The sequence below is a fragment of the Aotus nancymaae genome, unplaced genomic scaffold, assembly GCF_030222135.1.
Source record: "Aotus nancymaae isolate 86718 unplaced genomic scaffold, 86718_ANA_hifiasm-v0.15.2.pri h1tg000029l, whole genome shotgun sequence".
In the NCBI taxonomy this organism is placed as follows: Eukaryota; Metazoa; Chordata; class Mammalia; order Primates; family Aotidae; genus Aotus; species Aotus nancymaae.
Window position 1 is genome coordinate 11,545,850 of NW_026988442.1, and position 113,282 is coordinate 11,659,131.

General features: G+C 47.9%; 2 protein-coding genes across 7 annotated transcripts; one reads left to right on the forward strand and one right to left on the reverse strand.

Moving 5' to 3' along the window:
* The first annotated feature begins 12,594 nt into the window (after positions 1 to 12,594).
* Positions 12,595 to 25,387, forward strand: LOC105719054 (cytochrome c oxidase subunit 4 isoform 2, mitochondrial). The gene is made up of 5 exons (XM_021665731.2): positions 12,595 to 12,674; positions 13,739 to 13,820; positions 17,283 to 17,447; positions 22,948 to 23,079; positions 25,133 to 25,387. The coding sequence occupies exons 2-5, from the start codon at positions 13,739 to 13,741 to the stop codon at positions 25,267 to 25,269; spliced, it is 516 nt and encodes a 171-aa protein (XP_021521406.2). The 5' UTR covers positions 12,595 to 12,674; the 3' UTR covers positions 25,270 to 25,387.
* A 12,830-nt stretch (positions 25,388 to 38,217) lies between these two features.
* On the reverse strand, positions 38,218 to 98,559 carry BCL2L1 (BCL2 like 1). Of its 6 annotated transcripts, none has more exons than XM_012455232.3 (3): positions 98,462 to 98,559; positions 96,246 to 96,917; positions 38,218 to 39,836 (listed from the first exon to the last, which is right to left on the reverse strand). In XM_012455232.3, exons 2-3 carry the CDS (start codon positions 96,807 to 96,809, stop codon positions 39,699 to 39,701), a joined length of 702 nt encoding a protein of 233 aa, XP_012310655.1. In that variant the 5' UTR covers positions 96,810 to 96,917; positions 98,462 to 98,559; the 3' UTR covers positions 38,218 to 39,698. The 6 variants fall into 6 exon arrangements, with proteins under 6 accessions (XP_012310655.1, XP_012310652.1, XP_012310656.1 ...); XM_012455229.3 differs by having other exon boundaries at positions 96,246 to 96,935; XM_012455233.2 differs by having other exon boundaries at positions 98,333 to 98,559.
* Positions 98,560 to 113,282: the final 14,723 nt, after the last annotated feature.

Consider the following 113,282-nt stretch of genomic DNA (forward strand, 5'->3'; position numbering starts at 1 on the left):
TTTCGCTCTTGTTACCCAGGCTGGAGTGCAATGGCACGATCTCGGCTCACCGCAACCTCCGCCTCCTGGATTCAGGCAATTCTCCTTCCTCAGCCTCCTGAGTAGCTGGGATTACAGGCATGAGCCACCATGCCCAGCTAATTTTTGTATTTTTAGTAGAGACGGGGTTTCACCATGTTAACCAGGATGGTCTCGATCTCTTGACCTCGTGATCCACCCGCCTCGGCCTCCCAAAGTGCTGGGATTACAGGCGTGAGCCACCACGCCCGGCCCCGACCCCGTCTCTTAAAAAAAACAAAATAGGCCGGGCGCGGTGGCTCAAGCCTGTAATCCCAGCACTTTGGGAGGCCGAGGCGGGTGGATCACGAGGTCAAGAGATCGAGACCATCCTGGTCAACATGGTGAAACCCTGTCTCTACTAATACAAAAAAAATTAGCTGGGCACAGTGGCGCGTGCCTGTAATCCCAGCTACTCAGGAGGCTGAGGCAGAGAATTGCCTGAACCCAGGAGGTGGAGATTGCGGTGAGCCGAGATCGCGCCATTGCGCTCCAGCCTGGGTAACAAGAGCGAAACTCCGTCTCAAAAAAAAAAAAAAAAAAAATAATAATAATAATAATAATAAAAGTAAAAAAGAAAAAAAATAATAAATAAAAATAATAAATTTTCTTCTAGGCTGGTTTTAGAATCTTGGCAAAGTAGAAACACAGGATGCTCTTTGAAAACCATCCCAAGACAAGCACACATTCACACTCACTCCATCTCCAAGTCCTGACAACTCTGACTCTTCCCCACCCCCCACCCCACCTCTGCCCAAGACAGAGTCTTACTCTGTGGCCCAGGCTGGAGTGCAGTGGTGCAGTCTGGGCTCACTGCAACCTCTGTCTCCTGGGCTCAAGTGATCCTCCCACCTCAGCCTCCCGAGTAGCTGACACAGTAGGTGTGTGCCACCACACCCAGCTAATTTTTGTATTTTTTGTTTTGGCATGTTGCTCAAACTCCTGGGCTCAGTTGATCCATCCGCCTTGGCCTCCCAAGGTGGTGAGATTACAGACATCAGCCAGTGCACCTGGCCTTACCGATTTTTTTTTTCTTTTGAGATGGAATCGGGCTCTGTTTCCCAGGCTGGAGTGCAGTAGCGCAATCTTGACTCACTGAAACCTCTGCCTCCAGGGTTCGGGCAATTCTCCTGCCTCAGCCTCCTGAGTAGCTGGAATTACAGGCACATGCCACCATGCCCAGCTAATTTTTGTATTTTTAGTGGAGACAGGGTTTTACCATGTTGTCCAGACTGGTCTCAAACTCCTGACCTCAGGTGGTCCACCCGCCTCGGCTTCCCAAAGTGTTGGGATTACAGGTGTGAGTCACCACACCAAGCCTTAACTCTTAAAAAAAATCCCAAATTTATGCATTTCTGCCCACCCCTTGGCCATCACCCTGGTCCCCATCATCTCACCGGGATACTGCAGTAGCCTCCTCAGTCACCCTGCTTCCATTTCTCCCCGCATTCTCCACATGACAGCCAGAGGGATCTTTCTAAAAGACAGGTATCATGTCACTTGTTGGCTTAAATGCTCCCTGTGGTGTTCAGTTACTCTTGGCATAAAATCCTAATTTGTTACCACAGCCTACAAGGCACAGCAAGGCCTGGGTCCTACCTCCATCCAGCCACTTCCCCCAACTCTCCTCTTTCCACTCCCTTCCAGTCACTCTGGTTTCCTTTCAGTTGCACTTTCCTAATGGGGAGACTTTGCATGTGCCTGAAGTTCTACACCCTGCAGATCTTCATGTCCTTCAGCTTTCAGCCCAAGTCTCAGCTCACAGGGTCCTCCCCAATGACCATCCTCCCATCGCCTTTTCTTTTTTTTTTTTTTTGAGACAGATTTTCACTCTTGTTGCGCAGGCTGGAGTACAATAGCACAATCTTGGCTCACGGCAACTTCCACCTCCCAGGTTCAAGCGATTTTCCTGCTTCAGCCTCCAGAGTAGCTGGGATTACAGGCATGAGCCACCACACCGGCTAATTTTGTATTTTTAGGAGAGACGGGGTTTCTCCATGTTGGTCAGGCTGGTCTCTAACTCCCAACCTCAGGTGATCCACCCGCCTTAGTCTCCCAAAGTGCTGGGATTACAGGCGTGAGCCTTTTTTTTTTTTGAGACAGGGTTTCACTCTGTAGACTGGAGTACTGTGGTGCCATCATGACTCACTTCAGCCTTGAACTCTGGGCTGAAGTGATCCTCTCGCCTCAGCCTCCCATGTAGCTGGGACCACAGGTGTGTGGTTTCATGCCTGGGTAATTTTTTTATTTTTCATTTTTTTAGAGACTCTTGTCCAGGCTGGTCTCAAACTCCTGGACTCAAGCAATCCTTCCGTGTAGGGCCTCTTAAAATGCTCAAGTGATCCTCCCACCTCAGCTTCCCAGTAGCTGGGACCACAGGTGTGCACTGCCATGCCTAGCTAATTTTTGGATTTTTTGTTTCACCACGTTGCCCACGCTGCTCTCAAACTCCTGGGCTCATTTGATCCATCTGCCTCGGCCTCCCAAAGAGCTGGAATTACAGCATCACTTTGCTGTAATCTGTTGGTTCAAGCAGTCACAGAAGCCCTCCTAAGTTCATGGGGAGGAGACACACCCTCCCCTTTTGATGGGAAGAGTGTAAAAAATTTGAGGCCATTAAGCAATAAAATAAGGCTGGACGCGGTGGCTTAGGCTTGTAATCCCAGTACTTTGGGAGGCTGAGGTGGGCAGATCATTTGAGGACAGGAGTTTGAGACCAGCCTGGCCAACATGGTGAAACCCCATCTCTACTAAAAATACAAAAATTAGCCGGGCATGGTGGCACATGCTTGTAATCACAGCTACTCAGGAGGCTGAGGCAGGAGAATTGCTTGAACCTGAGAGGTGGAGATTGCGGTGAGCCAAGATCGTGCCACTGCACTCCAGCCTGGGTGACAGAGTGAGACCTTGTCAAAAAAAAAAAAAAAAAGAAAGAAAGAAAGAAAAGAAAAAAGAAAAAGAAAACCAAAGAAAATAAAAGAAGGTGAGCCAGGGGTTCTAGTGTGCATCTGTAGTCCCAAGTACTGGGGAGGCTGAGGCGAGAGGATTGCTTGAGCCCAGGAGTTCAGGCTGGGCAACATAGTAAGACCCTGTCTCAAAAACAAAAACACCGACCTAGCATATAGTCCCAGCTACTGCAGAGGCTAAGGCGGGAGGATCACTTGAGCCCAGGAGTAGGTAACATAATAAGACTCTGTCTCTAATTATAAAAACAAAAACTGTCATGAGGATAATAAACTATTCTAAGTGCAGTATGTTCAGAGAGGTTCAGTTTCTTGCCCCAAGGACAATTATAGATGTGAATGGTGATAAAGAAGGAAACAGGCCGGGCATGATGGCTCAGGCCTGTAATCCAAGCACTTTGGAGGCCAAGGCGGGCGGAACACCTGAGGTCGGGAGTTCAAGACCAGCCTGACCAACATGGTAAAACCCCGTCTTTAAAAAAAGAAGAAATAAATAAAATTTTAAAAAATAAAATAAAATAAAAGAAGGAAACAGAAAATACAGGTCGAAAGGAGATGGGGGCCGGGCGCAGTGGCTCATACCTGCAATCCCAGCACTTTGGGAGGCTGAGGTGGGTGGATCACCTGAGGTCAGGAGTTGGAGACCAGCCTGGCCAACATGGCAAAACCCCGTTCCTACTAAAAATACAAAAAAAAAAAAAAAAAAAAAAAATTATCTGACAGGGTGCAGTGGCTCATGCCTGTAATACTAGCACTTTGGCAGGACAAGGCAGGTGAATCACCTGAGGTCAGGAGTTCAAGACCAGCCTGGCCAACATGGTGAAACCCCGTCTCTACTAAAAATACAAAAAAAAATAGCTAGGCATAGTGGCAGATGCCTGTAATCCCAGCTACTTGGGAGGCTGAGGCAGGAGAATCACTTGAACCTAGGAGGAGGAGGTTTCAGTGAGCTGAAATTGCACCACTGCACTCCAGCTTGAGCAACAAGAGCGAAACTCAGTCTAAAAAAAAGAAAAAAGAGCCAGGCGTAGTGCTGCATGCCTGTAATCCCAGGTACTCGGGAGGCCGATGCAGGAGAACTGCTTGAACCCAGGAAGGCTGAGGTTGCAGTGAGCTGAGATCGTGCCACTGCACTCTATCCTGGGCAACAGAGCGAGACTCTGACTCAAAAAACAAACAAACAAAAACAGGGAACAGAAAAATTATTCAACCATGCCCCACCTTAATTCCTGACCCACAGAATCTGTGAGATATAATAAAATAGTTGTTTTAAGCCACTAAGTTTTGGGGTAATTTGTTACGGTAATTCGTTGTAGCCAGAACCATCATGTTTATTTGACTACTTACCTTGTTTTCTGTCTCTAGAATGGGTGCTCCATGAACTGCTTTGTTCTCTGCCATGTGCTCACTGTCCAGCCCAGAGCCTGGCACATAGTTGGTGCTTAGTAAATATTTGTTGGATAAATGAGAGAGTGGATGAGTAGATGTATGCCCACCACACTCAGGTTCGACTCCGTTCATCCAGCGGGGTAGAGTTTCTGGGATAATCCTGCATATGCCTTGGCATTGGGAAGAGGGGCACTCAGGCACCTGCCATCCCCTGGCAGCCTAGTCCCCAGCCCCGGAAGTGGGTACTGAGAGTGGCTTTGGTTACTAAAACCTATTGTTGTATGAGGGCTCAGTTAGTGCCTACCTGCCACAACCTACCTCTCTCTTGTGTTCCAACCTCTGGACTTCGCACAAATGACTAGTCCAGTGATGTCTTCCAAGCCTCGTTCATCTGAATTCACCTCCTCCAGAAAGCTGGTCCAGTTTGGAAACTCTCTCAGCCTCCCTTCCTGACCTCCAGAGACAACCCTCCTCCCTGCTCATTGACCACAGATGATTGCAGGGATTGCTTTAGGATCATTCCCGCCCAGAGTCCGCAGGTGCCCCACAAGGCCACCTCCCACCCTGCACAATTCAGTCCCCTAGCAATGACATTCCCAACCCAAAATACCTGCTATGTCAGATCCTGTGCTGGGCATTTGCTGCCAGTATCTCAGTTCAACACACCTACATAATTCGGTGAGGTCAGATCCATGATTGCCCCAGTTTACGATTGCAGTGGCGCGATCTCGGCTCACTGCAACTTCCATTTTCCGGTTTCAAGCAATCCTCTTGCCTCAGCCTCCCAAGTAGCTGGGACTACAGGCGCACGCACCACCATGCCTGGCTAATTTTTTGTACTTTTAGTAGAAATGGGGTTTCACCATATTGGCCAGGATGGTCTAGATCTCTTGACCTTGTGATTCACCCACCTCGGCCTCCCAAAGTGCTGGGATTACAGGCCTGAGCCACTGCGCCCGGCCTTTTTTTTTTTTTTTTTTTTTTTAATGAGATGGGGTCTCACTATGTTGCCCAGGCTGGAGTGCAGTGGCTATTCACAGGCGCGATCCCACTACTGATCAGCATGGGAGTTTTGACCTGCTCCATTTCCGACCTGGGCCGGTTCACCCCTCCTTAGGCAACCTGGTGGTCCCCTGCTCCCGGGAGGTCAGCATATTGATGTCGGCCGAACTTAGTGCAGACACCCAATTGGCATAGTGCACCACAGCCCAGAACTCCTGGACTCAAACAATCCTCCAGCCTCAGCCTCATGAGTAGCTGGGACTACAGGCACGTGCCACTGAGCCCAGCTTTTTTTTAAAGAATTTATTTTAAACTGTGGTTTAGAAGGATCTCTGTACTACTTTTACATCTTCTGTAAGGCTAAAATTATCTCAAAGGAAAAAAGACGTTAAAATCAAAGAGAAAGGCTGGGTGTGGTGGTTTACATCTGTAATCCCAGCACTTTGCGAGGCCAAAACACGAGGACTGCTTGATCCCAGGAGTTCAAGACCAGCCTGGGCCACATAGTGAGGTTTTGTCTCAAAAAAAGTAAAAAAAAATAGCTGAGCATGGTGACACGAACCTATACTCCCAGTTACTTGGGAGGCTAAGGTGGGAGGATTGCTTGAGCCCAGAAGGATAAGGCTACAGTGAACCATAATTGCGTGCCATTGCACTCCATCTGAGACCCTGTTCCCTGCCACCCCAAAGAGAGAGAGAGAGTGAGAGAGAGAGAATGAAGGCTAAACTGGAGTAAGCCTATCGTAGCCCTCTCTCCCTCTGATTACAACAGAAAACTGTGACGGGCTGGGCATGTGGCTCACGCCTGTAATCCCAGCACTTTGGGGGGCCAAGGCAGGCGGATCATTGAGGTCAGGAGTTTGAGACCAGCCTGGTCAACATGGTGAAACCCCATCTCTACTAAAAATACAAAAATAGTGGCAGGCACCTGTAATCCCAGCTACTCGGGAGGCTGAAGCAGAAGCACTTGTACCCAGGAGGCGGAGGTTGCAATGAACCAAGATTGCGACACTGCACTCCAGCCTGAGCTGCAGAGTGAGACTCCATCTCAAAAACCAAACAAACAAACAAAGGAAGCTCTGCACAAATACAGAAAACAACTACTTAAGGAGGAGCTCTGAAAAGTAAACAATAGAAGGTAGATTGGCATGGGAAGTCATCATTTGAAGAACAGCCAGTATGGCAGTGTGGAAAGTTTCCCGGTGAATTTTCTTTCTGTATCTTCTGGCCTTGACCCAAGGCAATCTGAATCAGGAAACTCTGTGTTTGACACCAGCAGCAAAAACCTTCCAAAGACAAGTTTAATATTCTGGCCAGAGAACCAGGAAAATGGGCCCTTGTGAGCCGGACAGTGTGAGGAGAATTCTGAGTATTTTTGTTTTGTTTTAATTATTATTCATTTTTTTTTTAAATTTGAGATGGAGTCTTGTTCTGTCACCCAGACTGGAGTGCGGTAGCACGGTCTTGGCTCACGGCAACCTCTGCCTCCCAGGTTCAAGCAGTTCTCCTGCCTCAGCTTCCCAACTAGCTGGGATTACAGGCACGTGCCACCATACACAGCTAATTTTTGTAATTTTAGTAAAGATGGGGTTTCACTATTGGCCAGGCTGATCTTGAACTCCTGACCTCGTGATCCACCTGCCTCGGCCTCTCAAAGTGCTGGGATTATAGGCGTGAGCCACCTCACCCGGCCTATGACTTAACTGATATTTCTAAAGAGTGCCACTAAACAGTGGCACAAAACATTCTTTTCAAGTGCACATGGAATATTCACCAAGACAGACCATATTCTGAGCCTTTATATTTAACAAATGTTTAAAAATTTAGGTGATATTTCTCTGATCATAATGGAATTACACTAGAAATCAAGAAATCAAGCCTGGGGAACATAGAGATTCCATGTCTACAGAAAAATTAAAAAATTACCAGCCTGGCCAACATGGTGAAACCGTCTCTACTAAAAGTGTAAAAGTTAGCTGGGCATGGTGCGGGGCACCTGTAATCCCCGCTACTCAAGAGGCTGAGGCTCGAGAATCACTTGAACCAGGGAGGTGGAGGTTGCAGTGAGCCAAGATAGCACCACTTCACTTCAGACTGGGTGATAGAGGGAGACACTCCCTGTCTCAAAAAAAAAAAAAAAAAAAAAGAACTGAAAAATGTCTGGAAAACCCCTAAATATTTGGAAATGAAGCAACACACTTCTAAATAAATCATGGGCCAGAGAATAAGTCTCAAGAGAAATTAGGCAAAATAAATAAATAAATAAATAAATAAATTTGTGTGTGTGGAATGCAGTCATGCTCTTTCACTCAGGCTGGAGTGAAGTGGCGTGATCTCAGCTCACTGCGACCTCTGCCTGCAGGGTTCAAGCAGTTTTCCTGTTTCAGCCTCCTGAGTACCTGGGATTACAGGCATGCGCCACCATACTCAGCTAATTTTTAGTAGAGACAGGGCTTCTCCGTGTTGGTCAGGCTGGTCTCGAACTCCCGACCTCCGGTGATCTGCCAGCCTCAGCCTCCCAAAGTGCTGGGATTACAGGCGTGAGCCACCTCACCTGGCCTTTTTTTTTTTTCTTTTGAGACAGAGTCTCACTTTGTCGCCAAGGCTGAAGTGCAGTGGCGTCATCTTGGCTCACTGCAAACTCCGCCTCCCCTGTTCAAGCAATTCTCATGTCTCAATCTCCCAAGTAGCTGGGACTACAGTCACGCATCACCACACCCAGTTAATTTTTGTATCTTTTTTTTTTTTTTGAGACGGAGTTTCGCTCTTGTTACCCAGGCTGGAGTGCAATGGCACGATCTCGGCTCACCGCAACCTCCGCCTCCTGGGTTCAAGCAATTCTCCTGCCTCAGCCTCCTGAGTAGCTGGGACTACAGGCGCACGCCACTATGCCCAGCTAATATTTTTTGTATTTTTAGTAGAGACGGGGTTTCACCATGTTGACCAGGATGGTCTCGATCTCTTGACCTCGTGATCCACCCGTCTCGGCCTCCCAAAGTGCTGGTATTATAGGCGTGAGCCACCGCGCCCGGCCCTAATTTTTCTATCTTTAGTGGAGATGGGGTTTTGCCATGTTGGTCAGGCTGGTATTGAACTCCTGACCTCAAGTGAACTGCCTGCCTCGGCCTCCCAAAGTGCTGGGATTAGAGGCGTGAGCCCCTGCGTCCAGCCAAATTTCTATATAATATCAATGAACAATAGGAAATTGAATTTATTTTATTTTATTTTATTTTTGAGACGGAGTTTCGCTCTTGTTACCCAGGCTGGAGTGCAATGGCGCGATCTCGGCTCACTGCAACCTCTGCCTCCTGGGTTCAGGCAATTCTCCTGCCTCAGCCTCTTGAGTAGCTGGGATTACAGGCATGCGCCACCGTGCCCAGCTAATTTTTTGTATTTTTAGTAGAGACGGGGTTTCGCCATGTTGACCAGGATGGTCTCGATCTCTTGACCTCGTGATCCACCCTCCTCGGCCTCCCAAAGTGCTGGCATTATAGGCATGAGCCACCGCGCCCAGCCGGAAATTGAATTTTTTATTTATTTATTTTTATTTTTTGAGACAGAGACTCGCTCTGTTGCCCAGGCTGGAGTATGGTGGCACAATCTCAGCTCACTGCAGCCTCCGCCTCCTAGCTTCAAGCAATTCTCTGCCTCAGCCTCCTGAGTAGCTGGGATTACAGGCGTCTGCCACCACGCCCAGCTAATTTTTTTTTTTGTATTTTTAGTAGAGACCGGGTTTCACCATCTTGGTCAGGCTGGTCTTGAACTCCTTACCTCATGATCCACCTGCCTCAGCCTCCCAAAGTGCTGGGATTACAGGCGTGAGCCACCACACCCGGTGAAATTTTTTATTTTTTAGAAACAGGTTCTTGCTATGTTATCCAGGCTGGGCCCAAACTCCTAGGTTCCAGCACCTCGGCCTCCTGAGTAGCTACAGGCATGTACCACTATGCCTGGCTTGAGGTTTTTCAAAAGAATGATTAACAATTGCACCAACAGCCCAGGCGCGGTAGTTCATGTCTGTAATCCTAGCACTTTGGGAGGCCGAGGCGGGTGGGGTTCTGCTGGCGGGGCGATGCTGAGGCCGTGGCTCGGGTCTTTGCTTCCGGGCAGAATCTAGGGGCTCCCTGGAGCCTACAGAGTGAGCGTGAGCTGCCATCCCTGCCGTTGGCAGGTCTCAGCCTGTCCCATCCCAGAGCTCTCGCGTGTTGGGCCTATCCCAAGGGGTGGCCTGAAATCCCCCATCCAGAGCCCCCTCCACCATTGGACGCACCACGATTCCAGGAGAAGACCCTTATTCCTTGGCTCCAGGACCCCGAGTGGCCAGCCTTAAGTGACAGTCCGTTTCTTCCCAGGTTCAGGACGTCGAAAGGAGGCTCCACAATCGCCCTGCAGGCTATAGTCCCTGCGAGCCGCTCAGGGCCTGCCTCCACCCCATGGCCCTCAGCCCGGGGGTGGGCTTTCCCCACAGATGTTCCTTATCACAGCATCACTCAAATTTTGGAGCCTGAAGTTCCCACAGAGGCTGGGACGGAAGAACGCAGGGAAGAACAGAGGGTCGCCTTTCCCAGATGCCTTCCCTTGGGAAGGTCTATGAAACTTGAGGACACAGGGGGAAACTGAGGCCCACAGGTGGTGCCACTTGGCCACTCAGAGTGGCTGCAGTAGAGCCATGCATAGACACAGGCCACTCACTCCAGTGCACCCACCACCCTCCCAGCTGTCCTGAAAAAGGTCTGGCAAGACTCATGACCTTAGGTCTGGCGTGGTGGCTCACGCGTATAATCCCAGCACTTTGGGAGACCAAGTTGGAAGGATCTCTTGAGCTCAGGAGTTCAAGACCATCCTGGGCAAAATAGCAAGACCCTGTCTCTACAAAGCTTAAAAAGAGAGAGAGAAAAAAAAAAGACAAGGCACGCTCTCCTCCAGGTTCTTGAAGGAGTGTCTTCCTCTGTCCTCTGTTCATAGGACTACTCTATAGAATACCCTGGTCAACAACCAAGAGGTAAGGGGTGGTTCTTTTTTATTTTATTTTTATTTATTTATTTTTTGAGACAGAGTCTTGCTGTGTTGCCAGGCTGCAGTGCAGTGGCGAAATCTCGGCTCACTGCAACCTCCACCTCCTGGATTCAAGCAATTCTTCTACCTCAGCCTCCCAAGTAGCTGGGACTACTGGCGTGTGCCACCACAGCCGGCTAATTTTTGTATTTTTTTTTTGAGACGGAGTTTCGCTCTTGTTACCCAGGCTGGAGTGCAATGGCGCGATCTCGGCTCACCGCAACCTCCACGTCCTGGGTTCAGGCAATTCTCCTGCCTCAGCTTCCTGAGTAGCTGGGATTACAGGCATGCGCCACTATGCCCAGCTAATTTTTTGTATTTTTAGTAGAGACGGGGTTTCACCATGTTGACCAGGATGGTCTCAATCTCTTTACCTCGTGATCCACCCGCCTCGGCCTCCCAAGTGCTGGGATTATAGGCATGAGCCACTGCGCCTGGCCAGATATTTTTTATTTTTTGAGATGAAGTCTCACTCTGTGGCTCAGGCTGGAGTGCAGTGGTGTGATCTCTCGGTTCACTGCAACCTTTGCCTCCCTGGTTCAGGGGATTCTCTTGCCTCAGCCTCCTGAGTAGCTGGGACCACAGAGGCCTACCACCATGCCCAGCTAATTTTTTGTATTTTTAGTGGAGATGAGGTTGCACCAAGTTGGTCAGGATGGTCTCGATCTCCTGATCTGCCCGCCTCGGCCTCCCATAGTGCTGGGATTACAGGTAGTACCCACCGCGCCTGGCCCTATTTTATTTATTTACTTATTTACTGAGACAGGGTCTCACTCTGTTGCCCAGGTGGGAGTGCAGTGGTGTGATCTCAGCTCACTGCAACCTCCACCTCCCACCCCAGCCTCCTGAGTAGCTGGGACTACAGGGGTGTGCCACCATGCCAGGTTAATCACTTTCTTTAGAATAAAATCCAAGCTCCTCACCAGGCCTATAGGTCCTTTTTGGTGGTCCAGCTCACCTCTCCATCCAGCACCCCCTTTAACCATGCATGACACGCTGGCCACGATGGCCTCTCTTCTCTTGTTGTTTTGAGATGGAATTTTTGCTCTTGTTGCCCAGGCTGGAGTGCAATGGTGGGTCTCAGCCGAGGCTTGTCTATTAACTGACAGTCTTTACCACAGCTTGTGAAGTAGGAACTATCATTAGCTTCCTTTTATGGGAAAGATAACAGGAGCTCAGAGAGGTTAGGCCATTTGTTGAAAGTCACATAGCTAAGATTAAAACCCCAGAGAGAGGCTTTTTCTCTACCTGTCACTGGGTGTAGGGGGCAAGGTAGAGGTAGCACACCCCAGGCCAGCTCCCTGGTGCTTGAAATATTAATAGATGCTTCTTCGTCTTCTTCTTCCTTTTTTTTTTTTGAGACAGAGTCTCGCTCTGTTGCCCAGGCTCCTGGAGTGCAGTGGCTCAATCTTGGCTCACTCACTGCAACCTCTGCCTTCCAGGTTCAAGGGATTCTCCTGCCTCAGCCTCCCGAGTAGCTGGGATTACAGGCACCTGCCACCATGCTTGGCTAATTTTTTGTATTTTTAGTAGAGACGGGGTTTCACCATGTTGGTCAGGGTGGTCTCAAACTCCTGACCTCCTGATTTGCCCACCTGAGCCTCCCAAATTGGGATTACAGGCGTAAGCCACCGCGCCCTGCCAACTTTTGTATTTTTAGTAGAGATGGGGTTTCACCATTCTGGCCAGGCTGGTCTCAAACTCCTGACTTCAAGTGATCCACCCACCTCTGCCTCCCAAAGTGCTGGGTGGTGTAAGCCACCGCGACCTGCCTGATAGATGCTTCTGGAGTAGGGGGCCTTGCGCCTGGCTGGAAGGTTGGCAAGATTTGAGTCTGCAAAGGCCTGAAGAGAACATCCCAGGTGGGAGAAACAGCAAGGAGGGGTGGGTGGAGGAGGCAGGGACACCCTGCTCATGCGACTACTGTCTGCAGAGGGTCTCCAGAGGCAGGACCCCCAGGGGTAGGGACGCTGATTCAGGAGTCGCTCTGCAGTCCTTCCCCCAACGCTGTGGGCCGAGGTGCCCCCAGGGACGCGGGCTGGGCGCTCCCACGCCCGGCCGAAGCAGGACGTTCCCACGCGGGGGCGGCCCTGGGAAAGGCTGTGGGGCGGGCCGGGGGCGGGCGCCCGCGCTCAGGTCCCTCCGGAGCGGGTTCTCCGTTGCTCGCTAGGCAGACCCAGGTCGCATTCCTCCTGCGGAGCCGGCGAGGTGAGTGAGTTGGGGGAGGACCCGTTACCCAAGCCTGCGCGGGTTGGGGTCGCGGCTCGGTCTCCTGCCCTCGCCGCCGGGTCATGCCCCAAGTGGTCCCTGTCATAGGGGGGCTTCTTGCAGGTCAGAGTTGAGGACTCCATGGGAGTTATCCTCTGCATATGAGTGCCATCTCTTTGCCCAAATACAGATTACACCCTCCCTCTCTCGATATGTGGGGCTCTCTCACCCACTCATCATGATCACTGGCCGGAGCCCCTCTTTCCCAGAAGTGCGGGCTGCCCCCTCCCACGTATCACCTGTGGTGTGCCCCCTCCCCCACTCTATTTATTGAGTGCCCCTCTGTTTCCCTAGATGTGGGACCCCCTTCTCCCCGGGTGTGTGTCTCCCTCCCTCTGACCCAGTTAAGTCCCCGTCCCCTAAAGCCCCTCCCCACCCCCATGGATGCCAAACCCTTGAGTCTTCCCTGGGGGTGAGGCACTGGGTTGAGCCAGTCTGGCTGAGCTCAGTGCCCCGCGCCCCCCCGCAACCAGATCCAGCAGAGCAGGCTCTGTGTGCACGTAGGCACCCAATTAGGGGGGAAGGGGTGGGGACGACAGTCTATCTGTCTTGCCGGTGCAGGAGCCTCTGCAGATGGCCCTGCGGGGAAGAGAGCCTCAGGACCTGCTCCCTCTCCACCTGGACCCCCACCCAGTTTAGTCTGGGAAGCAAATAACTGAGGAGGGTTCTCCAGTCTGGCCAGACTGAGCTGGGGCTGGCACCAGAACCCAAGCCCTCAGCCTCACATGCCTGAGACCCTGCCCCAAGAGTTAGACCTCCTCCCACTTCTCAGTTGGTGAATTGAGGTCCCAAGAAGGGGCTCCAAAGGTCTAGGACCCACAATGACCCCCCCATCCCCAGGGATATCAGACAAAATGAGAAGGGTCAAGGGCATGAGGGTAACCTTGAAACCCTGGGACCCCTGCCATTACCACACCGGTGGAAAGGGTTTCTCCATCTGGCCCTGCGGTGTGGGGGCCAAGGGTGATGTGGGACAGAACTCATTTATACCTCCATGCCCCCAGATGCTCTCCAGAGCTGCCTGGAGCTTGATGCTGAGGAAAGGTGGACGTGGAAGACGAGAGATGCACAGCCCAGAAGCCCCCGGTGAGACCTGGACTCCTGCCTCCCAGCCTAACTCCAGAGCTAGGGGCAGGGCTCCCCTCTGCAGGCTGCCCCCTTTGCCCTTCCATGCCACCCTGGGCCTGTTCCTACCACACTTCCCATGATCCCATTCCTTGGTCCAAGGCCAAGTTTTCCAGGAAATGGAGCCCACGGGTAAGCCGACAGTGCCCGTCTCCATGCCAAGCTTCCTTAGGAGCCAGCCCCCGACCTCAGGCCTCTAGGCCTTGTGCCCTGAGGTGGAGGCTGCCGACCCTGGCTGCTCCTACCCAGACCCTAGCTTCAATGCTAGTCAGAAGAAAGAGCCCTGAAGCAGGAGAGACTTCAGCCAGATAGCAGAAGGGCCTTGCTGACTGGTGGAGAATAACAAAGATAATTTTGTTATTGAGCCCTTACTAGTACCCCAAGCTATGGTAAACATTTTACGTGGATTAGCGTTTAGACTTCACAACAACCATGTGAGGTGGACACAGTGTTATCTCCCTTTCGCAGGTGAAGAAATTCAGGCCCAAAGATCTAAATATTAGAAGAGGCAGGATTCCTTGCCCCAGGCAGCTCCAACACTCTCCCATTAAGGGGGTACCAGTGCCCTCCTTATGGGCACCTCTGCTGTGAAGAGAATCTTTGTTGAGACCCTGCCTAATGTCCGGCCATATTCTGGGCACCCTGGATGCCCATAGGGAGCGTTTGAGGGCTTAGCCGTCATGGAGAGCTTCCAGAAGTGGATGCCAGTAGTGAACCCAACCTCCATTAAACAGAATGATTTACTGAGCATCTGCTGTGTGCCAGGCACCGAGGGAAGCCGTTTTTTTTTTGTTTGTTTGTTTGTTTGTTTGTTTTTGAGACGGAGTCTCTCTTGGTCATCCAGGCTGGAGTGTGCAGGTGCAATCTCGGCTCACTGCCACCTCGGCCTCCTGGGTTCAAGTGATTCTTCTGCCTCAGCCTCTCAAGTAGCTGGGACTATAGGAGCATGCCACCACATCCGGCTAATTTTTTTGTATTTTTTTAGTAGAGACGGGGTTTCACCATGTTAGCCAGGATGGTCTCTATCTCCTGACCTCATGATCTGCCAGCCTCAGCCTCTCAAAGTGCTGAGATTACAGGGTGAGCCACCGCACCCGGCCTCAGGAAACCTTTTAAGTGTATTTTTTTTTTTTTTTTGAGACAGAGTTTCACTATGTTGCCCAGGCTGGAGTGCAGTGGCACAATCTCGGCTTACTGCATCCTCTGCCTCCCGGGTTCAAGTGATTCCCCCGCCTTAGCCTTCCAAGTAGCTGGAACTATAGGCATGGTGCACCACCATGCCCAGCTAATTTTTGTATTTTTTTTTTAATTGACTATTTGTGCACACATCATCTATTTCTGGGCTATAGAACCAACTAGTCATTTGCCACAGAAATCCTGGCATTTTTATTGGGATTGCATTGAGGATAACAACTTGGGAATAACTGTTATCTTTTTTTTTTTTTTTTTTTTTTGAGACAGAGTTTCGCTCTTGTTACCCAGGCTGGAGTGCAATGGCACGATCTCGCCTCACCGCAACCTCCGCCTCCTGGGTTCAGGCAATTCTCCTGCCTCAGCCTCCTGAGTAGCTGGGATTACAGGCATACATCACCATGCCCAGCTAATTTTTGTATTTTTAGTAGAGACGGGGTTTCACCATGTTGACCAGGATGGTCTCGATCTCTTGACCTCGTGATCCACCCGCCTCGGCCTCCCAAAGTGTTGGGATTACAGGCGTGAGCCACCGTGCCCGGCTTAATTTTTGTATTTTTTAGTAGAAACGGGGTTTCATCATATTGGACAGGCTGGTCTCAAACTCCTGACCTTGTGATCCGCCCACTTTGGCCTCCCAAAGTGCTGGAAATACAAGCTTGAGCCACTGTGCCCAGCTCTTTTCTCTTTTTTTTTTGCGACAGAGTCTCACTCTTGCTCAAACTGGAGGGCAATGGTGCCATCACAGCTCACTGCAGACTCGACTACTCAGGCTCAGGCAAGCCTTCCACCTCAGCCTCCTCAGTCGCTGGAACTATAGGCAAGTGCCACCATGCCCAGCTTCTTTTTAAAAACTTTGTAGATATAGGGTCTCCCCATGTTGCCCAGGCTGGCCTTGAACTCCTGGGCCCAAGGGATCTGCCTACCTCAGCCTCCCAAAGTGCTGGGATTACAGATGTGAGCCACCATGCCCGGCCTGGCCTGAGTGTATTCTCTTGAAGCTTCCCACATGAATGAGTTAGGTTCTCTTGTTATCCCCACTTTCCCGACAAGGATATTGAAGTACAGCAAGGTAAAGGGGCTTGTTGGATCTGGGAGAAAGTGGAACTGAAGTTTAAAACCAGCTGACTCCAAAGCTGGGTCCTTGGCCATTCATTAAAGGGATGTGCAGAGTGCTTTACAGTTTGCTGGGCAAATTCACACCTGGCATCTCAGGTTTCTGCCACTGAATCTTTACTCACCCATTGCCTCTGCCTGACATGACCTCCTCACCTCAGATATTCCCAAAGAACGTGGAATTTGAAACTAGAGGGACTGAATTGGAGCCCTGGCCCTTCTTTTTCTTTTTTTTTGTTTTTGTTTTTTTTTGAGACAGAATCTTGCTCTGTCACCCAGGCTGGAGCGCAGTGGCATGATTCCAGCTCACTGCAACCTCCGCCTCCTGGGTTCAAGTGATTCTCCTGCCTTAGCCTCCCAAATAGCTGGGATTACAGGCATGCACCACCATACCCAGCTAATTTTTTTTTTAAGACGGAATCTTGCTCTTGTCACCCAGGCTGCCATACGATGGCATGATTTCGGCTGACTGCAACCTCTGCCTCCTGGGTTCAAGCGATTCTTCCACCTCAGCCTCCCAAGTAGCTGGGATTACAGGCGCACGCCACCATGCCCAGCTAACTTTTGTATTTTTAGTAGACACGGGGTTTCACCTTGTTGACCAGACTGATCTCGAACTCCTGCCCTCAGGTGATCCACCAGCCTTGGCCTCCCAAAGTGCTGGGATTACAGGCATAAGCCACCGTTCCTGGCTTTATTATGTTTTTGTTTGTGAGATGGAGTTTCACTCTTGGTACCCAGGCTGGAGTCCAGTGGCTCTATCTCAGCTCACTGCAACCTCTGCCTCCTGGGTTCAAGCAGTTCTGCTTCAGCCTCCCAAGTAGCTGGGATTACACACATGCACCACCACCCCCAGCTAATTTTTTTGTATTTTTAGTAGAGACAAGGTCTCACCATGTTGGCCAGGCAGTCTACTCAGTTTCTTCATCTGTAAAATGGAGATGAAAATATCACCTGGCTCCGAGTGACATGGAGTAAATGAGTCCACTCAGCTGAAGGCTTTAGAATAACTCCTGGCACAAGTAGGTGCTCAATAAATGCTTTCCTCATTAATAAGGTTAGAGATAGGGTGTCCCAGGGGCAGCCTGGACTCAGCTCCCTTCTTTCTGTCTGCAGCCCGTGGTGAGGGGAAGATGCCCCCCTATGCCAACTGGTATGCCCAGCGCTCCTACCCCATGCCAGAAGAGCCCTTTTGCACAGAGCTCAATGCTGAGCAGCAGGCCCTGAAGGAGAAGGAGAAGGGAAGCTGGACCCAGCTGAGCCATGCCGAAAAGGTGGCCTGTAGGTGTCAGGGTGGGGCTGGCTGGAGAGAGCGGGCTGGGGGCTGACTTTGGAAATTAGGGCCTGTTAGGGATCAGAGGACAGAGAGAGGCCCCAGGACACCCAGAAACCTCCAAACACCTGAGGGGTGAAGGTCATGCATTTGTACGTTTCTTTTTTCTTTTTTTGAAATGGAGTCTTGCTCTGTCGCCAAGCTGGAGTGGAGTGGCGTTATCTTGGCTCACTGCAACCTCTGTCGCCTGGATTCAAGAGGTTCCCCATCTCAGCCTCCCGAGTAGCTGTGACTACAGGCGTGTGCCACCACGCACAGCTTTTTGTATTTTAGTAGAGACGGGGTTTCACCATGTTGGCCAGGATGGTCTCAATCTCCTGACCTCGTGATCCACCCGCCTCGGCCTCCCGAGGTACTGGGATTACAGGCGTGAGCCACCACGCCCAGCCCTTGTTCATTTCTTTATTCACTCACCTATTGTGCACAACCTGATGCTAGGTATTGCTGGGAACACGAGATGAATCACCTGGATCATTCCTACCCCCATGGTGCTCCCAGTCCCGTGGGGAAAACCTACACAGACCCGATAATTGTAATACAGAATATGTGGCTAGGGTCAGATGTGTTCAAGGATTGTGAGGTGAAATCCTGGTGGGCTTCTCAGAGCAGGGCACATTCCAGCTGGCCTTGAAGGGTGAAGAGGAGGGCACTGCCAGGGAGTGGGAACTGCGTGGGGAAGGATGTCAGAGCAGCAGACTGTGGAGGGTCCTGGCATTGAGTGGTGTGGGGGAGATGGGACAGAGAGGCAGATAAGGTGGTTGAGGAGGAGCCTTCTGACCCTGAGGCTGGAGGGATGTGCGGTCCTTGTCATGCCCACCAGAGCGCCCCGGGCTGACCCTTTGATATTTGGAGCACCTGATTCTCATTCCATGAATGGGAATACTCAGCCTGACGTCCAGCATTTCAGGGAATTCCTAGTGGGGAAAGGCTCATGCTTCTCACATTCATTCATTCAGTCAGCATCTTACTGAGCACCTACTACAATACCATGCACTGGGAATGCAGCTGTGAGCCAGCCAGGCTCCGTTCCTGCCTGTGAGCTTGCGTTTCCAGCCCTCTCTCAGCTCCTCTCTCTCTCTCTCTCTCTCTCCCCCCCTCTCTCCCTGTCTCTCTCTCTCTTTCTCTCTCTCACACACACACACACACACACACACACACAAAATCTTGGTCTTCTCTTCATCCATTCTAGAAATTGACACTCTTTATCTGAGCATGGTGGCACACGCCTGTGGTACCAGCTGTTTGGGAGGCTGAGGCAGGAGGATCCTTGAGCCCAGGGGAGCTGAGGCTGCAGTGAGCTGTGATTGTGCTACTGCATTGCAGTCCAGCCTGGGTAACAGAGTGAGAGCCTGTCTCAAAAAAAAAAGGGGGGGGAAAATAAAATAGAGAAAGAGAAAGAAGGGAAGGAAGGAGGGAGGGAGGGAAGAAAGGAAGGAAGGGAGGGAGGGAGGAAGGAAGGAAGGAAAAAAGGAAGGAAGGAAGGAAGGAGGGAAGGAAGGAGACATTCCCCAAGCAAGATGGTGATCACACCATCCCTAGTATGTACTGCACACTTACATGTAACAGGCGCCGCTGTGGCGGTAGGTGCTCTCGTTAGCTCACATTTGAGAGACTGAGGCTCACTGAGGCGCAGTCACTTGCAATGGTCGCATGGCTAGAGAGTGGTGGAGGCAAGATTTGAAACCACACAGGCACTAGGGTTTCACCCTTAGCTGCTGTACCACATTAGGTAAACTGAAGGTTTGGTGGGAAGCTTGGTGAGTTGCAGTGTAGTCTCACAGCTGAGTTAACAAGTTCTTTTTCTTTTTTTTTTTTTTTGAGACAAGGTCTCTGTCACCCATGCTGGAGTATAGTGGCCCCATCTCAACTCACTGCAACCTCTGCCTCCTGGGCTCAAGCAGTCCTCCCATTTTGGCCTCCCTAGTAGCTGGGACTGTAGGTGGGTTCCACCACACCTGACTAATATTTTGTATTTTTTTTTTTGTTTTTTTGAGACAGAGTTTTGCTCTTGTTGCCCAGGCTGGAGTGCAATGGCACGATCTTGACTCACTGCAACCTCCACCCCCTGGGCTCAAATGATTCTCCTGCCTCAGCCTCCCAAGTAGCTGGGATTACTGGTGTGCACCACCACACCTGGCTAATTTTATTTTTTTTTAGTAGAGACGGGGTTTCACCATGTTGGTCAGGCTGGTCTCGAACTCCTGACCTCAAGTGATCCATCCGCCTCAGCCTCCCAAAGTGCTGGGATGACAGGCATGAGCCACTGCACCCAGACGTTTTTGTATTTTTTGTAGAGACAGGGTTTCACCATATTGGCCAGACTGGTCTCAACCTCCTGACCTCGTGATCTGCCCACCTCAGCCTCCCAAAGTGTTGGGATTACAGGTGTGAGCCACCACGCCCGACTATTTAGCTGGGCTAAATCACTCGAACCCAGGAAGTGGAGGTTGGAGTGACCAAGATCGTGCCACTGCATTCTAACTTGGGGGACAGAGCCAGACTCCGTCTCAAAATAATAATAATAATAACTTTTTCAAAAGGCCTTGTGTGGTGGTTCATGCCTGTTATTCCAGCACTTTGGGAGGCTGAGGCAGGCAGATTGATTGGGCCCAGGAATTCAAGATCAGCCTGGGCAACGTGGTGAAACCTCATCCCTACACAAAATACAAAAATAAGCTGGGTGTGGTGGTGTATACCTGCATTCCCAGCTACTAATTGGGCTGAGGTGGGAGGATCGCCTGAGATGTCAAGGCCGTGGTGAGCTACGATTGTGCCATTGCACTCTAGCCTGAGTGACAGAGTGAGGCCCTGTCTCAAAAAAGAAAATTTTTTTAAATGTTTTAAAGACATGCTCCTCTCACCTCTGTCAACTGAGTTCCAAGCGTTTCCGAAGCTCTTCTGCAGGAACTGGGGGCAGAGACCAAATGTGTATTTCTTTTTTTTTTGAGACGGAATCTCCCTTCTGTTGCCTAGTATGGAGTGCAGTGGTGCAATCTTGGCTGGCTGCAACCTCCGCCTCCCGGGTTCAAGTGATTCTTCTACCTCAGCCTCCCGAGTAGCTGGGGCTACAGGCACCTGACACCATGCCCAGCTAATTTTTGTACCAAATGTGTATTTCTTGGTGTGCCATCTTCAGTGCTGCCTACACTCCTCTAAGAAAACTCCTCTGAACTCCAGCCCCACTTCTCTCCCTCCCTTCCGTTAGCAACTCCCTCAGGCTGGAAAGCCTGTCACCAGGAAGTCTCATGTCTTTGAGGGCAGTGAGCCTGCCTGATTTTTTAGGATTCTCCAGGGACACTGTCATTCACTCATTCATCCTGGGAATAAGCATTAAAGGCCTGCTTTGAGCCAAGCACTGTTCTAGGTGTTGGGAATGTAACAGTGAGCTTACATCATATCAACAGTGTAACAGTGCACTGAAGCCTAGAAGAAAAGATAAGCAGTAAGTAAGAAAACAGAGGAATACAAATATTAGTATGAAGGAAGAAAAAGTCAGGAACAGTTCTGATAAAAGTTTGAGTCAGGCTGGGCGAGGTGGCTCATGCCTGTAATCCCAGAACTTTGGGAGGCCGAGGTGGGCGGATCATGAGGTCAGGAGATCGAGACCATCCTGGTCATGGTAAAACTCCATCTCTAACAAAAAATAAAAAAATTAAAAAAAAATTGAGTCAAATAAAAGCACAATCTTGTCACTTCCTTGCCTCAAATTCACTCTCCTCAATACTGTTTCTTTGTTTCTTTAAGATGGAGTCGTGCTCTGTCACCCAGGCTGGAGTGCAGTGGTGTGATCTTGGCTCACTGCAACTTCCACCTCATGGGTTCAAGTGACTCTCCTGCCTCAGCCTCCCAAGTAGCTGGGATTACAGGTGCCCACCACTACGCTTGGCTAATCTTTGTGTTTTTTAGTAGAGACTGGGTTTCACCATCTTGGCCAGGCTGGTCTCAAACTCCAGACATTGCGATTCGCCTGCCTCAGCCTCCCCAAGTGCTGGGATTATAGGCACGAGCACTGTGCCTGGCTGAATATACCAATTATTTTATTTTATTTATTTACAAACAGGGTCTCAGCTGGGTGTGGTGGCTCACACCTGTAATCCCAGCACTTTGGGAGATCGAGGCAGGCAGATCACTTAAAGTTAGGAGTTTGAGACCAGCCTGGCCAACATGGTGAAACCCCTTCTCTACTAAAAATACAAAAAATTAGCTGGCTGTGGTGGCAGGTGCCTGTAATCCCAACTTGGGAGGCTGAGGAAGGAGAATTGCTTGAATCCAGGAGGCGGAGGCTGCAGCAAGCCGAGATCACACACACTCCAACCTCAGCAGCAGAGTGAGACTCGGTCTCAAAGAAAAAAAAAAAAAAAGTAACAGTCTCACCCTGTTACCCCAGCTATGAGAGCACTGTAGTGGGATCCTGGCTCACTGTAGCCTCAAACTCCTAGGGTCAAGCAATCCTCCTGCCTCAGCCTCTCGAGTGGCTGGGAACAAGGCATGTGCCACTGCACCTGGCTAATATTTTCACTTTTTGTAGAGACAGGTTCTCGCTATGTTGCCCAGGATGGTCTTGAACTCCCGGACTCAAGCAATCCACCTGCCTTGGTCTCCCAAAGTTTTGGGATTACAGGCGTGAGCCACCACACTCAGCCCCCTCCCTAATTCTGTTAGAATGAAATCCAAATTCTTATCCGCGGATTCTGACAAGGTCCTGTGTCAATTGGTTCTGGCCAGCCTCTCATTTGCTAAATTCTCACTCTTTTTTTTTTTTGAGAAGGAGTCTCGCTCTGCCGCTCAGGCTGTAGTGCAGTGGCAGCTCTCCGCTCACCACGACCTCTGCCTCCCAGGTTCAAGCGATTCACCTCAGCCTCCCAAGTAGCTGGGATTACAGGTGTGTGCCATCACACCCAGCTAATTTTTGTATTTTTAAGTAGAGACAGGGTTTCACCATGTTGGTCAGGCTGGTCTGGAACCCCTGAACTTGTGATGCACCCGCCTTGGCCTCCCAAAGTGCTGGGATTACAGGCGTGAGCCACCATGCCCAGCTAAATTCTGTCTTTTTTGCTCATTTCACTCCAGCCTCAGTGGTCCTCACTTCAGCCTTTCCCTACCCACTTCCTGCTTCGGGGTCTTTGCACTTCCTTCCAGTTTTCACCAGCTTTCTCCCACTGATTTTTCAAGCCTCAGCTCCAATGTCACCTCCTCTGAGACACCTTCCCTGGCCAGCCAACAGTTTGCCTGAAGCATTTGCCATCGTCTCCCGCTCTAAGCTTCACAAGGGCGGGGATTTTCATCTGGCTCATTCATTGCTGTCACCTGTTCCTGACCGTGCTGTGCATATAGTACATGCTCAGTAAGAATCTGCTGAATGAACAGCATCTGCTCCAGGGAGCGGGAGACAGGGATCACTTAGAGTGGACGCACCTGAGGCCCTTCCCCACACCCACCTGCCTCCAGTGTACCGGCTCCAGTACCATCAGACCTTTGCGGAGATGAACCGTCGCTCCAATGAATGGAAGACAGTGATGGGCTGTGTCTTCTTCTTCTGTGGATTCACAGCTCTGCTGATTTGGTGGCAGCGGGTCTATGGTGAGTGGCAACACCTCATCTGGCTGCAGTCCTGGGCTGTGCCCTTGTGGTCACGGCCACCAGCCAGTTTCTTAAAGGAACCATGCTGGCACTCGTCTGAAGAGTTGAAAATTTCCTGAAGAGGTATAGGGTGAAGGGCAGAGCATGGCTGTCTAGGTTTGAATATAGGAATGCTACCTCTTTAGGCCTCAGTTTCCTCACCTGTAAGATGGGAATAGTAATAGTTCATCTCAGGGTACTTAAGAGGACTTAATGAGAGAGGGCTGTAGGCCAGTGTTTGGCTTATAGTCATGAATGGTGGTGTTAGATTGTTGTGTATGGACTGTGTGTTTTTCCGTGTATATATATACTGAACCTCTGTCTCCCAGGTTCAAGTCATTCCCCTGCCTTAGCCTCCTGAGTAGCTGACACTACAGGAGTGCACCACCACACCTGGCTAATTTTTGTATTTTGAGCAGAGATGAGGTTTCACCATGCCAGTCTTGAACTCCTGGCCTCAAGTGATCTGCCTGCTTTGGACTCCCAAAGGCTAGGATTACAGACATGAGCCACCATGCCTGGCCTGTTTTTCAGTATATTGTTTCAGCTGCTGTAACAAAGAGTCCCCAACTTACAAGAGCTTAAATGAGATAGTGGTTTATTGCTTTCTCACAACAAAAGGCAGAGATGCAATCCAGACAAACGTGGGGACTCCTCAATGCAGGCTCCTTCTGTTCTGTTGCTCTGCATCCTTGACACGCAAGATGGCTGCTCCAGCTCCTGCCATCAAGCCTACATTCCAACCAAAAGAGGGAAAGGGAAGATATGCTCCTCTTTGAGGCCTAGAAGTTGCGCATACCACTTCTCCTCACATGCTATAGGCTGAGAAATGATCACGTAACCATATCTGGCTACAGGGGAAGCTGGGAACTGTAGTCTTTAGCTGGGTAGTCACATGTACAGCTAAACTTTTATTACCTCTGAAGAGTGGTTCTCAAAGTGTTCTCCATGTACCAATAAGCACCACCTAAGAACTTGCTAGAAATGCACATTCTTGCCCCTACTAGTCAGACACTCTGGGGGTAGACTCCAACAATTTTTATTTTAACTGCCCATCCCTCTGGTGGACCAGTGGAAGGCTCAGCACCTCCTGTGCATCCTGGAAGGGATATATGTATATATATTTTTGAGACGGAGTCTTGCTCTGTCACCCAGGCTGGAATGCAGTGGCATGATCTCGGCTCACTGCAACCTCTGCCTCCCGGGTTCAAGCAATTCTCCTGCCTCAGCCTCCCAAGTAGCTGGGATTACAGGCGCCCGCTACCACACTCAGGTAATTTTTGTATTCTTAGTAGAGATGGGGTTCCACCATGTTGGCCAGGCTGGTCTTGAACTCGACCTCATGATCCACCCGCCTCGGCCTCCCAAAGTGCTGGGATTACAGGCGTGAGCCACTGCGCCCAGCCTGTCCCCATAGTTTTAAAGTGAACAGTCTTACCTACTTCCTACTCTCAACCCCCATAGAAAGTATAAGGAATTATTTCATCCTGGACTCTGCCCAGTGAGTGGGAACAAGCTCAGTAGTTATATAATTACAGTAGGTCACGTGTCGGGTGCTTAATATTCGTCTAACGTTGTGCCAACAGCTTTAGAAATACTCAGTCCCCACAATCCTAATGGATAGGACCTGCTTTTGACAGGTAAGGAAACAGGCTCAGAGAGGTGAAGTGACTTGTTGAAGGTCACAGAGCAAGGGACTGGTGGAGCTGGGATTTGCAGTCTTCAAATCAGTGCTTTTATTACCACGGGCCACAGAGGTAGTTGAGGCAACTGAGTTGGGAGGGACATTGGCCCAGCGCCCACAGTCCTTGGAGTCTAAGGCAAAGCTGGGATCAGAACCCAGAGGTGCCTGGGACGAGGCTTTAGGAGAGAGTCTGGTGCAGGGCTAGACAGGGTGGAGGGAGCTCCTCAGTGCAAGATACCCCAACCCTGTGGCTGGAGACCCTGGCTGGTGGAGGAAGGCTGGCAGGATCCTGAGCCACCCTTGTTCCCACACCCTGTGCACTCCCTGCAGTATATCCTCCAAAGCCTATCACCTTGACGGACGAGTGGAAAGCCCAGCAGCTGCAGCGCATGCTGGACATGAAGGTCAATCCTGTGCACGGCCTGGCCTCCCACTGGGACTATGAGAAGAAGGAGTGGAAGAAGTGACTTGCATCCCCAGCTGTCTCCCAGTGGCTCCACCCTGGCTGGGATCCTCTGGCGGCTCCTCCTCTCCCCTCCCTTGCCCTTAACCCAATAAAGCTGGTTTGTTCTCTTCTGCCTCTAACTTCCACTTCAGACTTTACCTGGCACCTAAAATTAAGCATTGTAACAGGTGAGGGGCAAGAAGGGCTTAGAACTCAGATAGTCAGGGAGGGCTTCCTGGAGGAGTAGGGGGGCTACGTCCAAAGCTTAGGTGGGATTAGGAAAGGCAAGAACAAGGGAAGGCATTGGGGTGGAGGAAGTGGCTTAATCAAAGGTAAGGATACTCCTTTATTCAGCTAATTAACAAATACTTATTGAGTGCCTACTGTGTGCCAGTTTCTAATCCAGGCCATGGGGATGCAGCAGTAAACAAGGCAGGCAAAGACCTTGACCTCATGGAGGAGACATTCCTCTATGCAGGGAGATAGAAAAATGAAGAAATAAGAGCAGTAAGTTGTTTGTTACATGGTAATAAGTGCCACGAAGAAACGAAACGAAGCAGCATGAGGCGACAGGCTAAAGGGGATTGGGGGGTGGCAGGCGGAGGCCTCTAGGAGGAGGTGGCACTTCATTCGCTCGTCTCGTGCCTTGGCCTCTCAAAGCGCTGGGTGCCCAGGCTGGTCTGGAACTCCCGGCCTCAAGTGATCCTCCTGCCGCGGCCTCTCAAAGCGCTGGGGGATTTTATTCTAAGTGTGATGGGAACCTGTGTCCATTTGGGTTCTTCTTCTTCTTCTTCTTTTTGTTTTTTGTTTTTTGAGACAGAGTTTCACTCTTGTTGCCCAGGCTGGAGTGCAATGGTGTGCTCTCAGCTCATAGCAACCTCTGCTTCCCGGGTTAAAGCGATTCTCCTACCTCAACCTCCTGAGTAGCTGGGATTACAGGGATGCACCACCACGCCTGGTTACTTTTTTTGTATTTTTAGTACAGACAGGGTTTCTCCATGTTGGTCAGGCCGGTCTCAAACTTCTCAGGTGATCCACCTGCCTTGGCCTCCCAAAGTACTGGGATTACAGGAGTGAGCCGCTGCGCCCGGCTGTCCATTTTGGTTCTTTGAGAAGCAAATGCCAAGAAGGAATTAACCATGTGAAGAGATTTTTTTCGGGTAATGCCTGTGAGAGATAAAAGAGAGAGGAAGCAGGAGTAGGCTGGGAGAAGCTTCAGGCTGCGGCGCAACTCTGACGCCCGCGGAGGAAGGGAAGGGAAGAAGTGCACAGGAACGAACTCCGACTCCAGAGCCTCCGGATCATTGAGCCCCATCAGGAGACAGAAACCACAAAGCAATTTGAACAGGGGTTGTTTAACATTAAAACATTATTAATCTGACACAGGAGAGTAACCATAAAGATGCAAAGGCCAGGTGTGTGGATCATATCTGTAATCCCAGCACTTTGGGAGGCTGAGGTGGGCAGATCACCTGAGGTCAGGAGTACAAGACCAGCCTGGCCAACATGGAAACCCAGTCTCTACTAAAAACACAAAATTTAGCCAGGCTTGGTGGCACACCCCTGTAACCCCAGCTACTAGGGAGGCTGAGGCAGAAGACTCGCTTGAACCCAGGAGGTGGTGGCTTCAGTGAGCCAAGATCTCGCCACTGCACTATAGTCTGAGCAACAGAGCAAGACCTTGTCTCAAAAAAATTAAAATGAAAATAAAGATGCAAAGAGACCTTTAAAAGGTATCCAAGGAGAGTCCCCAAGGAAAGATACACTTAGAAGGGGGTGCCCTCCCCAAGTGGGGTTCAGACCTCACTGGAGAAGGTGTGGTTGGTTGCAGCCCACTGGATGGCATGAAGTCGGGTGGGTTGCCTATAGCCAGAGCTGGTCCATAGTCACTGGGTAAGCAGGAACAACCCTCAGACGGCCAAGGGAGCTGAGACTTGTGGGCAGGTGGAATTGGGGCACATTTACAGATGTGAGGCCTAAAGCTTGAGGCATCTGCATCAGGAGGATTGCTGGAAGATGGTCCCCAGGCCTGAGGGCTGCAGTGTTGGTCTAGGCTATGCACACTGGGCTCATGGCTAAGCAACCACAACACAGGAGCAAGAACAGAGTGTGTGTGCGCACAGACCTACACATACACACAGAAACCTCCTCTCCTCCTGAAAGTATCTTCCAGCACTGACTCCTGTCAAAGCTCAGCATCTCACTGCAAAGGAGTACAGTTCATCTCCAGTGTGCAGAGCAGAATGAATCTGGAGCTGAGCGGTAGTACATTCATAACTGGCCCAGCATCTTTCAGAAAGCCTTCGCTAGGCCAGTGGGAAGTCTCAGAGCAAGTAATGCCCACTAGAGGTGTCCTATAATGGGCAACATTAACGCATCCCTAGTGTATTAGGGTTCTCTAGAGGGGCAGGACTAATAGGATAGCTGTATATATGAAAGGGAGTTTATTAAGGAGAATCGACTCACAGGATCACAAGGTGAAGTCCCACAATAGGCTGTCTGCAAGCTGAGGGGCTAGAAACCAGTCTGAGTCCCCAAACCTCAAAAGTAGGGAAGATGATAGTGCAGCCTTTAGTCTGCGGTTGAAGGCCCGAGAGGCCCTGGCAAATCACTGGTGTAAGTCCAAGAGTCCAGAAGCTGAAGAACTTGAGTCTGATATTCGAGGGCAGGAAGCATCCAGCATAGGAGAAAGATGGAGGCCAGAAGACTTAGCCAGTCTAGTCCTTCCACCTTCTTCTGTCTGCTTCCTCCCTCCCTCCCTCTTCTCTCTCTCCCTCCCTCTTCTCTCTCTCCCTCCCTCTCTCTCTCTCTCTTTCACTCTGTCTCCCAGGCTGGAGTGCAGTGGCACAATCTTGGCTCACTGCATCCTCCGCCCCCCAGGTTCAAGTGATTCTCCTGTCTCAGCCTTCTGAGTAGCTGGGATTACAGGCATGGGCCACCATGCCTGGCTAATTTTCGTATATTTAATAGAGACGAGGTTTCTCCATATTGGCCAGGCCGGTCTCAAACTCCTGACTTCAGGTGATCTGCCCACATTGGCCTCCTAAAGTGCTGAGATTACAGACATAAACCACTGCACCCGGCCCCTCTGCCTGCTTTTAACCTAGCTGCGCTGGCAGCTGATTAGATGGTGCCCATCCAGATTGAGGGTGGGTCTGCCTCTCCCAGTCCACTGACTCAAACGTTAATCTCCTTTGGCAACACCCTCGCAGACACCCCCAGGAACAATACTTCGCATCCTTCCATCCAATCAAGTTGACATTCAATATTAAACGTCACACCTAGTAACCCCATTGTGCTCAGTCCCTGGTTGGGAGCAGCCCAGAAAGATGGTGGCCTCAGCATGAACACTGCAGCAGGTCTGAAAGCGTCGAAGCTGGAGGTGGTCACACAACTACCCTCTTCATAGCAGATTCTCTTGAAGAGTCTGAGCAGCACATCTCCATAGATGCCCTAGATGCCAAGGGAAGAATTTAGCAGAGCAGTTTCAACAATAGTCATTCACTCAACAAATATTGATTGTGCATTCTAACTTAATCACTTCTTTTAAAAGGTCTTGTTGGCCGGGTGCGGTGGCTCATGCCGGTAATCCCAGCACTTTGGGAGGCTGATGTGGGCAGATCAGCTGAGATCAGGAGTTCGAGATCAGCCTGAACAATATGGAGAAACCCCGTCTCTAGTAAAAATACAAAAATTAGCCTGGCATGGTTGTGTGCTCCTGTAATCCCAGCTACTTCGGAGGCTGAGACAGGAGAATCGCTTGAACTCTGGAGGCAGAGGGTGCGGTGAGCCAAGATCGTGCCATTGCACTCCAGCCTAGGCAAGAAGAGCAAAACTTCGTCTCAAAATAAATAAATAAATAAATAAATAAAATAATAAAAGGTCTTGTCTCCAAATGCAGTCCCATTCTGAGGTGCTGGGGGTTAGAACATCCTTGTATGAATTTGGGGAGACACAATTCACACCATAATAGTTGGACTTAGGGCTAGGCACGGTGGTTCACACCTGTAATCCCAGCACTTTGGGAGGCCAAGGGGGGCAGATTACTTGAGGTCAGGTGTTCGAGACCAGCCCAGCCAACATGGAGAAACTCCATCTCTACTAAAAACACAAAAATTAGCTGGACGTGTTGGCGCACGCTTGTATTCCCAGCTACTTGGGAGGCTGACACAAGAATCGCTTGAACTGGGGAGGTGGATGTTGCAGTAAGCTGAGATTGCGCTACTCCGCTCTAGCCTGGGTGACAGAGGGAGTCTCTGTCTCATGAAGAAAAAAAAAAGTTGGACTGAGGTTTATTCTGTGTGTCTCTTTGTTCTGGGACCAGTGGACACTTAGGGCATGTTCTCATGGCAGAAGTCTGAGACTTTGGTGGGGAAGAGGGATGGGTGGGGACACACTTTTTTAAATTTATTTCTATTTTATTATTATTATTATTTTTTTGGGTGGGGACAGTCTTAAAGTCAAGGCTGAAAACAAGCACACACAAAACTGCACCACATTCCACTGGCCACAGTGTTCCACTTACAATTCCACTCCAAAATGGAATGGCATAAAACAATTATTTCACCGTGCTCAGAGAGTCTGTTGAATCAGGGATTCAGGCCGGGTATAGTGAAAACCACTTGCTTCTGCTCTAGAACATCTGGGGCCTCAGCTGGAAACACTCAAGGGCTGTGGCCAGGATTGGCTGGAGGTGATTTCACTCACATATCTGGTGCTTGATGCTGGGACCGCAGGTGGACCTAAGATCAACTGGAACACTTCTTATGGTCTCCCTCCCTGGTCTCTTGGTGTGGACTAGTTTGGTATTTCTTAAAACATGGTGGCTGGGGATCAGGCACCGTGGCTCATGCCTGTAATATCAGCACTTTGGGAGGCCAAGGCGGGCAGATCACTAAGTCAAGAGATTAAGACCATCCTGGCCAACATAGTGAAACCCCGTCTCTACTCAAAATTCAAAAATTAGCAGCACATGGTGGCACGCGCCTGTAGTCCCAGTTACTAGGGAGGCTGAGGCAGAAGAATCGCTTGAACCCAGGAGGCGGAGGTTGCAGTGAGCCAAGATTGTGCCACTACACTCCAGCCTAGTGACAGAGTGAGACTCTGTCTCAAGAAACAAGCACACGCCATGGTGGCTGCGTTCCAAGAGCAAGGGTCCCAGGAGAGCAAAGGGGAAGTGCCTTGTCTTCTTTTTTAGATAGAGTCTTGCTCTGTCGCCCAGGCTGGAGTGCAGTGGCGTGATCTTGGCTCATTGCAACTTCTGCCTCCTGGGTTCAAGTGATTCTTGTGCCTCAGCCACCCAAGTAGCTGGGATTAGAGGTGTGCGCCAACACGTGGCTTTTTTTTTTTTTTTTTTTTGTATTTTTAGAAGAGATGGGGTTTCACCATGTTGGCCAGGATTATCTCAAATTCCTGGCCTCAGGTGATCCGCCCTCCTTGGCCTCCCAAAGTGGTGGGAGCCACTGCACCTGGCCTGCATTGTCTTTTTATGACCCAGCTTCAGAAGACAAAAAGCATCACTTCTGCTGAAGCCCAATGGTCAAGGAACTACAGAGTTCCTTGAGTCTCAAGTTCCTTGAGACAGAATCTCACAATGGCACGAGTTCGGCTCACTGCAACATCTGCCTCTTGGGTTCGAGTGATTCTCATGCCTCAGCCTCCCGAGCAGCTGGGATCACAGGCATAAGCCACCATGCCCAGCTAATTTTTGTATTTTTGGTAGATACAGGGTTTTGTCGTGTTGGCCAGGCTGCTCTCAAACTCCTAACTTGAAGAGATCTGCCTGCCTCAGCCTCCCAAAGTGCTAGGATAATAGGCATGAGCTGCCGTGCCCAGCCTGAGTTTTCTTATTCTTATTTTATTTATTTATTTTTGAGATGGAGTCTCCCTCTGTCATCCAGGCTGGAGTGCAGTGGCTCGATGTCGGCTCACCGCACTCTCCGCCTCCTGGATTCAAGCTATTCTCCTGTCTCAGTCTCCTGAGTAGCTGGGATTATAGGCATGTGCACCATGCCCAGCTAATTTTTGTATTTTTAGTAGAGACGGGGGTTTCACCATGTTGGTCAGGCTGGTCTTGAACTCCTGACCTTGTCTTGATCTGCCCGTCTTGGCCTCCCAAGGTGCTGGGATTACAGGTGTGAGCCACTGCGCCCGGCCTCTTATTCTTATTTTATACACAGTGTCAGAGGTTCTTAGTTTTACTTAGCAGGAGAAATAGGGATAAGTACATCTGCTCCGTTTTTCTGGATGTGGAAGTCCAGTGGTTCATCCTACTGTATATTAAAGTCTCTTTTAATGTACGATCTCTGTCTCTTTCTCTACCTCTCCTTCCCCTTCCATTTCATTCGTTGAATAAATGGAATCATTTGTCCTGAAGATTTCCCCGAGTCTGTATTTTGGTAATTGCAATCCCATGTGTCACGTACTATGCCCCTCTGTCCCCTGTGTTTTCTATAAATGCTGATTACATTTAGAGGCTTGGTCAGACTCATGCTTGATTTTTTTGGCAAGATTATTTCATGGGTGTGCTGTGTTCTCCTGGCAGGCGGCACAGGACGCCTGGTTGTCTTTGTGTACTATTAGCAGCTTTCACTGGTTATTGTGTAGATTGATTAACTTATTAGGAGTACAGATGGCTTTCAAATACATGAAAAGATGCCAACCTCAATTAGAATTTTAAAAATGAAATTTTAAAGTATGGGTACTATTTTTTCGTCTACCAGACTGACAAGGATCCGAGAGTGTTAACACGAATGTTGGCAAGAGTGCAGAGGACAGGCGATTTCACAGGCTGCCGGATTTGACTGTATCCATCAAAATGACGAATGCATACATACTTTGGCCCAGCAGTTCTACTTTTAGGAATGTATCCTGTCGATACACATGCACATGTGCAAAATGATGGATTGCAGTACTGTTTGGATTAGCAAGAGTGGAAGCCTGGGCAACATAGTGAGACCTTGACTACTAAAAAAAAAAAAAAATTAGCCAGGCATGGTGGTGCGTAACTGTGGTCCCAGCTACTAGGGAGGCTGAGATGGGAAGATCCTCGAACTTGGAGGTCTGGGCTGCAGTGAGTCGAGATCACAGCACTGCACTCCAGCCTGGGCAACAGAACAGACCCTGTCTCCAAAAACAAAAACAGTAACGACAAAAGTTGAGAACTACCAAATTGTTCCACCTGGAGTGCTACAAAGTTGTCACAAGTTGCGGCAGACACTGTGGGCAGTGTGCCTGCAGGATGCCCCCTGAAGCTCTGTGGATAGTTCTCATTAAAGGGAAAAACCACCTGTGTGTTTTTGACCAACCACAGGGCAGGCAGGAAATGCCAAATGCCGAGGAGAAAGTCTTGGAGCAGCCCCCAGCCAATGAGGGATGAGCTGGTGGATAAGCACGTTGGTGTTCTTGTCCCTCGGTGAGAGAGAATTTTGAGTAGCATTCCATGGGTTTTTCAAAGAATGATTGTGGAGGAGTCCCATTGCCTGGAGTGGCAGCTTACTCATCATCACACCCTGTACTGGCTCCCTGCCCTTCCCTGTGTCACTTCCCCACTTAAACCATTTGCCCTTGAATCTTTATTTATTTATTTTTCGAGATGGAGTCTCACACTGTCACCGGGGCCGGAGTGCAGTGGCACCATCTCTGCTCACTGCAACCTCCACTTCCCAGGTTCAAGCAATTCTCCTGCCTCAGCCTCCCGAGTAGCTGGGATTATAAGTGCCAGCCACCATGCCCGGCTAATTTTTTGTAATTTTAGTAGAGACAGGATTTCATTATGTGGCCAGGCTGGTATCAAACACCTGACCTTGTGATCCACCTGCCTCAGCTGGGATTACACATGTGAGCCACTGCGCCTGGCCTTGCCCCTGAATCTTCATTCTAGGCTTTGTTTTTGGGGTAAATCTACACTAAGGCAGAGCTTGGTGGTGGTTTGGCAGCACAGTCTGATAAAATTTATAGTACTTACTATAAAAAATAGTACTTACAGTGCCAGACACCATCCTTAAGCACTTTACAAAGCATTAAATCTGCATAACTACCCCATGAGGTAGGTAGGATTATCAACCCTATTTTTCAGGCAAAGAAACTCAGGCACAGAGAGGTGAAGTCACTTGTCCAAGGGCAACTGCCTCCCCTGGGCAGTCTCAGAGTCCTATTCCAAACCACTACACTCTCCTTTCTCTGGCTCCCTGCTGCTCCACCAGCATCAGCTGAGCTTGGCCAAGGTTGGCCTCTTGGCTTGTGGACATCTACCATAGTGGTTGGCGGTGGAGAGTGGCCATCTACCTACCCTCTACAGTTTGTTTTCCAGGTGCCCAGAGAGCTTGGCACAAAGTCCGAGTAAGATTCATATGCCCTTTTGGGGACGGCCAACCGGCAGCAGAGGGATGTTTTACCCCATAATGATTTGTAACCTACAGCCCTATCATTATTTAAATTTATTATTTTTACAGTGCAATCATAACAAGTTATTTCTGGAGGAGGTTTGTTGTTTAAGTTTTTTTTTTTCCTGTAGAGATGGAGTCTTGGTATGTTGCCTAGGCTGTTCTTGAACTCCTGGGCTCAAGCAATCCTCCTGCATCAGCCTCCTAAAGTGCTGCTGGGATTACAGGTGTGAGGCACCACATCCAGCTGTTTTTTTCTTTTGGAGACAAAGTTTTGCTCTTGTTGCTCAGGCTGGAATGCAATGGTGCAATCTCAGCTCACTGCAACCACTGCAACCTCTGCTTCCTGGGCTCAAGTGATTCTCTTGCCTCAGCCTCCTGAGTAGCTGGAACTACAGGCGCCTGCCACCACACCCGGCTAATTTTTGTATTTTTAGCAGAGATGGGGTTTCACCATGTTGGCCAGGCTGGTCTGGAACTCCTGACTTCAGGTGATCCGCCTGCCTTGGCCTCCCGAAGTGCTGGGATTACAGGCATGAGCTACCTTGCCTGATTTGTTTTTTACATCAGTAAAATTAGAGCCTGAGGTGGGGACTTGCTGACGTGGGTACTGGTCATTTCCTATTCAGAAACAAGTTCACAAACCATCTCATTGGCCGGGTCACTATCTTATATTTATATTATTTTCTATTTCATTTTCATAATAACTTTTTCTTGCTTTACGTCCACATTCTTGGTACCTTAGTGTTTTTAAAATGATTTCCTCAATTTTTAAATTTTTGAGATGGAGTTTTCACTCTTGTTTGCCCAGGCTGAAGTGCAATGGCGTGTTTTTAGCTCACCACAACCTCTGCCTCCCGGGTTCAGGCGATTCTCCTGCCTCAGCATCCTGAGTAGCTGGGATTACAGGCGCGTGCCACCATGCCCCGCTAATTTTTTGTATTTTTAGTAGAGATGGGAGTCTCCATGTTGGTCAGGCTGGTCTCGAACTCCTGACCTCAGGTGATCTGCCCCCACCTTGGCCTCCCAAAGTGCTGGGATTACAGGCGTGAGTCACCGTGCCCAGTCAACTTCCTCGAATTTTAACATTGACTTGTTAACAGTTTGTAATATGGCCATTTATCCTTTTTTTCTCGTTTTTTTTTTTTTTTTTTTTTTTTTTTGTCTTTCTTTAGGCCATTTAAATTTAATTTGAGAACTTCAAGAATTCACAAGACTTTTTATAAGAAAATTATTAAAACATTATTTATGTGTGAATTTATTGCAATGAGATGGCTTAAATAACTTGAGAGAATAAATACTGAACATGGTCAGAATTCTCACGTGAGTGCGTGCATATTAATTAAAAATCAGGCCAGGCGTGGTGGCTCACGCCTGTAATCCCAGCACTTTGGGAGGCTGAGGCAGGTGGATCACCTGAGGTCAGGAGATCCAGACCAGCCTGGCCAACATGGTGAAACCCCGTCTCTACTAAAAATACAAAAATTAGCCGGGCGTGGTGGTGCGCGCCTGTAATCCCAGTTACTCGGGAGGCTGCGGCAGGAGAATCGCTTGAACCCGGGACGCGGAGGTTGCAGTGAGCCAAGATTGCACCATTGTGCACTCCAACCTGCGCGACAGAGCAAGACTCCCTGTCAAAAAAAAAAAAAGAAAAAAGAGTGAAGACATTTCTGGAAGCACATGGAGAATCTGAGGAAGAGACTTGAACGGCTCTGGCTAGGGGCAGGAGATGGGGACACATCATGGTGGGAGGCTGGAGGCTTTTGTCTTGAACCAAACAGGATGGTGAATCTGAGCCCCCAAGAGTCCATACAAGCTCTGAATCCGGTACCTAAGGGTTGGAAGTGTAGCTATCTTTCTGGTGAGTAGGGTAGAGGATGGAAGACACTGGGGAAAGGTGGCCCGGCGAGTGAGGTTGTGAGCCCTGAGCGGTAGCAGCTTGGGCTGGGGCTGGCTCTCAGGTCGCATCCTGCGGCCACCAGGGGGCAGTCACGCCCACTCCGGAAAGCGGGCGGGGCGGGGCGCCCGGGGCAGGTCCCACCTTCAGGCCGGTCCTCCAGCTGGAGCTCCTGACCTCTTTTCCCAGACCCCTCCTTGGCCGCCGGTTGGGGCCACGCGGGACTCCGAAAGTGCAGCACCCCGTCTCTTCTCTCCTGGAGAGCCAGGGGGATGCCGAGTTCGTCCCTGCGGTCACCCTCAACATCCAGTCCTCCTCCACCGCTGTTGGGTTATTTCATTTAATTGCCCATCACACCCATTCTGTAGAGCGGAAAGCTGGGGCACAGAGAGAGTAGGTAACCCGCTCGCAGCCACGGCTCGAGGAATGACGACCCAGGACACACATCTGGCTGTCCACCCTCAAAACCAGAGCGTTTATGAAACCATGGCTTCCTCACTCATCTTCGTGTTTCCACTCTGCTCCCCACTCCAAAACCTTCTCGACACATCAGCCAGAGTTTGTGGGGGCTCTCAGGGGCTGTATCAATCCCTAACTTAGCACTTTCTCTGGCTCTCACTGCCCTCAGGATCAAGTTCAGTCCCCTCACCCCATTCCTCTGTCATCATCTTAAACCCAGGAGGGTCCTGTCTCCTAGCTCTGGACACACCAACTTTCCTTCAGCCTGAAGACAAAGCCTGCTCATCTAGTGCATTTACTGCGTCTTCCCCAGGCCCACTCTCCTGCCTCCCCACTTAATTTTAAGTTATCTGTGATGCATTCTTCAGGCCCTAGCTCGTGTCACTTCCTCCAGGGAGCTCTCCCTGACTCAATTCCCAGACAAGCTCAGATTGCACTTACTATGAGTCTCTTGGGTTGCCCTGGCTTCAGACATGCGCTTCATTTTTCTATTTATAATGGCATCACTATTCCCAAAATCTGTCATCCTTGAGCCTCTCTGAAGCTATCTCTACTCCATCTAAAATCCTGTGGGAACTACCTTAAAAATCTCAAGTCTGACCCCTTCTTACCTCCTTCCCTACTAAGTCCTTCATGTCTTGGTAGAAGAGCAAACAGCTTTCTCATGGTTGTTGCTCTTCCTTCTTCGCCCTTATTGGGGCTTAGAAAACAATGCCCCAAAGTATGGCGCTTTGGCATGCTGAATACTTTGAACTCAAGGAGGCTGGAAGGCCTTAGAAATGGCCTGAGAAGCAAGATCTCTCTGACTTTCTCCTGGCGTGCTGTCTCCCATTCCTCTTTCTCCCCAGAAGCAAGTAACAGAAATTAACATTCATTCTTCTTCCCCAAGGTGGGTCATAAAAACTAGAACTCCTCTCCCCAAAGCAAGCCATAAAACACAGAAATATTACTGTAACCTTCCTTTGCTCCACTGTGTAGAAGATGGCCACAAATTCTCAGCTGGGTGTGGGGATCACTGGAGACGAGGTGTTCAAGACCAGCCTGGGCAATGTAATGAGACCCCCATCTTTAAAAAAAAAATTAAAAATTAGCCAGGCTTGGTAGCACCCTCATGTAGTTTCGGCTGCTCAGGAGACTGAGGCAGGAGGATTGCTTGAGCCCAGGAATTTGAAGCTGCAGTGATCTATCACACCACTGCATTACAGTCTGGGTGACAGGGTGAGACTCTCTTAAAAAATAAATAAAATAAATATTCTGACCTATGTCTTGTCTCCTGTACCGGGGTGGAAGGAATGCTACACAGAGGCCAAGAAGAATCTGGACTGGCCTTGCTGCGTTGGCTAATTTAAAAATATTTTTGGTTGGGCGCTGTGGCTTATGCCTATAATCCCAGCACTTTAGCAGGCCAAGGCAGGTAGATCACGAAGTCAACGGTTCAAGACCAGCCTGACCAATATGGTGAAACCTCATCTCTACTAAAAATATAAAAATGAGCCAGGGGTGGTAGTGCGTGCCTGTAATCCCAGCTGCTTGGGAGGCTGAGGCAGGAGAATTGCTTGAACCTGGGAGACAGAGGTTGTGGTGAGCTGAGATTGCGCCACTGCACTCCAGCCTGGGTGACATAGCAAGTGTCCGTCTCAAAAAAAATTTATTTTTGTAGGCAGGGTCTCATTTTGTTGCCTAGGCTCATCTTGAACTACTGACCTCAAGCAATCCATCCTCTACTCTCAAAGTACTGAGATTACAGGGTGTGAAGCACCACTTTTTCTCTCATGAATCCATCTTTTGTTATAGGAATGTAACAAAATGGCATCACACCTTTCCCCCACGCCCTACAGCAGCCAGAGCTGAGCTAGTATCTGTCTCCTCCACTAGAATGAATGCTATGTAAAGGCAAAGGTTTTGTTTGAAGAAGTCCCCAGTGCCCAGGACTGTCCGTGTAGAGCAGAGCTCAGTAAACACTTGCCCAGTGGCTGACTGTGTCTCCCACTAGAAGGTCAGCTCCTGAGGGCAGAGACTATGTCTGTCCTGTTCACATGCAGCCCTAGTGCCCAGCACACAGCATGTGCTCAGTAAAACCCTGTCGATGAACAGGTGGAAAAATGTGGGCCCAGAAGGAAGGAAAGACTGGTCTAAGGCCCTCCCCTGAGGGCGGCAGAGCCAGGACCAGTACCCAGCTCTCCAGTGGCCCCTCCTTTCCCCATCCCAGAGCACACAAGAGCCCAGGCTCTTTGTTCACCAAATAAACACAGTTTATTACTGAACTGCACTTTCACCTTCACACAGACTATTTCAAAGAGCTGGAACAAGTGTGGGGTGGGGGTTGGGGGAGGGATCCTCAGGAGCCAGGACCCTCGGCCGGCTTCCCTGGACCAGGGCAGGGAGGGAGCATCAGGCTGTCCAATCTCCGGGCACCAGCTCTCCACGTGCACGCGCACTACAAGCCAGCAGCTCCTCACACATAAATACAGACACGCTTAACAAAAATAGTATATCATCTTCACAAGGAATAAAAACTAGTTTCGAATATGTACAGCAGAGAGCCCGGGGTGGCTGGGACCCCTGGGGATGAGACAGGCCAAGGGTGGAGCAGAAGAGAGAGGGAGGCCTGAAGAGCTCCTGGCCAGGCCACTCTGACCTTGGCAGCCTGGCTGCCCAGGCTGGACAGGTGTGGGGCACAGATCTGCCTGGCCAGGCAGGACTGGCCCTTCTAGTCAGCCCTACCCCACCCCATGCAGCAGGCTCTCCTTCTTGCCCTTCCTGCCTGAGGTAGGGAAGACCCTGGGGCTCCCATAGCTTTTCCTGATAGCTCCCCTTCACCTCAGGGCTGAGTCCCCTGAAGCCCCATGAGCCCCAGGTAAAGATGCCACAGGCTGCTCTTATAGGAAGCGAGGCAGCTGAGGCCATAAACAGCTCTCGGGCACCTGTCTTGGGCCCAGTTGGTCCCTCAGTCATGGTCATGGGAGCCAGGGAGGGGAAGGGACTAGGGTGGTGCTGAACTGTAAGAGCCACCCCAGCTTTCGCATGGGGTGCTTCCTGCAGCTATAGCCCCCTCCCTCCTGGATGGGGCTGGCCTCTAGCCAGAGGCTTCTGGAGGACATTTGGACTGTGAGGGAGGACTCTGCCAGTCCAGAGGTGGGAAGGGAGTCCTGGTCCTTGCTTCTTTATCCTAAGCAGCCTGAATCCCTAATTAGTCAAAAGTGGCCCCTAAATGGCTCTTGGGGAATAGGGATGGAAGGAAAGAGAATCCAGGTTAGTGTGGGGAGAAGGGGGAAAATGATCAATTCTGAGGCCACAAACATCAAAACAAAGGCAATCTACTCTCCTTTATGGGGAAGAGGTTCTGAAAACTTTCAAGCTCCCTGGCAGAAAAACATTTTCAGGAGGCTAAGGGGTAAAGGTTGCACCAATCAGGTAGGACCCTCCTGCCCCCAGCCACAAACCCTTCCATACCTGCCAGCCTCCTTGGGACAGATTTTTTGGAAATTTTGTGGATTCTGAGGCCAAGGGAACTGAGGTGTGGGGGTCTCACAGAAGTGTGATAAATTCTAGAAAACTAACTGCAGGGGACCAGATCTAGGCCCAACCCTGTGGAGGGTAGGTGGGCATGGGCTGCATGTAGTGGTTCTCCTGGTGGCAATGGCGGCTGGATGGAGGGATGTGGTAGGGCAGGGCAGGGGTGGGAGGGTAGAGTGGATGGTCAGTGTCTGGTCATTTCCGACTAAAGAGTGAGCCCAGCAGAACCACGCCGGCCACAGTCATGCCCGTCAGGAACCAGCGGTTGAAGCGCTCCTGGCCCTTTCGGCTCTCGGCTGCCGCATTGTTTCCATAGAGTTCCACAAAAGTGTCCTGCAGGGAGAGAGAAGGAAGGTGCAGTTTGAGTCATCAGACAGTAACATAGGTGGGTGGGGGAAGGGAGCCATCTGCATGCTATGGCCTTGGTGATGTGAAAAACTGTAGCCACCGGTGCCCACTATGGCCAGGTAAAGGGCTAAGGGTAGTCCTCTTTCTTGACCGTCAGTGGGTCATAATCAACCCATGCTCCTACTGAGAAAGCAGGCAGAGAGGAGGAAAGTACCCTGTCCAAGGTCAGTCAGGAAGCAGCACTTATTCTAGAATCCAAGGTGGGAATGAGACAGGCAGGGTCATGGAACTGACGGAAGCCAGGTGGCTGGAGCAGAGTGCAGGAGAGGAGGGCATGGGGAAGATGATGGTGCAGGGGTGAGCCAGAGCCAAACCATGTGTGGCCTGGAAGCTGTGAGGAGCCTGGAGTTGAGTCTGAGGGTAGTGTGAAGTGTAGAGCCACTAGGCCTCAGACTTTCTACTGTTGCACCAGAGGGAGGGACAAGAAAGCATGGGGCTAAATCCCCAGGGTCATTTGGGGCCAATTCAGGGGTAGATTGGGTCAGGTTGGTGACGGGAAGAGCAAGGCAGAGGAGAGAGGGTAACAACGATGCAGGACTGAGAGGCCTCCATGATGGGGTCTGTGAGGCCCTGTCCCTGTCCCTGTCCTCCACTCCAGGGGCTGTGACTCCGGGCCCAGGAGGTTGTGATCAACAGCCCTCTGCCCTGAAGCTAAGTCGGAAGGGAAGCACATGATAGGGGGAAGGAGGAGCTGTGGGTTAAATTACCCAGCCCAGGGTGCAGCAGCCTGTGGGGCAGGGAGAGGGTCGCTTAGAGCATACTTTGTTTTGTTTTTTTGAGACCGAGTTTTGCTCTTGTTGCCCAGGCTGGAGTGCAATGGCGCAATCTTGGCTCACTGAAACCTCTGCCTCCCGGGTTCAAGTGATTCTCCTGCCTCAGCCTCCTGAGTAGCTGGGACTACAGGCATGCATCACCACGCCTCGCTACTTTTGTATTTTTAGTAGAGATGGGGTTTCTCCATGTTGGTCAGCCTGGTCTTGAACTCTCAACCTCAGGTGATCTGCCCGGCTCAGCCTCCCAAGTGCTGGAATTCCCAAGTGCTGGAATTACAGGCATGAGCCACCCTGCCCGACCTAGAGCATACTTTTATGAGTAAGCGTTGTGCCCAATTTGTCCTTTAATCCTCCCAACAATGCTGCAATGCAGGCTGTCTCTATCCATTTACAGACCAAGAAGCTGTGCCTCTGAGGGCCCAGGGACTAGATCAAAGTCACCCAGCTATGTCAGTGGTGGAGTCAGAATCCAAATCTGTGTCTGGCACCTAGAAATAAGTAAGAAAAAAGTAAGTTCAGGCTGGGTGAGGTGGCTCACACCTGTAATCTCAGCACTTTGGGAGGCTGAGGCAGATCACGAGGTCAGGAGATTGAGACCATCCTGGCCAACGTGGTAAAACCCTGTCTCTACTAAAAATACAAAAATTAGCTGGGCATTGTGGCAGGCGCCTGTAATCCCAGCTACTTGAGAGGCTGAGGCAGGAGAATCGCTTGAACCTGGGAGGCAGAGGTTGCAGTGAGCCGACATCACGCCACTGCACTCTCAGCCTGGCGACAGAGCAAGACTCCATCTCAAAAAAAAAAAAAAAATATGGCCGGGCGCGGTGGCTCACGCCTGTAATCCCAGCACTTTGGGAGGCCGAGGCGGGTGGATCACGAGGTCAAGAGATCGAGACCATCCTGGTCAACAAGATGAAACCCCGTCTCTACTAAAAATACAAAAAATTAGCTGGGCATGGTGGCACGTGCCTGTAATCCCAGCTACTCAGGAGGCTGAGGCAGGAGAATTGCCTGAACCCAGGAGGCGGAGGTTGCGGTGAGCCGAGATCGCGCCATTGCACTCCAGCCTGGGTAACAAGAGCGAAACTCCGTCTCAAAAAAAAAAAAAAAAAAAAAAAAAAAAAAATATATATATATATATATATATTTATATTTGTTTGAATATGTATACTCTCTCTTTCTCTGGAAGGATGCATAAGATTAGGAGGAGACTCTTATATCACAGCTCATTTGCAGCCTTGACCTCAGGGTTCAGGTGATCCTCCCACCTCAGTCTCCCAAATAACTGGGACTACAAGTGTGCACTATGATGCCTGGCTAATTTTTGTATTTTTTGTAGAGACAGGGTCTCACTTTGTTGCCTAGGCTGGTCTCAAACTCCTGGGCTCAAGGGATCCTCCTGCCTCAGCCCTCCAAGTGTTGGGATTACAGGTGTGAGCCACCACGCCTGGCCTCATCACCTCACCACTTTTTTTTCCCCTTAAGCTGCACATACTCCCAGAACTTTTCATAACTAGATTCTGAACTTTGTTTTAGCCATTCTCCTGCCTCAGCCCCCAAGTAGCGCCCACCCAGCTAACTTTTGCATTTTTAGTAGAGAAGGGGTTTCACCGTGTTAGCCAGGCTGGTCTCAAACTCCTGACTTTAGGTTATCCACCTACCTCAGCCCCAAAGTGCTGGGATTACTCAAAGTGCTGCCCTCATCAAGACACGTTTAGTATAGGCCAGAGGCGGTGGCTCCTAAACATGTCTTGATGAGGGCAGAGGTCCTGTCTTGTTCCTATATACCCAGTGCTCAGAACAGTGTCTTGCACGTAACTGGTGCTCAATAAATACATGAGTTAACAAATGTATTGCATGTCTACTACGTGTCAGGCATTGTTATCCCACTTTACCTTCATCAGAATCCTTAGACATAGAGATTTGAGCCAGATTTCACAAATAAATGCCTGAGGTTTAAAGTAGGGAACACTCAGCAAACAGATGGCAGAGTCGAGATCAGACTGCAAGACAGCCTAGCTTCAAAGGGAGTGCTGCTAAGGCAACTTCCCTTACGTGGGAGGCTGGAGGGACCTGTCCTGTCAGCAGTGCTGAAAGGATTTCCTGGAGAAGGAATGTGGGAGCAGGATTGAGGTAGAGGATCTGGGGAGAGGAGGACAGTAGGGACACGGCTATGCTTCCCTGTCTCCCACTCCATCCTAGCCAGCCTCTGCGCGTCTTGGCAGACAAAAATATTTTCACCAGAGGTTTGATTTTGTTGCTTCCAAGTTCGCCCAGGTGGAGTCACAAAACAGGCTTATCTGTGATGGGGAAAGTTCCAGACTATGAAGAGCATGGGAGAAGGTCCTGGTTATCCCAAGAGGCCAAATGTGTCTTAAGAAACCAGGGACACTGGGTTGCAGCCAAAATGGGAGAGGCCTGGCTCCCTTGATGGGAACTTTCCTGAAGTAGAGGGCTGAGAGCCACAGGAAATTTTCAGCTCTGGGGCTGGGTTGGAGTAAACAGACGCTGTCCCCACAAGGGCACAAAGCATTCACTGTCCAGGAACAGTCATTCCTGGGTGGAGGGAATATTCTCATTTCAGTGCTACAGAAACATTCTCATTTCACCCGCCCTTGCCCCGACTCATGTGTTCCTGGCCAGGACAACCTTCATCTCCACTTTAGCTTCTTCTCCTGGGGAAGGGGAGTAGGATTTCCAAGGGGTGTGGATTCTAAGGATTGCTTTTGCAGAGAGAACATGAGCAAAATGGGGCGTGTTGTTCCAGGGCGGGTGCTGGAGAGGCGGTGGCGTGGGTATATTTAGCCCATGGTTCACACGACACACTTGGAAACAAACAGAGCCATTTTCTCAGTGGGCGGCTGCTCTGGATAAATAAACAGGATCGCAGAGCAGCCCTGGTCTGGAAAAGCAGAGATAAGCCCCGACTACTCTTTGGGTGGCTCCCACTGGTTTTAGCCAGGCTGGCATGGTAGGCAGGGGATGAGGTTTAAGAGTAGGTTGCAGAGAAGTCTCTGATGTCACAAAGGTTTCTAGGAGACCCAGGCCCAAGGGCCTGCCTGTGTGTATCCTCAGCTTGATTTAGAAGAAAGTGGGAGAAGTTTCTCTTTGTAGCTGACTTCTATGTGGGGGTTTGTAGGGCCACTGGGGACAGGCAATGGCTAATGACCTCCACAGGAGAGTCATGGATTCCTAGCCAGGCAGACCCACGAAGTTAGCAAGGCCAACCCACCTGCCCATTCTGCAGTTTCCACTGCTGGTTTCTGGTAGAGCCAACACTAGAAAACTGGGTCTCCTGACTTGGCCCCTAGGAGATGCCCAGGCTAGTACCACTTTCAAGGTCCTTCCTCTAATATATCAGAGCTCCCCACAGGGCCACAGCACATGAAGAGATATAAGCATAGCTGAGGTATTCAAATTTCATGGGAGGGCAGTTAAGACAAAAACATCTGAAAAGACTCCTTGCAGGGATGGATTATTTAAAAAAAAAAAAAAAAAAAGGTTGAGAAATACTGCCTTACTGGGAAGCAGAGAGGATAACAAGAAAGAAAAAAATATAATTTCAGAGATGATAGAGTTGTAAGTCCTGGGGAGGTGATAGCGAGTACCTGAGAGAGCTGGGCAGTGGCTCATGCCTGTAATCCCAGCACTCTGGGAGGCTGAGGAGGGCAGATCACTTGAGGCCAGGAGTTAAATATCAGCCTGGCCAGCATGTTGAAACCTTTCTCTACTAAAAATACAAAAATTAGCTGGGCGTGGTGGCGCACACCTCTAATCCCAGTTTCTTGGGAGGCTCAGGCACAAGAACTGCTTGAACCTGGGAAGCAGAGGTTGCAGTAAGTCGAGATGGTGCCATAGCACTCTAGCCAGGACAACTAAGACCTGAATGACAAGATGACAGCAGCTATGAGAGATTAAAAAAAAAAAAAAAAAATCTTGGATAAGACAGAGCTTGGACCAGGTGCTCACGCCTGTAATCCCAGCACCTTGGGAGGCCAAGGCAGGCGAATCACCTGAGGTCAGGAGTTCAAGACCGGCCTGACCAACATAGCAAAACATTGTCTTTACTAAAAATACAAAATTAGCCGGGCGTGGTGGCAGGCGCCTATAATCCCAGCTACTTGGGAGGAGGCAGGAGAACTGCTTGAACCCAGGAGATGGAGGTTGCAGTGAGCTGAGATTGTACAATTGTACTCCAGTCTGGACAACAAGAGCAAAGCTCTCTCTCAAAAAACAGAGAGAGAGCCTGTTTTAGCAGAGGTAATAAGTGCAAAGGCCCTGAGGTGGGAGGGAGAGGAGGGATGTTCCTGGGTTGTTGCCTGCTGTGTGCTGATTTTCCCCAACAGTCTGGGGACTCAGTGCAGGCAGGGACCAAGTCTGGCCCAGGACCCACTCAGACAGGCACAGACTGACTTCAGCTAGATCTCTGCCCAGAGGCAGCCAACTGAATGATGCAGGTCACCTTGTAGCTGCCTGTGACCGTGCAGAAGTGAGGTGAAAAGGTTGGCATGAGGCCCTAAGGAAAGGGGCCCAAATGCCAGGGACCAGCCAGAGGCTGAAATATAGTCCCTACTTGAATCTGATTTTTCTGTTCCCATCCTGGCTTCATTGCCCACATTTCCCTGTTTTTTTTTTTTCCTTCTATCTTTTTGTTTTTTTTGTAGAGTTGGGATCTTGCTATGTTGCCCAGGGTGGTCTCAAACTCCTGGTCTCAAGCAATCTTCCTAGCTTGGCCTTCCAAAGTGTTGGGATTACAGGCATGAGCAACTATGCCAGGTCTTTCCACTTTCCACTTCTTCCTAGTAGTGTGATTTTGAGCAGGTTATTTCACCTCTCTGGCCCATGGTGTCCTTGTTTTTTTCTTTTTCTTTTTTTTTTTTAAGATGGGGTTTCACTATGATGGCCAGGCTGGTCTTGAACTCCTGACCTCAGGTGATCCACCCACCTCGGCCTCCCAAAGTGCTAGGATTACAGGCATGAGCCACCGCGCCCGGCCTGTTTTCTTTTTAGTCTCCCACTCTGTCACCCAGGCTGGAGTACAGTGGCGTGAGCTTGGCTCACTGCAACCTCCACCTCTGGGTTAAAACAATTCTGCCTTAGTCTTCCAAGTTGCTGGGATTATAGGCCCATGCCACCATGCCTGGTTAGTTTTTTGTATTTTTAGTAGAGACAGGGTTCTACCACGTTGGCCAGGCTGGTCTCAAACTCCTGACTTCAGGTTATCCACCTGCCTTGGCCTCCCAAAGTGCTAGGACTAAAAGTGTGAGTCACCATACCCAGCCCTACTTGTTAACAGTAATAAAATAGGAGGCTGAGGCAGGAGGATTTCTTGAGCCCAGGAGTCTGAGACCAGCCTGGGTAACATAGCAAGACCCTGTCTCTAAGAAAAACTTAAAAAAAAAAAAATTAGCCAGGTGTGGTGGTGTGCAGTCCCAGCTACTTGGGAGGCTAAGGAGGATCACTTGAGGCTGGGAGGTTGGGGCTGGAAAGAACTGTGTTTAGGCCACTGCATTCCAACCTGGGCAACAGAGTGAGACCCTGTCTCAAAAAAACAGAAGACAAACAAAAACTATTATTATGACAGCTGACCATTATCAAACATTTTAATGCTTCACCTGTGCTGTGTACTGAGCTAAAGCACTCTATGCACTCTAGACCATATTTCCTAAATACATGTACAATCATCATATTCACTTGAGATATTATTTTTTGTCCTGTCTCCCTGCCTTGACTGGGTGTAGCTTTGTCATCTGCCTCTCTAGAACCCAGTGCTATACCTGGAACACAGCAGATGACATTATTTTTTTTTCTTTTTGAGATGGAGTCTTGCTCTGTCACTTAGGCTGGAGTGCAGTGGTGTGACCTCGGCTCACTGCAGCCTCTGCCTCCCAGGTTCAAGCAATTCTCTGGCCTCAGCCTCCTGAGTAGCTGAGACTACAGGGGTGTGCCACCATGCCTGGCTAATTTTTTGTATTTTTTAGTAGAGATGGGATTTCACCATATTGGTCAGGCTGGTCTTGAATTCCTGAAGCAGATGCCATTCTCAAGGAATCTATTTTAGAAAAACAAATGAATGCTTTCATTTGATCCTTATAACATTTATCAATAGCCCCATTTTCAGATGTCAAATGGAGGCTCCAGAGTTTATCCAAGATCCCTATCTAGGACGCGGCAAGAGTGGCATCTCTCTGAGTTCTGGCCTCGCGTGATTCTTTTTTTTTTTTTCCTTTTAATCTATCCAAGACCGTACTTCATTCACACTCATTCTGACATCCAATCTTGCCATCTTAGGCCCTGCTATTTCTACCCACAGAAAACCTGACTTCCTTAGGGACTGCAGCAGCAGCAGCAGACACTTCCTGAGCACTTACCCTATAAGGTACCCTTCTTGGCTTTTTTTGTAGATTCGTTCATTAATTGTCTCCACACTCTGTCAGTGGGTACTACCATTAACCCATCATATAGCTGATGGACATGTGGCCCACAGATGATATGTGACTTGCTCAAGGTCATGTAGTGAGCTGGTGGCCTAACTGGGATGCCTACACCAGAAATCCAGTTCCAGTGCCTTTACTCCTAACCTTGATGCAGCCCTCTGCTCAGTTTCAAAAGGACAATCATGGGCCAGGTCCATGTACTTCTGTGGCTGAAAGAGGCCTTCATTCTAAGTCCAGGTAACCTGAGGCTCAGAAATACTGAGACCTAGTTAAAGTGCCTAAGTGGCAGCCAGGTGTGGTGGCTCACACTTGTAATCCCAGCATCTTTGAGGGGTCAAGGTGGGTGGACTGGTTGAGCTCATGAGTTCAAGACCAGCCTGGGCAACATGGTGAGACTCCATTTCTACAAGAAAAATCTTAAAAATGTAGCTAGGTGTGTTGGCGTGCACGTATAGTCCCAGCTACTCAGGAGACTGAAGTGGGAGAATTGCTTGAGGCTGGGAGGTTGAAACTGCAGCGAGCTGTGTGATTGCACCACTGCATTCTGGCCTGGGTGACAGAATGAGACCCTGTCTCAAGAAAAAAAAAAAAAAAAGGGAGGCCACTTTTAAGCCCCAGTATGTTTGGCAGCAAACCCCATATTCTGGGCCAGGGCCACGGCCCTGGGTCTGTCTAGGAGGGTAAAGTAGCCTGAGGTCATCAGCTGAATGAATAAGCACTGGCTCCTGCCAGCTGAGGGGAACTGGTACCACAGGAAAAGGATGTGACGAAGACCAGGAGGGAAAGTGAAACCCTTCCGTCCTGGCTTCAGTGAGGAACTAGCATCCCTGTGCCAGACGAACCCTTCCTTCCTCTTGGGTGACTCTGGAGGGCCCAGGCCCACTGCTTCCTTCCTGCCTAGTTATTTCAGGAAAGAGGTAGGTGGAGAAGAGGAAGGGGGTACTAGCAGCCAGGGAAAGTGCCAGGGACACCAGGACTGTACCTTGTCCTGTCCTCCTCACATCCCTGCATTGGCAGGCTGTGAGTCACCTGCAGAGTCACCTTCTGCTCCTGGCCTCAGTTTCTCTGACGGGGAGGCTGATAAATGCTTGCTGAATAAACAAACAAGGCCTTGCTAGAAGTTCCCTAGGAGATGGTAGGAAGGGCGGTAGGGCAAACGGAGAGCCTTATCACTCTCTTGGCAGGGAGTTGCAGGCGGAGACTAGGAAGAAGTGAGGTTTGTGGTTGGAATCCACTTCCTCTGGTTTTCCTAGGGGAGCTGTTGGCTCCCGAGATGTGAGAAGACACAGTCTTTCTCCTCTACCCCACAGAAGCATAGGCCTGGAGGTGGGCAACTTGGAGAAGCAGCTCAGTGGGGACAGGGGCAAAGACAGGGGTGGTGAGACTGTGCTGGGGTCAACACCTCAGGCAAGCCAGCCCAGCTATGGGTGCCACAGCAAGCCTTTGAGCTTCTGAGCCTCAGTTTCTCCTGCCTTGAGCTCCATTGGGTGTCAGAGAGGGATCAAGCCATCTGGGCTATAGGGAATACTGGTGGCATCCTCACAACAAACTTCATGTTAATCTTCCTCCAACTCTAACCCGTTCAACTCAGCTGCCAGCCTCACCTCCTCCACCTCCTCCCCCACCATTAGTTCTAAGAAGCCATGCCTGACAGATGCACTTGCATTTCTCAGAAAAGGAAGCGGTTGTGCTGGGAGGAGATAACACCTCCGCTGGGGAATCCAGAAAGCTATCAGGCCCAGCAGCGTGAGTGTGGGCTCTCCATCTCTCTGGCTCAGAACTGGGGTGATGGGCTTGGGGGCAAAGGGAAAGAATTCAGAAAAGCATTTACTGGGGACAAAGATGCTCATTTCGGGGCTCACAACCTCCTTCCCTGGAAGTGATGATGATAAAACAGCTCAAGTTTTACTAGGTACCAGGCATGGTGCTAAATGCTTCATGTGTAAGAATTTGCCTAATCCTCACAATAACGCCACTGAGTACATGCTGTTAGTACTCTCCAGCTTACAGATGAGGAAACAGAAGCAGACAGGACAAGTCACCCTCCCAAGGTCATAGAGGCATTAAGTGGTAGAGTTGTGATTTGAATACAGGTAGTCTGTCTCTAGAGTCTAAACACTGAACCATTCCTGGGTGGCTGCTATGTGCTCATATAGGTTCATCCCCTGGGATTCCGAGGCCTCCCCTCATCTCAACCTTCTCATTTCGACCCTGGTGACTCTCTATTCTTTCATAGGTAGGTGGCCACAGCCCTCCATTCCTCTCCCAGTGTCTAGGGTGAGAAAACCAATACTCACTCTTGGAACAGAGTCAGAGATTCCAGTGACCTTACAGCATACCCATCTAACCTTCCATGTAATACTCAAAATCAACATGAACACCCCCATTTCACAGACAAGGTTGAGAAAGGCAGAGTGCTGAATTCACGCAGTGGGTCCCTTTCATCCTGCAGGTCCACACCCATGGGAGTTCGTAGTCATCTCTGGGGCATTCTCTCCTTACGTACTTGTGATAGAGAGCTCCCTCCTTTCCGGGTGGAGCATTTCATCTATGGACAGCCCCTATTGGAAAATTCTTCCCTGTCAGGAAGCTGATGCTTGTCTCCCTCTATCTCCCTTGACTGGCTGGTCTTAGTTCTGATTTCTCTCCTCTGCTGCTCTCCTCCAAGTATCAGTTTCCTCATTTTGAAATGGAGGTGCTAACTGGATAAAGACATTTAACTTCTACTTCCCTACCAAGTTGGGCTGCCAGAGCACAGAGCAGGCAGGGAACCAATAAGTCTTGAAAACTAGATTAAGACACTTTGCTTTTGACCTCATCTATAAAACGGGGATAAAAAAATGTCCTTATTTCTTTTTTTTTTTTTTGAGACAGAGTCTCACTCTGTTGCCCAGACTGGAGTGCAGTGGCATGATCTTGGCTCGCTATAACTTTCACCTCCCATGTTCAAGTGATTCTCCTGCCTCAGCCTTCTGAGTAGCTAGGACTACAGGCACGTACCATCACGCCTGGCTAATTTTTTTGTATTTTTAGTAGAGACGGGATTTCACCATGTTGGTCAGACTGGTCTTGAACTCCTGACCTCAAATGATTCACCTGCCTCAGCCTCCCAAAGTGCTGGGATTATAGGCGTGAGCCACTGTGCTTGGCCTAAAATGTCCTTATTTCAAAAGAATAAGGATTGTATTACTGTTTGAACCATGAGGACGTATTACTGTTTGAACCATGAGGATTCAAACAGTAATACATGTAAAGGTCTTAGAACCGCATAGAGCACACAGTTAACTTTCAGTAAACATCAGCTATTATTGTTCTTACTAGTAGACTATGGCTCAACTTGTGTCTTGGAGCCTTCTCTATGGCTTACAATGGCTTGCAGGGTTTTCTCAGCTTCACCTAGGGCCAGGCTGCCTCCTTCCTCACGTGCCATGTTCTGTTCAGACTCAAGACCTTTGCCCATACTGGTGCTTCTGCCAAGCTCTCTCCCACTTACCTCTGAGGTCTTAATCCACAGGTCACCTTCACAAGGAGCCTGGCTGCTCACTTCCTCCCCCATTTGACTATGGGCTCTGTCCTCTAGGCCTTGCCCAGTGCTGGGCCCAGAGAAGGTGCTAAAGAGTATGGCTGAGTGGTGGACAGAGAGGAGAGAAGAGAAGAAAGGCCAGTTCCCTCTCTCTTCATCCCTTTCCTCACTGCCTGGCAAAACTAAAAAGAGGCCCTGATCTAGCAGGTGATTAGGCAGGGCGTCCAGTATTCTCCAGAACCTATCTCCCAGGCTAAGGAAGGGGAACAGGAAGTTTATGGAAAGATTCTAGAAAAGGCATCTTCTGCATTGTGCTGAGGCAACAGGTGGGAATGGGGTAGCAATCTCCAAAGACTAGAACTTCCTTCTAATCTCTGACTCCAAGTGCTCCATGGTCCAAAGCAGCTTCCTCCTCTCCCCACAAAGCTATGGCGACTCCCTTGTCTGGTGCAGATCAGTACTGGATGCTGTGGAGAAAAGGGTACTGGGCTGACAGTCAGTGGATATGGGATTCGTTTTCCAGTTCCATCACTGATTTGCAGGTGAGTCCTTTCCCTGTCTGAAATTCTGGGAGAGTCTGGGGCTTTCCCCAACTGTAAAATAAAGTGGGGATCACCTCAAAGGACTCCTACTAGGGCTGCAGTATAAAGAGAATGAAAGTAAATCATAAAGACAAATGACTGACTACCGGGGCTGTCTCTCTCAGGGGTATCCAAAAGATCCAGTAATTAGTGTATAAGGTGAGAGGCAGCATTCTCAAGTAGGACTTGTTGCCACAAAACAGTTTGATCCTTCTCCACCTCAAAGCCTGCTGGGCATTGCTCTGAAATCTGCAGGATTCCAGGGGAAGAGGGCAATAGGCACATCTATGACCCAGGGCAGACTCCTGGGCAAGGCTAGATCTTTCTATGCTCTAGCTCCTGTGGCCTCGACCTCTTCACCCCAGCACCGCCTCCAACTAGTCCAGACAAGTCCCGGGTATTTTCAGCCACCTTTATCTGATCGGAAATGTTTGGAATTCCACAGCAGAAGGCAACAGCTCTGGAGGATTTGGGGAAGGGAGCAAATCCCATAACCAACACCCTTCCCTCCCCACTGTACAGATGAATGCTCACACCCCGTAACCAAAAACTCAGGGCTGAAGGTGCCCACGGGGTTGCATTTCCTTCCATTCTGTGATGTGATGGAACTGGGACACAACACCCATATCCACTGACTGTCAGCCTAGTACTCTTTTCTCCACAGCATCCTGCATTGATCGGTACCAGACAAGGGAGTGGGTTCCTTCTAGTTTTCTGCCCTATTCATTTCTGCCCCAGTCCACCACCCCTTTAAGGTGCAGAACAGTAAGATGCCTGAGATGGTGAGAAGAGGGCTTGGGCACCTTGCCTGATGTCAAGGGAGGGGCCATCCAGAGGTGTGCTGTTCATAGTCAATACCCAGAGCACCACCACCAGGAGGCCCAGAAGCAACTCACTGTCCCACCTGATATGGCCTGTGGACCACCCAGAAATTTCAGAGCATCACAGAGATATGTGATTCAACCCTGAGCAGGTGAGAAACTGAGACCCAGAGGAGGTGAAGGGACACCTCCAAGGCTTCATACAGGGACACAGCAGAGCCTGGCCTCAGGCCTCCTTACCCTGGAGGGAGACAGTGTGTGTGGCTTCCAACCCTAGTTCTATGACTGCCTGGCTGCAGGACCTGGAGCAAGACACTTTACCCCTCCAAGCTTGGTGTTCCGGCTACAAAATGAAAACAGCTGTACCTACTTCACGGGCCTAGCAGCAGAATTAAATGGTCCATGGTTAAGTGTTCTGTAAATGTTAGCTGTTGCTGCTGTTGTTACCATTATTATTATTATTTGAGACAGGGTCTCACTCTGTCACCCAGGCTGGAATGCAGTGGCGTAATCTCTGCTCACTGTAACCTCTGCCTCCCAGGTTCAAGAGATTCTTATGCCTGAGCCTCCCAAGTAGCTGAGATTACAGGGATGTGCCACCACACTAATTTTTGTATTTTTGTAGGCTAATTTTTGTATTTTTAGTGGAGACGGGGTTTTGCTACGTTGGTCAGGCTGGTCTTGAACTCCTGACCTCAATTGATCCACCTGCCTTAGCCTCCCAAAGTGCTGGGATCACAGGCATGAGCCACTGCACCTGGCCTATTTTTTTTTGAGACAGAGTTTTGCTCTTGTTGCCCAGGCTGGAGTGCAATGGCGTGATCTCAGCTCACCGCAACCTCCGCCTCCCAGGTTCAAGCGATTCTCCTGCCTCAGCCTCCTGAGTAGCTGGAATTACAGGCATGTGCCACCATACCCAGCTAATTTTGTATTTTTAGGAGAGATAGGGTTTCTCCACGTTGATCAGGCTGGTCTCGAACTCCTGACCTTAGGTGATCCACCTGCTTAGCCTCCTAAAGTGCTGGGATTACAGGCATGAACCACCCTGCCCGGACTTTCTTTTTTTTTTTTTAGATGGAGTTTTACTCTTGTCGCCCAGGCTGGAGTGCGATGGCACAATCTCGGCTCACTACAACCTCTGCCTCCTGAGTTCAAGTGATTTTCCTGTCTCGGCCTCCCGAATAGCTGAAAGTACAGGTACCCACCACCACGCCCAACTAATTTTTGTATTTTTAGTAGAGATGGGGTTTCACCATGTTGGCCAGGCTTGTCTGGAACTCCTGACCTCGGGTGATCCACCCACCTTGGCCGCCCAAAGTGCTGGGATTATAGCTGTGAGCCACTGCACGCGGCCCTGGCCTATTTTTTTTTATAGCTAGAAATGAATGGCTCCATTTGTACTTCTCAGAGTGCCTCTCTTATTTGTAGCTATAAACAAACAAACAAAAGTAACAGCTAGTATTTGCTGAACTAATATTTACTGTCTGAATTCTCAAAATCTTGCAAGTAGGTAGGTGCTGTCCTCATTTTACCAATGAGGAAACTAAAACTCAGACAGGTGATGAGACTTTGCCTGAAGTCACTGGTTACTAGTGATGGCATTTAACTTCACAACATGTTACATTTGCCAGTGCAACAGGATACATGTAGAGGTTTTACTAAGACCTTTCCTTCACCCTTTCACCTACCCAATATTTACTGAAAATCTGCCATTCTTTGGCCTTGAAAATCAGAGACGACTTTGAGTACATGGAAGTAGCATTCCCCCCTGGTTCCCTGGATGCCTCAAGGAGTGAGAAAGGGAAGAATGTACTGAGGCTACTCAGTGATAAACCCACTTTCCCCCCAAGCCAGCTCTCTGAGGACAGTACTTGCAGAAAGAGTTCCTCTCTCTGTCTGGTCTTTATATTGGAAACAAAAGTGATGCCAAATAGCTTTGGTGAAGCTATTAGATGAGTTTTATTTATTTATTTATTTATTTATTTATTTTGAGACAGAGTTTTGCTCTCATTACCCAGGCTGGAGTGCAATGGCGCGATCTCAGCTCACCGCAACCTCCGCCTCCTGGGTTCAGGCAATTCTCCTGCCTCAGCCTCCTGAGTAGCTGGGGTTACAGGCACGTGCCACCATGTCCAGCTAATTTTTTTTGTATTTTTGGTAGAGACGGGGTTTTACCATGTTGACCAGGATGGTCTCGATCTCTTGACCTCGTGATCCACCCGCCTCAGCCTCCCAAAGTGCTGGGATTACAGGCGTGAACCACCGCACCCGGCTTAGATGAGTTTTCTAAGATAGGACATGATCTATCTGTAAGCCAGGCTCACCTATGGAGTTGTAGGAAGGCCCAGACAGGCTGCCCTACCTAGCTTTGGACACTCATTCATTCAACAAATCTTTATTAAGTGCCCACTAAGTGTCAGGCACTGTGCTAAGTGCTGAGGATAAAGCAGCTACTAAATAGAATGAAAATTCGTATCTGTATGATTTTATAATCAAATGGGAAGAGATAGGCAATAAACATGTCAGATGGTGATGTGTTAAAAAGGAATAAATTGAGAAAGCGGATAGAGAGAAACATGGAAGAAGGTCAGATTAGAATCCATGGTCAGGGAAAACCTCTTGAGGACATGAATTTGATTAGAGAACTGAATGAAGTGAGGGAACAGGCATTGCAAAAATCTGAGAAAAGGCCGTGGGAACAAGTGCAAAGTCCCAGAGGCAGGAACGTGCTTGAGGTGCTCCAGGAACAGGAAAGATGCCAGTGTGGCTGCAGTCCAGTCAATGTGAGGAGACTGGTAGTGATGAGATCTGGAGGTAGCTAAGGGCCCGATTGTGTAGGGCCTGGTAGGCCATTTAAAGACTTGGGCTTGTCCTGTGGAAGCACTGCAGGGTTTTGAGCAGGGAAAGGACATGACCTGACTTTGGTGTTAAATAGCATCCCTCTGGCTGCTGAGTGGAGATCTCCAGGGGTCTGGTAAGTTAACCAGGAAAATACGATGGTGGCTTAGCCACAATGGTGCCAGGGAAGTTGGTGAGAAGCAGTCAGTTTCAGAATTTATTTTTTAAAGTACAGCTGGGCCAGAAGCAATGGCTCATGTCTACAATCCCAGCACTTTGAGAGGCTGAGGTGAGAAGATTGCTTGAGCCTAGGAGTTTCAGAGCACCCTGGGCAAGATGGCAAAAACCCTATTTAAAAAAAAATGCTACAAATTAGCTGGAAGTGGTGGCATGTTCCAGCTAATCTGGAGGTTGATGTGAGAGGACTGCTAGAGCCCAGGAGGTTGAGGCTACAGTGAACCATGATTGCTCCACTGCACTTCAGCCTGGGTGACACAGCAAGACCCTGTTCTCAATCAATCAATCAATAAAAGTAGAGCTGAAAGGATTTGCTGATGAATTAGATGTGGACTGTGGGAGTTGCCTGCCCCTTTGGCCCTCTGTTTCCCATCTATAAAAGGCAGGGGAAGAGGCCCTTGATACCAAAAGGATTTTTCAACTTGATAACTATGAAGACCTTGATGAAGAAAGAGATAAAGCAACTATTTCTGCTGCTCTCATGGAAGCAAAATCATCTGTTCACCAGGCCCCAAAGTGGATGGCAATAAGATGAGGAAGGCAGAGGATGGACAAAGACAGTGCAGCAAAGGGAGGGCAGGGCTCTGCCAAGGCTGTGGCTGTCCCACTTTCAGCACACACATCACTCGACAATTGCCAGGCATATGCCAGGTCACAGAGTAGACAGGCTCCAGTGGGAGTGGAGGTTGGGGTAGCTTGCTTTATGTTAGGAGGGAAAAGGCATCAGGGCTGTGGTTGTCCAGGGCCTGCTAGGCAGAAGGTGCTCAGTGATTGACTGACTGACTGAATGAATGAATGACTAAATAAGGTAATGCCAGAAGGCCAATATATGTGCAAGAACTTCCCAAGTCCTTCCAAATTAACAGGAGGTAAGCCTGGCCCAAAGGATTGCTCTCCTGCCACTTTATCTGCTTATTCTAGGCTGAACTTCAAGTTCCCATTCTGTGAATGGGAGATTATGTGGTCTGAATCACAAAAGCAGAATTTTAGAGCTGGAAGGAAGCACAGACACATCTGGTCCACTCTATCCACAATTTCAGCCATCACCAATTTGACCTTATATGTGATTCTCTTACTATTTACTTAACATTTTTCTTTTCAAGACAGGGTCTCACTGTTGCCCAGGCTGGAGTGCAGTGGTGTGATCAAGGCTCACTGCAGCCTCAACTTTCCAGGCTCACATAATCCTCCAGCCTTAGGCTCCCAACTAGCTGGGACTACAGGTGTGCATCACCACGCCTAGCTAATTTTTTTTCTTTTTCTTTTTTTGTAGAGATAAGGTCTCACTATGTTGCTCAGGCTGGTCTCAAACTACCGAGCTCAAGCTATCCTCTCGCCTCAGCCTCCCAAAATGCTGGGATTTTTTAAATAGGTGTAAGCCACTGTGCCTGGCCTACTTAACATTATTCTATCAATTGACTTACTTTTTATAAATTTAAATAAATGTATTAAAAATCCTTAATTTCTTCCACAAACCTGTTCTTTCTGCATCTTTCTCATCCTTAAATCCCTTCTAGCATTCATCTGTCTATATATCCTGATGGATCTATATCCCAAATTTATCTAGAGTCCCACCACCTTCATTGCTATCACTTGGTCCAAGCCAGCATCATTTCTTGCCTGTATTGTCCTAACAGCCTCCTTACTGGTCTTCCAGCTTCTTATCGACCCCATAGTTCCTTCACCACATGGCAGCCAGAGGGGTCAGCAAAGTCAGTTTCCTGTCTGCTCAAAACCCTCCACTGCTTTCCCATCTTACCCAGAAGAACCAAAGTGTCTCACCACTGCTCACACAAACCTTCCTTTTCAAACACTTCTCCCCTGCTTACTCTGTTCTAGCCACTCTCATCTCCTATGCTCTTCCTCAAACATGCCAGGCACACCATTCCCACCCTGAGGCAGTTGTTCCTTCTGTCTGGAATGTTTTTTTCCCATAGGCTGTTGCATGGTTTCCTCCCTCAGATCATGCAGATCTCTGCTCAAATGCCTCCTCCTCAGAGGTCTTCCTTAATTATCCTTTTTAAAAAAGGCAAATAGATACCGAAAGCTGCCTGCTGCCAGCCCCCCAATCACTCTCTGTCCTCTTAGAATGTAAACTTCATGATGGCCAGGCTCGGTGGCTCAAGCCTGTAATCCTAGCACTTTGGGAGGCCAAGGCAGGTGGATCACCTGAGGTCAGGAGTTTGAGACCAGCCTGGCCAACATAGTGAAACTCTGTCTCTACTAAAAATACAAAAACTAGCTGGGCATGGTAATGGGCACTTGTAATTCCAGCTACTCACTCAGAGTCTAAGGCAAGAGAAGTGCTTGAACCTGGGAGTCAGAGGTTGCAGTGAGCCAAGATTGAGCCATTGCACTCCAGCCTGGGTAACAAGAGCGAAACTCTATCTCAAAAAAAAAAAAAAAAAAGAATGTAAACTTCATAAAGGCAGGTATCCCCAGTAGCTAGAATAGTGGTTGGCAGATAGCAGACACTCAGTATTTGCTAAATAAATAACTGCAATGAAAAGGCAACTTATTTTTCCTACTATAAACAGTATCATTCGCCTCAGATCGAAATCAACATAAAATACATTGACTATTAAAACAGAAAATGTCCATCTGCATATTGCCTCTAGTTATCTTGAAGATCTTGGTCTAACACCTTTACAGAGGAGATATGTGAGGTCCAGGGCAGAGTCAGCCAGCCGACTGGAAGCCAGTCCAGAACAGCCACACAGGTACCCCACAACATGCCTTGGAACCACAGCCCTGTCCCCCAGGGTATGAACAAAGAGACTGAATCTCAGGAAAGATGTAGCTAGGTTGGACCAACAGAACCTATCTGAGGGGCCAGGAAAACACCCACTAGCAAGGCACAGAGCTAGCAGTTTTGCTGAAGAGAACAAAGGCCAAAGAGGCGTGAGTGCCAGGCCAGGAGAGCCTCATGGGGCTGCATCATGGGCGACAGGCACGCACAAACCTGTAAGTGAGGTCCATGGAGACCAGACAGCTGAGAGCAGAAATGAAAACAGGATAGCTCCCAAAGGGTGGCAGCTTCAATCCTGTAAACACCAGACAAGTGTGGGGTTCAGGTGTAGGTCTGGGGACCCAGCTGAGCCCAGGGGAAGGAAGGGTCCTCCCCAGTCTCCTCCCTCAGTGATGATGACTCTAAGCTGAGCTGAGCAGAAGCACCACCAATCCAGCTATAGTCACACCAGACATCAGACATTAAGGAGGGACGAGCCAGAGCCACCCTTTCTCATCTCCACATTCTGGATGGTCTGTCTCCACCCAAACCTGCTCCAGTCCCAGCCAGCTCCACCCATATGGGCCCTTGGGATCCAAACCCTATTTAGAAGGGACCATCCATTTCCCATCTTTGTGGAGCTTAGTGAGCATGGCTGCAGGTGCAGGGGGCGAAGCTAGAGCTGTTGTAACTGCCAGGCCAGCAATGCCTGACCTACATCTCCATGGTTGGTTGCATGCAAAGAAAAATACCAGGGATTTCCGTTGGTGTTCACCAGATGCAGCTGCCAAGGGAAGGCTGGGCCTTCTGAAGGCCTGTTATGAATAGGGAAAGACAAGCTGGCTGGGATAGGTGAGAAGGCTGGCCTCTAAATTATTCCCTGGCTCTGGAAGCTTTCCTAGATTTTAGAGTCTCTATATAATTTTCACCTGCTTTCTATCAAAGTCCTCCATTAAAGCTTTGTTTTTCTTTTTCTAGCATATTTTTATTAAGAATTGAGAAAGAGAGAGAGAGAAAGAAGACTCTATTTGGGAAAAAGTTCCCCAAACTAAACAGTTGTTCTTACTGTAAACCACTAGCATTTGCAGTGAGGCTCTAGTTCCCCACAGAAAAGAGGCAATTTGAAAGTTCCACATGGTCAGGTTCAAGAAACATAAGCTTACTACTGCTTTGTGGTGGCTCTATTTGGCTATGGTCCTGTCAATTAAGCACTATGGGCCTCACTTTTCTCCTCTGACAAGTGTGGAGGACAGACCAGATGATCTCTCAGGCTTTCTCTCCAGCTCCAAAGCACTAAGACCCTATCCCCGGGCCTTTTTTTTACCCCTCAAGGGAGCAGTGGAGTGTAAGGGAAAAGTAAGCTTTCTTAGCAGACAAAAGACTGAGTTCTAATCTCAGGAATGCCATTTATTAGCTTACTGTGTAACACTGGCAACTCACTTCACTTCTGGCAGCACCTCATTTTCTTCATATATAAACCAAAGACCCAAAAGTGCATTGAGAAAAGCGCTCTAGGGGAGGGGGGGAAACAAAAAAAAGAAAAAAGAAGAAAGCTCTCTAAGAGGCCTTCAGCATTATTATGCCTCCCTTATGTTGTTCACCCATTAGCATATCCTGGCTTCCCAAAGAACCTGTTCTTTACTTGACATTGCTCTGACTTGCAAACCCCTGCCCTTGAAAATTAACAGGTTCCAAGAGCTATGCCAAAGGAGCCAGAATAGCCTCTGGGTCCTTAACCCCCTTCTGATGTCAATAAAAAGAGCACTGCTATTTATTCAACGTTTTGTATATGCCAGGCCCTCATGTGTGCTTAAAACACTTATTTTATGGATAAAGACATGGACGTTCACAAAGGTGAATTTACTTGCTCAAGATCCAACAGACACAAAATGGAGGTGGTTCAAACCCAGGTGTGTCTGACTGCAGAGCCTGTGTTCTTCCCCCAGTAGAGATGTGGATGCAGCACAAATGGGAGAAAAGACTTGGGACTTAAAGTCAGAAGATCTCAGTTCACCCAAGGTAAGAGGAAAACCCTATTTACCTCCTCCTAGCATTGTCAGAGGCTCAATGAGATAATGTGTGAACACAAGGAAGCACTAGACAAACTTCAGTTAATGATGTTATGCTATTATTTTATGACTCCAGCCTGGCTTTCACCACATTTGAAAAGAGAGTAGATGTAGCATGCTGTAATCTCTTACAGATAGTACAGCCCCACTTCTCTGTCTTGTGTCCTACAGTATCTGAGGCTTCCTTTTGTTCACATTTGGTCCATCCTTTCAGATTCCCATTACTTGGAACCTCCAGGCCACCCAGCACTATACCCACAGTGCTCTCCCTGAAAGGTCATGGAGCAGAGGGAGTCAGAGTCCCAACTTTCTCACTTATTTGTTGGGCACCTCAGGGATGATGACTTACTCTTAGTCTCGGATCCACGTTTATAAAATGGACATAAGACCTATCTCATAATGCTCAATAAATGTGTGCTAGCTGTTTTAATTATGTTATGCCTCCTTTCTTCTCTGAATTTCTCTAACCTTTATAGTCTTTTCCATTTACTCTGACACTTTTGGTTTCATGATCTAAGTTGTTGAGAGCTAGCTCTATACTTTATACTTCTCTCCCACTGCCACAGTGAGCGCATGATAGGTGTCTGAAGAGCACCTATTACACGTGTGGAAAATGGGTCCTTTTTGAAGTGGTGTGGTAACAGTGCAGGCCATATCCAATAATCAGCCACCAATCCTCAGGCACCATGTGGCTGCTCATCTTTAGCTACTCTGTGCTAACTACTGAGAGTACAGGTAGGAAGAAAGGGGTAAATGGAAACCACAAGTCTTCTCTTCTAAAACAGTGTGAAGTAGAGAATCCAGACTCACCCTCCAGAAAAGGCCTCAAACAATAAGGAAAAGTGAAAAAAGGCAGAGAGAGAGTCAAGGGAAGCCCATGGAGACCACAGTTAAGTGAGGGCTTCTGAGTCCAATATATTGGATTTGTATTCTGTCCTTTTTAGCATTCGACCTTAGGACTATAATTTAACTTATTTTATACTCAAGTTTTCTAATCTGGACAATGAGGACAATAACATGCTTCCCAAGAAGGATTACTGTGAAGATTAAAAATACTACATTGGCTGAGTGTGGTGGCTCACACCTGTAATCCCAGAACTTTGGGAGGCCCAGGTGGGAGGATCATTTGAAGCCAGGAGTTTGAAACCAATTGGTCAAGATAACAAGACCTCTGTCTCTATAAAAAATAAAACAAAACAAAACAAATTACACAGTGTACCTTATAGCATCTTGCACATGGCAGGCACTCAATAAATAGCAGCAACTATACTGTCATTAGTAAATTAAGCACAGATGGGTCATCCCTAAAGGATCCTCTGATGGCCAGTAGATGCACACTGAGAACGAGTGACTTGAGGCTCTCTATAGCATGTGAAGCTCTAAATGGAGAAAATTCTCAAATTCTTTCCCTGGGAGAGAAGCAGGCAGCTCAGTGTACACCAGAGGCCTCCAATCAGATATACGTGGGTTCCTCATAGCTTCCAGTTTGGGTGTTTTGTGGCCAGTTACCCTCTCAGAGCCTGATTCCTTATCTGTATTAGACAATAAAACCATGTTATTCCTCCTGAGAGGCAGGTAAGGGTGTACCATAAGAGCACAGGTGGCCAGGCGCGGTGGCTCACGCCTATAATCCTAGCACTTTGGGAGGCCGAGGCGGGTGGCTCACAAGGTCAAGAGATCGAGACCATCCTGGTCAACAAGGTAAAACCCCGTCTCTACTAAAAATACAAAAATTAGCTGGGCATGGTGGCACGTGCCTGTAGTCCCAGCTACTCGGGAGGCTGAGGCAGGAGAATTGCTTGAACCCAGGAGGCGGAGGTTGCGGTGAGCCGAGATCGCGCCATTGCACTCCAGTCTGGGTAAAAAAAGCAAAAACTCGGTCTCAAAAAAAAAAAAAAAAAGAGCACAGGTATCAGGGGACTGAAACCTGGGCTTAATCCTAGCTCTGCCATTTAATAGCTGGACCATAACCATGGCACCCTATTTAACCCTTCTGAGATTCAGTTTTCTTATCTAAAAGCCTTCCTTTTTGAATGGCTATGAGGATTATCAGATAATGTGCCTGTGCTTAGCATACAGTAACAATTTAACTTGATACATGAAAGTGTTTATCTCGTAATCAGGGCCAGGTACTGGAAGGCACTCAAGAAATGTGCTGATGACTGGCGTGGTGGCTCACACCTATAAATCCCAGCACTCTGGGAGGCTGAGGTGGGTGGATCACCTGAGGTCTGGAGTTCCAACCTGGCCAACATGGTGAAACCCCATCTCTACTAAAAATACAAAAATTATCTGGGCAAGGTGATGGGCGCCTGTAGTCCCAGCTATTCGGGAGGCTGAGGCAGAAGAATTGCTTAAACCCAGGAGGTGGAGGTTGCAGTGAGCCAAAATTGTGCCACTGCACTCCAGCCTGGGCGACAGAGTGAGACTCCATCTCAAAAAAAAAAAAAAATAAAAATAAATGCTGAACCAAACTCTCCACCTGGGTGGAAAGGTGTGCAGAAAAAAGATACTCCTATGCTGGGCGTGGTGGCTCACGCCTGTAATCCCAGCACTTTGGGAGGCCAAGGCAAACAAATCACCTGAGGTCAGGAGTTCGAGACCAGTCTGGCCAAGATGCTGAAACCCCATCTCTACTAAAAATACAAAAATTAGCTGGGCGTGGTGGCACGTGCCTGTAATCCCAGCTCCTCAGGAGGCTGAGGCAAGAGAATTGCTTCAACCTGGGAGGTGGAGGTTGCAGTGAGCCGAGATTGCGCCATTGCACTCCAGCCTGGGTGACAGAGTGGAAAAAGAAAAAGAAAAAAAAGAAAAAGATACTCCTGGGCTGGGCAAGGTGGCTCACCCCTGTGATCCCAGCACTTTGGGAGGCCAAGGCAGGCGGAGGTCAGAAGTTCAAGACCAGCCTGATCAACATGGTGAAACTCCATCTCTACTAAAAATACAAAAATTAGCCGGGTGTGTGGAATTCGCCTGTAATCCTAGCTATTCAGGAGGCTGAGCAGGAGAATCGCTTGAACCTGGGAGGCAGAGGTTGCAGTGAGCCGAGATCGCGCCACTGCACTCCAGCCTGGGCGACAGAGTGAGACTCTGTCTCAAAAAAAAAAAAAAAAAAAAAAAAGTAAACTGGTACCTGGTAACCACTGCTATGGCCCAGGCTAACCATCGTATTAAAATCCCAAGTACACATATCCTTTGCCCCAGCAATTCCACTTTTAGGGGTTCAATCACCTCCCCATATACACTGTATTCACATATGGGCCAAATGACAAATATACAGGGCTATTGATTGAGTGTCACTATTATAACTGCAAAAGACTGGGAAAAAAATGTGTCTATCAATGGGAACTGGTTAAACAAAGCATAGAATAGAGCCCTGTGTAGAATACCATGCAGCATTAAAAGAATGAGAACGCTTTTATGGACGGACACAGAAAGGTCTTAAGAGATACAACTCTGGTATTTGCATCCTATGACAACAAAATACCACTACTGTGTAATCAACAACATTAGGGTTGCTACCATCTCTGACCCTTTGTCTTTGGATGCTGTTAAGCTAAAAGTGGACCAGGATCCATGATGAGGTTCCTCTATCCTCTGGGTTAAGTCTGTACAAGTAAAATAATAGAGAAAGAAGCATACCATTAAAATAAAAATTGGCTGGGCACAGTGGCTCATGCCTGTAATCTCAACACTTTGGGAGGCCAAGGCAGGAGGATTGCTTGAGGCCAGGAGTTCAGGACTAGCCTGGGCAACTCAGCAAGACCTCATCTCTATAATCAAAGAAGAAAAGGAAAGAAAGAAAGCAGGGAGAAAGGGAGGGGAAGGGAGGGGAAGGCAGAAGAGGAAGGAAGAAAGCTGGGTGTGGTGGCTTATGCCTGTAATCCTGCTAACACTTTAGGAGGCTAAGATGGGTGGATTGCTTGAGCCCAGGAGTTCGAAACTATCCTGGGTGACATAGTGAGACCCCGTTTCTAAAAAAAAAAAAACAAAGAAAGAAAGAAAGAAAATGAAAATTATCCCATGGTGACCCTTTAAGAAAAAAGGAAAGGTAGGAAACTAACTTAATCCTAGCAGAAGTAGTAGTAGTCAGGCTCTATGAGAAGGGCTGACAATGGCCTGAAAATCCCCTCCCTGATCTTTCCTTACCACTCCCTCTCCTGTTGTCTTTAAAATCAGTTTCTTCGATGCCTGCTAAGTCTACTTTATCAAGAACTCCTGAAAGTAGATGGAGACTAAACTGGCTCTGAAAGAATACAAATGGCTAACAAAACGTTAAGAAAAGATGTTTTCCCTCACAAGTAACCCTGGAAACAGTCCTTGGATATTTTTAACTTTTTTTCCCCCTGTGACAGGGTCTTACTCTGTCACCCAGGCTGGAGTACAGTGGCACAATCATGACTCACTGCAGCTTCAACCTCCCAGACTCAAGAGATCCTCCCACTTCAGCTTCCCAAGTAGCTAGGACTACAGGTGTGTACCACCATGAACAACTAATTTTTTTTTTTTTTAAGAGACAGGGTCTCACTATGTTGTCCAGGCTGGTCTCAAACTCCTGGGCTCAAGCCATCCTTCCACCTCGGCCTCCCAAACTGCTGGGATTACAGGTGTGAGCCACTGCACCTCGCCAATTTTAAACTTGTTCTTATGAGAATATTTAATCATGTACAAAAGTAGACAGAATGATAAAACAAACCCATCATTTAACAAATATCAACTTGGTGCCAATATGATTTCATCTGTTCCCCAACCACTATCTCTCTAATTCCTGTATTATTTTGAAGCAAATCCCACACAGGTCAGTATGTGTTTCTTCTTCTTCTTTAATTTTTATTTTTTACACAGAGTCTCATTCTGTTGCCCAGGCTGGAGTGCAATGGCATGATCTCAGCTCACTGCAACCTCCATCTCCTGGGTTCAAGCAATTCTCATGTCTCAGTCTCCCGAGTAGCTGTGATCACAGGCATGCTCCACCATGCCTGGCTAAGTTTTGATAAACTCTCTCCCACATGCTGGCTTTGAGAATCAACTGAAAAGTTAAAAAAGAAAGAAAGCCCCTACTTTTTCCCAAAGAAGGTACCTTTGTTTACTATGAAATACTAATGCAGTATATACCAAAAGCTCTACGTACAACTTAAATCATAAATAATTCAAATTTGCGCCTTTAAAACCCTATGGAGGCCGGGCGCAGTGGCTCATGCCTGTAATCCCAACACTTTGGGAGGCCGAGGTGGGCGGATCACCTGAGGTCAGGAGTTCGAGACCAGCCTGGCCAACATGGTAAAATACCGTCTCTACTAAAAATACAAAAATTAGCCAGGTGTGGTGGTGTGTGCCTGTAATTCCAGCTATTTGGAAGGCTGAGGCAGGAGAATCATTTGAACCCGGAAGGTGGAGGCTGCAGTGAGCCAAGACCATGCCACCATACTCCATCCTGGGTGACAGAGGGAGACTCTGTCTCAAAAATAAAATAAAATAAACAGGCCAGGCCGGGTGCGGTGGCTCACACCTGTAATCCTAGCACTTTGGGAGGCCAAGGTGGGTGGATCACTTGAAGTCAGGAGTTCAAAACCAGCCTGGCCAACATGGTGAAACCCTGTCTCTACTAAAAATACAAATAAAATTAGCCAGTCATGTTGGTGGGTGCCCGTAATCCCAACTACTCAGAGGGGCTGAGGTAGGAGAATTGCTTCAACCCAGGAGGCAGAGGTTGCAGTGAGCCAAGACTGTACCACTGCACTCCAGTCTGGGCAACAGAGTGAGACTCTGTCTCAAAAACAACAAAACAAAACAAACCCTATGGAAATAAAGGCATTCCACCTTTATTTAAAAATAGGGGCCGGGTGAGGTGGCTCCTGCCTGTAATCCCAGCACTTTGGGAGGCCGAGGCAGGTGGATTACTTGAGGTCAGGAGTTCGAGACCAGACTGGCCAACACAGTGAAACCTCGTTTCTACTACCAAAAAAAATTTAAAAATCAGCCGGGCGTGGTGGCACATGCTTGTAATTCCAGCTACTTGGGAGGCTGAGGCAGGAGAATTGCTTGAACTTGGGAGGCAGAGGTTGCAGTGAGCTGAGATTGTGCCACTGCACTCCAGACTGGGCGACAGCAAGACTCCACTCGAAAAAAAAAACCAAAAACACTAAGGTGACATAAGAGTCACTTCTGGCTCTATTAAGGGATTAAATGTGAAAGACAAAACTTCTAGAAGACTATAGACAAATGTCGTTAGGACAACAAGTTAAGGAAGAATGGATTTATTCAACAAGACGTCATAGGTATAAATCATAGAAGAAAAAACTCAGCTACATTAAAATTAAGAAATTCAAGTCATCAAAAGACATCATATACAAAGTGAAAGGACAAAACACAAACTGAAAGACTATATTTGTAACATGCGTAGACAAAATATTAGTATTCAAAATATATTTTAAAAGCCTACAAATCCATAAAGAAAAAGCCAAATCAAAAGGAAATGGAGCAAAGACTTGAACATTTTACAAAGAGGAAAGGTGAATGGCCAACAGATGTAAGAAAAGATTCACAGCCCTACTTGTAATCTGAGAAATGCAAATTAAAACCACAAGATAGCATCTCACACCCACCAGTACTATAAAAATTTAAGTCTGACCATATCAAGAATTAACAAAGAGGTAAAGTAACAGAAAACCCATATGCTGTTAGTGGCTGTGTAAATTTATACAAACACATGAAAACAATCTGGCATTACCTTCTGATCAAACAATTCCACTTCTGTGTAAACCCTACAACAATGATTCTCAGTGAGGTCCCAGGACCAAGAGCGGCAGCATCATCTGAGAAGTTGTTCGAAGTGAAAATTCTGAGGGCCCCAACCCCGACATACACAATCAAATACTTTGGGGGTGGAGCCCAGCAATCTGAGGTTTAACAAGCCTTTCAGGTGATTCTGATAGGCGGCTAAAGTTTGGGAACCACTGCCTGGGAGAAACTCTTAAAACATGTGCATGTGCAGGAGACACAAACGGTTTTCATAACAGCATTGTCTGAAATAGCAAAAACAAGGGAACAACCCAAATAACCATTGACAGTAGAATGGATACAAAGCTTGAGACATAATCATAGAAAGGGATATGAAAATGAACAAATTAGGCCGGGTGCAGTGGCTCATGCCTGTAATCCTAGCACTTTGGGAGGCTGAGGTGGGTGGATCACCTGAGGTCTGGAGTTCAAGACCAGCCTGACCATGATGGTGAAACCCCATCTTTAAAAAAAAAAAAAAAAAAAAGAAAAGAAAAGAAAATGAACAAATTATGCTATGTAAGTAACATGGATGAATCTCAATCTTGAATGAAAAAGCAAACTCCAGACAAATAAACACAGTATAATACCTAAATGAAGTTTAAAAGCACACAGAGGCCGGGCATGGTGGCTCACGCCTGTAATTCCAACACTTTGGGAAGCTGAGGCAGGTGGATCACGAGGTCAGGAGTTCAAGACCAGCGTGGTCAAGATGGTGAAACCCTGTCTCTACTAAATTACAAAAATTAGCCAGGCATTATGGTAGAAGCCTGTAATCCCAGCTACTAGGGAGGCTGAGGCAGGAGAATCGCTTGAACCTGGGCAGCAGAGGTTGCAGTGAGCTGAGACTGGTACCACTGCACTCCAGCCTGGGTGACGGAGTGAGACTCTATCTCAAAAGAAAAAAAAAAAAGTCGGGCATGGTGGTGCGTGCCTGTAGTCCCAGCTACTTGGGAGACTTCGGCAGAATAGCTTGAACCTGGGAAGTGGAGGTTGCAGTGAGTCAAAACTGCACCACTGCACTCCAGCCTGAGCAACAGAGCGAGACTCTGTCTCAAAAAAAAAAAAAAAAAAAAAAAAAACCATGCAGAAGAATATCCTATATTGTTTAGGAATATATACCTATTTAGTAAAACTTAAAAAAAAAAAAAAAAAGGCAGTCAGGTGTGGTGGCTTACACCTGTAATCCCAGTGCTTTGAGAGGCTGAGGTGGGAGGATCACTTGAAGCCAGGAGTTCTAGACCAGCCCAGGCAACACAGTGAGATCCCATCTCTAAAAAAAAAAAAAAACAAAATACATGTGGTGGTATGTGCCTGTAGTCCCAGGTACTTGGGGAGGCTGAGGCAGGAGGATTGCTTGAGCCCAGGGCTTTGAGGTTGAAGCAAGGTATGATCACACCACTGCACTCTAGCCTGGATGACATAGTGAGATATCACAAAACAAAACACAGAACTCAGGATCATGGGTGGTGGGGTAGCTGTGATTGGGGGAGGAGTACCCAGAGGGCTCTAAGGTACTCAGGTTTGTTTTTGTTTGTTTTTAGAAACAAGGTCTCCCTCTGTTACCTACACTGGAGTACAGTGGCACAATCATAGCTTACTGCAGCCTTAAACTTCTGGGCTTAAGCGATCCCCGACTCAACCTTCTGAGTAGCGGGAGTTATAGGCATGCACCACCATGCTCAGCTAATTTTTAATTTTAATTTTTGTAGAGATGGTGGTCTCACTATGTTGCCCAGGCTGGTCTCAAACTCCTGGCTTCAAGCCTCCCAAAGTGCTGGGAATACAGGCATAAGCCATCATGCAAGGCAGACATATGTTTGACTATTAAACTAGATGATGAGTTTACAGGTGATGATTTTCCTCTTTTTGAAATTGTATGTATGCATTAGTTATTCTGTTGTATTTATGATAAATTTCTTAAAAAAAAAAAGGTGTACTGAAACAGTACAATATTCTGAGCCAGAACTGCAACCACTAACTCAACATATGCAGTGTCCGAAGGGTTAAGCCTGTTTCTCTGCCTGTGGGTGGGAGGGTAGGCAGCAGCTGGGGCACAGTGGGAGTTCCTGGCTCCAGCTGGCTCCAGCCTGGATCAAGCACCACGCCCAGGAACTGGCACCTGTGTGTGGGGGGGGGGGCTTCTGGACAGGTGGCACCTGTAGCCCTTGGTGACCTGATAGTTGTGAGAGGCTGGGTCCAGTCAGATGAGTGGTGGGCTTCCTTCTGTCAGAGCCCCTCCATCTAGTAAGGAAGTTTGCTGGTGGCAGCTTGGAGCTGGTGAGAAGGGGAAGAGGGTCTATGGATACAGGATGGGGGTGGGGAAGGAAGTGGGTGGGCTGGGCTCAGATACCAAGGGAGGGTGGTAGGATTAGCACCTGCTGAGAATGAGATTAGGTTTCTTGGGAAGAATCTAATGCTCCCCGAAAGCTGTCTCCCTGTGGCTTTTCTCTGCTGGACAGATGGTGTCTGAGCTGCCTCTTGGAGGGTGGGCTCCTTGAGGGGGTGGGGAAGGTGGGGTTCGACCTGCTGCCTGCTTTCTAGAGGACATTTAGGCCCTGGGACTTTCTGCTTTCCAACAATAATAATAAGGATTAGAGCTAACTCTTATTCAAGGTTTACCATATGCCAGGCATCGTCCTAAACCCTTCATACAGGTTACCCCCATTAATTTTCACAGAACCCACCTGTCTATCATCTAGATAATAGGTTTATGTTGAAGGAAACTAAGGTTGGGTGAAGTTAAATACTCACCCAAGTAAAGCAGGGCCTGGTGGTGTATCTATAATCCCAGCTACTTGGAAGATAGCAGCGGGAGGATCACTTGAGCCCAGGAGTTTGAGACAAGCATAGGCAATACAGTGAGATCTCATCTCAAAACAACAAAACAAAACAGTAAGCAAACTAGGACTTGAATGCAGGCAGTTCAACTCCACAGCCCTAGCAGGAAATCACTATCAGCCAAGGCATCTTCCCCTTATTAAATGGCAGTAAGGACTTTCCAGTTTCTTAAGCCAAAACCCTGGACTCCTCTCTCTCTTTCATCTCTTACCCAGCAATCATCAGCAAAACAGGTGGTACAACCTTCATATTATATCAAAGATCTGATGACTGCTCGCCACTTCCACCACCCCTCTACCCTGGTATAAACTGCTGTTATCACCCACCTAGCTTCTCACTGGTCCCCTGCTCCTGTTCTTACCTGTAGAGTTTGTTCTCCACACCAGAGAGATCCTAAAACCTGTCACTTTTTTTGCTTAAAAATCCTCCATGATGCCGGGCGCGGTGGCTCACGTCTGTAATCCCAGCACTTTGGGAGGCCGAGGCGGGTGGATCACAAGGTCAAGAGATCGAGACCATCCTGGTCAACATGGTGAAACCTTGTCTCTACTAAAAATACAAAAAATTAGCTGGGCATGGTGGCGCGTGCCTGTAATCCCAGCTACTCAGGAGGCTGAGGCAGGAAAATTGCCTGAACCCAGGAGGCGGAGGTTGCGGTGAACCGAGATCGTGCCATTGCACTCCAGCCTGGGTAACAAGAGTGAAACTCCGTCTCAAAAAAAAAAAAAAAAAAAAAAATCCTCCATGCCTAGCTGGGCACGTCGGCTGGCACTTGTAATCCCAGCACTTTGGGAGGCCGAGGTGGACAGATCACAAGGTCAGGAGATTGAGACTATCTTGACTAACATAGTGAAACCCCATCTCTACTAAAAATACAAAAAAAATTAGCCAGGCGTGGTGATACACGCCTGTAGTCCCAGCTACTTGGGAGGCTGAAGCAGGAGAATCGCTTGAACCCAGGAGGTGGAGATTGTGGTGAGTTGAGATCACACCACTGCACTCCAACTTGGGTGACAGAGCCAGACACCATCTAAAAAAAAAAAAATTCCTCCATGCCTTTCCACTGCACTCAAAGCAAGGTCCCTCAAATGTGGCCCTATAAGACCTGGCCCCTGGTGACTTCTTAGACCTGATTCCTACCACTGACTTACTCTACTCCAGCCACACTGGCCGTCTTGCTATACTTTAAATATGTTGGAGAGTCTTTTTTTGTACTTGTTTTATTTTTTATTTTTTTTGAGACAGGGCCTTGCTCTGTCACCCAGACTAGAGTAGAGTGACAGGACCATAGCTCATTGCAGCCTTAAACTCCCAGGTTTAAGCCATCTTCCCACCTCATTGTCCCAAGTAGCTAGGACTACACACATGTACCACCATGCCCAGCTAAATTCTGGGTTTGTTGCCCTGGCTGGTCTCAAATTCTTGCCATCAAGTGATCCTCCTGCCTCGACCTCCCAAAATGTTGGGATTACAGGTGTGAGCCACTGCACCTTCTTGTTTTACTACTTGCTGTTCTCTACACTTATTCCCCCAAATATCTGCATAGATCATGCCCTCACTGCATTCAAATCCAATGTCACTATCAGAGAGGCCTTCCTAACTACCCTACCCTTCCTCTTCCCATCCCTAATCCCCTTTCCCCTTTATTTTTTCCTATAGCACTAAATACTACCTCACATGTTATTTATTTTTTAGAGGTGGGGTGTCACTATGTTGCCCAGGCTGGTCTCGAACTCCTGTGCTCAAGTAATACTCCACCTCGGCTTCCCAAAATGCTAGGATTATAGGCATGAATCACCATGTCTAGCCCTGACATGTTAATTTACTTAGACTCTGTCACCCACAATGGAATGTCCACTGGGTGAGAACAGGGACTTTGGTTTGTTCAGACTGTATGTCCAACCTTTAGCTCAGTCCCTGATGTATGGCAGGAACTCAATAAATACTTGTTAATGAACAAATGAATGAATGACCAATATCCCTCAGGAAATGACTCAGACTCAGAGGGGAGGAAGGCTGCCTGAGTGTCCTTGGCTTTCTCAGCCCTGATGACCTTTGGTAGCCCCATGGGCAGTGGTCAATGTCCTTCCCTATTATGAAATGTCCTGGGTGCATAGCATCACCACTGTGTCATCTACTTGTGCCTGCACCCATGCACACACACAGGGACACAAAGCTGGAACAGTGCTGGTTTTGAGAAGGAGTAGGCCTGGGCAGTTGAAGCCCAGGTTCAGTGAACTGTAGGGCACTTATTTCTAGGTGACTGTCTTTGCCACTGCTGGTCTACCAAGGTCTCCCAGGCATCTGCCCCTACACTGTATACATTTTGGCATTTATTCTCATGAATAAAGCATCATTAGAGGCCAGGCACTGCTGGCTAACACCTGTAATCACAGCACTTTGGGACGTGAAGGTGGGAGGACTGCTTGAGCCCACGTGTTTGGGACCTGCCTGGACAACACAGTGAGACCATGTCACTACTAAAAATTTAAAAATTAGCTAGTCAGCTGGGCATGGTGGCTCTCCTGTAATCCCAGCACTTTGGGAGGCCGAGGCGGGCAGATCATCTGAGGTCAGGAGTTCGAGACCAGTCTGGCCAACATGGTGAAACCCCGTCTCAACTAAAAATACAAAAATTAGCTGGGTATAGTGGTGGGCACGTGTAATCTTAGCTTCTTGGGAGGCTGAGGCAGGAGAATCGCTTGAACCCAGGAGGCAGAGGCTGCAGTGAGCCGAGATGACACCACTGCACTCCAGCCTGGGCAACACAGTGAGTTGAGACTCTCCCTCAAAAAAAAAAAGCTAGGTATGATGGATGGCATGTGCCTATATTTTCTATATTTTAGCTTCACTATTTTCACATGTAAAACATATGTCACAAAGTATATGGCTCCTTGGAATATTACATGAGGTAACATATTTAAATCATTCAGCAGTATATTTCGTACCTATGGAGTGCTCAATGGATGGTAGCTCTGTAGATCAGTTCTCAATAGAGGGGCAGGCCATTAGATAAGCTTGGGGAAGTTTTCCTGGAAAAGACTGGCTTGGTACTGGACTTTGGAGCCTAGATAGGACATACATGAATGCTGGCTGGAAGGAACCTATTCAAATGGAAGAAAGAATAGGACAGGCTTTGGATGCTGGCAGTTTGCTGTGTAATCTTTAACAGGTGACTTTACCTATCAAAGTCTTAGTTTTCTTTTCTGTAAAATGTGGATACCGCTAGAGCACACCTCACAGGACTGTTGGGAGGACTAATGAGGTGCTAAACTGATAAGTAGAACACCACTGAATAGAATCCTCAGCATGTGCTGCTGCTGTTTCTTATTTGGCAGGAGAAATTGCCTGGGCAAAGGCTGGGAAATAGGATGTAAGAGGGCACAGCTACTACTCATTCCTTCTCTCACATCTGCCATCATCTCTGACCTAGACAACTGTAGCATCTTCCTTCCCGAGCTCCCTGCTTTTGCCCTTGCCCTCCTCTAATCTGTGATCTACCTAGCTACTGGTGATCCTTTATTTTTTATTTATTATTTTTGAGATGGAGTCTTGCTCTGTCACCCAGGCTGGAGTACAGTGGCATGATCTCAGCTCACTGCAACCTCCGCCTCCCAGGCTCAATCAGTTTTCCTGCCTCAGCCTCCCGAGTAACTGGGATTACAGGTGCACACCACCATGCCTGGCTAATTTATATATATATATATATATTTTTTTTTTTTGAGACAGAGACTCGCTCTGTCTTCCAGGCTGGAGTGCAGTGGCATGATTCGGCTAAACTGCAACCTCCGCCTCCTGAGTTCTTGTAATTCTCCTGCCTGAGCCTCCCGAGCAGCTGGGACTACAAATGCATGCTGCCATGCCTGGCTAATCTTTTTGTATTTTAGTAGAGAGGGAGTTTCACCATGTTGCCCAGGCTGGTCTCGAACTCCTGAGCTCAGGCAATCCGTCCGCCTCGGCCTCCCAAAGTGCTGGGATTATAGGTGTGAGCCACCGCGCCCAGCCAATTTTTGTATTTTTAATAGAGATGGGGTTCACCATGTTGGCCAGGCTGGTTTTGAACTCCTGACCTCAAGTGTTCCACCCACCTCACTCTGTCACCCAAACTGTAGTGGCATGAACATGGGTCATTACAGCCTTGACCTCCTGGACTCAAGTGTTTCTCTAACCTCAGCCTCCTGAGTAGCTGGGACTATAGGCGCACACCACCACACCTGGTTAATGTTTGTGTTTTTTTTTTTTTTTTTTTGTAGAGATGACAGGGTTTCGTCATGTTTCCCAGGCTGGTCTCAAACTCCTGAGCTCAAGCAATCTGCCTGCCTCAGCCTCCTAAAGTGCTGGGATTACAGGCCTGAACCACCACACCTGGCCCTTTTGTGCTTTTCGATCAGTGAATCAAGGGAAGATCTCCAATAGTGTGGTGACTGGTCTGCTCTGAAATGTAAGTAGTTTTTTTAATCACCTTGACCAGACTCTAAAAGTCTTAAGGTCAAAAAGTCCACAAATAACTTTTTGCTTACCCATCCTGCAGTGCTGGGCCTAAGCCTTGGACTTAGGCAAAGGAGATCAGAAGGGTCACATTGCTAAATGAAGGTGGAAGAAAGGGAGTAGGAGAGGGCCTGCCTGTGAATCCTCCTGCTTCTCAAGGACACTCTGTTCCCTTAGCTTGAGAAGCCTTGAGGAAAGCTTTTTCCACGAACAAGCTTTTAAAAACCTTTTAGCTCTTTAAAAGCAGCAAGCATTGTTCCAGCCATGACCCTGCAGACAGGTGGAACACCCATACTCCAGCCTCATTCTGAAGAGACTTGCAGAGCAGGAAGGAAGGGGCAATGACTTTCAGTTCCCATAATGTATCTAGAAGCAGCAGCTGATTCAGCTAGATGATGTCACCTTCCCAAACCTCCTGACCAGCAGCTGAGATGGTAAAAGCAGGAAACAGGGGATACTCAGCTGGCTAAGTCCAAACATGCCTCTGGGAAAGGCCTACAGTAACCCCAGGCTCTGGAGGCATCCTCCTGAAGATGAAGAGAAAGAGTCTCAGTTGGGAGGACAGTAGGTGTCCTTCAAGACCCTCAAACCAAAATGCTTCTCCAACTCTCCTTTTGCTAAGCAGCTTTCTGCACATCCTGAACCAACAATGCTTCATTTATTCCAAGGGTGGAACAGTGTAAAGAACCCTGCCTTCAGAGCCAGCCCAATCTAGGTCCAAATCCAGAATTCACCATGTAAAGTTGCAGGACCCTGGAATGCAACTTCACCTCTCTAAACCTTAGTTTCCTTACTGGAAAAGGAAGTAGGGCTAACAGACCATTTACCACATGGTCTAGGTGGGAGAATTAAATGAGAAAATAGGCCGGGCGTGGTGGCTCATGCCTATAATCCCAGCACTTTGGGAGGCCGAGATGGGTGGATCACCTGAGGTCAGGAGTTCGAGACCAGCCTGGCCAACATGGTGACACTGCATCTCTAACTATAAAAAAAAAAATTAAATGAGAAAATGCATGTAGAGTACCTGACGTGGGCTAGGTGCTCAATAAATGGTAGTCACCATTATCCTATTGGATCTCTGCGAGGAGATTTGAAAGATCACCTTCATCTATAACACAAAAGGAAACAAAGGTACTGACTAGACCCACCAGTGTCAGAGCTGAGTATCTGAGTGAGCCCATGTATATATTTGCTTCCCTAGACATTCCATTACTCGGTTTCATTTTCTGTACAGCATTTAACCCACTCCCTAAATAATCTTATTTGTTTCTTGGGCTAGCTGTCTCTCCCACTAAAGTAAGAGTTCTATAACAGCAATGTCCTTGCCCTTGTCTTGTTCATCTTAGCATCTCCAGCACCTAGCACAGGGCCTGGCACACAGTTGGTGCTCAATAAACATTTGCTGAATCACCAAATGAACAGCACCTGGGATGGTCAAAAGCTAAACAGACAATGGCCCCACACTTACTCCTCTGCTCACTGTTAGTTCAAGGCTCTGGCTCCCATTTCAGAAGCTGCCATTGCCACCCGGGAATCAGCAGCCCAACAAGTGGCCAGGATGGGCATTACTGCCTCGCCATCACCTATCTATTGGGATATCGCTTAGAATCCTCCCCTGGCACTTGAAGATTCTACAAACCTGGCTCTAGCTGAGTTTTTTGGCTTTATTACCTATTAAGACAGATCCCTCCACACATGCCTCAAACTCGACTGCCACTGCTCACAGGTCTTTTCTTGAAAGAGCTGGTCTCAGCCTGCAAATCTTAGCTCATGTGGACCCTCCTACTGGGAGCTATAGCCCCTCTTTTCCCTGCTTTGTGGTAAGGCTTGGTGCAGATCTCACCTCTTCTGTGAAATCCTTCCCTCATTTGGCATTTAGCATTTATTGTTGGCTTTTTACAAGATCTCTTTTCATGTTTATTATGCCTTTTCTCTGTAATTCAATTGGAAGTATCTTGAGGGCAGAACTGGGTTTCCAATGGCGATATCTCAATTAATAAACCTTCTAGGGAAAAGACTCCTTGAAACAAGGTTAGCTAGGTCCAGAGAGGACTGGGGAGGCATCTAGGCTCCTCCCTGCTGAACCAGTCCCTTTGGCAAAAAGAGAAGATCATGCTGCCTCAATCCAGAAGCCCAGCTGATGAGGCAGGAAGGGAGCCAGCAAATCCTAGACTATTATGTGCCGTCTGGGACAATCCCAAGGTCATATATGTAATTAGATTTTTTAAAAACCATAATTTTTTTCTTCCCTCAAGACATAGTCTTGCTCTGTCACCCAGGCTGGAGTGCAGTGGCGAAATCTCGGCTCACTGCAACCTCTGCCTCCGGGGTTCAAGCAATTCTCCTGCCTCAGCCTCCCGAGTAGCTGGGATTACAGGCTCCCACCACCACACCCAGCTAATTTTTATATTTTTAGTAGAAATGAGGTTTCACCATGTTGGCCAGGCTGGTCTCGAACTCCTGACCTCAGATGATCCACCCGCCTTGGCCTCCCAAAGTGGTGAAATTACAGGCATGCGCCACCGTGCCCAGCCTAAAATCATCATTTTATTTATTTATTTATTTAAATATTTTTATTTTCCTTTTTTTCCCCAATTTGTGTTGTCACCAAAAACCATCATTTTAAATGAATCTGGGCAATATCTAGTTATCATAAAGAATGGTAGAAAAACTTTGCTCAGTTCAAAAGACTTGTGTAATATACATTTGTGTGAACTAATTTTAGTTTTGTCTCTTGTCTTCTTACCCATATTTTCCTTTCACCTGACCGCCTTAGCTATATTATCCTTTTGGTTGTATGAATTTTCCTAAGTGGCTTCCAATTCTTTGTAAAACAGAGCAAGGTTCCAATAAAAAATAAGAGTTGGTCCAGTTTTCTTTTAAATGGCACAGTGGATTATATAAAAAATCATGTCCCAAACAACTTATTGTAATAATTAAGAGTAAGTGGCAAAAATAATGCATGTAAATCACTGAATACGGTGCTTGGCACTTATGAGCATTCAAAAGTAGGATGAAAGAACGCTATTAATTCTCATTAGCTTCTCTTCTCTGGGGCTCAGTTTTTTCATGTCTTAGGTTTTGTTCATTTGTTAATCATTTATTCAAAAAGTATTCGCTGAATGTTTACTACCTGCAAAGAACAGCTGCAGACACTGGAGATACAATGATGAACAAAGCAAACTCCTTATTATCATGGGGCTATATTCTAGTAGAAGAGACAGACAAAAACAAATAAACAAACAAAAAGACAATTCCAGATAGAGTTTGTTGCTATGGCAAAACTACAAGAAGACTGGAGAGTGATTTAGAAGTAGCATGGCTACTTTAAACTGAAGGTAAAGGAAAGTCTCTCCGAGGACGTGACCAGTGAGCTGAACCAAATATAGGACTCAGAAAGCAAACACTAGGGGCAGAACATTCCAGGCAGCAAGAATTTATGCCAGGACCCAGGAACAGCAAGAAATCCATGTGGCTTGAGTGGAATAAGGGAGTGATGGAATGATGGAGAGGCAGCCAGGACCAGATCACACAGGTTTCAGAGGCTGGTAAGAAGTCTGGGTTTTGCTGGGCGCGGTGGCTAAAGCCTGTAATCCCAGCACTTTGGGAGGCTGAGGCATGTGGATCACAAGGTCAGGAGTTCGAGACCAGCCTGGCCAACATGGTGAGACCCCGTCTCTACTAAAAATACAAAAATTAACTGGGCATGGTGGCAGGCGCCTTTAATCCCTGCTACTTGGGAGGCTAAGGCAGGACAATTACTTGAACCAGGGAGGCCAAGGTTGCAGTGAGCAGAGATTGTGCCACTGCACTCCAGCCTAACAGGGCGAGACTCTGTTTCAAAAAAAAAATAAAAATAAAAATAAGAAGTCTGGGTTTTATTCTTTTTTTTTTTTCTTTTTCTTTTCTAAAGTCTAGGTTTTACTCTAACTACAGTGGAAGACTACTTGGAGGGTTATAAGCAAAAATCTGATAAGATCTGAACTTGGTTTTTATTTAATTTCATTTTTTAAATTTTTTATTCTTTTAGATGAAGTTTCACTCTTGTTGCCCAGGCTGGAGTGTAATGGTGCCATCTCGGCTCACTGCAACCTCCACCTTCCGGGTTCAAGTGATTCTCCTGCCTCAGCCCCCCTGGTAGCTGGGATTACAGGCATATGCCACTACACCCAGCTAATTTTGTATTTTTAGTAGAGACAGGGTTTCATCATGTTAGCCAGGCTGGTCTCGAACTCCTGACCTCAGATGATTCACCCGCCTTGGCCTCCCAAAGTGTTGAGATTACAGGCGTGAGCCACCACGCCTAGTTTTTTTTTTTTTTTTGAGATGGAGTTTCACTCTTATTGCTCAGGCTGGAGTGCAATGGCATGATCTGGGCTCACCACAACCTCCGCCTCCCGGATTCAAGTCATTCTCCTGCCTCAGCCTTCTGAGTAGCTAGGATTACAGGCGTGCACCACCACACCTGTGTTTTGTATTTTTGTAGAGAAGGGGTTTCTCCATGTTGTTCAGGCTGGTCTTGAACTCCCGACCTCAGGTAATCTGCCCACCTCGGTGTCCCAAAAGTGCTGGGATTACAGGGATGAGCCACCTATGGAACTCCCAATAATGCCCAGCCAGAAGTTGGTTTTTAAAAGACCACTTTGGCTGGAGTATTGGGCAAGAGTGATTTTCTAAGTTCCCTTCCCAGTTCCAATCTTCTGACTTTTTCCCTGTCATTCTAGGCTCCTGGTGAACTGGTTGCCTACGCAATAAAGGCAGTTTCTGGATTAGAGTGACTGAAGAGCTTAGAGTGGTTCCTCGCCCTTGGGCGGAGTAGGGAATCTGTGTCACCTTGTTCTGCAGGAGATGGAGGAAGTGACTTCCTCAGGGAGGGGTGGGAATCCCATCTTGGAAAACATCCCCAAACCACCTGTATTGTTTCTGCCTCCTGTGTGGAAGTTTCTGCAAATGACACAGTGCTCTGGAATGCACCCCCACAACACACAGCACACGTACACACCCAGTCTTCCATTTACACAGGCATAGCTGTACTTTGTATTCCTCCTAGGATTCAGTTCAAAGCTGGCCTACAGGATGTGGTCGATAAAGAGCTACTGATTGATTAATGAGGAGAGAGAATATTCTTAGCCATTAAGTAAATATTAATGAGTTCTATGAGTATTATGTTGGTCTCTGGGGGCGCAAAATGATTAAATGGGTTTCTGGTCTCCACTGAGCTCAGAATTCAGTGGACAGACCAAAAACCACAGACAGCTACAATGCTGGATACAATAGTTATAACAGCAATATTTACTAGGCCCCTCCTTATCCAGAGGTAGGACAAGTTGGCTTTGGAGCCAGACTACCTGGGTTCGCATCATGGTTTTACCACTTACTCACTGTGCATCTTTGAACAACTTCCTTAACTTCTCTATAGGAATAAGAGAACCTACCTGAGTGGCACTATTTTGAGAATTCAATGAATTATCTCATATAAATGCTTAAGTGCAAGTGCTCAATAATGTTAACTATTACTAAAATTACCTTAACACCTGCACTGTATGATCTTACACACATCCTTACAAAAGGATCTTAAATCCTTGTAAGAACTCTATGAAGTATTATTATCCCCATTTTTCAGCTAGGGGAATTGAGGCTCAGAAACGGAAAGGAATGCACCCAAGATCAAACAGCTGATATATAACAGAGACCAGATTCAAGCTCAACTCTGTCTGATTCCAGAGCCCATACTTCCAATAACAAAATGATCTCCTTTTCATAAAGAGCCTCAGCACACTACCCAAGACACAGCAGAGACTTTATAAAGGTAGCTATGTTTATTACGCCATTGACTCTGGGGTTTCCAGCTGTAGATGCTGTAGAACCCAGAGAAGGGGCCTCTCTTTCGCCCTAAAGGGATGTGAGAAGGGTTTAAAGGTACTAGGTGCCAACCACAGGCTTTGCTTGGGAGTTCCATGGTTTCCCTCACTGTGGCTTGGGATGCTAATATGGAACCTACACTAGCACCACTAAATCAGACCCAGAAACTTCCCCCAGGTGTCCAAACACCTGCATGAACAGGCAGGCAGTTTCCTCTAGGTTGACTTCTTGTCTGGCCCTACACATCTCTCAGTTTCATCACTCAGCCACCAGCCCTGGGCCTCATGTGTGCACCTGCTGCTTGACCCAGTCCCAGGAGACACTGAGCCTTAGACTTGGGCTCCCTCTCTGGACCTTGCCCCAAAGGGCTGTTTCTGAGTGACTCCCTGGGACTTCCCTGACATGGTAACCCCTAGGGCTCCAACTGAATGTGGGTACTATGAGCAAAGGGAAATTCTTCTCACTGAATAGCAGACAGAGAGAGAGTGGGTAGAACAAGGGGTGGTTGTTCTTGTTCTGGATCAGAGATAAGCATGGGATGAGACTCAGAGTACACTGGATTTTATGTTTGAGCAGCATTGATCCTGACTAGGTTAAGACTCCCAAACTGCAGTCCAGCCTAGGCAGGTAAGGACATCCTGCAGCTAGGCATTAATACTCATTTCTATTTCCCATCTGAATCACAGTCTGGCCTTGCCTGGTAATTTGACTGCAGAAGGCAACCCATGGCTGAATCAAGGCAACTCAAGCCTCATAGAAAAGGGAAAGGGAAAGACTTAGCATTTGGTGAGCTTTTACTCTGCACTAGGTACTGTGATAAGTGTACTTTTCTTACACCATTAATTGTTAGGAATGTTTGTTGACCCAGTCACTAAACACTCAGCCACCAAGTACTAGGCCCAACAGTAGCTGTTAAGAGAGAATAAGACACAGTTTTTAATCTCAGTAAGCTCAGTGCACTTCATTTCAACCCTCTGAAATGAGTATTATTTCCATTTTATAGATCTTTAGGCTCACAGAGGGAAAGTAACTTGTCCAAATTCATGAAGTCAGTTAAGTGATAAGATACTGCTTCCACTCAAAAAATGCTTGTTGACTGACTGACTGAAGGAATGAATAACACAACTATAGCTGTGACTTTAATCAAGGAGTATCAACAAGACCTAATATTTATAGTTCTCAAAGTGCTTTTTCATCTATCATCTCTTTGGGCCTCCCTGCTAGCCCACAAGGGCGGCAAGGCGGGTGTTATCTTTCTTCAACATATGAGGCAACAGGCAGAGCTTGGGAAAGAGGCTTGAGGCCACAGAGCAAACAAGGAGTGGGGCCATCCTGGAAAAACTCCAGAGTTCCCACAATGCCATGTTTAATCATTAAAACATGTGTCACGCACCTACTGTGTGCCAGGCATGCTGCTACACACTTTAAATATTTAACCCAGTAAGTCTTCCACTCAGTCAATAAACAAGGAGGTCCCTGGCAAGATAAAACAAAATATGCCCCATTACCAAATGCTTAGTCAACAACACTGGCCAAACCTCTACTGTGTACAAGGTATGACTTGGGGTCCTTGTGAAGGAGGTAGGGGACAAGGTTGTGAGCCAAGGCCCCGAGCTTCAGGTACCTTAAAATCTCTAAACTCTTGGTCCAAAGATATCCACAAATTCTGTCAGCCTGAAAATTCACTCCTGGAGAGTAGATCCAATAGCAATCACAACAATTTGTTTACCAGTGATTGCAATGTGACAAGAATAGTAATAATAGTAGCCTGTTATATTAAGTAATTCCTGTATGCTGGGCTCCTTGGTAAGTGCTCCATGTATCTTATCAACTATTTTCATGTTCTCAAGAGTGTTTCAAGAAAAGCAATATAGGCCAGGTGGTGGCTCGCACCTGTAATCTCAGTACTTTGGAAGGCTGAGGCGGGCAGATCACCTGAGGTCGGGAGTTCAAGACCAGCCTGACCAACATGGAGAAACCCTGTCTCTACTAAAAATACAAAATTAGCTGGGCATGGTGGTACATGCCTGTAATCCCAGCTACTTGGGAGGCTGAGGCAGGAGAATCACTTGAACCCGGGAGGCGGAGGTTGTGGCGAGCCGAGATTGTGCCATTGCACTCCAGCCCGGGCAACAAGAGTGAAATTCTGTCTCAAAAAAAAAAAAAAGAGGGCCGGGCACAGTGGCTCACGCCTGTAATTCCAGCACTTTGGGAGGCTGAGGCGGGTGGATCACGAGGTCAAGAGATTGAGATCATCCTGGTGAACATGGTGAAACCCCGTCTCTACTAAAAATACAAAAATTTAGCTGGGCATGGTGGCACATGCCTGTAATCCCAGCTACCCAGGAGGCTGAGGCAGGAGAATTGCCTGAACCCAGGAGGCGGAGGTTGCAGTGAGCCAAGATCACGCCATTGCACTCCAGCCTGGGTAACAAGAGCGAAACTCCGTCTCAAAAAAAAAAAAAAAACAAAGAAAGAAAGAAAAGTACTGTATGTTGTTATCTCTTTTTTTAATACATGAGGAAACTAAGGCTGGGAAAGATTAATTTGCCAAGGATAACTATTAAGCAAGTGAGACACATCAACTCAACACTAGTTTGTCAAATTTCATACCTGACTCTTAATAATGATGGAATTTCTCCCAAGGAGGCAAGGCAGACACCAGGAATACCAGGAGCAGCTGCTGCCTGAGAGGGTGGGGGGCCTCCAAAGCCTCCAGTAGAGTCTTCCTAACCCCTTTCCATCAGGTTTTAACATCACACTGAGACAGGGAGGTAAGGAAAGAATAGTTACAGGTACTCAGTCTATCCTTAGGGCAACAGGGTCTGGTCCTCTTTGTTGACCCTCAGGGGAAGAAGTTTATGACCTCCCATTTGTCACTCACCAACCCTCTAGAGAGGAACAGAAGAGGGCAAGGGCATGGGAGTCTTTTCTCCCTAGGGTAGGGGGCACACACCAGGAAAGAAAGCAGCAGTAGTCTTACTGGCTTTTTCCTCCCCTGGGCAAGAAGCCTGTACATGTGATATGGTGTGTGTCATTCATATGGAACCCCCTTGGGAAAATGCCAAAGCATCTTTTGGACCCAAGAAGCCTCAGAGAAAGGAGAGACTGGCAAAGCCCTGAACTGCAAGCTAAGCTGACAATTTCTAAGCATTGTAACTAGGTCATCAGGTTCTTGGAGAAGCCAGCTGTGGCTGGGGGATGGGGAGGAAAATTTTGCAGCCTACCAAGATCCCTACTTCCCTTTAGGCCCCACCCTCCCTGAAATCTGCACCTGCTCCCAAACTGACCCCTCCCCCCAGCTGAGCCCAGCTGTCAACGGCTCCCAATGCCCTACCCCTACCTTCCTTGGGCCGGAACCATGGAGGTCTCTTGGGCAAGAGGTACCTGATTGCCACCTGAGCTTTTCAGAGAAGGAGCTGTGGGGCAGGGAAGGAATGGCCTCTCCTGGCAGATATGTCTTGCTCCACCAGGGCAGCAAGAAAGTTAGGCCCCTTTGGGCCTGCCTAGGGTACCCTTCCTGGCATTGTCACTGCAGGTGGCAGGAGACAGGTGATGTTTACCCTGCTAAGGCCAGAGTTGCCAAAAGGCTTCAATCAATCCTTTGAATCTGCACCTGGCCCTGAGTCCCAAAATAACAACCAGCCAGCTTACCTGATCTGCAGGTTGCAGGTGCCACTGGCTTTTCTCTCCCTGCAGCTCTGCCTGCTGAGCCCTGGCTGGCAAGAGATTCTTTTTCCCAGGGGTTACTGGAGACCTGACTGCATCCCACAGATGCTCCAGGCCTCTCTCCATTGGGCCCACCTCTACCATCAACCATTCCCATCCCTCTGCCCAGAGGCCTCTGTTACCATTCACCTGCTTTTTTCCCTGACCAGCTTTATTGCTGACCCAGACCATCTTTAGCTCTTGCCAGTCAGCCTCCTCATCATCTTCCAAATGCTTCACACATATTCCAGACTCCAGTTCTGTCTGGGTGGTTCTTACCCATCTGGCCTGCTTGTGTGTGTGTGTGTGTGACTAGCCTGATCCTGTGTGTGTGTGTGGCAGAGTCTTGCTCTATCACCCAAGCTGAAGTCAGTGGCACAATCTCAGTTCACTGCAACCTCCACTTCCCGGCCTCAAGCAATTCTCCTGCCTCAGCCTCCCAAGTAGCTGGGATTACAGGCATGTGCCACCACACCAGCCTAATTTTTAGTAGAGACGAGGTTTTGTCATATTTGCCGGGCTAGCCTTGAACTCCTGATTTTAAGTGATCCACCCACCTCAGTCTCCCAAAATGCTGAGATTACAGGTGTGAGCTACCGCACCCAGCCATAGCCTGCTCTTGTTACATTCTTTTCACTTATTTAAAGCCTTCATGGTCCACATCTTCCTAATACATAACAATGCCTAACACTGACTGAGTATATTGTATGTCAGACGCTGTGCAAGGTGGTCTATACAGTCACTTATTCATTCAACAATATTTGCTGAGTGCCTCCTATGTACCAAGCAGTCTGGTAGATGCTGGGGATGAAAGACAAGATAAAGCTCCTGTACTCTGAGAGCTTATATTTTATTACAGGAGACAGATAGTAAACATGTAAACATGGTGGCCTCTCGGGAGGTGATATCTGAGTTGATAACCCAAACAAGAAGAGAAAGAGCCCTTCATTTCTATTTTAAAGGGGGTGGGAAAAAAAGACAGCGAGCCCTGATCAGATCTATAGGACGAGTGATCCAGGCAGAGGAAAAACAACAAGCTTATGAAGAAGAGATTACTATCATCTTCATTAAGAGATTAGTATTATCTCCATTTTGCAGACCAAGAAACTGAGGCCTCAGTGGGAATTGTACAAAGCCACCTTGCTGAGAAAGCTATGATTATTCAAACCCTCAGTGACCTCTCTCCTTCCTGACCCTTTCCACTGTTGGTACAGTAAAGAGCCTGGATTGGCAATGCAGTTGGCTAGGGAAAGGGTGCCAGCTGATGATACAGGATGAGGGTGGAGGCCTCTGGGCCCAGTAATCAACTGGATAGCTGATGGTGGAAGTGGGCCCATTTGCCAGAGACCAATTTGCCAGAGGCCCAGGGCAATGCACTTGTGGGCTCGACCTCTTCCGCTTTTGGAGTCTGCCTCACAGATTTGGCACAATTTGCCTCAAGCCATTCACCAAGTGTTTGGGGTCTATTCCTACTGCTTCAAATGAGTTTGCTTCCTTAGGGGCAGAGACTTTTTTTGTAGCCTAACCTGTATCTAATAACAACCCTTCATGTTCATTGAGCAGGCCCTGGCCAAACCCTTATCCAACCCCAGGCCCTGAGCCAGGTAGTCAGGGAGAATAAGCCAGTCTGGGCTTGCAAAGAAGCAATGACGCTTATAGGCTTTTGCATCAGACGCATCTGAGTGTAAGACCCAGCTCTGCCTCTTATAAGATGTGTTACTGTGGACACATTTGGGAACCTAGATTCTCCATCTTCACAGGAAAGAATTCATAAGAATCAAATAAGATGATTATATCAAAGGCATAAACACAACACCTGGCACAGAGCAAGTAGCTACTCAACATATAGTATCTGTTATTATTACTAAAAAACACATTTACATTTCACTTTCTCATTTATGCCTCACTTACTCTGGTAGCTTGGCATTATTCTTTCAGGCTTATGGATGAGAATTTGAAGCTGATTTACTTCGTGTTATGCCACCAGCAAGGAGTCAAGCTGTCTCAAATGTGAGGCCAGAGTTTCGTCTGTGTATGTGTTGAAGGTGATTAATACATATCAACTATAATGCATCTTTCCTGGTGTGTCTGGGAGCTGAGGAGAAGGATAGATGACACATGTAGACTGATTCAGATGGCAGAGGGACACCAGCAAGACCCAAGGTGTGGGGTATGGGAACAGATCATTGAGGGATGGGACTCACTCCCACTTACCACAGTATCTCTATCTAGCACATTACAAAGCATTTGTCAGTATTTGCTGGTTTAACAAAAGAAATGAAACTCCAAGGACAGCTCCAAGCCACACATGCAGCTTTAGGAGCAGGAGACAGTAATGATAACACTGTGTTAAAAGCCAGAACATGAATTCTAAGACTGATACTGCAATTACTGTGGGACAAGCCCCCTTATCTTAGTTTCCTGTCTGGAAACAGGGCTGAACATACCCACCTCACCTACCTCACTGGGGAAATAATTTATAAAAGCAGTTTGGTAAATTAAAAATATCATGCACATAAAAAGAATAATCATGGCCGGGCGCGGTGGCTCAAGCCTGTAATCCCAGCACTTTGGGAGGCCGAGGCGGGTGGATCACGAGGTCGAGAGATCGAGACCATCCTGGTCAACATTGTGAAACCCCGTCTCTATTAATACAAAAAAATTAGCTGGGCACGGTGGCGCGTGCCTGTAATCCCAGCTACTCAGGAGGCTGAGGCAGGAGAATTGCCTGAACCCAGGAGGCGGAGGTTGCGGTGAGCCGAGATCGCGCCATTGCACTCCAGCCTGGGTAACAAGAGCGAGACTCCGTCTCAAAAAAAAAAAAAAAAAAAAAAGAATAATCATGACAATACAGACTACTAAGGCAGTAAAGTGGAAACCTCAGGCTCTTCTTGGTACTAGCCTGTGAAGCTCTGGACATACCACTTTTCTCTGAGCCTCAATTTTCTCAATCATAAAATGAAGGTAACACTACCTACTTTGCAAGATTTTTAAGGATTGGAGATGAAAAAGACAGGCTTTAGAGTAAGAGAGACCTGGTTTCAAATCCTGACTCTGCCTCTTGCTAACTATAAGCCCTCCCAAATCTCAGTGTCCTATAATGATAAGGTTGTTGGGGTAGTAACAGAGATGGTGTCACTAAAGGCTGTCACACAGTGAGCACTGGACTAATGCCAACAGTCATCCAGACAATAGTGAACTGGAGGAGGGAACACAGTGTAGTGTTTAAAAGGGGGAGGTTGGAAGCTACCCTCTCAGGCTTTGCCACTTACTAACTGTACTACTTTGCATAAGTTGCTTAACCTCTCTGTACCTCAGTTTCCTCATGTGTGAAACAGGGATAACAGAAACTACTTCAGAGTGCTGCTGTGAGAACGAAATCAATACATGTAATGCACTTTGAACAATGGCTGGCATGGAGTAAGCACTCAATAAGTGTTAGATACTATTAATAGTAATGTTAACAATAATATTAATCACCAAATGGAATAAAAGGGAGGGACTGTTTATCCTGGGACATGGGTATCCCATGAAATAATTACAGAGAAGTCTCAGCAGCTGTTTATAGGCAACTTTTTAGCCTCCAAGACTCTATGAAAAGGACATGAAGGTTGGGGGCTCCTGGGCAAATATCCCAGTCCCACTGACCAGAAGGCCAGCCTCTAGGGAGGCGAGTCAGGCTCCTTGGAAGGGACACTGTGTTCCTATCCCTGCCTGACTCAGGGGAACAAAGGCACGTGTGTCTGTGTGTGTGTGGCCAGGGAGGAGGGAGAGGAATGTTTCCCTTTCAAGAGAGGAACAAAGGATCTGAGGCATAGTTGAGTGCATTCCAATCCCCTCCCAGGCCAGCTCCCATTCCTCAGATGATTGTCCAACAAGGTTTTCAACCTTCTAGCTTCCTCCCAAAAGGTGACTGGGGGAGGGAGAGGAAGGCAGGCTGTGTTTCACTCCACCCTCTGTCATCAATTTCCAAGAGGCAGGATTTATATGTGCCAAACCTCAAGATATCCCTTAAGAATCCCATTCTGTGCAGGGGTGGGATCGAAACCCCTAGAGGAACTCAGGGTTAATGGATGACACAGGGCACTGCAACAGGTTTAATGCACCTCCAGGGGATGTCCAGGACTGAAAGTGCTAATGGGTGATGGAGCCAAGGAGAGAACCCAGGAATTGTAACTGACCCTCCTCACAGCCTAGCCTAGGGTAGGGGGAAATGGCCTGGCAGAACCAAGCAGAAAGGCATTTTCTAAATCTTGAAGGGATGATCACAGCTGGAGGGAGAAGCCAGGTGAAGGAGGAAATGGTAGGGAGCAAAGAAAGTAACTGACAAGAAGAAAGGCAGGAACATGTCCAAAAAAGAGTGGTTTTGACGGGGGAGGGTGGACCTCTAGGGACATCGCTTTCCAGTTTCCACACTCTTGCAGGCAGGGCTGGGACAGGAAGCAGTCCATGGAAGTCATCGCAATGGCATTTCCTGAAGAGCTGGAGAAAAACCTCCAGTTCCGAGGGGAGCACTGGAGGCTGCCCAAAGAGCCCTGTGGCTCAGAGTTCGCTGTAAGGCTCAAGCTTGGCCCGAGAGTCTCATCAGGGATGAAACCAAGCAGCAGACTGTCCCAAAGGCAGTTTCTTTATACAAAAACACAATTTCAAAAATCATTTTGTAATAAAAGAGAAGCCAGATGATGTGAGTAAAGAGCCTTAGGATGATATGAAAGCCTTAAGGCATGAATTAATTAACCGAACCTTCAGAAAAAGGTGCCATTATCATAACATTTACAAGTTAAGAGACTTGCCCAAGGTCATACAGCAAGCCAGTAGTCAAATTCCAATTTGAAAGTCCAAAAACTGCCTCTTCCTCTGGCTGTAACCTTGGGCAAGTCAATTCATCTCTCACCTGATTTCTCTCCTTTGAAATGGAGATGGTATCCTTCTTACTCACCTCTCTGGGTGGTTATAAGGATCAAAAAGGCAAGGTGGATCTTAAAGTGCTTTGGAAACTGTAAGGTGTTACATAAATGTAAGGTATTACTATTGTGGGCTCAGTGATAAAGTAGCCTGCCTTGACACTGGGTTTAGTTAAGGTGCTGACGTTATCTGTCAACAGCAGAGAGCCATTTTAAAATATAACTAATGTGAAATATGCCATAATGGTGGAATCTGTCACAAGGCCTTAGTATAGAGAGGGCCAGCATTCCTACATTGTCTACTTCAAACCTTCCATCTTGCAGAAAGGGAAGCTGGGGCCTGGGGGTAAAGTGACTTGGCCAAGGTGAGACTAAGAGTAGAACTGGGTTTCCAACTCCAAGACCAGTGCTTATACCACCATGGCACACAAATACTATGGAGCTCCTGCTGCAACAGAAATGCTGCAAGGGCCTGCTCTGAGATGTGCCGATGAGTCACTACGGTGTTTAGAAAAAGGAGAGTGGGCCCGGCGTGGTGGCTCATGCCTGTAATCCCACTACTTTGGGAGGTCGAGGCGGGAGGATCAAGAGGTCAAGAGATTGAGACCATCCTGGACAACATGGTAAAACCCCATCTCTACTAAAAATACAAAAATTAGCTGGGCGTGGTGGTGTGTGCCAGGTCCCCGCTACTTGGGAGGCTGAGGCAGGAGAATCACTTGAACCTGGGAAGCGGAGGTTGCAGTGAGCGTAGATCGCGCCACTGCACTCTAGCCTGGTGACAGAGCGAGACTCCGTCTCAAATAAAAAATAAAAAGGAGAGTGGATGCTTAAAATTCTGTGAATGGATCTCTGACATGAGTTCTGTGGTAAAGATAATAAGAATAATGATACCAACATGGCTCTAGGCTCTATGCATCTCAGGCATACCTCACTGTGTCTTTACCACCACCACCTGTGAGGCAGGTATTATTTGTCCTAAGATTCAGAGAGGTAAAAGGAGCTTGCATAGGTAGACATGGATGAGTTGGGAACTGAACTCAGACAAATCGCACTGACTCAGACAGAAATACTGTTGGAGTGGAAGAAAATCATTCATCAGGTATCACATTTGGAGAGAACTAGTCCCAAAGAACATCTAGCTTACTTAACTCTGATTCTAGGACCTCCAAGTAGATGAAAAATATGGTTTCCAGGACAGCTGGATACATCAATATACCACATGCAAGCCTAGTCTTAGTCTCCAGTCCCCTGTTGCCACACTTCCACCTCTAGGTCTAAGCCACCATCCTTTTTCACCTGGCAATTGCACCAGCCTCTTCACTGGGCTCCCTGTTGCCACCCTTAAGAATTCAGACCATATCACCACACTCAAAATCTTTTGGTCTCTTATTCCATCAAAGCCAAATCTTCATCATGGTCTGTAATGCTCGATGTGATCTGGGCCCCACCTACATCTTCATCCTCCTCCCCAACCATTCTCTCCCCTCATCTTCTACCCTTTTCCCCTTTGCTGTTTCTTCTGCAGCTACATTGACCTTCTTGTTCATCCTTGAAAATGTCAAGCATGCTCCTTCCTGAGTCCATTCCCTCCGTTTGAAACACCCTTTGGTACCTACATCATTTACCACCTCACCTCATTCAGCTCTTGGCTCAAATATCACCTTTAGGTAATACTTTTGTCAGGACTCAGGACATACCATCCCAAAATATGACTGTAGGAAACCAGAATATGCCATCCCAAAAATAAACTTCTTTGGCAGATTTTAAGCTGGTTATTCTGAGAAACTGCAGACACAAGTAGCTCTGAAAAGCTGTCCTTTTGTAAAAGAAATTCACATCTAAAAAGGAAATCTCCACTAGTAAAAGTATCTGTATTAGGAAGAGGGCTGTTCCACACAAATTTTATTACCACAGAGACTTTTTTTTTTTGAGACAGGGTCTTGCTCTGTCACCCAGGCTACAGTGCAGTGGCATGATCTCGGCTCACCGCAACCTCCGCCTCCCAGGCTGAAGTGATCCTCCCACCTCAGCACCCCCTACACAGTAGCTGGGACCACAGACGCATGCCACCACCAATACTTTCCCTTACCCTGCCATAACTTGAGTTGCTGCCACTCAAGCCCCTAACAGAAGTCCCAAGCCCCATATTCCTTCTTTTCTCTTTTTCTTTTTTTTTATTTATGCAACTTCTCATGTAGTTGTAAGGGGTCCCTATATTCTTTTTTGTAGCTCAGGATGCTATATAAGCTTCAATTATCTGACCCTTCTTTGAGCCTCATATTTTTTAGGACTCCTGTGCATACCTATGTAATTAAATATTTTTTCCTCCAGTTAATCTGTCTTTGTCAATTTAATTCTCAGCCCAGTCAAAGGACCTAGAAGGGTAAAGCCATTTTTTTATCCCTTACACCTTCTTTGATCACTCTATTAAAACTGCAGCCCCACCCTCCCTTGCTAGACATGCCCTATGCCCCAACCTGCTTTATTTTCTTCATAGCATGTGCAATCATCTGATATAAACATGTAATTATATATTTATTGCCTGTCACTCCTCATCGGAATGTGAGCTCCATGAGGACAGAAACTTAGTTTTGTTTGCTTTTGTTTGCTGCTGTATTCCCAGTACCTAAGACTGCCTGGTACATAGTAGGAGGTCAATAAACATTGTTTGACTCAATGAATGAATTAGTCGGTAAACAGCCACTCCCATTACTGTTATTCTGGCTTGATAAGGGTCTGTTTCTTCAGAAATTTAATGAGTTTCCCTTTCATTAGGTCTCTACTATGCCCAAGGCCTCTGCTCAGTGGAGAGGAAACAAGCATGGACAAGATGTGGCCTCCACCCTGAGGAGCTCCTAAATCTAGGAGAGGGTAAATCTGTTAGAAATGTCTTCTCTGCACTAATTTAAGCTCTACAACTGTTAACTTCTTTTCATGTATCCAAGTTTTGCCAGGTACCATACCAATAAAAAAAGACTCAATCCCTCTTCCTTCAGAGATCTGAAGCTAGTGATCATATTCTCCTCGGTCTTCTCTTCCCAAGGCTAAACAAAAAGACCCAGTGGGATTGCCTGACTCAGTTCTGCCAACTCAGAACAAGGAAGACAGACTACCGGTTAGACGGGCAGAAGAGAAGAGGATCCAGGAGCAGAGTGACTCCTTCAAAGAAAAGAGAGGGAGGCCTTAGGGAGGACTCTAGGGAATTAGGTTGGAGGTTGGGTGGGGATAGGGCCCCCGCTTAATTAAGGCGGTAGGAGATTACGCTTCTGTAGAAAAGCAGCACACTGGGAATTACCCCTTGTCTATCCATATTAAACTCAGGCAAAACCACAGTTGCTGAAAGAAAGCCCCATGATGGAAGGCTGAGGGCACTGGCAAAATCAGGAAGGTCGGACACAGAGGAGGACGTTCAAGCCCACTGGCCTCAGGATAGACATCTGCTGAGGGAAGGGACAGAGATAACAACTGCTGCTTCATGCAGCCCAAACAAACCTGGGGACACCCATACAAAAGTCAAGAAAACTCTCCAGGTTCCATTGGAGCCCCCTGAAAAAATACCCAGGTAATTTTTGACAGAAGCTAAAGGGCTCCACAGGGCTATTGGGGAAATTATTCCTAGGAAGTCTGGAAAACCCTGTGATGGTAACAGAATTTTAAGAGCAACCTCAAATGTACACTCAGCAGAAGTAGGTGTTTCAAGGGGGAGCCCCTGAGACACTTCTATTTCATTTTGGGACCTGAATAAGATTACTAAAAATTTCCACTTTTGGGGTTTCTAATGGGGTTTCCCCAAGAAAAAATGCAGAACTGCCACCATCTGCAAAGGGAGCTGAGATGCTTCAACTAAGCATATATCCATCCAAAGAAGCCAGATTAGGCAATAAGAGATCTATAGAAACGCAGACCACTGAGTCATACAGCTGAAAAAAGGCTGCATGTTTTCTTCCCTCACGCACTTCATTGCTTCCAACAATGATGTTTCCATCAGGCTAAAGGGTTTCTTCAGGGACAGCAATCCCAAAGTGGACAGGCCCATCTGAGTCCCTTCCCACATTCCCATTGGAAAGCACCAGAAACACTTGGTCCCTTTGGGGAAGGTCATACATACAACATTCCAGATGAGTATCACAGGGACTTTGTTTCTTAAAGAAAAACTCTAGGGGGCAGAGTCAGTTCCCTGAGGGAAGAAGCCCATTCATTAAAGGGTTTCTACCCTACAATTAAGGCAGGGGAAGGGCTTTTGTTCTAGATCCTTTACTAGAGTCAAGCTATGGCAGCTGGCTATAATTATTCCATTTTACAGGTGGGAAAGAGATGGACAAGAGAGCCGAACAGGTTCAGCATTTCATCAGGTGACTGCAGGCAGGCAGTAATCTGGTTGAGAGTCTAGACTTTCAGTCCATGAAGCATCACTTCACCTTAAGTCGAGAGACCTGGGGCAGGCCACCTTCTCACTACTCGCACACAGTTGTCATCTATTGGCAGGGCCTGAGACGGTTTTAACAATGAAAAAATTGGCTAGGTGCAGTGGCTCACCCTAGAATCCCAGCACTTTGGGAGATCGGGAGATTGAGACCATCCTGGCCAACGTGGTGAAATCCTGTCTCTACTAAAATACAAAAAATTAGCCAGGCATGGTGGCACGCGCCTGTAGTCCCTCCCAGCTACTCGGGAGGCTGAGGCAGGGGAATCGCTTGAACCTGGGAGGCGGAGGTTGCAGTGAGCCAAGATTGTGCCACTGCACTCCAGCCTGGCGACAGTGCGAGACTCCGTCTCAAAAAAAAAAAAAATTAATAATCAGCTCACCCTGGGCAAAACCCTGATGCCCACATGAAACCTGCCATATCTGAGTTTCACCAGTGCCAAAATCTGAGGCTACCAATATGCCTCTGGGAACCAGCTACCGCCAACTATCCTTCCCACAGCTACCTGAACAAAGCTAGTTATCAGTCCAGAGTGAGCACCTTCACAGGCATGGTTTGCTTGGCCCAATAGCATCTCTGGCTTTCTGAGCCAGCCTGTCAGGGTCACTTTATTACTCCCTGGACAACCTGATAGGATGAAAAGTGTTTAGGCTTTAGAGTTACACCAACCTCAGTGTAAATTCTTATTCGGACACTTAACTGGCTGAGGGATACCTGGGGTCAGTCATTTAGCCACAAAGAGCTTCACGTGTAAACTGGGAATAAACTCATCTACCTTGGAAGATTACTTTGGAATATATGAAACAGCATGCCATTTCCATGCTGTACCATGTGTGGCTTATGGACAGCAACTAGTACACTGCCAGCTTCACAGTAGATGCTCAATAAATATTGGTTGCATAAGTAGAGGACCTAACACAGTGTCTAGTACTTGACAGGTACTCAGCAAAGGCTAATTTCCTTCCCCTTTCCTGTAGGGAGCCTAAATTTAGAACATAGCCCTGAGCAGAACAGCCCATAACTCCTACCCTCAAGGATCTCCCAACCACAGCCTCCAGGATAGTTACGAGATGCCACCACAGTAGCCAGTCGGTGTACAGTTCAGAACAGGATAGTACCTGAGAGGAAGGGGGCAGGTACCTTATACCCAGGCTCAAAGGATCCTGACTCAAATGTTCTTTTCTCCCTGGCCTCAGGGAGAGAATGTATGCTCAGAAATGGTTCTGACATAACTGGCTCTTCCACACACAACCCCTCTGTTCACCAAGAGGAAGTGACATGTGGTATGTTGTCCAACGTGCTCTGATGATTCTTAAGCAAAGAGATGGAAGATGGAATTTCAATCCAATGGCAATCTAATGAACTTGCCCAGAGCTGCTGTGTCTAAGATCTCCTTCACAAGCACCACTGGGCAGCTGGCAATTCTCTGGTAGGGGTAGCCCTCTGCAGAGGCTGGCTGGCAGACCAGGCACCTCTCCCAGACTGCCTTTTGTTTACAGCTGGCAACACCCACCTGGTATTAGGACCACTGGCCAAAGACAATAGTCAGGCAAAGTGGGCAAGTGGCCTCAGTTCCTACTTGGAGATGCCTCAGAGGGTGTGTGTGTGTAGTACTGGAATCCTGTCCGTCCTGTAATCAGCTGAACAAATATTTGCCCCAAAAGAGAATCAAAGCAGGAGGGAATAGGAGAGGTTACTGAACAAACCAACAGGAACTATTTAATCATTTATCCCCCCCAGGGAGTTCATTTACAGAAAGGCTTTCAAGTCTAGTCAGCCTTAGCTCAAGAGAGCCCACCACCTTTACCTCCCCTGACCCCACCCCAGTTATCTAACCTCTATTGACTTGACCCCCTTGCCTTTTACAAGAGCTGGCACAGGAAAAGAGCTGAAGAAGTTGCAAAGAAATGGGAAATGAGAGAGGGGGTGGGGTTCCAGGGCCAACCAGGAGGTCTCTCCTCAGTAGTAAAGTGAAGTGCCTGCCACGCCCTAGGCCCAGCCTACAGACAGTTGCATTCTTGACATTCCTGAGTCCATGGTGCATGGCCCCTTCCACCTCAGCTCCTTCAATGGATGACTTATTTTCCACAGCTTGTTGCTTTTCTGCATATTCTGAGAGGATAGACTACCTCTCATAAACCCTGCACTCCCCTAGTTAGGGAGATGAGCAAGGAAACAGGACTGAGTTCACTGAAGAGCAAAAACTGCCCATAGTGACCACTGGTAAAGACGCTTTCACCATCTCATCCTGGCTCAGTGATGGGCAAGAGAATTCTCCCTCCCTGGAAAAGGAATTTGGCTGGTGTCGGTGACTGTGCTCAAATTATCACCAAGATTTACAAGACTCTGTAAGGCAAGGAGAGCTTGCCACACTTTTTAGTGGAAAAAACTATGCCTCAAGAAAGTAACCCAGCCTGTCCAAGGTCACACAGCTGGTTACATGACAGGGCTAGGACTTATACTGGCATCTGAAGTCTGTAACCAAATCTCAATGTCCCACAGAGCCCCAAAGACTGGGTTCTTGCTTTGCCAGCAAACAGTGCTTGAAGAGGCCCCCAGGGCTCTGGCCGGAAAGTAACAAGGAGAGCAGCTGGGGCTCCCCAACCGACCCCAGGCAGTGAAGTGCAAAGTCCCCGGGCTTAATGTGTGACACAGCAAGTGCTCCACAAACAAGGCAACGATGCAGAAAGTAGCACACTCTGGGGGAAATGAACTTAGGGGGCGCAGCGCAAACACAATCTGCACAGCTGGCACTGCCCTAAAATCTGACAATTTTCACCCATTCAACCCAGTGGGAACTCCTGCCTGGCCATGCCCTAGTCTGAGAGGAGAGTGCCACACATGTAAACTTTGAAATAAAGGGAAGTTGATTTGGGGGAGAGAAGCCCAGGATAGGACGGAGACGCCTTGCAGGGAACGGATGGAGAGAGGTCTGTGGGTCACTGATGCTCATCATCTTCTCCAGGCATTATATTCATCACCCCTTTGTGTGTGAACCATTGTATAAGGTAAGGGAAACACTGAACCAACTTCCTAGTCTCAAAGGTTAGGGACTTAATGAACACAGAGGCTATAGTTTTCTTTGCTGAGAAACTGGAACACAAGTATGGAAGAGTGGAGTCATGGGGGTGACCAGAGTGAAAGCTGCCTGATCTTTGAAGCACAGGGTCATTTTGTGAAATGAGACCAGTCAGGTCTCCTCAACTATCAACATCTCCAACAATCACCCAACACAACAGAAAGAGATACAGAAGGGCTGTTGGGGATCTCTGACCAGAGACCAAAGAAAAAGGACACACAAGGGGCTTGGTTCTTACCCAGCCGCCGTTCTCCTGGATCCAAGGCTCTAGGTGGTCATTCAGGTAAGTGGCCATCCAAGCTGCGATCCGACTCACCAATACCTGCATCTCCTTGTCTACGCTTTCCACGCACAGTGCCCCGCCGAAGGAGAAAAAGGCCACAATGCGACCCCAGTTTACCCCATCCCGGAAGAGTTCGTTCACTACCTGTTCAAAGCTCTGATACGCTGTCCCGGGGGTGATGTGGAGCTGGGATGTCAGGTCACTAAATGCCCGCCGGTACCGCAGTTCAAATTCGTCGCCCGCCTCCCTCAGTGCTTGCTTTACTGCTGCCATGGGGATCACCTCCCGGGCATCCAAACTGCTGCTGTGGCCCGTGGCTCCATTCACCGCGGGGCTGTCCGCCAGGTGCCAGGATGGGTTGCCATTGATGGCACTGGGGGTCTCCATCTCCGAATCAGTCCCTTCTGGGGCCTCAGTCCTGTTCTCTTCCACATCACTAAACTGACTCCAGCTGTATCCTTTCTGGGAAAGCTTGTAGGAGAGAAAGTCAACCACCAGCTCCCGGTTGCTCTGAGACATTTTTATAATAGGGATGGGCTCAACCAGTCCATTGTCCAAAACACCTGCTCACTGAGTCTGGTCTCTGGTTAGTGATTCTCTTCTAAGATCCAAAGCCAAGATAAGATTCTGAAGAGAGAGAAAGAGCTTCAGGAAAAAAAAAAAAATTAATATGCATGCCATTTACCCTAAACATCCCATTCTCCCTCCAGGTACCAAAACTGGTTTCTTTGTGGCTCTTAAGAAGTCTAGGTTCCAAGATACTTCAATTAAGTCAAATCGAAAACACCAAGAGTGGGCTCTGAATCTCCCACCAGCCTTTTCTACCCCAGCCACCCCCTCTTCTCCGAAATGCCTTCCTCGGAAAGTCACCCCCTGGGCAGTCCCCCACGACTCCCCCTCCCCCGCACCACCTACATTCAAATCTGCCTTAAGCAAAGGCAGGCAGGTGCAGCCCCCGGAAGATCTTTTGTATCACAGGTCGGGAGAGGAGGTGGCGGCCGGGATGCCGGTAACTCAGCCGGCCTCGCGGCGGCTGGCAAAAAACCCAGCTCCGGCTACAGGGATCATGCGACCCGCAGGCTGGGAGCCCAGAAGACGACACAGGAATTGCGAAGCTCAGGAACCAGCCCCCTTGCTTGCTTCCTTCTCCATCGCCGGGATCGAGGGCGGCCGCTCTGCAGCCGCGGCCTCCTGCCACCCGGGAGCCCAGCCCCCTCGCTCTTGCACGCCCCTTGGCTCTCCGCCTCCTACTGGGAGCCAGGAGAACTCTCCCGGAGGTGGCTGGTAGAATTTTGCTAGGTTTTCTTTTTTTTTTTTCTTTCCTTTTTCTATTTAAGCACCAGCCCAGAGTGAGGTGGAGACGTCTGAAACCCTGAAGGGACTTCTCAATGTGGTTCAAGGTTTCGATGAGGGACGCAGGGACGGGGAAACTGCCTCGGATCTGCGATCTGACTTCGGGAAGGCCACCCCCAGGCGTGTCCTGGAGGTTGAAGGCCGGAGACCCCCTACAAATGCCGCTGGTTTTCTTTGAATTCCCCAAAGGCCCTGAACGTGGCGGTGGGGGATTGCCGGGTCCTCCATTCCCCGCCCGGACACAATGGCTGCCGGCGCCCTGCACAAAGACGGGGTGAGGATGAGGCGCTGGGCCTCTTCTAGGGTCAGAAAGAGGGGTCGAGGCCTGCTCGACGGCCCCCACAGCTGAGACCACGTTTTCTTGGGGACAGGCCCAAAGTGGCTTCCTAGCGCCCCCGGGAGGGCTCCGGGGCCGGGGGCTGCACCTCTCCGGAGCCCAGGGTGGGCGGGCTGCGGCCTCGCGGCTTCTCGCGCTCTCTAGGCCTGGTACCCGCCGAGCCACCGCCCCGTCGCTAGGCAACCGCCCTCCCCCGGGGGCGCCCCCTAGACCTTTCTGGGAGGAGGGGTCTCACCCCCGGCGGCCCGCCCCAGTGCAGCCAATCAGCGAACCCAGCCGGCACGGAAGCGAAACGGCGAAGGCTCCCATTGGGCGCAGCGGCTGTCACGCACAGGGGAGGCGGCGCTCTCACCTGCGAGCCCCGCGAGCCGTGGGGGACCACATCCCCCTTCGTCGGCCTGGTAGATTCCAGACGCTAGAGCGCTTCACGGCCGAGTTCCGCGCCGCGGACCCGGGCCGGCCTACCTGGCTGCCGGCCTACCTGGCTGACTGCTCGCGCCGTCTCTCCCGAACGAGCCGGCCTCAGTTTCCCCTGAAGAGAGGGGAACTTGCAAGCTCAGTCACTTCCGGTGCCGCGGCAACGCGCGCGAGCCCGAGACGCAAAGGGAGTGCGCGCCTAAAGTGACTGGCATCAGGACCGGGGAGAGATTGCCCCCTTGCGGTAAATCCCCGGAATCGAGAGATGCAAAGAATCATTTATAACCAGATTTTCATTTATTCATTCAGTCAGTCATCAGTCAATCAGCCTATTTCATCTGTCCGTCGGTTTATATACAGAAAAAGCATCGCTTTGTGTTTAAGCACTTTGTCTGGGTTCTAACTCTGCTAGTTAGGCAAGTTTCTCAACTGCTCTGTGATTCAATGTCCTAAACTGTAAAATGGGTAATAGTACCAACCTCTCTCGTTGAGCTATTATGACGATTAAAATACTTATTAATTGTAAAGTCTATAGGACAGGCCGGGCGCGGTGGCTCACGCCTGTAATCCCAGCACTTTGGGAAGCTGAGGGGGGTGCGAATCACCGGAGGTCAGGAGTTCAAGACCTGCCTGGCCAACATGGTGAAACCCCGACTCTACCAAACTCCATCTCTACTAAAAATATAAAAAATTAGTCTGATATGGTGGTGCTTGCTTGTAATCCCAGCTACTCGGGAGGCTGAGGCAGGAGAATCGCTTGAACCCGGGAGGCAGAGGTTGCAGAGCTGAGATCGTGCTACTGCACTCCAGCCTGAGTGACAGAGCGAGACTCCGTCTGAAAAAAAAAAAGTCCATAGCACAGTGTATGGCCCGTAGAATAGGCGGCATAAATTCATTCAACAAATGTTTAAGTTGCTGAAGATAAGAGGAACAACATGGTCCCTGTTTTCCTGGAGATTTGTGCCCTAGAGTTGGAGAGAGATAGTAAACTAAGAAAATACCAGCCTGGGTAACATAGTGAGACCCCCATCTCTACAAAAAAAAAAAAAAAAAAAATTAGCCAGGCGTGGTGGTGTGTGCTGGTGGTCCCAACTATTGGGGTGGCTGAGGTGGGAGGATCACTAGAGCCTGAGAAGTCAAGGCTACAGTGAGCAGTAGAGGCTGCAGCAAGCAATGATCACCCTGTTTCAAAACACACACACGCACACACACACATACAGTAATTTTCTTTTCTTTTCTTTCTTTTTTTTTTTCTTTTTTGAGACGGAGTCTGGCTCTGTCGCCCAGGCTGGAGTGCAGTGGCACAATCTTGGCTAACCACAACCTCCACCACCCTAGTTCAATTGATTCTCCTGCCTGAACCTCCTGAGTAATTGAGATTACAGCTATCCGCCACCACATTCAGTTAATTTTTGTATTTTTAGTAAAGACGGGGTTTCGAGAGAGAGAGATCCAAGATGGCTGACCACTAGCAGCTCGGGCACGTAGCTCCCAGTGAAAGCGCAGAGAACAAGAGGACACCACACTTTCAGACGAATATTTGTAGCTTACGGACCAGGAGATTCCCAGCGGAGGAGCTCCACGGGTCGCCAGAGCGACTCTTGTGGCCGGCGCGGCGGTTTTGCTGGCGCCTTAAAGCGGCAGTTCTTGGTGCAGAGTCCAGAGATTCCTGGGCAGAAAGGCACCATCAATCTTAACACCGCTGTTTTGGCCGGTGCAGTGGATTGCTCAGATTTCGGCGCTGGGAATCAAAAAGTTGGACATCCGCTCAGAGACCTAGTTAGAAAGTCGGTAATTACAAAGACAACAGATGGATACATATATAATGAAGGGAAGAAACCAGCCTAAAAAGGCAGAGAATACTCAAAATCAGAATGCCTCTCCCTCTACAGGGGATCGCAATTCCTCATCAGTAACAGAACAAGACTTAATGGAGAACGAGTGTGTTCCAATAACAGAAGCAGGTTTCAAAATGTGGGTGATGAGAAACTTCTGTGAATTCGGTGGCTCACGCCTGTAATCCCAGCACTTTGGGAGGCCGAGGCGGGTGGATCACGAGGTCAAGAGATCGAGACCATCCTGGTCAACATGGTGAAACCCCGTCTCTACTAAAAATACAAAAAATTAGCTGGGCACGGTGGTGCGTGCCTGTAATCCCAGCTACTCAGGGGGCTGAGGCAGGAGAATTGCCTGAACCCTGGAGGCGGAGGTTGCGGTGAGCCGAGATCGCGCCATTGCACTCCAGCCTGGGTAACAAGAGCGAAACTCCGTCTCAAAAAAAAAAAAAAGAAAAAAGAAAAAAAAAAAAGAGAAACTTCTGTGAATTAAAAGAACTTGTTCTAACCCAGTGCAAAGAAACTAAGAACCTTAAAAAAAGGTTTGACGAAATGCTAACGAGAATGGACAATTTAGAGAGGAATATAAGTGAATTGATGGAGCTGAAAAGCACAACACGAGAACTTCGCGAAGCATGCACAAGCTTAAACAGTCGAATTGATCAAGCAGAAGAAAGGATATCAGAAGTCGAGGACCAGCTCAGTGAAATGAAACGAGAAGACAAGATTGGAGAAAAAAGGATAAAAAGGAATGAGCAAAGTCTCCAGGAAATATGGGACTATGTGAAAAGACCTAATCTACGTTTGATAGGTGTACCTGAATGTGATGAAGAGAATGAATCCAAGTTGGAAAATACTCTTCAGGATATCATTCAGGAAAACTTTCCCAACTTAGCAAGGCAAGGTAATATTCAACTCCAGGTAATACAGAGAACACCACAAAGATATTCTTCAAGAAGACCAACCCCAAGGCACATAATTGCCAGATTTATTAGGGTTGAAATGAAGGAGAAAATACTAAGGGCAGCCAGAGAGAAAGGTCAGGTTACCCACAAAGGGAAATCTATCAGACTCACAGCAGATCTCTCAGCAGAAACCCTACAAGCCAGAAAAGAGTGGGGACCAATATTTAACATTCTTAAAGAAAAGAACTTTCAACTCAGAATTTCCTATCCAGCCAAACTAAGCTTTATGAACGAAGGAAAAATTAAATCTTTTGCGAACAAACAAGTACTTAGAGAGTTCACCACCACCAGGCCTGCTTTACAAGAGCTTCTGAAAGAAGCACTATACATATAAAGGAACAACCAATATCAGCCTTTCCAAAAATATATTAAAAAGCAAAGAACATTAATACAATGAAAAATTTACATCAACTAATGGGCAAAACAGCCAGCTAGCATCAAACGCCAGTATTAAACTTATATATATTTCAATTGGATAAAAAGCCAAAACCCATCGGTATGCTGCATCCAGACCCATCTTACATGCAACAATACACAAAGACTCAAAGAGAAGGAGGAAGATTTACCAACCAGAGAGTAAAAATAAACAAATAAACAAAAAGCAGGAGACGCAATTCTCGCCTCTGATAAAGTAGACTTTAAAGCAACAAAGATCAAAAGAGGCAAAGAAGGACATTACATAATGGTAAAAGGATCAATGTAACAAGAATAGCTAACGATTCTATAGATCAACGAGACAGAAAATTAACAAGGATATTCAGGACTTGAACTCAGACCCGGAACAAGTAAACTTAATAAACATTTATAGAACTCTCCACTTCAAATACACAAAACATACATTACCACCTCACACCTATTCCAAAAGTGACTATATAATTGGAAGTAAATCACTCCTCAGTAATCGCATAGCATTTCATAGGTTTAAATGAAATATTGGTTGGCTGTTTGTTTGTTATCTTCTTCCCTTATTCCTTCCTGACTACATCATTAAGTATAATTATCAGTATACAAGAGGTTTTCAATACCCATTACTAAATTGCATTCTAGCCTGGGCAAGAAAGCAATACTCCCATTCTCTCTCCCTCTTTCTTTTCCTTTTTCCTCCTCCCCATTCTCTCTCTCTCTTTCTCTTTAATAAAAAAAAAAAAAAGAATTAGAGACAGCCACATAAGGCTGAGTGCAGAAGCCTCTGCCATCTGGGCGTTGTGAAAGGATTGAAGAAAAAAAAAAACAAAAAAACGGGGTTTCACCACGTTGGTCAGGCTGGTCTCGAACTCCAGACCTCAGGTGATCTGCTCACCTCAGCCTCCCAAAGTGCTGGGATTACAGGCATGAACCACTGTGCCCGACCCTACACAAGGTAATTTTGAATAGTGACTAGTGCCACGAAGAACGTAAAACAGGAGGCTTGGTGCAGTAGTGTGATCTCAGGTCACAGCAACCTTGACCTCCCCATCCCAGGTGATCCTCCCATGTGAGCCTCCCCAATAGTTGTTAATACAGGCTTGTACCTCCACACCCAGCTAATTTTTGTATTTTTTGTAGAGACTAGAGTTTCACCATGTTGCCCAGGCTGGTCTCAAACTCCTGGGCTCAAGTGATCCACCTGCATCAGCCTCCCAGAGTGCTGGGATTACTGGCGTGAACCACCACACCTGGCCCTGATTTACATTTTTGAACCTATGGTGTCACAATTATGTCATTGTGAAAAGTGTCATGATGGAAGCCTCAGTGTGTTTTGGGAGCCCAGCAGAGGGCAGATAAACTGTCCACAGATAGGGGCTTTACTGAACTGGCCCTCAAAAGAAGGATAGAATTTTGCCGAGGAGAGAAAGGATATAGGAGCATTTTAAGCAGAAGATATTGTTTGAGTGAAGGCCTGGCAGCCCAGCATGAGAGCCCATGGTGTCCTGGAAATAAATTGGGATGGCTGAGGGAAGTGGTGGAGAGGAGATGGAATGTAAATGTATATCGATGCGAGCAGCACATCAAACAGGCACCAGAGGAGCCAGCGAGGCTTTTTTAAACCAGAAAGAACATGAAGAATTTTATATTTTCAACAGATGGATATAGTATTTTGGGAAAGGAATTTTGAAAGTCTTGAAAATGGCTCTCAAATGATCTTTGACTGGAATCTAATTTAAAGAAAATAAGTTAGGGCCAGTCGCGGTGGCTCATGCCTGTAATCCCAGCACTTTGGGAGGCTGAGGTGAGTGGATCACCTGAGGTCAGGACTTCGAGACCAGCCTGGCCAACATGGAGAAACCCTGTCTCTATAAAAAAAAAAAAGAAAATAAGTTATATTTAAATCTATAGAAAATAAGTTTTCTTTTTTATGCTTCTCTGTACTGTCTACACATGACTTTGTATTTTTTTGTTCTTTTGAGACAGAGTCTCACTTTGCCAACCAGGCTGGAGTGCAATGGCTCAATCCCGGCTCACTGCATCCTCCACCTCCTGGGTTCAAGCGATTCCCCTGCCTCAGACTCCCGAGTAGCTACAGGAGCACGCCACCACGCCCAGCTAATTTTTTGTATTTTAGTAGAGATGGGGTTTCATCATGTTGGCCAGGCTGGTCTCAACCTCCTGACCTTGTGATCCGCCTGCCTAGGCCTCACAAAGTGCTGGGATTACAGGTGTGAGCCACTGCACCAGCCCTTTCTTTCTTTTCTTTTCTTTTTTGAGATGGAGTCTCAATCTGTCACCCAGGCTGGAGTGCAGTGGCATGATCTCAGCTCACTGCAACTTCTGCCTCCCGGGTTCAAGCGACTCTCCCACCTCAATCTACTGAGTTTCTAGGGACTACAGGTGTGCACCACGGCGTCTGGCTAATTTTTCTTTTTTTGTTTTTCTTTTGTTTTGTAGAGGGGAAGTCTCATTATGTTACCCAGGCTGGTATTGAACTCCTGGGCTCAAGCATCTTTCTGCCTCGGACTCCTAAAGTGCTGGAATTACAGGTGTGAGCCACCACTCCTGGTGTGTTTCTGAGATTTTTTTTTTTTATTTTGGGACAGGGTCCCACTGTTGCCCAGGCTGGAGTGCAGTGGCATGATCAGCCTTGACTTCCTGGGGCCAAGCAATCCTCCCACCTCGGCCTCTCTAGTAGCTGGGACCACAGGTGTGTGCCACTAAGCCCACCTAATTTTTGTATTTTTTTAGACAAGGTTTCACCATGTTGGCCAGGCTGGTCTTGAACTCCTGACCTCAGGAGATCTGCCTGCCTCAGCCTCCCAAAGTGCTGAGATTACAGGTGTAAGCCACCATACCTGGCCTACTTTTTAAATGAGAAATTTGAGAAACATATGAACACACACAGACATATATATATAAAAATGTGTGTGTGGATAGGTATAGATATATGAGGTATCTATATTTGCATTAAAAAGTCTTTGAGGGCCAGCTTTAGCTCAGCAGTTACTTTGACAATGCTTTCTATGGTGGAAAACAACCACTCTGTGTGGTTCGAGACCCAAGGGCGCTCGCCGGCCTTTAAAAAAAAAAAAGTCTTTGAATCACTCTTTTTTTTTTTTTTTTTTTTTTTTTTTGAGATAGAGTCTCATTCTGTCACCAGGCACCAGGCTGGAGTGCAGTGGCACGATCTCGGCTCACTTCAACCTCCGCCTCCTGGGTTCAAGCAATTCTCCTGCCTTAGCCTCCCAAGTAGCTGAGACCACAGGCGCGTGCCACCACGCCCAGCTAATTTTTGTATTTTGTAGTAGAGACAGGGTTTCACCATATTGGCCAGGATGGTCTCGATCTCTTGACCTTGTGATCTGCCCGCCTGAGCCTCCCAAAGTGCTGGGATTACAGGTATGAGCCACCGTGCCCAGCCTTTTGTTGTTGTTGTTGTTGTTTATATTTTATTTTTATTTATTTATTTATTTTTTTGAGATGGGGTTTCACCATGTTGGCCAGGTTGGTTTCGAACTGCTGACCTCAGGTGATCCGCCCACCTCGGCCTCCCAAAGTGCTGGGATTACAAGCGTGAGCCACTGCACACGGCCCTTTTTTGTTTTTTAAGTGAGACAGGGACTCCCTCTGCCCAGGCTGGAATGTGGTGGCACAATCATAGTTCACTGCAGGCTCAAACTCCCAGGCTCAAGTCATCCTTCCACTTCAGCCTTCTGAGTTGCTGGGACTGCAAGTGTGCAACACCACACTTGGCTATTTTTTTAAAATTTTTTTTATAGAAACAGGGCCTCACTATGCTGCCCAGGCTGGTCTCAAAGTGCTACCACCAATCTTACATGCGCTTATTGAAAATAATCCCTTGTGGCCAGGTGCGGTGGCTCACACCTGTAATCCCAGCACTTTGGGAGGCCGAGGCTGGTGGATCACTTGAGGCAGGGGTTTGAGACCAGCCTGACCAACATGGTGAAACCCCGTCTCTACTAAAAATACAAAAAAAAAATTAGCTGGGGATGGTGGCATATGCCTGTGATCCCAGCTACTTGGGAGGCTGATGCAGGAGAATCACGTGAACCTAGGAGGCAGAGGTTGCAGTGAGCCAAGATTGTGCCATTGTGCTCCAGTTTGGGCAACAAGAGCGAAACTCTGTTTCAAAAAAAAAAAAGAATATAATCCCTTGCATTAACAGTCACTCTCATCCCGCCTCAACCCTATGGCCCAGCCCCTGGTAACCACTAGTCTACTTTCTATTTCCACACATTTGCCTATTCTGAAATGTCATGTGAATTAAATAGTACATTATTGTTCCTTTTGACTGTAGCTTCTTTAACATAATGTTTTAGATTCATCTATGTTGTAGCACATAGCACTACTTCATTCCTTCTACTAAAGAATACTCCTCCACTGTATGAATATACCACATTTTATTTATCCATTCATCAGTTGGTGGACATTTGGGTTGTTTCTTATAGTCTATTGTTTTTAATATGTGTGCTAAGGTCTTCGTAATCCTCCCCCAACATGAATCCCACATCAGCCATAAAGGAAGAGACCAAGAAACACTCAAATCTACCTTACTTGTGTAGGGAAGTTTAGACTTCTCCTCTGGAGGTTTGATATGAAAAATTTATTGCAATGAACTGGCAATAGACAGATTAATAGGAGAAAAGGCATGCTAATTTGTTAATGTGAACATATGCAGGAGATCTATACAAACTATAAGACTCAAAGAAAGGCTGGATGGTTGAAATTTAAATATCCTCAATATGGAGAGGGAAGTGGGGGTGTAGGCAATTTTAGAGGAAGAGTAAATTATATTTAGGGGTAATTAATAAGCCTGAAGAATAGACAATAGCCTGGGAAAAAGTTCCTCTGGGCCCTGGGCAGGTGGCAAGAAGTTATGGGAAAGTAAGGGGCAGAACTGCATTACAGACAAAGGTTGTCTTATTATGCAGATAAAGTCTCTCAGGTTAAAAAAAAAGTTTAGGCCAGGTGTGATGGCTCATGCCTGTAATCCCAGCACTTTGGGAGGCAAAGGTGGGCAGATCACCTGAGGTCAGAAGTTTGAAACCAGCCTGGCCAACATGGTGAAACCCTGTCTCTACTAAAAATACAAAAATTAGCTGGCTGTGGTGGCAGGCGCCTGTAGTTCCAGCTACTCAGAAGGCTAAGGCAGGAGAATTGCTTGAACCTGGGAGACGGAGGTTGCAGTGAGCCAAGATTGCACCATTGCACTCCAGCCTGGGGGACATAGTGAGACTGCCTCAAAAAAAAAAAAAAATGTTTTGGAACAGTATCTGGAAGAATAGGCAATGGCCTGTCTGGGTGTGGTGGTTGCTTTTAATCTCCTCTCCAGAGACTAATCTTCCCTGGTTGTTTGATGAGATTCCTAGGGAGAGAATTTAAGACAATTGCATTTAACACAATTGGAAGAACTTCCCTCAGTCATATAAGGGAAAGAAATTTAGCAAAAGCCCCTTCCTGCTCTTTGGAAGGGAATGATGGGGACAGGGAGCAGGAGAAGGTCAAAGAGAGACCTTGTTTCTGAAGCTTGTTTCTGAGGTCTTTCAAACTCCTTTGTTCAAAACACTCAGCAAGCCAAAGCACCATATTTTGGAGTATCATTTTCTGAGCCCCAACACTTGGTTAGATGGAAAACTGGAAGAAAAAAAAACAGTGCCACAGTGCCAACTTTTCTGGGGAACTTTTTGTTTGTTTGTTTTCAGAGACAGGGTATGACTCTGTTGCCCAGGCTAGAGAGCAGTAGTGTAATCATAGCTCACTGCAGCCTTGACCTTCTGGGTCCAAGCAGTCCTGGGGATCCTTTTTGACAGCTGTCACCAATGATTTATACCTGCAGCCTTCTCCAGAGGAGTGTCTTTGGGTGATTGAAGTCACCTAGCTTGGAGGTGTCTGGAAGTTAAGTCATCATGCAGAGCCAATGAAGTAGGAGGCCTCCAATGAGCTGGAAGTCAGGTCCAGATTTCTGGCCTAGTGACCACTAGTTAAATGGGGGAGAGACAGAGTTGAGGATCAGATTTGTTAGGGGCAGGGGTAGAGCTAGTTCTTTCTTTTAAAAAATTTTTTTAATTTTTAGAGTCTTGCTCTGTCACCCAAGCTAGAGTGCAGTGGTGCGATCTCAGCCCACTGCAACATCCGTCTCCCAGGTTCAAGCGATTCTCCTGCCTCAGCTTCTCGAGTAGCTGGGACTACAGGTGCACGCCACCACGCCTGGCTAATTTTTTGTATTTTAGTAGAGACGAGTTTTCACCATGTTGCCCAGGCTGGTCTCAAACTCCTGAACTGAGGCAATCCACCCACCTCAGCCTCCCAAAGTGCTGGGATTACAGGCGTGAGCCACCTCGCCCAGCTTGAGGCTGGTTCTTTCTTTCTCTCTCACTATTTATTATTTTTTGAGACAGGGTCTCATTCTCTCACCCAGGATAGAGTACAGTGGCATGATCACAGCACTCTGAACCACAACCTCCTGGGCTCAAGCAATCCTCTTGTCACAGCCTCTAGAGTAGGCAGGACTACAGGAGTGTGCCACCACACCCAGCTAATCTCTCACTTTTTAAAAACAGAGTTTGAGGACAGGCGCGGTGGCTCACGCCTATAATCCCAGCACTTTGGGAGGCCGAGGCGGGTGGATCATGAGGTCAAGATATCGAGACCATCCTGGTCAACAAGGTGAAACTCCGTCTCTACTAAAAATACAAAAATTAGCTGGGCATGGTGGTGCGCGCCTGTAGTCTCAGCTACTCGGGAGGCTGAGGCAGGAGAATTGCTTGAACCCAGGAGGCGGAGGTTGCGGTGAGCCGAGATCGTGCCATTGCACTCCAGCCTGGGTAACAAGAGTGAAACTCCATCTCAAAAAAAAAAAAAAAAAAAAAAAAAAAAAAAATAGAGATCGAGACCATCCTGGCCAACATGGTGAAACCCCGTCTTTAAAAAACAAAACAAAACCTGCTGCTTAGTGTTCCATTCTGTAGGCAGCTGATTGAAATATTCCCCTATCTGTGAAAATTTAGGTGGTTTCCATTTTCTCACAACTACATTGCAATGAACTACTAATTGATTTCCCTATTTCCACTCTTGTCCCTTTCCCTCGGTGATAACTGAAATTGTGGATAAGGGTGGGCCAGATGTGTCTGTGCTTCCTTCCAGCTCTAAAATTCTGCTTCAGTGATTCAGACCACATAATCTCACATTCACAGAGAATGAGAACTTGAAACTCAGGCTAAAATGAGCAGATAAAATGACAAGAGAGGAAACTCTTGGACCAGGCTTACCTCCTGTTCATTTGGATGTCTTGCACACATCCTGGCCTCCTGGCATTACCTCATTCATTCATTTATTCATTCGGTCAGTTACCTTCTGCCTGGTAGTCCTCTTCAACAATAGCCCCGATGCCTCTTCCTGCCTAATATAAAGTAAACTACCTTCACCCCCACCTTGACACGAGCCTGTCTACCCCACGGCTGGCAGGCACATGCCCGGTGGTCAGGTAATGTGGGTACTGAAAGTGAGACAGCCACAGCCCAGGCAGACCCCTGCCCTCCGTCCGCCCTACCATCTGTCCAGCTTCTGCCTTTGTCATTGTATTGCCATCCACACTTCAGGGCTTCACAAGCAAACGGTTTTGCATTTATCACCTGCTAATACACCAGATCATTTACTTACTTATCTCATTTAGCATCCATCTTCTCCCTTAGAATGACAGTTCCACAAGGACAGGAATTTTGTCTGTGTTTTTATGGCTATATCCCCACACTTAGTATGGTGACTTGGCACATAGCAGGTGCTCAATAAATGCTGCAGCAACTGGGGATGTGTGACTGGATGAGCATATCTCTTGGAATGAAACCTAGAAACGGAAGTCCTATGGCACAGGGAATACTTGCCATTTTAATAGTTGTCAATAGGCCGAGTGCAGTGGCTCACGCATGTAATCCCAGCATTTTGGGAGGCTGAGGCAGGTGGATCACCTGCAGTCAGGAGTTGGAAATCAGCCTGGCCAAGTTGGCAAAACCCCATCTCTACTAATAATTAAAAAATTAGCTGGGCATGGTGACAGGTGCCTGTCATCTCAGTTACTCAGGTAGGCTGAGGCATGAGAATTGCTTGAACCTGGGAGGTGGAAGTTGCAGTGAGCTCAGATTGTGCCACTGCACTCCAGTCTGGGTGACAGAGTGAGACTCTGTCTCAAAAAAAAAAGTTGTCAATAGTTGTCTGCACCCATCGATACTCCTACCTGCTGAGTTACCTTACAAATTTCTGATACTATCAAACTCTTAATTTTGGTTAATCTAATGGGTGAAAAATGGAACTTTCTTGTTTAAATTTCCCTTATCATAGTGAGGCTGAGCACCTTTTCATATGTTTGATGGACAATTTTGTTTCTTCTTCTTTTTTGGGGGCAGATGGGGGACAGGGTCTTGCTCTGTCTCCCAGGCTGGAGTGCAGTGGCGTGATCTAGGCTCACTGCAACCTCCGCCTCCCAGGTTCAGATGATCTTCCCACCTCAGCCTCTGGAGTAGCTGGGACTATAGGTGAGCACCACTATGCCCAGATAAGTTTTGTATTTTTTGTAGAGAAGGGGTTTTGCCATGTTGCCCAGGCTGGTCTCCTGACCTCAAGTAGTCTGCTCCCCTTGGCCTCTTAAAGTGCTGGGATTACATGAGCCACTGCACTGGCCTACTAAATTCTGATATACATGAGTTCTGCAATTTTTGTTTGTTTTCATTTTTAGAGATAGGATCTAGCTCTATTGCCCAGGCTGAATTATCATGGCTTTCTGCAGCCTTGACCTCCCAGGTTCAAGTAATCCTCACACCTCAGCCTCTTGAGTAGCTGGGACTACAGGCATGCACCACTGTAGCCTTGACCTCCCAGGCTCAAGTGATCTTCTCACCTCAGCCTCTTGAGTAGCTGGGACTACAGGTATGTGCCACCACACCTAGCTAATTTTAAAAGTTTTTTGTATCTTGCCATGTGGTCCAGGCTGATTTCAAACTCCTGGCTCATGCAATCTTCTCACTTCCACCTTCCAAAGTGTTAGGATTACAGGCATGAGCCATCACGACCAGCTGAGTCTGTTTCTGCACTCTTTTTATTATTATTATTTATTTTTATTTTTATTTTTATTTTTATAAAGATGGGGTTTCACAATGATGCCCAGGCTGGTCTTGAACTCCTGACCTCAGGTGATCCACCCACCTTGGCCTCCCAAAGTGCTAGGATTACAGGCGTGAGCGACTGCGCCCGGCCTGTTTCTGCACTCTTAAACTCTTCTACTGATTTCCCCCACCTTTAACTTCTATGACAATACCATACTTAATAATAACTCTTTTTAGACAACATGCAGTGGCTGATGCCTGTAGTCCCAGCACTTTGGAAGGCTAAGGCAGGAAGATCGCTTGAGCCTGGGAGGTTGGGGTTGCAGTGAGCCGTGATCCTGCCACTGCACTCCAGCCTGATTGACAGCAAGACCCTATCTCAAAACAACAAAACAACCACCACAACAACAACCCTTCCCTTGCCTTTTTTTTTTTTTTTGAAATGGAGTCTTGCTCTGTTGCCCAGGCTGGAGTGCAATGGTGATCTCAGCTCACTGCAACCTCTGCCTCCCAGATTCAAACAATTCTCCTGCCTCAGCCTCCCAAGTAGCTGGGATTACAGGTGCTTGCCACCATGCCTGGCTAATTCTTTTGTATTTTTAGTAGAGACAGGTTTTCACCATATTGGCCAGGCTGGTCTTGAACTCCTGACCTCAAATCATCCACCTGCCTTGGCCTCCCAAGTTGCTGGGATTACAGGTGTGAGGCACTCCTCCCCGCTACCCCGGCAACCACTCTGTTTCAATTGTGGAAAATTTCAAACTCATACAAGAGTATATGTATGTATTCCCACCTACTTCTCTTCACTGCCTACTCCCAATTATTTGGAAGCAGGTGCTAGAGTAATTTCTTCCCTACCATATCTATATGTATCTCTACAATACAAAGACTCTTAAAAAAGAAAACAAAAGCCGGCTGCTGTGGCTCACGCCTGTAATCCCAGTACTTGGGAGGCCAAGGCAGGAGGATCACCTGAGGTCAGGAGTTTGAGACCAGCCTGGCCAACATGGTGAAACCCTGTCTCTACCAAAAAATATAAAAAATTAGTTGAGTCTGGTGGCTTGTGCCTGTAATCCCACCTACTTGGGAGGCTGAGGCAGGAGACTCGCTTGAACCTGGGAGACAGAGGTTGCAGTGAGCCAAGATCGCGCCATTGCACTCCAGCCTGGGCGACAAGAGTGGAACTCCATCTCAAAAACAAAACAAACAAAAGCCAACAGAAAAGAAAACAAAACAAAATCCTGACAGTTTACGTTTTGAAGAAACTAAATCTTTTGTCCTATGGTTTTTGTGACTGGATTTTGCTGATTGCACCTCCATGGGTGTGAATTAACTAAACCATACTTTAATATATATATATTTTTAGATGGAGTCTTGCTCTGTTGCCAGGCTGGGGTGCAGTGGCACAATCTTGGCTCACTGTAACCTCCACCTCCTGGGTTCAAGTGATTCTTCTGCCTCAGCCTCCCAAGTAGCTGGAACCACAGGTGCATGCCACTACACCTGGCTAATTTTTGTATTTTTAGTAGAGACTGGGTTTCACCATGTTGGCCAGGATGGTCTTGATCTCTTGACCTCGTGATCTGCCCGCCTCGGCCTCCCAAAGTGCTGGGATTACAGGCGTGAGCCACCACACCCGGAACCATACTTTAAAAATTACTATAATTTCAGGCTGGGCGCGGTGGCTCACGCCTGTAATCCCAGCACTTTGGGAGGCTGAGGTGGGTGGATCACCTGAGGTTGGGAGTTTGAGACCAGCCTGACCAGCATGGAGAAACCCCATCTCTACTAAAAACACAAAAAATTAGATGGGCATGGTGGTGCATGCCTGTAATCCTAGCTACTTGGGAGGCTGAGGCAGGAGAATTGCTTGAACCTGGGAGGTGGAGGTTGGGGTGAGTTGAAATCGAGCCATTTCACTCCAGCCTGGGCAACAAGAGCAAAACTCTGTCTCAAAAAAAAAACCAAAACTGCCGGGCGTGGTGGCTCACGCCTGTAATTCCAGCACTTTGGGAGGCCGAGACGGGTGGATCATGAGGTCAAGAGATCGAGACCATCCTGGTCAACATGGTGAAATCCCGTCTCTATTAAAAATACAAAAAAAAAATTAGCTGGGCATGGTGGTGCGTGCCTGTAATCACAGCTACTCAGGAGGCTGAGGCAGGGGAATTGCTTGAACCCAGGGGGCGGAGGTTGCGGTGAGCCGAGATCGCGCCATTGCACTCCAGCCTGGGTAACAAGAGCAAAACTCCGTCTCAAAAAAAAAAAACCAAAACTATAATTTCATGTTAATATGTGTGAAATCTGGTATGTCAGTTCCCCCCAATCTTTTTCAAAATTCAAGATGTCACTAATTGTGCTTTTGCTTTTCCATATGAACTTCAGAATTAACTTGGCAAATTCCAGAACAGAACCACTGGGACTTTCATTGCAATTGCCTTGACCTTTTCTTTTGTTTTGAGACAGAGTCTTGCTCTGTTGACCAGGTTGGAGTGCAGTGGCAAAATCTTGGCTCACTGTAACCTCCGCCTCCGGAGTTCAAGTGATTCTCCTGCCTC

Excerpts from the sequence above, each read along its gene's own strand:
- BCL2L1 (XM_012455232.3), bottom strand. The coding sequence starts at position 96,809 with ATGTCTCAGAGCAACCGGGAGCTGGTGGTTGACTTTCTCTCCTACAAG. Across the intron at positions 39,837-96,245 it reads TCCAGGAGAACGGCGGCTGG|GACACTTTTGTGGAACTCTA; the intron begins GTAAGAACCAAG and ends CTCTCCCTGCAG.
- LOC105719054 (XM_021665731.2), top strand. The coding sequence starts at position 13,739 with ATGCTCTCCAGAGCTGCCTGGAGCTTGATGCTGAGGAAAGGTGGACGT. Across the intron at positions 13,821-17,282 it reads GCACAGCCCAGAAGCCCCCG|CCCGTGGTGAGGGGAAGATG; the intron begins GTGAGACCTGGA and ends TTCTGTCTGCAG. Across the intron at positions 17,448-22,947 it reads CCATGCCGAAAAGGTGGCCT|TGTACCGGCTCCAGTACCAT; the intron begins GTAGGTGTCAGG and ends ACCTGCCTCCAG.